The sequence below is a fragment of the Mesocricetus auratus genome, unplaced genomic scaffold (genome assembly GCF_017639785.1).
Source record: "Mesocricetus auratus isolate SY011 unplaced genomic scaffold, BCM_Maur_2.0 Super-Scaffold_15014, whole genome shotgun sequence".
Taxonomy (NCBI): domain Eukaryota; kingdom Metazoa; phylum Chordata; class Mammalia; order Rodentia; family Cricetidae; genus Mesocricetus; species Mesocricetus auratus.
This window is the reverse complement of record NW_024429186.1, coordinates 31817433-31959257: the sequence shown is the minus strand read 5'-3', so window position 1 is coordinate 31959257 and position 141825 is coordinate 31817433. Positions and strand designations below refer to the sequence as shown.

General features: G+C 45.2%; 5 protein-coding genes, 1 long non-coding RNA gene and 1 pseudogene across 20 annotated transcripts; 4 read left to right on the top strand and 3 right to left on the bottom strand.

The window, feature by feature from the left end:
* The first annotated feature begins 30639 nt into the window (after positions 1-30639).
* On the top strand, positions 30640-39537 carry Eif2b2 (eukaryotic translation initiation factor 2B subunit beta). Of its 3 annotated transcripts, XM_005086374.4 has the most exons (8): positions 30642-30888; positions 30990-31110; positions 31260-31408; positions 32852-33015; positions 33894-33989; positions 34535-34672; positions 35633-35699; positions 37080-37584. In XM_005086374.4, the coding sequence occupies exons 1-8, from the start codon at positions 30726-30728 to the stop codon at positions 37235-37237; spliced, it is 1056 nt and encodes a 351-aa protein (XP_005086431.1). In that variant the 5' UTR covers positions 30642-30725; the 3' UTR covers positions 37238-37584. The 3 variants fall into 3 exon arrangements, with proteins under 3 accessions (XP_040598682.1, XP_021078887.1, XP_005086431.1); XM_040742748.1 differs by lacking the exons at positions 35633-35699; positions 37080-37584 and adding an exon at positions 39315-39537 and having other exon boundaries at positions 30640-30888; XM_021223228.2 differs by lacking the exon at positions 35633-35699 and having other exon boundaries at positions 30640-30888.
* Positions 39538-44808: 5271 nt separating this feature from the next.
* Mlh3 (mutL homolog 3) lies at positions 44809-81666 on the bottom strand. Of its 5 annotated transcripts, XM_040742741.1 has the most exons (14): positions 80871-80964; positions 76924-80230; positions 73259-73357; positions 71968-72053; positions 71085-71189; positions 68335-68407; positions 59363-59434; positions 56505-56616; positions 54612-54771; positions 51874-51897; positions 51706-51784; positions 48414-48565; positions 47093-47162; positions 45984-46103 (listed from the first exon to the last, which is right to left on the bottom strand). In XM_040742741.1, the coding sequence occupies exons 1-14, from the start codon at positions 80871-80873 to the stop codon at positions 46099-46101; spliced, it is 4347 nt and encodes a 1448-aa protein (XP_040598675.1). In that variant the 5' UTR covers positions 80874-80964; the 3' UTR covers positions 45984-46098. The 5 variants fall into 5 exon arrangements, with proteins under 5 accessions (XP_005086458.3, XP_040598674.1, XP_021078879.1 ...); XM_005086401.4 differs by lacking the exons at positions 47093-47162; positions 80871-80964 and adding an exon at positions 81559-81666 and having other exon boundaries at positions 44809-46103; XM_040742740.1 differs by lacking the exons at positions 47093-47162; positions 80871-80964 and adding an exon at positions 81113-81536 and having other exon boundaries at positions 44809-46103.
* LOC106022553 lies at positions 48614-50585 on the top strand (annotated as a pseudogene).
* LOC121139292 lies at positions 81466-83342 on the top strand. The gene is made up of 2 exons (XR_005876209.1): positions 81466-81687; positions 83123-83342. It is a non-coding gene; the product is annotated as an uncharacterized LOC121139292 (long non-coding RNA).
* On the bottom strand, positions 83182-87873 carry Acyp1 (acylphosphatase 1). Of its 5 annotated transcripts, none has more exons than XM_013125472.3 (3): positions 87744-87873; positions 87332-87423; positions 83182-83576 (listed from the first exon to the last, which is right to left on the bottom strand). In XM_013125472.3, exons 2-3 carry the CDS (start codon positions 87413-87415, stop codon positions 83361-83363), a joined length of 300 nt encoding a protein of 99 aa, XP_012980926.1. In that variant the 5' UTR covers positions 87416-87423; positions 87744-87873; the 3' UTR covers positions 83182-83360. The 5 variants fall into 5 exon arrangements, with proteins under 5 accessions (XP_012980926.1, XP_005086430.1, XP_040598681.1 ...); XM_005086373.4 differs by having other exon boundaries at positions 87672-87796; XM_040742747.1 differs by lacking the exon at positions 87744-87873 and adding an exon at positions 87603-87623.
* On the top strand, positions 87768-101463 carry Zc2hc1c (zinc finger C2HC-type containing 1C). 4 transcript variants are annotated; one of them, XM_040742745.1, is made up of 3 exons: positions 87768-87851; positions 94278-95568; positions 100939-101463. In XM_040742745.1, the coding sequence occupies exons 2-3, from the start codon at positions 94297-94299 to the stop codon at positions 101200-101202; spliced, it is 1536 nt and encodes a 511-aa protein (XP_040598679.1). In that variant the 5' UTR covers positions 87768-87851; positions 94278-94296; the 3' UTR covers positions 101203-101463. The 4 variants fall into 4 exon arrangements, with proteins under 4 accessions (XP_040598679.1, XP_005086457.2, XP_040598678.1 ...); XM_005086400.4 differs by lacking the exon at positions 87768-87851 and adding an exon at positions 93422-93524; XM_040742744.1 differs by lacking the exon at positions 87768-87851 and adding an exon at positions 93445-93583.
* A 2868-nt stretch (positions 101464-104331) lies between these two features.
* Positions 104332-141555, bottom strand: Nek9 (NIMA related kinase 9). 2 transcript variants are annotated; one of them, XM_040742742.1, is made up of 22 exons: positions 141197-141555; positions 138546-138723; positions 136289-136344; positions 135677-135747; positions 134516-134621; positions 132579-132710; positions 131815-131925; positions 129500-129564; positions 125765-125815; positions 124810-125002; positions 122527-122671; positions 121282-121482; positions 121135-121181; positions 119883-120038; positions 118264-118372; positions 116945-117106; positions 115303-115473; positions 114134-114193; positions 111964-112187; positions 110358-110519; positions 108294-108500; positions 104332-106765 (listed from the first exon to the last, which is right to left on the bottom strand). In XM_040742742.1, the coding sequence occupies exons 1-22, from the start codon at positions 141410-141412 to the stop codon at positions 106643-106645; spliced, it is 2946 nt and encodes a 981-aa protein (XP_040598676.1). In that variant the 5' UTR covers positions 141413-141555; the 3' UTR covers positions 104332-106642. The 2 variants fall into 2 exon arrangements, with proteins under 2 accessions (XP_040598676.1, XP_040598677.1); XM_040742743.1 differs by lacking the exons at positions 136289-136344; positions 138546-138723; positions 141197-141555 and adding an exon at positions 136053-136187.
* Positions 141556-141825: the final 270 nt, after the last annotated feature.

Sequence of the window (141825 nt, the reverse complement as noted above, 5' to 3'; positions counted from 1 at the left end):
CAGACAGATGTGGACAAGGTCACTGGACTGGTACAGCCTCAGTGATTGACCGAGATGTCACTCCTTGGATTATTGGCCCTGGTCAGTGTCTGTCCTTTAGAGGAAGGGAGATCGGAAGGCCCCTCGGACTAGCTCTAAGCCAGTACCCAGTGCTCTGAAAGATCTGAGATGTCAGCTGGGTATGTGGATGTCCTAGGGGATAGTATCCTCACTCGTTAAGAAGAGATTCTTCATTAAGGGATTCTTCATTCCTTCATTAAGTAGGGATGCAGCTTAATGATGGTGAGCAAGGGGCTCCATCCAGTTCAGAGGGAGAAACTTAATGTCATCAATGATATCCACTCTCCAGGGCTTCAGGCATAGATCCCTGGTTCTGGCAGTGACCAGTCCACACCTTCCAAATGCCTGACACTAAACTTCATGATATAAAAGAATGTTCTAGGGTTGGGGTGTAGCTCTCTTGGTAGAGTACATGCCAGCACGACATAAACCAGGTGTGGTGCATGTCTGTGGCATTCACAAAGTGGAGGCTGGAGGATCAAGTTCAGGGTTGTTCTTAGCTAAATAGTAAATTTGAAGCCAGTGTGGGTTATATGAATCCCCATCTAAAAGAAAGGAAGGAAGGAAGGAAGGAAGGAAGGAAGAAAGGAGGGGGAATACACTGTTTTGGAAACTTCCAGAAGGTTGAGAAAGTATCCAGAGCAGACAAAACAGAGTGGAGAAAGGTTTTACTCTGGTGAAGTTAATGTATTCTTTGCATTCTACAAGATGAACCAGGAGAAGGGTGGAGAGGTTGAGGAGGGTGGGCTGAAAAGGAATGGGCTGCTTAATGGACATGGACGCCTGTTCAGGAGTTAGACCACATGCAAGGAAGTGGGGGGGGCAGCTGTGCCTGGACGTGACTCTGGAAGGGAGAGTGGAGCCTTGCTTTGGGGAACTTGAAGAGCGTGTTGAGAACCCACAGGTTCTTGAGCAGAGGAGTGTCATGAACGCACGTACCATTTAGAATCATCTGTGGGCAGATGAGAGTTTAGCCTAAAAGCAGGTTTAGCGCCAGTGTCTCCTGGATAAAGGATGTCATGTCTTGGCTGTCTTTTGAGCCAGCTGTAGTTTGGTCCTAACTTATCCCTACACATCAGGTCTTCTCAGGGTGATGGTCGGATGTGGAGGTATGGATTTAACCTCTTGACAGTACCCTTGAAGTTTTTGCCAAGTTCTGCCTGGAGCTTGAGCCCCACTGGTAGGAGCTACTGGAGTCATCATGGACCATGAGTTTCAGATAAGTAGAATTCCCCCAAAACCTCATGAAGTTTTCCTGTTTTCCTTGTTCTACTTCCAGCCGGGATTAATTTATATTAAAAGTTAATAAACTTGTATGTTGTTAAAGCCAGTGTTATGTTGGAGTTCTCTATTAAAACGTACTGTTTCCCATTTGCTTCCCCAAGGTGGGATGGTGAACTCCTTTGTTCTATATGAGTTTTACAGGAAAAAGGCTGCCCCTGGCTTATCCTGAGGAGTGAGTCATATCTCTGTCTCCTGGGAGGAACCGGGGCTACCCCATCCCCTCCCAGCTGGAAGCAGGGATGGAGAGGCCACTGTTAAGGATCCAGATATGGAGGCCCAGCTGAGCCCAGACACATCCCTCTCCTCAGCCCTCATCTTCTCTCAGAGAGCACATGAAGAGAAATGATGGGGGCAACAGGGGCAAAGGGGAAGCCAGATCCGCTCCCCTTATGCTTGGATTCCCAGGGGTAGAAGAGCCAGAAAGTCTAGCAGAGGCTTCTGCAGACAGACAGTGGACCTCCAGCTGGCTCCCTAGGCTGGGGAGTCTTCTGTGTCAAGGAACACTTGGCTGCTGCTTCCGAGATCCTCTCTGCCTTCAGCTTCCCTCATCTCAAAGAGTGGGGCCTCGAATCTGGGGCTTCAAGTCTGAAGCCCAGGAGGCCCCCAGAGACAGTTCTGGAACCCACTTTGGTGCAATGAGGTGTGGCTAGGAGGTCAAGCTGACATCTGCTATACTACTCCCCAGTCCGGCCTTGGGCTCACATAAAGAATGTCTCAGAGAGGGCAATTTCCCCTCACACGATGACTCGAATGTTGCAGATGACACTCCACAGTCCACTCAACTTCCTCATCTCTCCAGGAACCTGAGGAATTCCCTGGAACCCACAATCACTGTATGCTATGTGGTCGGCCGTGTGTGTGTGTGTGTGTGTGTGTGTGTGTGTGTGTGTGTGTGTGAGAGAGAGAGAGAGAGAGAGAGAGAGAAAGAGAGAGACAGAGAGACAGAGACAGAGAGACAGAGATAGAGACAGAGAGACAGAGATCATTCAAGCCTCATGACAGGGACCTACAGGTTGGCATCAGCTCCATTTTAGCCACGAGAAAAATATGTCACAAACAAAATAAGCAACTTGTCTTGAGCTATCCTGAATAGTCAACAGCAGCGGAGACTGGAGCCCTAGTCAGATGGTCCCAAGCCCGCCTTCTATACTAGACATCCTGGGAGCCCTAGAGGCAAGGATGATGGTGTCTGAGGTCCCAGGTGACTTCCACCAGGAGGCCCTAGGCCCTAGACTGAATGGGGGAACCTGGTACTTTCCAAATTCACCTCTTCTCTATGTTTTCTTTCTCTCGTTCTCTTCTTTCTCCCTTCGTTCTTCCTCCCTCCCTCCCTCTTTCCTTCCTTCTTTCTTTCTCATGTGCACGAATGCATGGGTGCTGATACCCATGTGCATGCATGCAGAAGCTGGGAAAGGATATCTGGTACCTTCCACTATGATTGTAAACCTTATCCATCACCATCATCATATGTATGTGCGTGTGTGGGCATGAATGCGTGCACACATTCTGTGACACATATCCTGAGGTCAGAGGACAACATGACGAATGTCGGTTCTTTCCTTCTATCACGGGTTTCAATCTCTGGATCTGATCTAACTCAGGTCATCAAGATTGTATGTCAAGAGGTTATACATGCTGAGCCGTCCACGGGTTTCAGTCTCTGGATCTGATCTAACTCAGGTCACCAGGATTGTATGGCAAGAGGTTTTACATTTTTACATGCTGAGCCATCTCATCTTGTTGTTGTTTTTTTGTTTTTGTTTTTTTGAGACAGGGTCTCTCAATGTACCTTAAGCTCAACATTTTTACTAGGTGAGTTGGTCAGTGACCTCCCAGCATCCACATGTCTCCAGCCCAATGCTGGGTTATAAGCATCCACAGCCATGCTGACTTTTATGTAAGTACTGGGAATTTGAATTTCGTTCCTCTTGCTTGCACAGCAAGCACTGTCACCCACTAAGTCATCTCCTCACCCCCCATCCTTTCTTCTTTCTTTCTTTTTTAAGAAAAGGTCTCAAAAAAATTTAAAAGCCGGGCATTGGTGGCGCATGCCTTTAATCCCAGCACTCGGGAGGCAGAGGCAGGTGGATCTCTGTGAGTTCGAGGCCATCCTGGTCTACAAAGCGAGTTTCAGGACAGCCTCCAAAACAATACAGAGAAACCCTGTCTCGAAAAACCAAAAGAAAAAAAAGAAAAGGTCTCACCCTGTTGTCCAGGCTGGCCTGGAACTTGCTATGTCACCCACGTTGGGCTTGAGCTCACAGTCCTCTTGAGTGCTGAGATTATAGGTAGGCACCACCATGAAGGCTTAGTTTATCTTTTATCCCTTCCAATTTGAAAATATTTTAGGAACAACATTGTATCTTTACCTTAAGTAGAAGGTTATGTGTACAAATCAATTGCAACATGACTAACTATCCCCAGTGAACACTTCCGCCTGAGGCCCATTCTCTTTTTGTGAAAAGGAAACTTTGAGCTGTCACTCTTAGTGAGGTGTCATAGGCTAACCCATTAGAAGGTTGGGAAAAACATTGGAAAGGGGGCAGCTTTCTCGTAATTTCATGCTATGGAAGTCTGTGAACCCAGCTAAAGTGATCCCCGGTGCTCCCTTCTCATTTATCCCCAATTGTTATCCCAGAATACCCAAAACTGAATGATTTATGAAGGAAATAAATGTATTTTGATTCATACTTCTGAAGACAAGGAATATGGCATAAGCATCTGTTTGGGTGCGTGGCCTAGCAATATAGACATAGACTTTGCCTTAGTTAAACAAGCAATATAGCTGGGCAGTGGTGACTCACACCTTTAATCCCAGCACTTGGGAGGTTGAGGCAGGTGGATATTTGTGAGTTTGAGGCCAGCCTGGTCTACAGAGCAAGTTCAGAGACAGCCAAGGCTACACAGAGAAACCCAGACTTGAGAAACCAACCAACCAACCAAAGCCCTGCAATTAATATATATCTGTCACAGAAAATACAAATTAGCATAAAGATTATGTTTTAAAATCTCAGTCTTATCACCCAGCGAACCCCTATTATTATTTTATAGCTAGTTGGAGAGATGACTCAGGGGTTAGCACTTGCTAATCTAGCACAGGACCAGGCTCAGTTCACAAGGCTCCCATGGTGGCTCACAGCCATCCATAGCTTCAGTCTCCGGGAACCAGTGCCCTCTTCTGGCCTCCAAAGGCACTAGACACACACAGCGCATATATATGCAAAGTACTCACACACAAAATAAGTCTTTTAAAAAATTTACAATATAAACCTGGAGGTGGTGACTCACATCTTTAATCCCAGCACTTGGGAGGCAGAGGCAGGCAGATCTCTCAGTTTGAGGCCAGCCTGGTCTACAGAGTGAGTTTCAGGACAGTCAGGGCTACATGGGGAAACTCTCTCAAAAAAAAAAAAAACAAAAACAAAAAAGAAAGAGAAAAAAGAAGAAGAAAAAAGAAAAAAGAAAGAAGAAAAAAGAAAGAGAAAAAAGGAGAAGAGGAGGAGGAGGAGGAGGAACGGGTAAGCGTTAGCCCCACAAAGTGGCACCATACAAGAAGAGCAGGGTTTCTCTGTCTCTCAGCTATGGTGGCAGTCTACATCTGTTTCCTGAAAAAAGGCTAAAACTGCAGGGAGATTTGCTGGAGCTTGTGTTGAGCTCAGCCTCAGAGCCAAGAGGATGCTGGGAGGCGACTGCAGAGACAGAGCCGAGCGATCAGCTCTGAGTGATTGTGTTACGAAGATAATAAAATCGTGAGTGTTAACTCACAAGAAAAGGAGAAGGAGGAAGAGGAGGAGGGAAAAAAGACGAAAGACAAAAACAATGCCAAAGGGGGACTGGAGAGGTGGGTCAGCAGTTAAGAGCACTTGTTACTTTTGCAGAAGACTCAGGTTGGGTTCCCCGCGCTTCCATGGTGCCTCACAAACTGTCTGTGACTCCAGATCCCGAGGTCAGACTCCTTCTTCTGGCCTCTGTGGGTACTAGGCACACACGCGGTGCATGTACACACAGGCAGGCAAAACACTCACAGATACAGAATAAATAAATCTAAAAAATGAATAAAAGCAAAGCAACAACAACAACAGGTTTTGAGTGTCTCGTTAGCAGTGAAGATGGGACAGCTTTGCTAATCAAAGGACAGCTTCAGGGTGAGCACTGGCAGATGGCTCAGTGGTTAGGGGCACTTGCTGACCTTGCAGAGGACCCAGGTCCTGTTCCCAGCGTCCGCAGGGCAGCTCACAGCTGTTTCGAGCTCCACTTCCAGGGGATCTGACTCCCTCTTGTGGTCAGAGACTGCATGTAGCGCACATGCATACATGCAGGCAAACGTTCATACACCATACAAATGAAAATAAATAAATCCTTAAACTAAAAAAAATTGTTTTAGTCAGGTCTGCCCACACATGGGGCTGTAACTAGTGCTGTGCGAGGGACACAAACAGGAGGGTCACTGGGGCCTACAGGTTGTCAGCCTAATTCCAATTTGTTTGTTTGTTTGTTTTTTGGGTTTTTGTTTTGTTTTGTTTGTTTTTTCGAGACAGGGTTTCTCCGTGGCTTTGGAGGCTGTCCTGGAACTCGCTCTTGTAGACCAGGCTGGTCTTGAACTCACAGAGATCCACCTGCCTCTGCCTCCTGAGTGCTGGGATTAAAGGCGTGTGCCACCAACGCCTGGCCCCTAGTTCCAGCTTTGTGAGAAGCCCTAGCCCAAGGGAATGTGACAGAAAATAAAAAAGCAAGACATTCAAAGACTTCCTGTGGTCTCTATTCACACACACACACACACACACACACAAATGCATCACAGGCATGTTGGGTCAGAATTTGCATTTTAATAAGGTTCTTAGGCAATTCTTGTGCATATTAACACATGATTAAAAGTAGAATTTATAAGTAAAAGGGTCTTGATATTGCCCTGCAAAAAGTTTTGCATATATATATGCTCATGTATGCATATATATGTGTGTGTCTATATCACATGTATATGTATATGTGTGTATCCATATTTATATACACATATATGGGTATTATAGTTCAGGTGGTATTGTCTGGCACATGCCCTGGAGAATTCCTACTTACTACTGCTGGGAAGAAAGTCTCAGTTTGCTTTCCCTGCTGCTGTCCGCACTGTGCTGGGCTCTCACATCTTTTCCCGGCAGATGCACAAAAGCCGTGCTTCAGAGCTGCTCCTCGGCCACCTTCTTGGCTCTCATCAGGCTGACACTTCCCCCACGTGAGCACTAGCCATTTCATTTCTCCCGGCTGGGTGTCCGCTGCAAGGCCACCAAGAGAGTGAGAGGCGCTGCCAGGGAGGGGAGCCGCGCCCAGCCTTGGTACAGAATCTGGCAGTTAGAGGACATTCGTGTTGCCGTCTGGCTGAATGAAGCTCAGGGAGCTAAAGCCAAAACTCAGACGGAGCCTCGTGTGGAGTCCAGGCTCCAGCACAAGAGCCCAGCCAAAGCCACACCTCCTGGTTTGGCAAGGCCTGGGTGCCTGCTGCCACCCAGGTAGGGCACCCTGTGGTTCCCCAGGCCAGTCAGCAGGCCAGCCAGGTGTGCTGGAGGGGTAGGCAGCCAGGACAATTCAGGGAAGTGGCCCCTCTTTATTTCAGAGTGCCTGCCCCAACAAGCCTTGTGAATCACCCACTGGCCACAGTTGCTGGGGGGTGGGGGCAGAAGGAAGTGAGGCACTTACTCAGCTCTCCAACCTCCCGTGGCTGTGTTTGCAGCCTCAGCTCCCCCCCCACCCCCACATCCCCTGCAAAGCTGCACCTGTGCCCCACGGACCCTGCCACCTGTTGCCCAGCTGAGTGTGAGCCTGGTCTCCAGCCCCTGGGTAGCAGAGTCAGGAGAGGCTAGGGGAAGGGAGGGGGGGAGGAGCAGGCCTGACGTCTACTAAGGGTCCCACCCCATTGGCCACCCACTACCAAATCCCTGACCGTTAGAACTCTGTGTATTCTCTCTCTTTGGCAAACAAGAAAATAAGAGCTCAGAGGCCCAGCCTGGAGAAGGCGACCTGGAGATTCCAGGGCCGTTGCTAGAGCCCCCTTGCCGTGTAAGCATGAAGGCCTGAGCTGGATTCTCTGAATTCAGGTTAAGAAAAACAAAAAACAAACAAACAAAAAACCAGGACATGGTAGTGGCTGCCTGTAATCCCAGCTCTGGACAAGTAGAGACAGGAGGGTCCCTGGGGTTTCCTGCCCAGTCAGTCTAGATGTACCGCTGAGCTCCAGATTCAGTGTAAGACTTCTCAGAAAATAAGATGGAATGGTTGAAGAGATGTCTTAGCAGTTAGGAGCACTTGTTGCTTTTCCAGAGGACGTGAGTTCAGTTCCCAGCACCCACACTTAGTAAGCTCACACCTGCCTGTAACTCCAGCTCCAAGGGATATGATGGCCTCTTCTGACCTCCTTACACACACATATGTGTGGCATTCACCCACACAGCTATACCACAAGCACATGTATTATGTGCACTTCCAGCTACACACACACACACACACACACACACACACACACACACACACACACACACGCACGCACGCACGCACGCACGCACGCACGCTGAGTAAACCGAGGCCTACAAAGGCGGAAGGCAGTACTTGCTCTAAGTCATGCCATCTATGAGGGACAACCTCAGTGGTTGGTCCCAATGCTCACACTTAACTTTTCCTACCCCACCAGGCAGCCCTTTCAAAGTTCAGTGGGCAAGAGGAAGGGGCTCCGTATCCTCTGTAGACTCTCAGCTCTAGCCGCACACCTTCAGCTTTGGATTCCAAGCTGCCTGGGTGCTGTCTGGCAGGAGTCCCTGACCATAGGCCCCTGTCCCACATCCTTCTCTGTGTGGTCAGACATCCTCAGGGACAATCCCTAAGATGGGTGTCTCTACCTGGGTCTTTGCCACCCGGACTCCAGGTTCATTTCAGGTTCCCCTAGGGGCCAAGAGGACATGTGTATGAAGTGAGAGTGTGGTTTCTGGGGCACTTCTGGTTGAGGCCACTGTGTTACCGCAGAAAGCAGGACAGCATCTCCCGGCTGTGAGCTGAAAGGGTTGAGGTGAAACTTGAGTGTCAAGGAAGGAACTAACTTTTTAGGCTGAGTGCGGGCCAGAAGGAGGACAGAGGCGGCCCTGGTCCCTTCCTTGCCCTCTTCCGCCCTTGGTGGCCCCAGGCTGCCCCCAGGGTTGTAACAGCAGCTGCTGATGAGGCAAGCTCTCCGCTTCTGAGAGAGCAGCAGGAAGGAAGCGTTGCTCTCAGAGTGGGGGCAATCTGCATCTCTAGCCTGCCTGACCATTCATTCTCTAGTTCCCAACAGATTACATTCTGTCCCTATAGTGGGGCTCCAGGCCAGGCCTCCAAGGCCTTTTGCAATCAGGATGGAATCAGCCACCAGCTGTCATGACAACATGCATCTCTCTAGCACATCCTGAAAAGCAGGAAGACACAACCCAGAGTGCCAGGAGCTCAGAACTGTGTAGTGATGGGTTAGCCCATGGGTGTGCCAGGACCAGTCTCACAGACCAGGCCTCTGACAAGGGGCCCTGTTTGGCCCAGTGCTTTCTTTCGGTTCTCGCCTCTTCCCGGCAGAGTCTCCTGGGTCTGGCCTAACTTAATTGGATTCTAGCCAAGCTGGCCGGCCTCCAGGTGGATTCGGGACAGACAGCTGGGATGTGGTGTTTCCCACTCCAAAGAGATGGAGTCTGGAGATGCGGCCACAACAGGGCTGCTTCATCTCAGCTGGGTGATGGTTGGACTGACCTTGGTGGAAGTTTCCCGGGGAAGAGGTGTCAAAGGGTCACAGCCAGGCTGACCTGGGCTCCTCTAGGTGTTCTCTGTGCAGATAGGGAAACAAATGGCCGCTGCATCTGAGACCTGCGTGGGTTTCATGGTCAACCAATATGTCTTGGAACTCTCCTCAATTCGCTGTGTCCCCGTTCTCACTCAGGAAGACTCTTCTCCCTGTGGCCAGGCCGGCAGGGCCTGGGGAAGTATCAGGCACTGTCTGTAGCCTCTTTCTCATTTGTCCCTAGGGACTTTGTCATAGCTGCCTGGACTCCATGACTCTGGCACAGACACTGTGTTTAGCTCCTCGGGACAACCTGTGCTTGGCTCTATGGGACACGCACAAATGAGTAACACTGTCGCCACCCCCTCCTAGCCATGCAGCTGCCAGGTTCAGTTTGGGTCACCATTCCTGTCCCTTCTTGCCTGGACACCTCTGCTCCATCCCTGAGGCCAGTGTCCAATGGAAAGCTGTCTTTCCCTCTGCATCACTCCAGTTTCAGCCTCTCAGCCTCCCCTTACTACCCCTTCTCGCCACATCCAATCTGGGATCCCCTGGTCCAAAGCTCAGGGCAGGCACTGTGTGCCTGAAGCCTCCCAGGCAGAGCCATTTGGATCCTGACACTATTACTCCCAGAATGCCCCAGGCTCCCATTACAAAAAGCCCTTTTATGTTCTTTAGCTTGGTCACCCTGTGGAACCTACAATACCAATCAAGTCTCCACTGACCTTGGCCTCACTGGTGCATGCCACTGCCCCTACTCTTGGAACGGCTGTTACCATGCTTCACCTATTCAAACTCTCTCTGCCTCAAGACCTGGCATCTTCTGGGCCAAGGAAGCTAATGGCTCCCAAAGACCAATGGGTTTTGAACAACTCCTAATGCATTTTCCAAAATGTTGAAGACAACAGAAGCTAATGGTCTCTCTCTGTCTCTGTCTCTCTGTCTCTGTCTCTCTCTGTCTGTCTCTCTCTGTATGTCTCTCTCTCTCTCTGTCTGTCTCTCTCTCTCTCCTGTGTGCATGGATGTGTGTGCGTGTGCGTGCGTGCGTGTGTGTGTGTGTGTGTGTGTGTGTGTGTGTGTGTGTGTGTAGTGTGCCACTGGGTTGAGATGAATATATAATATGTACAAGTTTGGAATGTGTAAGGTCACCCTGGAGTCGTCACCAGTCAAAACCAGTTTGAACTGGTCAGAACCAGTTGAAACTGGATTGAACTGGTCAGAACGGTTTCAAATCCATCGGAACTGCATTGAACTGGCTAAAACCAGATTTAATAGGTCGGAGACAGAATGAACCAGTTGGAGCTGGTTAGAACCTGTTTGAGCTGGTCAGAACTGGATTGAACTGGCCAGAACTAGATTGACCTGGTACAAATTCCAAACTGGATGATAAATTGTAGGACTTTATACAAATCATGGACGCAGGTGGCACTAAAGTAGCATTACATGATGGGACAGAAGGCAGTGTGTGAAGAAAGCACCACTGAGGATGGTTGGTTTACAGCACTTGTCTTTGTAGTCCACCCAACATGAGTGTTCACCTGCTTTTGTGACTTTCCCAGTCTTGTAGGTTTTTGAAGAAAAACAGGTTGGATACACACTCTGTTTCATTCCCAGTTCCAATGTTGATAACTTTTTCCAGATTTGACTCTTCTTGTCTATAAAACAGGTATTCTAAACTTTCACTCATGGCAGGGCTGTGGTCTATATCAAGGAGAGAGTAAAAGAAAAATTTGGCATTGTTAGCATAGTATCAATGGACTTTCATCCTCATGCCTCTGCCATTCTCATACTGGATGATTTTTGTGGTTTACTGTTTCTAGAAATAACCTGGACTGTGTATGGGCTACACTCTGCGTCATTGAACACTGCCAGGCCATACCAGAAACTGTTCTTCAGGTGTTAATCTAGGACCTAGAAACAAATTATTTACGTTGGTAGCTTTGTGAGTTTACACTTAATTTAAAAAATCATTTATTCTTTTTAGCCTCCTTCCTTCCTTCTTTCTTTCTTTCCTTCTCTCCCTCCCTCCCTCCATTCTCCTTGCTTCCTCTCTTTGTTTTTTTGAGGCAGAGTTTCTCTGTGTAGCTCCAGCTATCCAGGAACTCTCTGTCAGACCAGGCTGGCTTTGAACTCAGAAATTCACTTGCCTCTGCTTCCCAAGTACTGGGAGCTTCAATCTCTTCAAAGATAACTTTATTTAATTAAAGCATAGCCTTATCATCAGAGGAGCTTTTGTCCTACAAAACATAAAACACTACATATAGACGTACTTATTTATATTATGAAGAGAAAACTTTGTTATCACCCCAATGGCCAGTGACTCTAGGATAATTGTGGATTATTTGAGATTTTGAAAGTCAATGTTTCAGCTATTAAATTATTTTAAATTAATAGAAGGCACTAGTAAGACGCCATGGTGCTTTGAATAGGAATGGCTCCCCACAGACTCGTGTGTTTGAATGTTTGGTCCACAGGGAGTGGCCAGGACCCCATCATCTCTTTCAGTCTGTCTTTGCATTTTGTCTCGTTCTGGCTTCATTCTCCAGGAGCCTTCAGAGCAGTGGTCCCACAGTCATGGCATGAGGCCACCCTTTCATCCCAGGAGCAGGGAAAGGAGAACCTGATTGAGTTACGATTACAAAGACTTAAAGTCCCACTCAGACAAGGAGGGGGATGTCGCCGGAAAAGATCCCTAGACCCCAGGGGAATCAAACTAAATGGGACTTTAATAGGTCTCTTCCAGCTCAAATTTCACGGATAATTGGAAGCAGGTCCTGAGTTGAGCAGAGTGGGAGGCCCTACTGGCCTGCTGGCAGCCACTCCATCCAGGAGATGAGTGGGGACTGAGGCAGGCCAGGGAGACCACCTCGATGCCATCCACCCATCCACAGCATGGCTGTGGGTTTACCTTTTACTTTGCTCTGGGGGTGCTGCATTTCAAGGAAAAAGGTGGACAGGGCTCAAGCCAGACATGCACTAAGCTTGAACATCCCCCCAACCCCCCATCCCCCCATCCATCCATTTATCTATCTATTCATCTGTTCCACACACTCATCCATCCATCCACCCACTCATCCATCCACCCATCCACCCATCCATCCATCCATCCACCCACCCACCCACCCACCCATCCATCCATCCATCCATCCATCCATCCATCATCTATCTATTCATCTGTTCCACACACACATCCATCCATCCCATCCCATTTATCTGGCCAGCCAGCCCTCTAACCCACCCACCCATCTAGCCAGCCCACCTACCTATCCAACCACCCACTTATCCGTCTAACAAATGCACAGTAACATTTAAAGTTGCAACAATTCTCTTAAACGTAATACTGATTTTTAAATTAGATTTATGTATCTTATGTTACATGTATGAGGGTTTTGCCTGCATGTATGTATGTATTCATACCACATGCATGCCTCATGCCTGCAAAAGTCAGAAGAGGGATTCAGATTCCCTTAAACTGGACTTAGAGATGTTTATGGGCCACTACGTGGGTGAAGAGACTCAAACCCAGTTCCTCTGCAAGAATGACAACTGCTCTTAACCACTGAGCCCCTTCCTTGCTGCCTTTAATTACAAAACAAGGTATGTAGTTGCAGAATATTCAAAGTCTGCTGATATCAAGACATAATAAGAAAAAACTGAAAGCATTCCACAATATACCCCCAGCACCCTGCCCTTCCCCCACCACACCTATCCTTTGGGGTAGCCTCCGCCTATGATTTATTTTTTATTCTATATTGGCATTTTGAGACAGGATTTCTCTGTGTAGCAGCTCTGGCTGACCTTGAACTCACAGAGATCCACCTGCGTCTGCCTTCTGAGCGCTGGCATTAAGAGTGTGTGCCACCACCGCCCCACTACTGCATGTGATTTATTGAGCATCTTCCAGACTGACTTCAGTGCATTTGCTGCTATAGCTTGTTTTCACTCCACAGAGCACATTGCTGTTGGTAAGTAAAGTGCACACGTCCTATATTGAACCTTGAAGATGAGAAAACTGAGATTCTTCTTCTTCTTTTTTTTTTATAATGAGAGGTTCTTTGTCCTGGCTGGTCCCTCCACCGTTCTCAGTATCCAAGAAGCACACAGATGCTATATTAATTATAAAATTGTTGGCCAGGGACTAGGGTTTCTTATTGGCTAGCTCTGTCTTAATTATGAGCCAATTTCTATTAATCTAAGTATTTCCATGTGGTCTTATCGGAGAAGGGTCCGGACCTCTATCTCCTTTGGCAGCTCACACAGTGACTACTAAGCATCTCCACAGAGAAGAGAGTGATTTCCTGTTTGTCCCTGCTTATATCTTGTTTCTGCCCAGCTATGTCATTTCTTGTCTGATCAATCAGTCAATCAGTGTTCATTAACAAATAAGTGAAGCATATATACAGAACATTCCCCATCAGTTATTGGTTTTTTGTTTTGTTTTGTTTTTGAGAAATGGTTTCTCTGTGTAGCCCTGGTTGTCCTGGATCTCACTCTGTAGACTAGATAACCTCAAACTCAGAGATCCACTTGCCTCTGCCTCCTGAGTGCTGGGATTAAAGGCATCGCCATCCCGCCCCTCACTTCCCCACCCCCAACAAAACTGAGGTTCTTAAGGGTTCAGTGGCAGCCACAGGCTGCATGATCAGTCCCTGCTTTCAGCCTACCATAGCCTCCAGCACTTCCTGGGGAGGGGCTGGTTTGCAAGGCAGAGGCTCTAGAGCCCCCCACACCCATATAGAAGATGGGGACAGGAAAGAGTGAGGTTGGAGCAGTGAGCAGGGAGGTATGGAAGGCCTGCCTGGCAGGCATTGGTGTTCCTCTCCAATGGCCCCTGGAACCCCTCCTGTGCTCAGACATAGAGCCTGGGGCTCTGCAGGCCTGAGCAAAGCAGGGATGAGTGGCTGGCAGTAGAGAGATTTTCAATTTGTACCTGGCAAGATAACTGGGAAGCTTGCCTTTCAGTGTTGGAGTGCTGCAGACACACATCTTCGTCCAGGCTGCCCATCTCCAGCATTTCTTGTGCCCCTGCTGGAGAGCTAACAGATAAATGCCCGTACTCTCCCTTAGGACTATCTTCCTGCACCAGCCTGCCACCTCTAGCTGCTTTGCCTCCACTTGTCTGGAGCGGAGGAAGACACATCTCATTCCAACCTGGTCCCACAGCAGCCAGGGAACCAGCTCCTATACACAGAGGGCCTGGAGTGCCCTGTCTGGTAGGAATGGAAAGGAACTCTGCATGGATAGCTCAAATTGAGCCTGGGCTTTGAAATGTTTCTAGGCAAGTTCAGAAAGGTTGTGACCCAGACATATGCACAGACTATCAGCTTTCCTGTCTGCTTGGGACCTCTAAAGCAGGGAACCCAGGGAGTAGATGCAGAGGGAAACAGGAAGCATAAGGAAGAAAAGACACACACACACACACACACACACACACGCACGCACACGCATGCACGCACACGCAAGCACGCACACGCATGCACGTATGCACATACACACATGCACACACAGGGGCACATGCATACACCCATACACTCTGGTGCACCACACTGACTCACAAGGGAGAAGTCCACAGGAACACAATTGCCAGCAGAGACGGCAGAGGATTGATTCCCTCAGGACAAGGGCACATGGATGGTCTTTGGAGAACTCCAGTATTGAGATCATCTGGAAAATGCTGCCAAAGATACCACCAATGCCTTTGAGGGCATCACAGAGATCCTCCACTTGGGCTAGTCAGGGAAGAAGACCCTATTCACTCATTTTCTCAGTATCTTTGACAAAACTCTCCTGTGCCAGCTGCCAGGTTAGGGGTGGGAGCATGTGGAGTCCATTTGTAAGGCTCAGCTATCACCAACAGCCAGGAAGTACCCCTGGGAGGGCTTGTTCATCCATGTGAGCCGCTTGGAAGTCACTGAGGGATCTGCAGAGTGGTAGTGGCCCTGCTTATCCATACTGAAAGTGGAGACCCCCGGCATCCAAACCCAGCTACCACCCACTTAAAAGAAGCCCGACAGGGTTGAGGTCTCCTCCCTACCCACAACCCCCACTCCCACCCTCACATTGCTAGTCCTGGCCAGGGCCCCAGGAAGGAAATCAGTAAGAAGGATTGAGTGTCAATTCCCCAACTAATCCTCCCAATGCACACAGGCCCAGCACGGGCTGTTCCTGCATAGGCCCCCTCCTATGCCCTGCAGACCCCTGCCGGCTGCCCTCTGTCAGGCCTCTGCCTGGCTGTGAGACCAATTACTGCAGCCTTAATCATCACAGTGGCGGCGGCTCAGCGTTAACAACTGTCTGCCCACCAGTCTCCTTCCTGGGGCGTAGAGGAGGGGATGACCCCTCACAGTTCTCCTCGAAGGAGCATGAAATTGTATCCCAACAACAGCGCGGTGGCCGCCATCCAGGGCAACGCCTGGCTCCCTTGCTGCCTGCTGGTCTTTTGCATGTTTGCCCGGCCACTCTGGCCACGGGGCTGAGGACAAGCACTGGGCATCCTCCGAGCACTAATGTCATTGTTCCCTCCAGTCAGCACTGCCAACTGCTGAGCTCAGGAAGGCGGGCACTCCCTGCCAGCCAGAGCAAATTAGATGCCCGGATGTTGAGGTCTGTTGGCATTTCCTGTGTTGGCTTTGGCTGATGGGGCTGCCCTCTTGACCTAAGCTGAGCCAAACAGGCACGGCCCAGAGTTTCGAGCCCACTGACTTCTGCCCTGGTCCACAGGGAATCATGTTCCAGAAAGAAAAAAAAAAGTCACCTTTCCCTGCCATGGTTCACACTAAGTAGCTATTCCCCTCCCTTGTAGGGTACTGCAACAACTCAGGCCTGGCCAGTCCCCAGCTAGTCTGTCCCAGAGCCCCACCCTTCAAGCTCAGAAATGGAAGTGGCGGACTCTATAGACCTCCAAGACTCTCAGGGCTTGTCCCTCTGCATGCTCAGGGCTAACCCCACAAGACTTGGCCTGGAGACTCCCAGGGGTATGTGGAATAGTTTCCTAAGGTCCATTCTGAGCTCTTGACACCTGGGCTCTAGCTTGGGACCCATCAGAAGCCCCTACCCCACCAAGTCCGGAGGGGGTGGTTTTACCTGCAGGCCTGGGAATGGCTGGCTGTCTCCTCAATCTATGTTTTCTTTGGCACAGGGTCATTGGGACACAAGACTGTCCAAAATAAGACGACTTCGTGATACTTATTTTCCCAAAGAGCAAAATGTGTAACACAATCAGGCCCTTTGTGCAGTGTGGTCCCAGGCCACCCCCTCTCCAGTTGGACTTTTCCTACTCCAGCCGGGTCCCTGGGGGCCTGAAGTACTCTTCATTCCCCATCTCTGGAGGTCTCTGGCCAAGGAGGGGATGGGACTGCGCAGGGAAGGCAGAGCCAAATCCCACCCCACAGAGCATTAGTAGTCCACACAGCTCTCCCCTCCTCCCTTGCTAGACATGAGGTGCTGTCAGTCCCTGGGAAGAGCAGATGAGAGTCAGAGAGATTCGCTAGGAAATCAGCTCTGCTACCCTCCAGCCTCATTCTTTAGGAAGGCACCAAGTGGCTGTGGAACTCAGTAGTGTGTGTTGTCAGCAAAATGGGTACAATGGAAGCACCTATGATACAGGGTCTGCGTAGTACTCGAGAGGGTGACCTATTTAAAATGGCGCCTTTGGGGCTGAATCAATCCCCAGCACCCACATGGCAGTTCACAACAGTCTGTAACTCCAGTCCCAGGGGATCTGATGACCTCTTCTGGCCTCCGGACACACTGTAGGCACATGGTGCACAAACATACGTGCATACAAAATGCCCATACATGCAAAATAATAAAATAATTATTATAAAAAGATGGCACTGTTTATACAGCTGCCTCCAGATAGGGGTTGGCTGGGCAGTCCCTAAGGTGTCTTCAGAGTGGTCCTGGACCATATGTAGGAGGGACCCCATTTCTACCTTACTGGCTGCTCATTTACCCTGAGGTTGGCTCTATGCTACCATCTTCATGTTGGCTTCAGGCCAGAGACTAGCTCTTCTGATGCATCTACCCTGTGATCATCAGAGTGCAGCTCCTCCGCTAGCATGGGCCGCCTGCGAGCAGAGCAGGGTCAGCAGTGGCAGGAAGAAGGTGGCTGGGTCTCCTGAAGATCTGCTTGCAGTGGTGCTACCTTGCTCCTCGGGAACAAGGGCACCCTCGACTCCTGGGTGCTCGGGGTTGCTGGGCGTGGGTGGAAAGGAGGAAGGGCTGCAGGTTCCTGCACTGCATATGGGAGGAGAAAATGCATTGTTAGGTGCTGTTTTCTGGGAAGTCTGAGTGACATTCTTTAAGACATCAAGAATATTGGTCACGGAAATGGCCATTTCAGGTAGTACTGTTCCTTGAGAAATACTCTGAAATTCCAGAAGTCAGCAGGGACCCATAGAAGATGCCTAGAGACATGTACTTCTCATTTATGGTAACAGATAAGTACAACAAATGACACACTTCGTTATACAGCGGTAGAAGTTTAGTTCTATATACTGCTCCTGCTCAAGAGCAAGTTCTAAGCCGTGTGTTTGGGAAAACACTCAGTGACGTGTCAACACCTGAGCGAAAGAGTCAGGGGTCTATTCATTATGTGTAATCTTTATTGTGTCAAAAATAGATTGTGAGTGAATAAACAAAATATGACACACCACGGAATATTACTTGACCTTAAAAAGGAAGGAAATTCTGACACATGCAGAAACAAAGATGAACTTTGGAGCTATGCTCAGTGAAGTAAGCCAGACAGATGTGATTTCATGCATAAAGAATGGGTGCACAGTTGCTGTTGGAGATGACAGAATGTTCTGGAGACAGACGGTGGTGAAGGTTGCACGGTGTATTCCTTGGTGTGGTAGTGGTGACCCAAATGCCTGAGAGCTCCACTTAAAGGAGGAAAGACTTAGCTTGGCTTCCCTTCGTTGAAGATTACATCTTTGGCGCTTGGCCCGGTTCATTTGGGCTGAACATACTGGAGACAGGAGTGTGTAGCAGAGGAGTTAGGAGGGCAGGAGGGAGAGGAAGGGACCAGGTAGACCTTCAAAGGTGTGCTACTTCCTCCAACGAGGCCCCACCTCTTAGTTTCCAAAATGTCCCCCAATAGCGCCACCACCGGGGAACCAAGCATTCAGCATGCAGGGAACGTTTAGTCCTTAAACCGAAGCACACGACAATGGGGATGATGTGCTTGAACATCTATAAAAACGGCAAACTTTATGAGCTGTGTATTTTGAAACAATTCCAAAGTGTAGGTTATGGGGGAATATGTCAAAATGTTCATAAAGAGTATTTGTGTACATCGGGTTATGAGTTATGTTTCTCTTATTCTTTTTAGATTCTAACAATGCCCCCCCCCATAAATGAGATGTTCTGTTTGTTGTTTAAAGGACGTTTTCTCCCAGAGTCTCCCAGATGTGTAGAGGTTGATGGAGCTTCCAGCTGCAGTTGGTAACAGAGAACCACAGTTGTGTTAGTGGAGAGGATGGCTCATGGAGGCCTCGAGACTTCTAGCCTGCCCCTGCCCCTGCCCTCCCCTACCCCCTCTCCAGCACCCTGTCCTGCTGGCCGCCCTCCTCTGCTGGCCCTCGACACTCTGTGTCTGGGCTTTGCCCAGGATCCTCTCTTCCCAGGAAAGCCCAGTCACTAACCCAAAGGCGCTGCCCCTGCTCTAGTGGGAATGTGGGTTCGGGGCTTTCTCAGACAGTCAGTACCCAAGACGCCTTCCCATGTTGCTCCACCCCAGCCCAGCTGCAAAAACAACATCCCATACCCAGAGCCCAGTTATTGCAGGAAGAGTGAAGCCTGATGTGCAGCTCAGGAGAGGAGATGGGGTCTGAACAGAACTAGGGGCAGGGGTGTCTTGGGCAGCGGGAGGTTCCCTTCTTGCTGCCCCCTGGGGAAGCCTAGCTCTGAGGTGTGTGGGGAGGGGATTTGGGGAAGCCTGTGGGACTTAAGGATTGAAGGACAACTTTGCCAGTGGCCTCCCTAACTCCCCGGGGACAAAGGGAGGTGGGAGTGGAGAAGGAAGTCAAGCCACTTGGGAACCCGCTGAGCCAAGCCGTGGGTAGGAGGCGGCACCATCGTGGCTCCTGGGCTGGCCTGGGGCAACGATTTCCCACGGGGTACAACCGGCCACTAGACTCTGTGAAGCACACACCCCAGGCAGGTCGAACGATGTCCCTGCTTCCCATCTTCAAGGGCAGGAGCTGGTGGCCGGGACTTTTCCAGGACCCTTCCATCTCAACTGTGTGGGGGCATCCTAGTAAGACTAGTGCAGTAAGTAAGTGGGCTGTCCCCTGATGGATGGCGGAAGACTCTTTAACCGTTCTAGTGTGTTCTTCCGGGAAGAACTAGGGAAGTCTCCGGCGAGAGAGAAACCTGGGTTAAGAGCTGGTACACCCCGTCCCGCACTAGCTGTGAGACCATAATGGCTCTGAACCTCAGATTCCTCTACTAGGAACAGATGTTAAGCCAGACATGATGATACATGACGTCATCCTGGCTCTTGGGAGGCAGAGGGAACAAAGACCTCAAGACGAGCCTGGGCTACACATTAAGATCCTTTTTTGCTCACTCTCTTCCACCTCTCTCCCTACAATTCTCCCAAAGTGAAGACATTAAGATGGCATCTACCTTATGATCTCTAGAAGATTCTGAGGTCGTATATAAAGTGTCTGATACAACACAGGTCTTCACACAAGAGTGCCTCAGTGTGACTTTTTTGGGTTTTGTTTTTCATTTTTTAAAGATTTATTTATTTATTTATTATTTATACAGTATTCTGTCTGCACATATGCCTGCAGGCCAGAAAAGGGGCGCCAGATCACATTACAGGTGGTCGTGAGCCACCATGTGGTTACTGGAAATTGAACTCAGGGCCTCTGAAATAGCAGCCAGTGCTCTTAACCTCTGAGCCATCTCTCCAGCCCATTATTTCACTTTTTAAAAATTAACTGGCAATGCCAGGCGTTGGTGGTACATGCTTTAAATCCCAGCACTCGGGAGGCAGAGGCAGGCGGACCTCTGTGAGTTCGAGATCAGCCTGGTCTACAAGAGCTAGTTCCAGGACAGCCTCCAGAGAAACCCTGTCTCAAAAAAATTAACTGACAAAGGAGCAGGTTTCAACACGGCACTTTCCATACTTAGCCTTGGTTGGTCTGCTCCCAATCCCTCCCTTCCCCATTTCTCTGCTCCCATTCCTGCTTCTATCCTTCTATCCAAGGGAGTCTCTCTTCTACTTTTTAAAAAGAGATTGTGTGTGTGTGTGTGTGTGTGTGTCCAGAAGACCACCTCAGGAGCTGAACTACAGGCCCATATTAGCCATGAGGCTGGAATTGAACTCCAGTCACTGCAAAAGCAACAGCTGTCGCTCTTAAAGGCTGCGTCTTCATCCCTCCCCTTTTACGTTCACACCCCTTCCTTGAAGCTCTCCACCATAGGCCCCTTCCCGTTTCCTGGCCTTTCTGGTCTCTATACACATTCCCGCATACTACAAACATATAAGAGTACCAGTAGGAGAACACATACTTTTCTGAGCCTGAGTTACCTGACTTAATATATTTTTCTACAAATTTTGTAATTGCATTTTTATTAACCACATGTGTCGATGGGCATCTAGAACGATTGTTTCCTTGTTGTGAGGAGAGAAGCAGTAAATACAGATGTACAAGTATTTAGAATCCAGTGTCCCTACCATGCAAGTCCCAACAAATGAAATCAGCCCAAATTGTAAAGAACCTTTGGGGATTGGTGGCGGTGGAGGTTCATGCCTTTAATCCCAGCACTTGGAAGGCAGGAGCAGACAGAGCTCAGTGAGTTCAAGGCCAGCATGATCTACAGAGTGAATGAGTTCCAGGACAGCCAGGACTACCCAGAGAAACCCTGTCTTGAACCCCCACCAAAAAACCCACGAACCTTTGAATCTCAACTCTGGGCTTAGTTATCCCCACTCCCCTATTCTGCTCAATGCAGCTTGAGAGTCCCTCTCCCCCTCCCCATGCTCAGGGCAAGAACCAGTGAGACTCCACTCTGAAGTCAGACAATGACTGCCTGTTGTTGGGATGTTTCCAGCCACATGCATCATCCCAGGGCTGGAAACCATTCCTGGTGGTGGAGGTGGTGGTGAGGGTCACAGATGGGAGCGGGTGAGCCTCGGGCCTCTGGGAACAGCCATCAAGCTATACTACAAGTCAGCCATTGAGTGTCACTTTTGCACAGAGTGTCAAGAAGCTTAGGAGACTCAGGGCACAGGATCCTAGCAGAGGGCAGGGCATACAAGCTGCTGTGCGGCTGTGTTCTTGGGTGAAAGGGGGTGTTATTTTTGTCTTGGTTATCTTTGAACTAATGACTGGGTCCTCATTAAAAACACTAGAATACACTTTCATAGAGATTTTTAAAATGTCATCTAGGCTATGGAATCTAGACCCATTGATGCTAAACCATCATACATTGTTCAATACCTATACAACCTATGTTTCAAGATCACTAGACTGCCATCTACCAATGTCACTACTACTACCACTATTACTGTATGTCGATCTCTACCAACAATTGAGACCACCCAGTTAGTTGGTAAGGGTGAGCTTGAGGCTGTCTGTGTGCCTTCTAAACCCAAGCTTTTGCTTACATGGCTAACCATTCAATGTTACTGTCACTACAGTTGTTGGTTAGTAACCTTGGTCTTCACTCTTTTTTTTTCCTCTTCAGAATCACAGATGGTACTGTGTTTGTCTACCTAGGTGCTTGGTGCATCCTCCCATAGCAGAACAGACCTGTCATTTGGGATAACTCATCTTAATGGGGCTGCCGCAGTTACCAAAGAAAGAGGAGAAAGCTGTGTGGTGGATGGAGCTCTTCTGCGTTCTCCGTGAAGCCTGGAATGAAGGAACTCAAGAAGCATGGGTCACATAGTGTGTTAATCTGTGAGGGTGCTGCTAACATGCAACCGGGAATTGAACAGGGGAAGAGTAGATTTTTCTAACCACAAGCCCCAAGTCTGTCACTTGTTTCTCTCCAGATTCCTATCACTTGACCATGTTCAAGGGGACAGCACCAGATTCTACAAAATATAAATCTGCATTTAGACCAAGAGAAGCATCTAGCTCAGCACAAGCAATTGAAGAATGGACCCCTCCTTACCTGAGCATAGTGCTGGGCTCCAGGAGGACAAAAGAGAAGCTTTGCCCAGACTCTAGCAGCAGAGTGAAGAAAAGGGTGGGGGGTTCTACCTTTAGGCCTGGCTGGATCTAAAAGCCCGAGGCAGCCTGTTTCAAATCATCAGCTCATTTGCAATTCATCACTCTAGGACTTGGCTCTGCAAACCTCTCTGAAGTAAATGCCAGGTTTTCTTCTGGGCAGTTACCTGACTTTCTACTAAAGCAGAGCAAGCTCTCTCCTGGAGGAGAAACGTGGTTCGGCCAATCCAAAGTCAACTTCTTTACAGGAGATAATGTGAGGGAAAGAAACTCCCTTTCTCCCGGGGTCTGCCTGGCAAGCCACGGGGATGACTGAGCAGACCTGCACAGTGTGCCTGCCTGTGTGGGGGTCACTGGAGGCACCAGGAGATGCCGGAGTGACAGCTCCACCCAAGTCACATGGGATCTGGAGGGACAATTCCCAGCGGAAAGGGGGTTCAGGGCAGACAAAAACAACAGGTGTCCACGACAATAGCACTTGTTCTCAGGTTGCGTGGAGACATGACTTACGAAGCAAAACAACCGAGAAGGATAAAAAAAACAGTGATGCATTCGAATGCCCAAGTGTTGAGTCAAAGTCCTTCAGGAAAAGGAAGTGATTTGTTGCCTAAAAGCGAATCTTTAGCTCAGGAGGAGAAACACACAAATGTTTGCATCAGCCTCCAGCTGAAAGTTATCTTTGCAATTGGCTAGTTTCCAAGTTAAAGCAAGAAACACACCTGATGGAGATAGCCGTCAAGAAACACACCTGATGGAGATAGCCGTCAAGAATGTCTGATATGGGGGCACTTGACGAACAGCTGGAAGCTCCTATCGAAGTCATCATATTCCCAATTGAGAGACGGAGCCTGATGAAGGATTTCTTTTCATTTTTTCTTACAGATAACGTCTACTTTTGGTTGTAAGTGGGCTACATTCATTGCTTATGTTTTGAGAAATGCAGGACAGTTCGCAAACTTAAAAATAATAGCACTCTTGTATGTATTCAGATTGGGTGTAACTGTAAGTCATGGAAACACAGAACAGCAGTGACTTGAACAAACCCTCTCTGCATTTGTTCTCTGCTGCATGAAGTCCAGAGACAGGCAGTCCAGGCTGGGATGGGAACTCCCCTCCTCAGAGGCCTCAGGGCCCATGGTGCTGCATGAAGTCCAGAGACAGGCAGTCCAGGCTGGGATGGGAACTCTCCTCCTCAGAGGCCTCAGGGTGCCCATGCTGCTGCCAGCTTGTCACTTGTCACCAGTTCTCTTCCCTACCCCACAACTGTATCATCTCAGCTGGCAGAGCAGAAATGGAGCAAGGAGGAAGCAACACATCCTAGCACTCTCCTAGGGAAGCTTCCAGAAGCAGCAACACATTGCCTTCCATTGGCAAGAACACAGTCACATGGCCACGTCTACCTGCTACAGACTAGGAAATGCAGTCTTTATTCCAGGGGTCACTTTGCCCAGCTAAAGTTCTATCAGAATATGTTAAAGAAAAGGGAAAAATGCTTTGGGGGCAGCTAAGGGTCTGATAAGCTTGTAATCATGCTAGCCAGACCATCACTTTACATCTACATAGATAGACACATCGTGCTCATTGTCTTAGGTATGGTTTCTATTGCAGTGATGAAAGACCATGACCACAAAAAGTTGTGGAGATAAGGGTTTATTTGGCTTACACATCCTCATCATAGTGTATCACTGGAGGGATCCAGGACAACCAGGACAAGAACTTAAATTGGGCAGGTACCTGGAGGCAGGAACTGATGAAGAGGCCATGGAGGGGAGCTGCTTACTGGCTTGTTCTTCACGGCTTGCTCAACCTTCTTTCTTAGAGAACCCAGGACCACCCACCCAGTGATGGCCCCATTCACAATGGGCTGGACTCTCTCCCATCAATCATTAACATTAATTAAGAAAATGCTCTATGCCAGGCATTGGTGGTGCACTCCTTTAATCCCAGCACTCGGGAGGCAGAGGCAGCCCTATCTCTGTGAGTTTAAGGCCAGCCTGGTCTACAGAGCAAGTTCCAGGACAGCCTCCAAAGCCACAGAGAAACCCTGTCTCTAAAAACCAAAAAAACAAAAACAAAAACAAAAAAACAACAAAAAACAACAAAAAAGAAAATGTTCTATAGGCTTTCTTATAACCTTATCTTACTCTCTCCTCTCTCTCTCTCTCTCTCTCTCTCTCTCTCTCTCTCTCTCTCTCTCTCTCTCTCTCTCTCTCTCTCTCTCTCGTCTGTTTCTGTGACAGGTGTCCTGAAATTTCCTTTTTTTTCCAAGACAGTAATTAAGTTTGGGTGTGAATTTTTAAAATTCTCATTTTTTTTTTGGTTTTTCGAGACAGGGTTTGTCTGTATTGTTTTGGAGGCTGTACTGAAACTAGCTCTGTAGACCAGGGTGGCTTCAAACTCAGAGATCCACCCGCCTCTGCCTCCCGAGTGCTGGGATTATAGGTGTGTGCCACCACTGCCCATCAGGGAATTATTATTTTTGTTCTTATTATTATGTATATGTGTATGGTATGGGAGGCAGGGACGTGCCTTAGTACATGTGTGTAGGTCAGTGGACAACTCTGGACTCACCACCAGCAGGCAGGAAGGCATCTTCTCAGTTGGCTTCTCTCCCTTCAGACGACTCTGTGTCAAGTTGACATAAAAGCAGCACATCCATCTATGGACACATGTGTAAATACACTCACTTGTGTGCATAAAATTGAGATCCTACCAAATATACTATTTTTGTAGACTGCTTTTTAAAACAAAAAACTGCTGCTCAATCCCCAGCACCTTCTGAAAAGTTGGCACCGGGCTGTAATCTCAGCTCTGGGGAGGTGAGGACAGGAGACTCCTGGGTCTTGCTGGACAGTCAGCAGTCTGCCCAAAGCCGCAAGCTCCAGTTCATCCGGAGTGACAGACCGAACACCTAATGTTGACCTCTGGCCTTCACATGCATGTGCACACACACAAATATGAACACATGTACACCCAAAGGTCATGCTAACACAGCACCATTTAACAATTACAGGTTGAGTTAAAACAGAACAAAGCCTACCTACTGTGCCAATGAGTTGGCTCAGTAGGTGAAACACTTACCACACAAGCCTCATGACCTGAGTTCAGGCCCCAAAATTCATGATGAGCCTAGTGAACTAACTCCCAAAAGTTGACCTCTGACCTCCACACATGTACCGTGTCACCCATGAGCCCACGTTTCATACACATATACAATAGTAACAAACAAATAATTTAAAGGTTGACCAGGTCCAAACAGAATATTTTATAGTTTTCACATATAAGTAGATATATTTTATAAATTCTAATTTAAATTTTTCTTGGGGAGCTAGAGGTACAGTGTACTGAAGTTGTGCCTTGTCTAGCAGGTATGAGGCTCAGGATGATTTGTTTTGTTTGGTTTTTGGTTTTTCGAGACAGGGTTTCTCTGTGTACTTTGGAGCCTGTCCTGGAACATGCTCTGAAGACCAAGCTGGTCTCAAATTCACAAAAAACCCACCTGTTTCTGTCTACCTAGTGCTGGGATTAAATGTGTATGCCACCACTACCTGGTGAGGCTCGGGATGATCTTTAGCATTACAAAAATAAAAACTATTTATTGTAGTGGGTCAGTGGTGGTGCATACCTTTAACTCCAGCACTCAGGAGAAAGAGGCAGGCAGATCTCTGAGTTTGAGGCCAGCCTGGGCTACTGAGAGAGTTCCAGGACAGCCAGAGCTACACAGAAAAACCCTGTCTCAACCACTCCCCCCAAAACCTAATTGTTGTCAAATTAATTGTAGATTTTCAGGAGGTCCCTATGGACACACGCCTTCTCTCTTACCCACTCTCCTTCCTCCGACAGTGGCACTTTATACCGCTACAACACAGTGTTGAAAGCAAGGACATTGGCACAATCCATAGAGTTTATTCAGACCCTGTGGGTCACACATCAGCTGTAATTACACTATGCATAAGCACCAGAATCAAGAAACCCATGCTAGGCAGTGGTGGTGCATGCCTTTAATCCTAGCTCTCGGGAGGCAGAGGCAGGCAGATCTCTGTGAGTTCGAGGCAGCCTGGTCTACTGAAAGAGTTCCAAGACAGCCTTCAAAGCTATCTCAAAAAACCAAACCAAAACAAAACAAAAAAAGGAAAATCAAGAAACCTGACAGCACTATTGCAAGACCTCCTGTATTATTCCTAATCACGCCCCCCCACACATATACACACAACTCTTGGTAACCACCCTCAGAATTAAATTATTTCAAAATGATGACATAAATGGCATTGTATTATGTACATTCTTGAGAGTTTTATGTATGTGAGTCTGTGAGTGTGCATAACCATGCATATATGAGTGCATGTGTGTGCAGGCACTTGTGAAGGCCAAAAGGACAACCTTGGGTGTTGTCCACAGGAAAGCAATCCATTTCCGTTGCGAGTTATGACTGGCCTGGAGCTCACCAGCTACAGGCAGCCAGCGATGGGCATGATACCGCATGCCTACAACCCCAACACATAAAAGGAAGGCAGAGGATAAGGAGTTCAAGGCCAGCATCAGTTACAAGTATACATGAGATATCATCTCAAAACAAACCAAAAGAGTGCTTATATGCAACCTGTATTTAAAACTTAATGTGTTGTTGCCGGGCCTTGGTGGCACACGCCTTTAATCCCAGCACTCGGGAGGCAGAGGAAGGCGGATCTCTGTGAGTTCCAGGCCAGCCTGGTCTACAGATCGAATGCCAGGATAGGCTCCAAAGCTACACAGAGAAACCCTGTCTCGAAAGAAGAAAAAAAAACTTAATGTGTTGTCACAGTTCTTATTAAGTATTTCCCATGTTGTTACTCTGTGTTTCTGTATGAGAGAGATATGTTTCTGTGTGAAAGTAGGGGGCAACCTTTGGGTATCCATGTTTGAATCCCCCCCATTTTTGTTTTTTGTTTTTTTTTTTGAGACCGGATCTTTTTACCCTTCCATAACCCAGACTAGCTGGCCTACGAATTTCTGGAGATTCCTCTGACTCTACCTCCATTCCCTGCAGGTGCTCTGGGATTACAGATGCATTGCTTCTGCATCAGCTTTCACAGTGGCTCTGGAGATCCAAACACAGGTGACCAGGCTTCTGTGTCAAGTGCTTTATGCACTGACTCTCCCTGGCCCCATCATTAAAACACAGTATTCCATTGAAAGGCCATACACTAATGTTCTAAACCAACCACTTATTTTTTTTTCTGGTTTTTCAAGACAGGGTTTCTCTGTATTGTTTTGGAGGCTGTCCTGGAACTCCCTCTGCAGACCAGGCTGGCCTGGAAATCACAGAGATCCGCCTGGCTCTGCCTCGCATAGCATGCATGTAGGAATCTGACAGAATGTTCTGTCCCACCTGGCGACAGCAACATTATGGAATCAGTTCTCTCCTTCAACATTTTTTTTGTCTTCCAGTCACCAGACTCAGTTCATCAGGCTTGTATAGCAAGTGCCTTCATCTACCGAGCCATCTTGCTGGCCAGTTTTGTTTCTTTTTTGTGTTATAAATGATAGTGGAAAGATTATTGTGAATTATTAATTATAATATTTCTGGTTATTTGAGACAAATTCTGAGGACTGAGGAAATGCCATGTGCTTGCCTTGCCAGCATGAGGACTTGAGTTTGGATCCCCAGCACCCAAATGAAATCTAGGCAACACCGTGCACCCATGTAACCCAGTGGTGAGGAGGGCCAGGCAGTAAGAAGGGTCTGGTGACTCCCTGGAGCTCGTTGGTCCGCTAGCAACCAAATCAATGAGCTCCAAGTTCAATGAGAGACTGGGCTTCAAAAATAAGGTGGAGTGTGACTGAGGAAACACACAGTGTCAGCCTCTGGCTTCCACACACACACGCATTCGAGGAGAAATTTGTAAATACGGCCGTGAAGATCGGAGGGAAGGAAAGAACATTGAAAACTCTTTGATGTCTTTCAAAGCGATCCTATTAAAAGGTATGCCTAATACTCTCTGAATAGCATATGATAGTAGAGGCGACGTTTGCACACAGTATTGTGACACTTGCATCAGTGAGGCAGTTCATGTCTTTAACATATGAACATATCCCATAAGTCCACTAGAGAAAGAGAGACACCTACTCTCAGGAACTTTGGGCTGAAAAAGACAGAAAACTCCATTCAGAATCGGACCGGAGCCTGGAGTCATGGTATATGTCTTAAATCCCATGTATAGCATGGTGAGTCCTTGGGACAGATGTGTAGCTGTGTCTCAGTTAAAGGACACTGGCTGCTCTTTCAGAGGACTGGGGTTGGATTCCCAACATTCACATGGCAGCTCCAACCACCAAGGCTATCAGGCTCCCATATTCCCTTCTTTGTTTTTCTTTTCTTTTCTTTTTTTTTCCAGGTTTTTCGAGATAGGATTGCTCTGTGTAGCTTTGGAGCCTGTCCTGGAACTAGCTCTGTAGACCAGGCTGGCCTGAAACTCACTGAGATCCGCCTGCCTCTGCTTCCCGAGTGCTGGGATTAAAGGCGTGTGCCACCACCAACGCCCAGCTCATATTCCCCTTCTTAAACTAAGAAATGCTACACATCTGTCCCAGTAACTCACTATGTTCTACAAACATACACACAAACAAAACGCCCATACATGTAAAATCATGTTTAAAAAGGAATGTGGTCAACAGTCCTCAGTCACTGCTCTCTCTGAGTGGGTGCATGTGAATGTGTTCACATACATGTGGAGGCCATGTATGTGACAGCATCTCTCATTTGGTCCAGGGTTCACCACAAAATACTAAACCCGCAACAAATGAATTTTCGAGGAACACACTCCAACCGTACGCAAGCTAGCACATGGGCACAAGAAGGGTGAGAAATCTGGGAAAACACAAGTATCACTGGCAAGCAGGAAAATACAAATTAAAATGACCATGAAATAGCTTTTTTATGCCCACTTTCTACAACGATGCCTGGTAATTCCGTGTGTTGATAAGAATGTAAAACAGTTCTAGGAGTAACACACACTCATTTGGCCAGTGTGAAGGCCTGATCTATTTGGGAAGGTGAATATTCACACAGCTTGTGATGTTACAGTTATAGTAATGTGAAAATATGCACAAGATTATTTAGAGTTTGAATTAATCCCCTTCTTAAAGGCTGGAAACGACCAAAATGTCTCAAGAAAAATGAGTACCTAAATTTTTGTATGAAACACTGTATAACACTATGCAGCAGTGCGAAAATGATGAATTTTAGTAATGCTATACTGAATGAAAAAAGCAAGTTGTAAAAAATTACATTATTCTTTTACACATTCTAATATGGGACAGTGGGGTGGACACTGGGGTTTGAGCTTGTTTTCATATACATTAAAAACAAGCAAACTAAACAGTATGTTATTTAGAGATTATAAGTACTTATTCTTTTTAATGTATTGCTGCATTCTATTTGCTAGTTAACTTGTTACGGATTTTCTTGGCTAATGACAGGTAATTTTCTTGTCCTACCTTTGTATGATTTTGATACTGATACAATCTCTCTGGAAAAAAATTTGTCAGCTGTAAGTAAAGTCTTAAAAGCCTGAAAGATTCACCTCTGAGAAGTCTGTCTTAAGAGATTTTAGCAACACAAACTGTGGGTTCAGACGACCCCGGATTTTAAGCACAGCCTCATCTCCTCCCTAACTACTTAAATATTGCGATCCTCTTTCTCAGATGGTAGAACGGAGGATAAGAGAGCCTACCTCACTGAGCCGTGTAAGAGAAAGAGAACTTACACACAGCACTCAATACCTAGTAAGCTTTTCGGTTGCCTTACTTATTAGCTTCTACTTTGAATCTCTGATTAGTGACTGCTTCCTAGGCCGATATAGAAGGGCAAACAACGAAAGGGCTAGGAATAGAGACTCAATAGTGGGGCGCTTGCCTAATACCTGTGAGTTCCTAAATGCAATTCCTCGCACCGAGGGGGAAAAAGAAAGATAATGTCGGTGGGGGAATGGAACCCATTTGAAAGACGCACTCAACATCACACGTTGTAACGACACTTTCTGAGCGTCCGGAGCCCTGCACGGGCACTCAGGTGTTCCCCAGGCAACAGGAGGTACCCACGACGCTCGGCCGGGAAAGAGGAAGGCAACTCCTCCTGGTCGCCAGGCGGGAGCGTCGCTCGCTATTCCCATAGCAACCGGACGGCCCAGCGTCAAGGGCTCCCCGGCTCGGCGCGCAGACTCCCGAGAGGCCACTTCCCGCCGTCACTTCCCGGAGGCTCGCCCCGCTCCGCCGTACCACGTTTCTGATTGGCCGCAACAGAGGGCGGGCTTCCAGCGCCTCAAACTCAAGCACGCCTCACTGAGCGGAAGTCGACCTCTCTCGCCCCGGAAGTGGAACTCTGTGGTTTGGCAGTCGAGGTTCTGGCAAGTTGGGGGACTTTAGTGAAGATGCCGGGTGCCGCCGCCAAGGACTCAGAGTTGTCTGAGAGGATAGAGAGCTTCGTGGAGACTCTGAAGCGAGGTGGCGGGCAGCGCAGCTCGGAGGACATGGCTCGGGAGACCCTGGGGCTGCTGCGCCGGCTCATCACCGACCATCACTGGAGCAACGCGGGTGCGGCTGACCCAGCCCCTCTCCTCTGCCTCTGCCCCTTCCTGAAGCTGAGGCTCACCCCAGCCTCCCCGCTCATCCTGTCCCTCTTGGGCTGATTGCAGGGGAGCTGATGGAGTTGATTCGCACAGAAGGCAGGAGGATGACGGCCGCTCAGCCCTCCGAGACCACCGTGGGCAACATGGTGAGGAGAGTCCTCAAGATCATCCGGGAGGAGTATGGCAGGTCAGGTTCACAGCCTGGGGTCTGGGTGGGACCGGGGGCCTCCTCTCAGTGCTTGGAGCGTCTGTTGTGGCTGTGCTGCTCCGGCTGCCCCCCTTAATCCCCCCGGTCGCCCTTCTCCATCTCCCCCTTGGGTCTTGTTGCCTCCTTAGACTTCACGGGCGCAGTGACGAGAGCGATCAGCAGGAGTCCCTGCACAAACTCTTGACATCCGGAGGCCTGAGCGAGGATTTCAGCTTCCATTATGCCCCACTAAAGTCCAACATCATTGAGGCAATTAATGAGCTGCTAGTGGAACTGGGTAAGAGGCCCGATCACAGGTGCACAAGATAGGTCGCAGGCGGATGGGGAAACAAGCCCCAGAAATCGTTCATTGACAGGGATGGGCGACTTATCAGTCTCTGGTGTCCGCAGTCGGGTAGGAATGGATGGGAAACACCAGGACCATAGTAACTCCATCTTTCAGGACAGGCCCGCTCTTTAAAAGTCCATTGTGTACAGAGAAACCCTGTCTCGTAAAAACCAAAAAAAAAAAAAAAAAAAAAGTCCATTGTGATGGAGATTTCTATTAGGGCAGATTTTTTTTTTAATTTTAAAGCAAATGAACTTGCTGGGGATATAACTCGATGGAAGAGTCCCATAATTGAGACCCTAGGTTTAATTCCCAGTGTTTCAAAAACGGAACGTGAATTCCCCAAAGCCACATTTGGAAAGTTCTTTTTTCATTAAACTTCATCCTGATTTAATTTTAAAAACCCTTTATTATTATTATGTTATGTGTGCATAGATGGGAAGGGGAAGCATGTATGCCACGGCCCATGTGTGTCGGTCACAGGACGACTCTGTGGAGTTGTCTCCACCCACCTTTATGTGGGTTCTACAGATGGAACCCGGGTTTCCAGGTTTGACCAGCAAGCACATTTAACCCACTGCCATCTTACCCACCACACACACACACACACACACACACACACACACACACACACACACACACACACACACACACCACCTCCATTCTTACTTGCAGATTCTTGTTATAACCAGTTCTCCAGTCATTGAAAAAACTAGGTACTGGGGCTGGAGAGATGGCTCATGTAGACTCCCCAGGTTCAATTCCCAGCATCTACACAGTGACTTATAGGCCCCTGTAACTCCTGTTCCAGAGGGTCTGATGCCCTCTTCTGACCTCTACGAGGACCAGGCACACACAAGGCACACAGACACACATGCAGGCAAACATTCATACAATAAAAGTAAAGTGTGCAATTCTGAAAACAAGAAACTAGGTACCATCTGTGCCCCAGACTGCCATTTTCAGACACCTCGTTTTTCTTTTTTCTTCCCTTTTGTGCCCCCCCCTCCAATGGGGGTGCTGCAGCCACCTTTTGGAGGAAGAGTTCTGTCAAGGGAAGATCTGTTTACAGGTAGCCTTTCAGGATTTCCCAGATGGCCATTTCTGTCCTTAACTCATCCAGGACAGTTGTAAGGACCTAGTGTCATGGCAGTATGGTGGCTGATGAGCAGGGGTGCTGCTGGCAAACGGGGCAGGCTGAGGTGTGGAGTGGAGGACCCTGAAGGAGTGAGGCTTCTAAGAGGCTGGGATGTCCCCGTGGAGCCTCGTGATACCAGATCTGCCAGGTGGACAGTGTCTGGGAAGGGTGGGTTTCTCTTTCTGAACCATTGCCATGCCTGTCTGGAATGAAGCATGGCAGTTTCACATTCCCTTGCAAAACTGTTCTTGCAGAAGGCACAACGGAGAACATTGCAGCCCAGGCTCTGGAGCACATCCACTCCAATGAGGTGATCATGACCATTGGCTTTTCTAGAACAGTAGAGGCCTTCCTTAAAGAGGCAGCCCGGAAGAGGAGGTTCCATGTCATTGTTGCAGAGTGTGCTCCTTTCTGCCAGGTAAGAGATGCTAAGAAAAGGTGACGAGGAGGGAGCAAATAAAGGAGGCATGGAGTGAGTCTGAGCCAGCTGTGAATTGATTAGCATGACCTCGAGTCATTAAGAAGGTAAATCATACCAGGTTCAGTGGTGTACACCTTTATCCATCCCAGCCCTCAGGAGGCAGAGGCAGGCGGATCTCTGTGAGTTCAAGGACAGCCTGGTCTACAGACTGAGTTCCAGGACAGCCAGGGCACAGAAAGATCTTGTCTCAAAAAAAAAAAAAAAGGAAGAGGAGGAGGAAAAGAAAAAGTAAATCAGGCATAGTGGCAAGGTCTTTAGTCGCGGCACCTGCAATGGGGAGGCAGAGACGGGTGGATCTCTGTGAGTGGGAGGCCAGCTTGGTCTGGTCTAACTAATGAATTGCAGGACAGCAAGGCTACATAGTGAAAACCTGTCTCTAAACAAACAAAACCACTAAAAAAAAACCCAAAAGATTGTTAGGGATTTTCAAGTTACTGTAGATATTTTTAAACATTAGTTTAAGGAAGCAGAGTATTGCTGGGTCTTCTAGGAGTCAGTAGGGCACATGACCTTAGGGATGGCTGGTGTCTGACTTGATCTCAGTCTATCCTTAAGTAAATAATAGGTCTCAAGAAAGAAACCATATGCTATAAAACAAGTTGGGAGCTCTCACCAGCTTGCTTGATTGTGTAAGCAGTTGTATTTCCGGTTTTGGAGTAACATTTATTAGCATCCCTATGGCTCACCAGACTGTGCACCACAGATGCGGGTTATCCCAGAAACTAGTTACAGAATCATTTTAGATCCAGTTGCAGTTGAGAGCTCTTCTCCCTGTTTTATTGTCTCCTAACATCAGCCTTTCTCTCCTGTTTCAGGGTCATGAAATGGCTGTCAATTTGTCTCAAGCAAATATTGAGACAACTGTCATGACTGATGCTGCCATTTTCGCTGTTATGTCAAGAGTCAACAAGGTGGGTGGCACCGGAGTCCCTAAGATGAATGCGGGAAGCTATGCTCTGGAACACTGGTTTCCTTTTCTTGTCTTGTGAGGTCCATAGTGAGAGGTTCCCAGCCCTGTCTGAAAGTGTGCACTTAGGCCCTTTTAATCCACTAGCTGGATTTGTTCTCTCTCTCACCCACATCACTGATCCTCATTAGGACAGCCTCTAAATATGGCTAAGGTGTTGAGGGGAATGAAGTTGAACTGACTGAGCGTGCTAGCTGTGAGGGATTTGCTGCGGGTTGTGGCAAGGGAAGGTGGGAAATGACCAGGCTCTTGGGTTCCTGGGAGGTGATGAATCTCCAGGAAAGACAGGGAAGGAGCTATAGGTGTGGCAGCCTCCCATCCCACGCCATGTCTGCCGAAACTAGAAGTCTGTGGTCTGGTCTTGAGCCGAGGCGGCTCCCTGCCCCTCTGCTGCCTGTGAGCCCTCTAGATGCTAAGGCCCGAACGTGCAGCCAAAGGGCCTGTTGGGACTCCACCCCAGGGTGGCTCATGTTTTTTCTCCTTCCAAAGGTGATCATTGGTACGAAGACCATCCTGGCCAACGGTTCCCTGAGGGCTGTGGCAGGGACTCACACTCTGGCACTGGCAGCAAAACACCACTCCACCCCACTCATTGTGTGCGCGCCCATGTTCAAGCTTTCTCCACAGGTGTGTCAGTCTGTCTCGCTGGTAACCAACAGAGAAGAAAATGTTGTCTAAGCTGGAACTCTGGCCCTCAGCTTACTCTAGATTCTGTGTTTTGATCTGTTCCTTAATGGATTTGATCCACCACAGGCTAAAAAGAGCCACAGATGTTTTGAGCCAAGAACAGAATCAATAGTTATAACCCATCACCAATAATGTCAGGGTAACGTGGGACAGAGAAAGGCCCTGTATGCCAAATTGCCACTACTCTCCATTGTCCCCAAACACTTCTGAAAATGCCAAGCAGGTTGAAACTGGGATCATAGAATCCATTCAGGGCCTGTCCTCTGCAGCCTGAATGTCAGCGGGTGTTAAATGAAGTCATTTGACAGTGACATAAACTATTTGCATGGGAACAACCTGCTTAGAGGTCTGCATGGTTTAATTAACCATTTGTTTAGATTTAGATTTTATGTGTATGAGGTTTTTGCATGCATGTATATCTGTGTACCACATGCATGTCTAGTGCCCAAGGAGATGGATCAGAAGAGGGCCTTGGATTCCCTGGAATGTGAGTTATGGGTGTGCACTGCCATATGGGTGCTGGGAATCAAACCCAGGTCCTCTCTCTGCAAGAACAGTCAGTGCTCTTAACCACTGAGCCATCTCTCCAGACCCCTAACTAAACATGCATTTACTGATAGGTATTTGAGTTAGTTCCACCTTTAGCTTCTGTGAATGCTGCTGCTTTAAGCAGTTATAGATTTATATAGGCCATGAATTTCTGTATGTCTTGTCTGTGTGTCTATGAGTGGAATTGTTGAATCCCATATTTAAAAAAATAATGTTTATAACTGGGCAGTGGTGGTGTATACTTGTAATCCCAGCACTTGGGAGGCAGAGGCAGGTGAATCTCTGTGAGTTCAAGGCTTTGGTGTACAAAGCAAATTCCAGGACAGAGAAAAACAAAATTTTTTTTTCTAGTTTCCCAGTGAAGAAGATTCATTTCATAAGTTTGTGGCTCCTGAAGAAGTCCTTCCTTTCACAGAAGGTACAGGGTGTGTGTGTGTGTGTGTGACAGAGACAGAGAGAGAGACTGAAAGACTTATGTGGACCATTTCCAGTTGCTATAAGTAACCATATAGATGAATTGGCTGCCCAAAAAGGCAAGATCTAAAATATTTGTACTTACCAACTAACCTGTAGCCTAGATGCTCCCCACCTCCATGTTTGGGGGGTCTGAGGCCTCTTCTGAAGGCAGCAGCTCTGCTCAGTGAGCCCACAGCCTTGTCAGTAAGTCAGCTGGTTGCACTCACCCTGTGAGAGCAGAACACTGCATGTTGTACATGTTGTCCTGCTCCTTTTGGGAAGTTGAATAACTTACCCTTTTATTTAAACAGTTTTTGAAGCAAAATGTGATGGCACTTATAATCCCAGCATTTGAGGGGCGGGGGATGATGAGGCAGTAGGATCATCACAAATTCTAGACCATCCTAGTCTGTCTATACAGTGAGTTCCAGGCCAACCAGAAAGATACATGATGAGAGAGTATCTCCAAAAAAAAAAGAAAAAAAAAAAAAAAAAGAAATGCCTGTTATGCACTCTCTGCATCTGAGTCCAGGGAATAAAATAATGAGATGTTGGAGCCCTGTTTCCTCAGACTTAGATGACGGTAAGGAAATGTTGGGTCCCAGGGTGTTGTAGGAAGAAAGCATGATGGTGGTAGGACTCTACCTAAGACCGGTGACGGTCTTATGAGATGACGTTCCTGGAGTCCCAGATGAAGGGGCTACATCATGTGAAGATTTGGGAAAGCTTCCTAGGGACTGTACAAGGCATGAGATTCGGTTGTTTAGCCAGTTGGAGATGGCCGGACTGTTATGAGCATAGGGAGAGGACTCAAATAGTAGTTCATATGGTTGATGAAAGGCTGGACCTTAAGGTTGCAATCTTGAATCTAATTTATGTATATGGGTGTTTTGCCTGCATGTACATCTGTGTACCATATGAAGTCTGGTGCCCTCAGAGCTGGATCCCTTGGAGCTGGAGCTAGGGATGGTTGTGAGCTGCCATGTGGCGGGAGAACTCAAGACCAGGTCCTCTGGAAGAGCAGCTGGTACCATTAACCAGTGAGCCACTGCTCCAGCTTGACATTTATTTTAAGTGCTAGGAAAAGTCAGCAAAGAGCTTGGTTTTACTGTTGTTGGAGTTTGTTTTGGTTTGAGACAGTGGCTCAGGCTGCCCTCACGTTAGCAGTCTACCCGACTCAGCCATTAGAAAACGTTAGACATGCGGATCGTGGCTGGGCGTCATCTCGCTCAGTTTGTTCTGCCGCAGCTTTCTAGCATGCCTGCATTATTGAACTTAGACTCTGTGCTACTTATTAGGGCCGGGGCCTCGGTCTCACCTCTAGCATGTGACTGTCTTGCAGGGGACATTCTGGAGAAGGTCAGTGTTTATTGCCCTGTGTTTGACTACGTGCCCCCCGACCTCATTACCCTCTTTATCTCCAACATTGGTGGGAATGCACCGTCCTACATCTACCGCCTGATGAGCGAGCTCTACCATCCTGACGACCACGTCCTCTGACACTGCCTGTCCCAAGCGGAACCAGCTTAGACCCAGAGACACAGTGCTGCTGCTACAGAGGACAGTGGAGTCAGCCTGAACACCTCAGTGTTCCCTGCCTTCCTACTTATCCCCAGTGAGGCATGCGGCCAGGACTGTTCTTACCCTCCGGGGCTTACCTCAACAGTGGGGCTTACCTGTTGATTTTGGGGCCACTTTGTGACCAGGCTGTGTTTGTTTCAGGAACTTCAACCTCTGGCTCTGGGGTGTGTTACACATACCATGACTCTTTGCTGGGTTGCTGTTTGCTCAGAAACAGCTTCCAGACTTTTTCCTAGGCTGTGCCAATAAAAGCTGCTGGAAACTCCCGGGAGTTCTTTTGTTGTGCAGAGCTCTGAATGAACTGAAACAGCAGTGTTTGCATAGAGGGCTGTGATTATGGGGAAAGCCTAATACAGTTAGAGAGGAAAGTACTGTTTCCTCTTGCAGCTCACTGGAAAGGGCACCACACAACTTCTTAGTAACCTACAGTAATGTATGTCTTCAAGAGCATCTTGGAGCTTAAAATATACCATCTTGGGGTCCACTTCTAGATGGCTGCATCAGATCTTGAGAAGGAGGGAAGCGGTTCAAAGCTTCCCTTTTAGAAGAGGATGCAGGCTCATTAATTGGTCTGGAAGGCAGCTTGGAGCCTACACTTATAGAATTACTTGAAACATGGGACACAAGAATGATCAGTGTGGCCCTGTGATGTCACAGCCAGTGTTAGGCAATGGCAGGAAGGTGTTTACCCTGCAACACTGTAGACTGCGGGTGAGGTGTCCTGAACAGCAGTGTCTGGATTGACAGCATTCCAGTTGAAACCATTTTAAAGAGCTGGTTTCCCAGCCTTTGATTTAGTTCTCAATATTAAAGTCTAGAGAGACGATGGAGAGATGGCTCAGTGGTTAAGAAAGTCTGGAGAGACCAGGTGGTGGTGGCACATACCCTTAATCCCAGCACTTAGGAGGCAGAAGCAGGCAGATCTCTTGAGTTCCAGTCTGGTCTACAGAGTGAGTTCCAGGACAGCCAGGGCTACACAGAGAAACCCTGCCTTGAAAAAACAAAACAAAATAAAAAAATTTAGAGAGCAATACATTTAACAAATTCCAATTTCGTGCTTTCCTGAGAACTCAGATCTGGCCATTCCCAATCGCCCAGTGGCGAGTGCAGCAGCCTTCCAAATGGTTGTAGTTGGCTACAGCCTGCTAACATGATTCCATTAGGTTGGAAAGGATGGACCACCTGTTAGAGGTGGGGATACTTGTAAGGAAGTCCATTTTCTAGTCCACTAGGGTGGTGGTGAGGCCAAGCAAACAGTATGCCATGTAACCCTAAAACATCACACAGGCAGGCAGAATCAAAAGTTGGAAGAACATGACTGAGGACCACTGGTGTGAAGTCAACTCCCCCGTGAGATCTTGTCACAAGGGCTCTTGTGCCAGTGTCTGGATGCAAGTAAAGATCTAGGAATCTGCATGTCTAGCCCTGAGTAATTTGGATGGGTGGTTCCATGCCCACACTCTGGTAAACTTGTCAGAAGTAAGTTTTATAAGGGAAGGGCCTTGAGGCTGATACCAATTTGAGAGGTCTCTGCTTCGGGCTTTGGTGGGGGGGTGAGCATAAGATCAAAAACGGGTCTGCCTCAGTTCTAAGAAGAGCCTGACTCACTCACTCAGCCTTCTGTCAATTTCTTCCTAAACAGAAGACCCTGTGCTTTCTTGGGAAGTGGCTTACGTCTGCCAATCACAAGCCATTGCTCCCCCACCCCCAAAGCACCAATTCTAACAGCAATTCACTTGGGTCCAGTTGTGTGGTTTGGAGTAAGAACAGCAGGGAGTCAAGGACTTTAAATCTGGTTTTGGCTTCCAGTGCTTGGGGACACTTTTTATGCATCCCAGTCTCTGTGTCTAAAATTAGCATCAGTGTCCTTCCAGGCAGGACAGAGATGGACGTGGGTGGGACTTTGAGCCCAGAACTGCAGGATGCTGCTTTAGGCTCTACGACCTCAACTAAGTCAACTCCACCAAGCCTCATTTCCCTCCTCTTCTTATTCAAGGAAAGGCTAACCCTGAGGAGAAGCTGCACTCCCTGATGCAGGAGTTCCTGGGACTCATCACCTCCAGCCTGACTGTGTCTGCCTCACAGCCCGGCCTTGCAGGCAGGACTCAGAAAAACACATGTAGCTTGGAGAGGATTATAGAAACGAGATCCCATGATGCAGATGTCTTCCCGAATACACCAAATAAACCTCCAGATAACGAATACAGTTTGTAAAGACACTTGTTCCCACGGTTTCTGTCTTCCAAGTTGGGCAGAGGGCAGGAAAGGCATAATTCTTGGAACTTGAATAAGGAACAGAAACTCAACTTAGCCTCAGAAGTCTGAAAAAAATACTCTCACCAAGAAGAACCAGTGTAAAGTGATCCTCGAAATGCTGGTGCATTAGTCTTGATTACAAAGCCTGCTGCCAAATGGCTCTATTGCTCTGCTACCTTTCCATACATACACCATGTTACATCAGACCCACTTAGCCATGAATACTAAAAGGCCCTATCCTGCCTATCTGACCTCTCAGAAACTACTTATGTATGGTGGCCTTGGTGAGTTGGCTAATGGCACTTGGTGCCAAGTCTGCCAGAAAGATGGGACTGACTCCCACAGTTCTTCTACATGCATGTGCACATTTAGAATTAAGACCTGCCCAGGAAAGGTAAATTTATGGTGAATAAGTGAACACCTGACCAGGTCCATAAAATTCATAACACATAGATGCCTGCAGGTTAAGGAAAGAGAATGCAAAGATGGATAAAGAGAACTAATCAGGGAACAGTGACTCACTCCAGTATTCCCACAACACTCCAGAAGCTGAGGCAGGAGAATTGCAAGTTTGAGGCAGTGTGGGCCATATAAAAAATTAAGCCTTGTCTCAAAATTGCAAACCAGGCCAAGCATGGTGACCCAGGCCTTTGATCTCAGCTCTCAGGAAAAAGCTCACAGAGACAGTAGGATCTCTGTGAGTTTGAGGCCAGCCTGCTTTATAGTGAACTCTAGGACAGTCAGGACTGCTTAGAGAAACCTTGTCTCAAAACAACAAAAATGCAAAGCAGGGGCTGGAGAGTTGGCTCAGTGGTCATACGTGGCCTCTGAGGACACCAGGCATGCATGCAGTGCACAAACATTACAGACCAAAACACTCATATACATAAAATAACACAAGAAACCTAAAGGAATATTTTTCTTTTTCTTGTTTTTTTTTTAAGACAGTTTCTCTATGTAGCCCTGGTTGTCCTGGAACTAACTCTATAGCCCAGGCTGACCTTGAACTCACAGAAATCCACCTACCTCTGCCCCACAAGTGCTAGGATTAAAGGTGTGCACCACCAAGCCTGGTAAAGAATTTTTTTAGAAACGCAAGCCAAATCAAAAGATAATAGCAGTATCTAGCTCCAAACTGCTTTTTATCAGTAGACATTCCTTGCTTTGGAAATAAGCAGTGGTGAGTTGTAAGGCTAACTTCAAGTGAGGCTGGCCAAGCTCTTTAGATTGCTGCTGGGGTGCTGGCTTTCTGCTCAGCATTCCAGCTGATGGGTTAGCCAGTCCCAGGTTGGTCAGGCGATGGATGAGGAGGAGACACTAAGGAATGGGCATAGGGTAAAAGTGCCCCAAGGACTTGAGAAAGGCAGGGGGCGTTGATTAACTCTTTTTTTGGTGGGGTTATTAGGTAAAGAGATCATAAAAAGGGGGAAGGGGGGAGACCAGCCTCTGGAGACAGGAGCAACAGGAGAAGAGGAAAGGGGGAGAGTTGATGACCTTTTTAACCCCCACCTGATGCAATGCTTACACCCATTTTCTAAAAGTATTTAGTGAATAGAAGGAATAAGGATGAAGGGTGTATCTGGTGCAGAATAACCAGTTTTAGTTTCTCTAGACTTCCTTCTCTCCCTCTCGTTCTGTCCCTCCCTGCAGACCATCTCATAGTCAAGTACAGTGGCAAATGTACTAGTCAGTTCTCTCTGTAAGCCTTTTAGTGTGGTCGTTTCTTTGTAATACATGATCCTGCTGCCTCAATCTACCAAGTACTGGGATTTCAGGTGTGTAGCACCATTTCTCTTAAAATGTATTTTTGTGTATGTATATGTAAGTGTGACATGTTTGGGAAGGCACCTTTGTGCTCCAGTGAAGAATGTATAGCTGGCTGTCCGAGGACCACCTCAGGTGTCCTTATATCCCCTCGTTTGACCTGTAAACTCTGGGGTAGGTGGCCTTCAAGCTTTTAGGGAGTTCTCCTGTCTCCACCTCCCAACTCAGCCTAACCTGGCTGGAATATAGACACACCCTGTGCCAGGCTTCTGTATGGGACCCAGGGATCTGAATTCATTGTTAAGCCTGGGTAGTAAATGCTTTTACACTGGGCCTTCCTTCTCCCCCGACCCCATTCTGGGTTCTGATGGGAGGAGAAAAGGCAGTCTGGGTTTTTGTTTCAGAACAGCCCTTCAGACGAGGCGCTACCGTGCCAGGGCCTTCTGGGAACTGCCGAGCTGCAACTGCTCTCAACTTGCCGTGGCTTCCTCAGGCCCAGATCCTAGAATTTTGGCCTTGGGCACCCATGATTTTTCTCACTGTCTGTGTTGCCCCTCTCCCTGCCCCGCTAGAAGCTCTTCACTATTCCTGTGCTCCGGCTCCCCCCCCCCCCCCCCTCCCGCCCCACGTTTAGCTTACTCTTGGCTTTGGCTCTGGCTTTTCTGGTGCTAGCTCCTGGTTTTTTTTGTTTTTTTTTTTTTTTTGGTTTTTCGAGACAGGGGCTAGCTCCTGTTATTAACCAGAGCATTTTGTTTGTTTAAGACTTATTTATTTTACAGCCTGGAGAGATGGCCCAGTGGTTAAGTGCACTGACTGCTCTTTCAGAGGACCTGAGTTCAATTCCCTGCACCCAGATGGTGGCTCACCACTGTCTAATTCTAGTTCCAGGGGACCATACACCCATGGCAAAGCGCCAATGCAAATAAAAAAATTGTTTACTTTATGAGTGTTTTGCCTGTATGTATGTCTGTGTGCCATGTGTGTGTGTGGTGCCCAGGGAGGTCAGATATGGAGTCTGCTACTCTGGAACTGGAGTCACAGATGGTTGTGAGCCATCTTGTGGGTGTTGGTCATCAAACCCAGATCCTCTGCAAGAGCAAGTGCTCTTAGCTGAGCTGTCTCTCCAGCTACTCCTACCTACAGTCTTAATTCTCACAGTAGGTCTAGCATCTCCTCTCAACCCAGCAACAGAGCACTGGCTGACATTCAGTGATCCATCTGTCCTCAGCTGTCTTGTCCCTCTCCCCGGTTAGCACTGGATCTCTTGAAGTTAGAGGCAGCCATATGCACCTTTATTTCTCAGTAAATGTTGATGAACAGTGCTGAGATGGAACTCTCACAAATGGTTACATTTCATAACTCTTACTCTGAAGTTACCAACACCTTTACCAACAAAATATCATAAAGGTGAACCAACTAATACATTAGTTTGACAAACTAATAAATTAAAAATATATTACATGGGGCTGGAGAAATGTTCAGCAGTTAAGAATGCTTACTATTCTGCAGAGGACCCAGGCTCTGTTCCCAGCACCCACATGGTGGTTCATAACTGCCTGTAACCTCAGTACCATGATCTATGCCCTCTTGTGGTCTCTGCAGGCACCTACACACATATGATGCACATAAGCTCATACAAGCACACACATGCACACAAAAAAATAGATCTTTAAAAATATATTAACAGCCGGGCGTTGGTGGTGCATGCCTTTAATCCCAGCATTCGGGAGGCAGAGGCAGGAGGATCTCTGTGAGTTCGAGGCCAGCCTGGTCTACTGAGTGAGTTCCAGGACAGCCTTCAAAACAATACAGAGAAACCCTGCCTCAAAAAAACAAAAATATTAACATGGGGCAGACCCTTAAAAGCCTTTCAATACTGGGTGTGGTGGTGCACACCTTTAATCCCAGCACTCCAAAGGTAGAGACAAGAAGATGTCTGTGAATTAGAGGTCAGCCTGGTCTACGTAGCAAGTTCTATGGCAGCTAGGACTAAATAGAGACCTGGTCTCAAAAAAGCAAAATCTTAAAAGTACCATTTTAGTGTCAGAAATTACTACCATAGGCCAATGAGATGGCTGAAGCTGGTAAGGACTCTTGTTCCCAAGCCTGGACCAGAGAACTGACTCCCCAAGTCATCCTCTGGTCTCCAGACACACACACCAGGGTCCCATGTGTGTACACACAGAGAAGCACACTCATAAACAAATGTTTTTAAAAAGTACTCACATATATTAAGTGTGTCTTTGTTCTTATGGTCCTCGAGTGTAAAAGGACAAAATAAAACCTTAATAGGCAATAAATATAATCTACTAGGTTTTTTTGGCTAATAAGTGTTTTTTCGCTGATGTATGCAATAAGCTTATAAATTATTAGCAGAAGGTAATTATTTCCTTGACTAAATCAGGCTTGTCGGGAAGACATAATTCATGGAAAACCTCTTCTGATTCTCCAGTACTCTCAGGAAAAGAGGAGTTGGCAGTCACGTAGAAGGACTCTTTTGGAAGCTGCCCCACCATTCTGTCAAGAAGTGCTATCACTCTTTTGAAATCCCATGAACTAACTGGTCTGACATAAAAGAAGTTTTTCAAATTCTTGGAAGAGCAGGCAATGGTGATTCATGCCTTGAGAGGTAAAGACAAAGACAGGGGTTCAAAGGTCATCCTCGGCTACATTGAGTTACTGGACAGCCATACAGGGGACTCTGTTCCCTATCCCTTTTCCTCCCCACCAAAATATTCTGGAACAGCTGTTCTGGGACAGTACTACAGAGGCTAAAGCCACACCTCCCCACTGAACATCGGCAAGATGCTCCAAGAATATGAAACACCCATTTGTACAGTTCTGGGGAGGAAGGCTGCCTTAGACAGTACTGCCTATTCTTCCTGCTTCCAATGATGAAGCTATTAGGATCAGCAGGAAAATGAGCGCTGGCTCCTCTTGAACATGCCTCGAGGCCCATGCTCATGAAGGCATCACTTTCATCCCTAAGGTTCACTCCAAGGCTGCTGGCAAACACACTGTCTCCCATGAGTACACATTTGTTTTCTCCATTCACTAAATAGAGAGTCATTTCATTGATAGAAAGGCCAGTGTGAGCAGGAAGCTCGGAAGCTGCCGAGAGCTCCTCCTCGAGACATCTTGTTATTACACAGCATCAAGCGAAACACTTGCAGTAAACATTACCAGCTGGATTTTCTGCACACACATTCCCCCACTATCATTTAGTCAACTGAGTCTTATTAACCACAAATAATTTAAAGAGCAGGGAAGACACAAATTAAAAGAAGGATAACAAGCATTTTCAGGGAGATCAGTCCTGGTCCCAAGTGAAATTCTAAGGCTGTTAGGCATAATGAAACCAAACCCGCACACAGTGAGAAAAGGGGCCAAAGAACCCCCGTCTCCTGCAAACCATCAGTGTGCAGCACACTGCGTCAGGATGAAATAAATGCTGCATTTTGACATAATAATTACTTTCACAAAAACATTTAATAAAGTACAAAATTCATTTTCAAAAACAAATAGTGTTTTTTTTAACATTTTACTGGTTTAGAATATGAACATTCATTTCTGGTTTTAAAAAATAGTAAGAATATTTAAAAAAAACTCTGTAAATTTTCTTGCCAGGTGATGGTGGCGCACACCTTTAATCCCAGCACTTGGAAGACAGAGGCAGCAGATCTCTGAGTTTGAAGCCAACTGGTCTATAGACAAGTCCAGGATGGCCAGGGCTACACAGAGAATTATAAAACTTTCTCTATTCTATCTTGTGTTTCTCTTTGCTGATAGTTTATTTATTTATTTATTTATTTTGGTTTTTCGAGACAGGGTTTCTCTGTATTGTTTTGGAGGCTGTCCTGGAACTCACTCTGTAGACCAGGCTAGCCTCGAACTCACAGAAATCCGCCTACCTCTGCCTCCCGAGTGCTGGGATTAAAGGCGTGTGCCACCACCGCCCGGCTGATAGTTTATTTATTTTGAGAAAGGGTCTTGCTCTAAGGTAGTCTAGACTAGTACTGACCTTGCCAGCCTTCTGCCTCAGTCTTCCAAGTACTGGGATTACAGGTATATGTCACTACACCCACCTATTAATAATTTTTTCTTCTTGCCACTAATAATTTCTAGTCCCTAAAATAATTCACTGAAGTCTTGCTGGGAGACATCAGGTAATATTTCCATAGAGAGGATAAGCACCACAACCTAGCAAAGAATGTAGAGAAGCAGGGAGTGAAGGTGAGAGGACTAAAGGGGGAGGGGGAAGGGGGGAGGAGGGCGCTGGGCCAGAGGCTTTGGGAAAAGCAGACCAGCCTTCGCCATTTAGCATCTTCTCACACAATGTAAATGGAGAGGCTGGGAAAACTGCTCAAAAACAACAGCTACCCTCTCAAACACAAGCCAACTACCAATTAGAAAATCGTTACCATTTTATCACTAAATAAGCTCACAAAAGACAGGTATCATAGGGCAAACCCCTGTGTCCATGGATGCAGAGGAATGGACCGTCCTTCGGTTGAGTGCATCTGCTCCAAGAGACTGATGTGCCAACCACTCAGGTCAGGCTGACCCTCTCACTGCTGCAGTGCCGGGCGCTCTGCGTGGAGGCACACCACTCCCCTGACTCCTTGCAGATCCCTAGCTTGTCTTCATCGGGTTCACAGGAGGCATGGACAGTGGCAGGCTCTGCCTTGTTATCACGGCCTTCTGCTCTTCCAAAGAGATGCCAGGCACGGGCCATTTTGCGAAGTTTAGCAATATTGGGTTTAACCTATGAGAAGAAAGAGAATAACTATAATTAACAATAGGAAAAGCTGGTGTCATAAAAGATTTATTTATATGTTTATTTTTAAGTATTTCAAAGTCTGGCTCCCCAAATGTGTTTAAATTTCTCCTTTCTGGACCGATAATTAAACTAAGTCTGGATTCTTAACTCCTCAGTAGTGGGGATGGGATTTCTTGAAGAGGTGGGTTTTGTGGAGGGGTAGTGGGACTGTTCTTCCTGTATATATGTCTGTGCAACACATATGTGCATGCCTTGTGCCTAAAGAATCCAGAAGGTGTCAGGTCTCTTGAAACCAAAGTTGTTGACAGTTGTGAGCTGTCATGTGGGTGCTGGGAATCAAACCTGGATCCTCTGGAAGTGTGGCCAGTGCTCTTAACCACTGAACCATCTTTCCAACCCCATAAGATAAAGAGTTTTAGTGTAGTAAAATCAATTGGATAAGTCAGGGAATAGTACTTGAAATCTCTACACAAGAAAAGCTTTACCGCCACTAGCGAGAAAGAGAAGCAGAAGAAAGGGCACTGGAAAGCAGCAGTGTCCCACGTACACACGCACTTCCTGGGTTAAGAATATTGACCCCTCTTCCAGAGCGCATAGGTTTAATTACCAACAGCCATATGGCCTCTGTGGGCAACACACACACACACACACACACACACACACACACACACACACACACACACACACACACACACACACACACACACGGTGCATAAACACACACACAGGCAAGACATCCACACACACATAAAGAAAAGAAAAATAGATTAAAACAAGAATAGAAAGTGTTCTGAATTGAAGGGCTCTGTGAACCTACTCTATTATCCACATATCATTGTTCATGTGAGCTCACACCACAGCTCAGAGCCATGCACAACAGAGCTTGCCAAAGACTGGCTCCCTGCCAAATGATGCAACACAAGAGATGGTTTGAGACAGCTAGCTTCACCTGCCTGTCTCCATCCCAGCCACACCTGCAAGGGACGGGACGTCTTGGCTATGTCCCAACAGCTGTGAGTTCAAATCGCTGGAGCTGGCAGGCAACTGATGATCAGGATATATGTGCAATGCGAAGTTTAAAATCCAGGCCAGGCAGTGGTGGCGCACACCTTTTATCCCAGAACTCGGGAGGTAGAGGTGGATGGATCTCTGTGAGTTCAAGTCCAGCCTGGTCTACAAGAGCTAGTTCCAGGACAGCCTCCAAAGCCACAGGGAAACCCTGTCTCAAAAACAAACAAAACAAACAAACAAAGAAACCAAAAACCCAGGAAGCCATCATAGAGATCATCTGGCACTTTAGTCTAAGATTCACTTCAAAAGTGACTGAAAGATCAAGTGTGTGGTTTAAGTAAAACTTTCAATGCATATTTTTTAAATGCTTCTGTTTTGGGGAGGATAAAGGAGAATTACAGGGGGTTGGAGAGATGGCTTAGCAGTTAAGAGCACTAACTGCTCTTCCAGAGGACACAGGTTCAATTCCCACCACCCACATGGCAGCTCACAATTGTAACTCCAAGATAAGACACCCTCACATGGACATACATGCAGGCAAAACACCAATTAAAATAAAATGAAAATAAATTTTAACAAAGGATTATAATTGGTCTTTCTCCAGCTATCTGCCATGGTGGAGGGATAAAAGGCCCGAGCTAATAGGTTTCGCTCGTTAAACAACTACAATAAAAGACTCTCTGGATCTGGGCATTGGTGGTGTACACCTTTAATCCCAGCACTCGGGAGGCAGAAGCAGGCGGATCTCTGTAAGTTCGAGGCTAGCCTGGTCTACAGAGCAAGTTCCAGAACAATACAGAGATACCCTGTCTTGAAAAACCAAAAAAAAAAAAAAAAGGATTAAGATGAACTTTGTTCCTTCCTAATTCTCTAGGTCTATACGGGCTGGCTTTTGTTAACTTTACATAAGCTAGAGTCTCCTGAGAAAAAGAGAAGCCTCATTTGAGAAAATGCCTCCATCAGCTTGGCCAGCAGGCAAGTCTGTAAAGCTTTTTCTTGACTGATAATTGGTGTGGGAGGGTCCAGCCCACTGTGGGTGGTACCACCCTGGGGCAGATCGCCTTGGGGAGTGTGAGGAAACAGGTGAAGGCGCCATGGAGAGCCAGCCTGTCATAGCACTCCCCTCGGTCTCTGCTTCAGTTCCTGCCAGGTTCCTATCCTGCTTGAGTTCCTGACTTATAATTAGGATGTATGAACCAAATAAACCCTTTCCTCCACCAAGTATGTTTGGTTTGGTTTTATCACAGCAACAGAAAGCAAGCTAGGGCCGGGTCATTACTGTACCTGCTTTTCCTGCTCCAAGTGGTCCAGGTCAGCTAAGGGCAGCATTGAAGGTCTCCCGTGAGCACACTGGAAAGGCAGCTGACACAAAGACAGAGCTTCGATGAGGCGATGGCTCTCCTCTAGGCTCAGGCGATCATTAAACTTAATGGCCCCTAAATGGAAGAGACACCAGAAAGTCACAGTGTGCATGGTGAGAACCAATGTCGACCTTGGGTCAGAACTGGCACCTGAGGTCATGGAGTAGACTAAGGCCTCAGCTCCCACATGGGTGTGTCCCTCTGATCTCTCGGGAGGGAGGCATTCCTTAGCTGTGAGGGCCTTCCTCGCAGGTTTTCTTTCTCAAAGACATAAGAACTGTAGGGAGCTTGTAAGTTGTAGTTTCCTTCTGGCCACAAAGTGAACTCTGATTTCTCATAACGTCTATTTTATCCCCCCTTCTTTTGGTTTTCCCAACAGTCTTCCTGATCTAAACCTTCATAACTTATCTTTATTCTATGATCAGTCGCTCACTCAAATGTCTGCTTTGTATTAGGAGCCTTTCAGACAGTGCCTCCACCCTACGGCTCCTGTGCTCTCACGCGTAAGACAACACGAGACAATCACTACAGAGTAATTTATCAGCGCCGTGAAACACAGGTAGGAATACGTAAAGCAAGGCCAACCGGGTTTACGAGGTCAGGCAGCTCTCGGTAAAATACAGCCGAGATGTTGGGCTAAGAAGACATGATCTGGCCGGGCGTTGGTGGCGCACGCCTTTAATCCCAGCACTTGGGAGGCAGAGGCAGGTGGATCTCTGTGAGTTCGAGGCCAGCAAGTTCCAGGACAGCCTCCAAAGCCACAGAGAAACCCTGTCTCGAAAAACCAAAACAACAACAACAAAAAAGACATGATCTGTTGGAGAAGGAGCAGAAAGGTATTTCAGGTTCAGGAAAGGCCAATGTAAGGGTGTCAAGACACTTTTTTTCGATCCACCTGCTCCAGGTTCCCACTGGGAGTGCCTGTGGGGGGCGGGGCCTGTGCGAGGACCCTGTACCACGCCCAGGAGGTGCAGTGTGCACCTCTGCTGCTTTCTGTGCATGGTTTGCAGGAAAGATTTAGACAGCACAACAGGGGCAAGTCATGACGAAGAGATCTACTGCAAATCCTGCTACGAAAGAAGTATGGATCAAAAGGCCATGGTTACAGCCAGGGTGCTGGCACGCTCAACATGGACCGTGGTGAGAGGCTGGGCATCAAGCCAAAGGGTGCTCACGGGCCTACAACAAATCCAAACACTTTGAAATGTACCCCGAAATATGGAGGTGATGAGAAGTGTTCCAGGTGTGGGGGTTGTCTATGCCGCCGAGAAGATAATCGGAGCTGGAAAGCCCTGGCACAAAACCCGCTTCCGACGTGCCAAGTGTGGGAAGTCTTAAATCTACAACTCTGACGGAGAAAGAAGGTGAAATCTATTGTAAAGGGCGCTACACAAAGAACTTTGGGTGCAAGGGATCTGGCTATGGTCAAGGAGCAGGGACCCTTGTTCGTGCTCAGTGATGGTGTAAACCCAGATTGAAGCACCGCACACAGGACTGTCACTACCAAACGCAGACGATCTGACGGCACTCCCTACTGTGACACTCGACCAGCATTCGGCACTGTGCGGCACACCTCTACCTGCGCATGCGGGCTGGACAAGACGGCACTGCGCTCACTCGCTTTTCACTAGCATTTAAGGGCATTTCTTTTACCCTGGAAATAAAGTTTCAGCTTGATTTGGGGGAAAAAAAGGTTGTCAGGACACAGGAGGGACAAGACCAAAGAGAGGTGGAGGTGTAAAGAACACAATGGAAGCCGGGCGTTGGTGGCGCACGCCTTTAATCCCAGCACTTGTGAGGCAGAGGCAGGTGGATCTCTGTGAGTTCGAGGCCAGCCTGGTCTACAGAGCAAGTTCCAGGACAGCCTCCAAAAGAAAAGAACACACTGGAGCTCAAGAGGGAGGCGGGGGGTCAAAGCACGGAGAACCCAGTAAGCTGTGGGCTACGGCTTTTGGCAAGTATGGTAGGAGATACCGGTGATCCTAGAGCTTTGGAGAGAGACAGGAGGATCAAGAATTTAAGATTATCTCCAGCTACATATTAAGAGATGAAATAAATAAATAAATACACACATACATACATACATAGCTGGACAGTGGTGGCACATGTCTTTAATCCAACACTTGGGAGGCAGAGGCAGGTGGATCTCTGTGAGTTCGAGGCCAGCCTGGTCTACAGATCGAGTTCTAGGACAGCCAGAGCTGTTACAGAGAAATCCTGTCTCAAGCCAAAAATAAGCATATAGTAAATACATACATACATAAAATACTTTTATACCAAGAGTGTTAATAAATGTCAGTGTATACCCAGGTAGAAGAATGACACGCTTAAAGGCATGCTTCAGAAAGATTTGCCTGACTCGGCATGGTCGCACACATCTGTAATTCCAGCACTTGGGAGACTGAGGCAGGAGGATTGCTACAAGTTATAGGTTGGCCTACTCTACATAAGTAGTTTTAGGACAGCCTGGAGTACAAATAAAGACCCTGCCTGGAACAAAACAAAATCATAACGGGGACTCCTGTGGGTCTAAGAGAACAGAAGGGATGTGGGGGCTGGGTGGGGCAAGAAGGAGGCAGTGGAGACAGACTAGGGCAGACTGCAATCTGGTGATGTAGGGCATTCGAGCAGACCGGAGATTGGCAGCTAAGTCAGGAGAGGCAGAGGAGAGGAGACTGGAAGGAAAGGAACAAAGTGTGGGCGTCAGTGGTCAACTGACAGCTGTAGGGGGTCCCAAAGCTGCCACAGACCGTGAGGTCTGCAATGCCTCTACTCACCACATCCCTTACTCAAGACCCCCGCCAGACCTAACGCATCTGGAGCAGCTCTAAAGGTTTCTCTGGAACCTTCTAAGCGTCTGGTCTTTATTTCCAGCCTAACTTTTCGGTAATCTTGGCTGCTTCTCAGGAGAGGAATTTACTCCTGGCCTTTGTGGCTCTGCCAAGGCTGCTTCCTCACGCTGTGGCGAGCCCTGGCTCACTGGGCCTGACTCCGAGCATTCCCTTTAGGGCCCACTCCTTGGCTTTGTCAGTCAGTCTGCACCCATGCTGGGGTTGTACTTTGAAAAAGTAATTTTACTGTAGATTTGGTTTCCTGACCTAAACCACACTCTGTAAAGGTTAGTAGATACTGCATTTGCTGCCTCTATAGTCACTGCTCGCGCTCTCTGTCAGTGCTCTCCACACCCAGGACTGAGCTGATGTGCAGGCTCTTACCGTGGCAGGCCTGGGAGGCCAACACCTTCTGGACAGTCAGCGGCAATGTCCCCTGGATGACTCCTGTGGTCTGGAGCAGCTACATTATTAACAAAAGGAAAATGAGATCACCAAGCCTTTTGTGTGCAGCACTTCAGTGTGACACCCCCAAATAAGAGAGGAGCTTACCTCCGCTTGTTCTCGAATAAATTCCTATAAAGCCAAAGGAAGACAGGCATGAATATACTCTTCTATTGTACTTGTTCTTTTACTATTTAAGACCATCAGTGACACAGGAAACTGTCCCAAAAACTGAGAAATGTGATGACATGAAGTCAAAAATGTCTGCACAACAGAGGGGACAGAAAGCCTACAGTGTGAGGGAAAAATCTTTGCCACCAATATAAGAGTTAACATTTAGAATATACAAAGAACAGCAAATTTGGGGCTTCATGGTGGTGGTGAACGCCTTTAATCCCAGCACTTGGGAGGCAGAGGCAGGTTAATCTCATTGAGTTTGAGGACAGCCTGGTCTACAGAGGGAGTTCCAGGACAGCTAAGGCTACACAGGGAAACCCTGTCTCAGACAAAAGAAATGTAGCAATGACTGTCAATTGCTAGGATTCACAAAATCACCTCAACACTCAACTGCTCCAACTTCTTCCAAAATCAACGAATCCTCCCATCAGCCCAACTTAATGTAATCAAATTTTCTCAAACTACATAAGCTTTGTTTCAGTTTGAAGTAAACTTTAAAGTAGTCTTTGAAGTCACTTCAGGAGTTTTTATTATGATTTTCTGGTTAAAACTTTAGGTATTGAATTACTGTAAGATTCTCAAAGATCCTATCTTTTGGATTTGACACAATTTGAATCCAAATTTGACTCCAAATTTAGAGCAGGAGTCTGAGAAGAAAGGAGCTGTATGGGCAGAAAAGACATCTGCTGAACACAGAGTCAGAGCCGAGGCTGTCACCAATAGGCAAGGTGGAAAGGGAGATGGCAGAGGCTGCAACGGGGAGTGCCTCTTGCTCTCCAGGGTCTTCCTTCCATCTTAGAACAAACGTTCCGCAGCCCTCTGTCCTGCACATGCGAACTCAAGCACTGCCAACCTCCAGCCACCACCCCATCTCCGTCCGCATGCAACCAGAGGCTTTGGTGTCTTTTCCTCAAGTGCTACAGATGGACGGAAACCTAGGCTTTGTGTATGTTAGGCAAGCACTCTACCACTGACCTACTCCTCAGCCTTTGTTGTCGTTGTTTGTTTGAGAGAGAGAGAGAGAGAGAGAGAGAGAGAGAGAGAGAGAGAGAGAGAGAGAGAGAGAGAGAGAGAGAGAGGAGAGAGGGAGACAGACAGACAGAGGATTGTCCAAGAAACTCAGGGTAGTTGGCCTAGAATTATGTAGTTCATGCTAGTTTCGAGCTTGTAATCCCCCTGCCTCAGCCTCCTAAGTGCTGGAATTGCAGGTTTGTGCAAGAGTTAGCAGGCCTCATTCCTGACCCACTGTGCTCCGTCATCTGTCCATTCTATCCCAATGGGATGACTGCGATCAACCAAGTCGTCACCAAGCCAAGTGCTCATAGTTTTCTTCCTGGCCACGGTTAACTATGTCCTCTTGCTTACAGCTGTCAGTTGAGACAATCCCCCTCTCCTGGGCTCTTCTCAGTATCTCCCTTGGCATCCCTCCCTGGCCTTCCTTCCATAGCCTCAGAGCTGTGCTCTACAGGCTCGGCCTTCGCTCCCTCCCTCCCTCTTCTTCCTCGTCAGTCTCCTTGTCTCCTGGCCCTTCCTCACCTTCCGACATCACAAACGTGCATGCTGCTATCGCCAACAGAGCCGCACAACCCAGATTCGTTTCTAGACAGGGAGAGCGGCAGTCTGCTAGTCCCCTGGCCACCTGCACCTGAAGGCACTGAGTCTGCCCTGAGGTCACAATCACCCCCAGCAAGCGTACTGCCGTCATTGCCTTCCTTCCCAGCAGCAGCTGTCCTCATCCAACTACGACTCTTAGGGTCACAGAAACGTATCTCTTCTCCTTTATTCCTTCCTGTGCCTTTTGCATCAAATCTCCCGTGTTTCCCTCCCATCTAGTTGTCAAACCTGTCCCTCCTTCCCATTCCCACTACCACTGACTTAAGTCAAATCATATGGCAACCAGTACAATAGTATTAACTTCTCATTTTGTTTCCAACCTTTCTCAAACCTGCCCATGTATCCTAACCTAGTCTATCTTCTAATATTTGTGCATTGTTTTCTTACATTATTTACATGTATATTCATGTGCGCATTCCTGCGTGCATGTACACATGCCATCGTGTGTACTTGGAGGTCAGCGGATAGACTGAGGGAGTTTGTATTCCCATTCTACCATGTAGGTCCTGAGGATCGAACTCAGATCTGGCTGCAGCAGCTTCACCTGCTGGGTCATCTGGCTGTCTGCGAGTGTTTTGCCTAAGTGTATAGAAGTGCATCACGTGTGTGCCTGATGCTCATGAAAGCCAGAGACGGGCCCTGGCGGCCCTGGAACTGAGTTATGGATGGTTGTGAGCCAATACACAGGTGCTGAGAACAGAACCTGAGTCCTCTCCAAGAGCAGCAAGTGTTCTTAACCTCTAAGCCATCTCTCCACCCCCACCCCCATTTGGGACAACGTCTCACTGTGAAACCTTAGTGAGCTTTAAACTGCTTCTCCTTAGCCTCTGAGTGCTGAGACGACCAGCAGGTGCCACATGTAACGCTCTCTGTAACTTCTAAGCTCACACCCCTCTCACTGTACTGGAACTGTCTCCACCCTCCTCACCATGAGCTAACTCATCTTTGAATGTCCAGCACCCGGCACACTGACCGTAACAAGCGTGTGTTGACTCAAGGTGAACACTAAGTCAGAGGCACTCAGCTACTTCCCAGGCACGGAAGAGACAGCTCACCTCCACGATACTCTTTGTCACCGTACATCTTCCTCTTCGAAGTTCACTGGCTTCTCTTTCTACAAAGCAGAGTGGCACTTTTCCCACAAGGATCAAAGAATCACTAGCATCTGGAAAGATCAATTCCAGTCCCAGATCTTCTAAATGTTTGTGGTAAGACCTAAGGAGACAGCCCCAGATGTAAAAGCATGACCTCACCACTTCAGCGCTGGTTCCAAAAACCTGATAGTTTTCAAAAGCGCCCATGACCTTTGGAAGTTGTATTGTTTTCCTTATGCTTATATGTGTTTAGGATTTTATTATCAGATTTCCTTTTCAATTACAGTAATTCTCATTCACAGCTACACTTTCTAAGAATTCAGTTACTTGTGGTTGACTGTGATCCAAAAACATAAATGGAAAATTCCAGAAGTAAACTTTTTTCTTTCTTTACTTTGGGGACTGAACTGGTGTCTTGCACAGGCTAAGCATATGCACTCCCAGCCATAAAGTTTAAATTACATGCTGCTCTGAGAAGTCTGACAAAATCTCAAGCTGTCCCACTGAGGCACCCTATTGTCCGGCATAGCCACTGTACATGCCACACACTGTTAGTCACTTAGCTATCAGACGACCATTCCAGTATCAGCTTTTTAAAAAAAGATTTATCTGTTATATGTGGATCTCATATGTATGGACGTTAGCTTGCACGTGTGTATACCACATGCTTGCCTAGACCTGCAGAGTCCAGAAGAGGGCATGATATCCTCTGGTACTGGCGTTACAGTCGGTTGTGAGAGTTCTTGTGGTTGCTTGGACCCAAACCTGGGTTTTCTGCAAAAGCAGCAAGTACTCTTAAGCACTGAACATCTCTCCAGTCTAGTACTGCAGTTTTTATGCTCAAGTATTCTGTAATGTCCCCAAAACACATTAGTAGTGATGCAAAGAAGGCAGCAAAGCATGGAATGATGAGGACAGCCTGACCATGGGACGTGGCAATGCTGCAGGCAGCAGGTTAGCTGTGGTAGAGGGTGGTGATCTACCGGGAAGCAACACATACACAGGGCTCGGGAGAGGCGTTTTCAGGCATCTGCTGAAGTCCTGTAATAAACCCACACATATGAGGGAGAACTACTGTATAGTGACCCTTTTCCTTCTGTCTTTCTGGTGAGAGAACCAATCTGCTCCTAAATCTTACTCCTAAGTTTTCATTTTCCACCAAAGAACTAACTTACTGCATTTAAAGAAATGTGGCTCAAAGAGAAGCTCTGAAAATGTCCTCAATCATGAGAGAGAGAGGTAATTAACAGCCCCAAGAACTGAGAAGTCTGACTGGGGGTGTGCTGGCAGCAGTAAACAAGTGAATTATGCTCTGGGGGAAAAGCTGCATTGGCAGCAGAGAACATTCAAACCTGAAATGAACTGAGTCTTTTCATTTTCAATAACTGACACTGCTCACAAGTGGCAAAATGACCGATCATCTTGTGACTTGCCCCAGGACTTGCCCCACCCTGGCATCGCAGGGTTGGCTTCTTCCTAATAAGACTATGGAAATGAAGAATCTAGAGTGAACCAAGACACAGAATGGAAGCAATTACTACCCTGACTTTGCTCTCAGAAACAGCACAGCATAAACACTTGGCGTTCCAAGAAATGAGAAAAGGGTTCTAAGCCAACTGCTGGAAAAAATTATCAGGGAAATTCTATCCTATACTCAATAGCTATGCTATAGTGGGAAGAATGACATTTGGGGTCAGCAGACAGACTTCGAGTGCCCGCTCCACAGCTAACTGTTATGACCCACTTTTGTCTCAGTTTCCTTTTCTGAAAAAGATGCAATTTTTATGCAGAAACCTCAACAAGTTATCATAAATCTTTATACTACCAGCATCGTGTCCTCGAGGTGTTACTAACCGCAAGAGTCTCCTTTGCTCCTTTGGTACTGTGATGGCTAGAGGAGGAATTATCGTGGAAGACAGTAATTTTTTCCGACCACAGCTTTGTGGAGGCTGCTTCTCATAGGAGTCTATTGGAAAGAAATGAATGAGAAAAGGATGCTGGGTGAGGTATGGCCACAGTAAAAGTTCTCTCGAACTAAGTAATGTGTTCAGCGTCCAGGTCTACAATCTGAATTCTAGTAGTAAACTAAGGGAAGCCAGACATTTCAACCATTTTAGCAGTTTTTCAAAATAATAAAGAGAAGCCTAGGGGCTGGAGAGATGGCTCAGAGGTTAAGAGCACTGGCTGCTCTTCCAGAGGACCCGAGTTCAATTCCCAGCAACCACATGGTGGCTCACAACTATCTATAATGAGATCTGGTGCCCTCTCTTGGTGCACAGGAATACATGCAGGCAAAAGGCTGTATACATAAGATTTATTTAAATCTTAAAAAAAAAAAAAAACAGAAAGAGAAAACCAAACTCTTACATCCCAATGAACAAGGCAGTGTTCCTATAGTTAATATGTGTGGTATCAATACAGAGGTACATATGTGGCATAATTTCTATAAGTCAAATCAAGAGGGCTTCTTGGTTCCTTCAGAAAGGTTTCTCAGTCTCTGAAAAGAATTTGCCAGTATTATTATTCTCAAATTGTGCAGATTCTATACAGTAATATGGGTGTGAATTTTTAAAATTATCTTTTTCTTTTTTTTTTGGTTTTTTGAGACAGGGTTTCTCTGTATTGTTTTGTAGGCTGTCCTGGAACTCGCTCTGTAGACCAGCCTGGTCTTGAACTCACAGAGATCCGCCTGCCTCTGCCTCCCGAGTGCTGGGATTAAAGGCGTGTGCCACCAACGCCCGGCTAAAATTATCATTATTTAATTTAAAAATACTTATGTGTATGGGTGTTTTGCCTGAAGGTGTGTCTACGAACCACATGTGTGCTGGGTGCCCACAGAGCCAGCAGAGAGCATTGGAGTCTGAGGTACTGGAGTTACAGATAGTTGTGAGCTGTCATGTTGGAGCTGGGAACTAAATCTGGATCCTCTGCAAAAGCAGCCAGTGCTTTAACTTCTGAGTCCCCTATTATTTATTAGTGTGTGTGTGTGTGTGACGTGGGTGTATGGCAGGAGCTACACACAAGCCACAGCACACAAATGGAGATCTTAGGACAACCTGGGGCCAGTTCTCTCCTTCCACCTTTATGTGGGGGACGGGACTGAACTCAGGTTGTAAGACTTGCAAGACAAGTGTTTTGCTGGCTAAGCTATCTCACTGACTGTAAGTTCCTTTTTAATGAGCCAAATTTTTTTCTAGTTCATTTCTTGCATTTCAAGTTTTCTTTGATGACATCCTTAGCCTGAGATTCTTGGCCACAATCCTTAACTGCTACACACCACAGCCAATGGCTTTAATAACTGTTATGGTCTTGGACAAGCCATGGGAAGATCAAGTCTTCTGATCTCCCCTTCTTCCTGACAATTCTTTTATGCAAAAATCTCACAATGTTGCACAGCCAGTTCATTTCTTGGGGTCATCAGCTTTCTTAAAGTCCAGAGCTCGGGGCTGGAGAGATGGCTCAGCAGTTAAGACTGCTTTTCCAGAGCACCTGGGTTCAATTCCCAGCACCCACAGGGCAGCTCACAACTAACTGTAACTCCAAGATCTAAAGTTGAGAGCTCAGTGTAAAGGGTCTCCGCCAGCTTCACATGTGCTTATCGTGAAGACAGGTTTGTGAAAAACTACCACAAAATCTAGACACTCAAGCAACAAACATGCTTGCTATTTAGTGAACTGAACCTGATTTGACGGCTGCCAAATGAGACTGGGCAACCACCCTCCAGCTGCTGGAAACTGCTGGCCAGGGCCAGAGCCTGTACATTTCTCAAGCCACTGGATTTCACCCACCAAAATGAGTGAGGGAGTGGGGCTCAAAATTTAAAGCCTTACTCAAAGCAAGGAATTTTTCTCCCACTGTTTTGACTGTATCTTTCCAAACTCTTGGGCCTTCATTTGTTTTTCAAGACAGGGTTTCTCTGTAGCTTTGCAGCCTGTCCAGGACCTCGTTCTGTAGCCAAGGCTGGCCTCAAACTCAGAGATCCACCTGCCTCTGCCTCCGGAGTGCTGGGATCAAAGGCGTAAACCAGCAACACCTGGCAAAATACACTTGGGGTTGTTTTTCTTTTTTGGGGGGGGGCTTCATTTTATGAGTGCAAAGAAAATGGCAGTGACATTATTGCCATTCCAGTTCATGAAACATCTACCTGGAGAAACCCTATCTCAAACAAACAAACAAACAAACAAACCAAAAAAGCACAGTCACTTTGGAAAGACATTTAAACAGTACAATACTAGCTGCCTCCGAGAAAAGAAATACAGTGAAAGACAAGGCTGTAAAGGATGCTTTGCTATATTTCCCTTTGTGCCTTTTAGAATTAGATCAATTTGATTGTGCTACCTGTGCCCAAATAAACGAGATTTTAAAATAAAGTATTTTTTTGGGGACGGCCCAGTGAGGGCGCACAGGCATCGGAGAACACACCTTTGGACTTTGTGTCAGAGTGAACTAGCCCAGGCCTTCTGTAGGTCTGGGCAGAGAATAAATAGAATAAATATATAGGAAATATGCCTGTGGCCAAGTCCATCAGACCCACATGTCTGAATTGGCAGAGCAAACTACTGCAGTCTTTCAGTGGTTTTCAGACTGGATGATTTCAGCCTAATTTTTCAAACACACAATGCATCCTTCCTCATAAGTCACATGAGGAAACTCTTCTCGGCATATTAACTGTGCTGCGAGTCTGCAATATGCATTTGCAGACAGATGCTTACCAGAAATAAGCTGCTCCAAACGAACTCGCTCATGGGCAGCGTGCTGATCCACCAAGACTAGCAGGTTTCCACCTACAAAACCATCCACAATTACTGGCGTTTCCAATCTCAAGATTAAAAGAATCATAAAGGAGCCGGGCGTTGGTGGCGCACGCCTTTAATCCCAGCACTCGGGAGGCAGAGGCAGGTGGATCTTTGTGAGTTCGAAACCAGCCTGGTCTACAAAGCTAGTTCCAGGACAGCCTCCAAGACAATACAGAGAAACCCTGTCTTGAAAAACCAAAAAAAAAAAAAAAAAAAAAAAAAAAAAGAATCATAAAGGGTGGAGGGAGAAAAAGGTTTAGTCATCCCATTTAATGACAAAAACATAGGATATACTGAGTAGATACAATTGTAGTTTTTTTTTTTTTTAAAAAAAAGGGTCCTAATATACAGCCCTAACTGGCCTTGAACTTGGCTATGTAGATCAGGCTGGCCTTGGAACTCACGGAGATCCACCTGCCTCCGCCTCCTAAGTGTTGTCACTAAAGTTATACACCATCACACCTATACTTTTTATTTTTAAAAAAACCTTGAAATTATCAATAAATTATCAAATTCATCCTGGTGAAAAACCCTTTAACTTATCAATATTTCATTTAGAAAGGAAGGTTAAACTTTTAAATTTATTCAATACAGACTTGACTTTATTAATTCAACTTGACTACAATGAAGAATTATTAGCTAATGCACTGTATACATTATATAATCAGTGGATCTTGATTTGCAAACCACTCTCAAATTCAAGAAGCACATGCTTGTATACTTTAGATCAGAGGCCAGAACTTTTTCTTTTTTACAAAGAGGCAGAAAAGAAATACTTTACGCTTTTTAGGCCACATGGATTCTGTCATGACTATTCGTCTTGAGCCAAAGCAGCCACAATCTGTGCCACTATAGCTATGTTCCAATAAAACGTTATTTATGGACACTGAAGTAACTGCATATGATGTGGCTATGTCAAGAAGTCTTCCTTTGTTGTTTCCTAACCATGTAAGGATGTAAAAATCATTACTTCCCTGGCTGCAGAGAAACAGACCCTCACTGTGTCTGCTCACAGGCTGCAACTGTAGCTTCCCAAGCTATCCTCTGTGAACCTGTCACCTAGAAGTATACTCAAATGCCAAATCTGGTCAATAGGGCACAAGTTTTTGCAATTCTAATTAACTTCCAGGTGATCTTGCCTAATAGCCCCACTTTAAAAAAAAATTGGCGGGGGGGGGGCAGAGAGATAGCTCAGCAGTTAAGAACACTTGTTTCTCATCCAGAAGTCCTAGGTTCGATTCCAAGCACCTCCATGGAAGCTCACAACTGTCTGTAACTCCATTCGAGGCCTTCTTGGTATCCACATGTACTGCATACACGATATACACGCAGGGAAGACATTCATACATATAGAAGCTTTTAAGTAAAAATAAAAAAATTTTAATTGAACATACTTTTAACTATGTGTAGTGAGGGGCACATCCGTGCCCCAGAGTACAGGTTCCACAGAAGACACACGTGTTGCATTCATTCCCTTGGAGGTGGAGCCACAGGAGCTGTGAACCACCTGATGGGGGTGCTGGAGTCACAATTCTTGAGGAGCTGTATGGCTGTTAACCACTGAGCCATCTCTCCACCCACTACAAGCCTCTCTTTCAGAGCAGGGCTTCAGACTTTCAAGTACAAACAAGGGAGCAAAGGGTTTGGAAGTCAGCCCTGCAGGGGATCTAAGGGAGAGGACAGCTTTCCACGACATGTATATTACAGCTTTTAAAAGTTGCACTTGGCCGGGCGTTGGTGGCACATACCTTTAATGCCAGCACTCGGGAGGCAGAGGCAGGTGGATCTCTGTGAGTTCAAGACCAGCCTGATCTACAAGAGCTAGTTCCAGGACAGCCTCCAGAGAAACCCTGTCTCAAAAAACAAGACAAACAAACAAACAAACAAAAAACTGCACTTGTATCATTTTAACCAATAGATCAAAGCTTATTGTTATTAATCATACTGAAACAAAAGCTCTTTTCTCGAATTTGATATAGAAAATGTCTTTTCCTATTTCTACTCAAATGTTACACATGAAATCACAGAGAACACTCTGTGTAGAGCAGGCTGGCCTATGGGCACGTATGTAGAGGGCTGTTTTGGTTAAGTTGACTAAAAGCATGAGGCACCACGCCCTGGGTTTGTGACCTAAACTGTAAGAGCAGGTGAAACCAGCCAAGCAGATGGCAAACGGCTCATTCCTCTCCTCTAGACCATGGGTGTGACGTGACTAGCTTCTTCAAATTCCCGCCTGACTTCTTCCCGGCGAGGGAATGTAATCTGGAGTTGTGAGCTAAAATAAACTCTCTTCCCGAAATTGCTCTTTGTCAGGGTATTTTATCATAGCTACAGAAATGAAAGTAGGGGAGATACTATCAAATGCACAGCATGGAGCCTAAGACTTAAAGAAAAAGGAAATAGACAATTTACTTTTTATTTCTGAGACAAGATCCACTGTGTATCAGGCTGGCTGCAGACTTCCCATGTAGTTGAGAGTGACACTGAACCCTGACCCTCAGCTCATATGACAGCATTCTGCCGATTAAGCAGCGCCCCCCAGCTCCCACGCAGACTTCTTTTTTTCCTGTATGTGTACAATCTCAAGTGTTGATTCTTACATCACTCATCTTTTTGAGAAGGGACTCTTACTAGTTTGGAGCTCATCAACAAGTAGTCTTGCTGACCTGTGTGCCCCAGGGATCCACCTGTCTCTATGCCTCTCGAACACTAAAATTATAAGCACATGCCAGCATACCCAGCTTTTTAATTAAATTCTTAACCAATTAATTAACTATATTAATTATTTTTAGGTTAGAAAACAAAGGAAAGTATTTCATCATGGCAGCTACATGAATATGTGTCATATACTTTGTTTTAATTTGTTCTCTCTAAATACATTTTAAGATTTTTATGACATATATTAGAATGCATTTAAAATTGAAGAATAGGGCTGGAGAGATGGCTCAGAGGTTAAGAGCACTGACTGCTCTTCCAGGGGTCCTGAGTTCAATTCCCAGCAACCACATGGTGGCTCACAACCATCTACAATTCAATCCGGTGTCCACTTCTGGCATACAGGCAGAACACTGTATATGTAATAAATAAATAAATCTTTAAAAAAATAAATAAAATTGAAGAATAGACAAAGGATGTGGACTTGGGATTTTGTTTCCTTATTTCCTTACCCACATTCTAACATAGTATCTTTTTAAAAGTCTTTATCACTCTTTGAGAACTTCACATACTTATAAAATGTATTTTGGTGGCGAACACACACCAGAGCTTTTCTGGGCCTTGAACCAGGTGCTGTTGCTTGTGAGGCAAACTCTTTGCTCACTGAGCCTCCCCAGGCCTCAAAGCAGACTTCTGACACCAAGTATAAAACAGGAGTGTCCCCATGTTGACTATTAATTTTCTGTGAGGCTAGCAAGAGTGGCAGCTGTTTCTGATGAACACGGAACATCTGGCATTGGGCAAAACAATGGAACAAACTAGACCCTGTGAGGGAGTGGCCTTAATGACCAACACAAATTACCAAACTTAGGAACACTCTGAAAGTCAACCTGTACTGACTGGAAGAGCGGCTTATCTTTCCTTTGTCTATATGATGCTTATGAACATTTCACTTCTGGAATGAAGCAGAATATAGAACACAATTTATTTACATAAAAGCCATGTTTTTGATATTCCAACAGGAAAGAAGTTCTGTGACAACAGATATTTTCATGCTATAGTCTTAAGCACATAAAATAGAATTTTATAATAGGTATTTGATAAATATTTATAGATTAAATTTATTCTTTAGAATATCATAACTGAACAAATGTATCCTAGTAGGCAGAAATATATAACATAAAATGCCAACATATGACATTAGTTTCACTATAAAACAATAATGCATGTGTTCAATAAAAATGTCAATATCTGCTGGGTGTTGGTGGTGCACACCTTTAATCCCAGCACTTGGGAGGCAGAGGCAGATGGATCTCTGTAAGTTCGGGGCCAACCTGGTCTACAGAGCGAGTGCACGGATAGGCTCCAAAGCTACATAGAGAAACCCTGTCTCAAAAAAACAAAATAAATAAATAAAATAAAATGTCAATATCAAGCTAGAAGTCATGGCACACATCTTTCACCCTGGCACTCAGGAGGAATAAGGATGTCTGTGAGTTCAAAGACAGCCTACTCTACATAGAGAGTTCCAGGCTAGCCAAGGCTATGATAAGAATCTGCCTCAAAAAACAAAAAACAATGCCAGGTGGTGGTGGCACATGCCTTTAATCCCTGTACTCAGGAGGCAGAGGCATGTAATCTCTATGAGTTCAAGGCCAGCCTGGTCTATAGAGTAAGTTCCAGGACACTCAGGACTACACAGAGAAACCCTGTCTCAAAAAAACAAAAAACAAAACAATACAACAATAACAAAACCTCAAGAAAAACAAAAACAAAAAACATGCAAGCAAAATAAAAATAAGTCAATTCAGGAATATTACATATTTATGACTCACATTTGGTTCGGAGGAATGGATTTAACTGTGTTTTTGACAGGGACTCATATAGCCTAGGCTGGCCTTGAACTTGCTACTTAGCTGAGGAGGGCTCTACCTCTACCTTCCCAGCTCTAGTCTGGACTTTCAGGAGTATATCACTATGCTCAGTTTCATGCAGTGCTGGGGGACTGAACCCAGGGTTTCATCCATGCTAGGCAAGCAAGCACTCTACCAACCCAGCCACAGCCTCAGCCTCAAGAACATTCTTGCATTTTGATTTTGCTTCTATTTTTGTTTTATTGTATTTCTTTTGAGACAGAGTTTCTCAGGGTAGCCCTGGCTGTCCTAGAACTTTCTCTGCAGACCAGGCTGGCCTCAAACTTAGAGATCTGCCTGCCTCTACCTCCTGAGTGCTAGGATTAAAGGCAGGCACCACCACACCACCACACCAAACTTGACTCTGGTTTTGCTTTTGAAAAGAATATGAAGAATACTCTTTGGTAGCAAATCCAAAATAAATATAAACACTCAAGAGAAGTTTAACTAGTGGCCTCTTTTGTTTCTTTGAAGATAGACTGATTTTGCGCTTACACCCTTCTTGGGTGCCAGTGGTTGAGATCTGGGTATCTCAAATATAACAGAATTTCAAGTAAGCAAAACTTCAGGACTGGAGAGAAGGGTCAGTGCATCAGGTATTTGTTGCCAAGCCTGAAGACCTGAGTTCAATCCTCAGGACCCACATGGTAGAAGGCAAGAACCAAGTCCTGTACCAAACCCTGAACAGTCTGTTTTTTCCAAGTCTATGATAAAGCTGGATTTATAAATTAGATACAGTAAGAAATTCACAATAACTAACGATAGAGCAGGGCTGGGGGGTATGGCTCAGTGATAGAGTACTTGTGTAGCATGCTAAGCACTGCAAATAAATAAGTAAATAATACACTTATAACAATGTGCTGGAATAAAACTGCTAACATCATTTCTATTATATTTGTACCATTATTAATATAATAAGGTTTCTTTGAACATAATGCAATACTGTACAGCTAAATTGGTAATGTATGCAGCTACTGAGTAGCGGGCAGCTAGGGTATACAGCATGGATACACTGAGTCATTTGCAGCTTGGGTGGACCACAGTGAGATGATATGAAATTGCGTCATACTGCTCATACAGCAGTGTGAAACTTAAGACTTACCAGTTGCTTATTTCTGGAATTTTCCACACACTATTCTGACCTTGGTTGACTATGGGTAACTGAAACAGCACTACAAGGCGACAGACACAGGCAGACAACTGCACCCAAAATTCTCATCGAAGTCTCCTCACTCTCTGCTTGTCACTGCCCCCAGGCCTCAGATTTCTAGTCTTTCCTTGTAGTCCCCTTGAGCATCAGTGGCTTTGGTCCCAGCTCTTCCAGACAACTCTCCATGTCAAGGTCTTCACTGTCACAAAACCTAACAGGCCTCCCCTTAGCAAACAGCAGAGCAGCAGCTGGTGTGAGGTCGTGACTATGACAACCTTCTATTTTCTCCGTTTCTCGAGCAATCCCTTCTCCTCTTCTGCTGGTCTGCCTTCCTACTCAGCGGTTTCATGGTTGGATAGCCTACACTCAGGGCTTCTCCTCACTCTTCACATTTCTAGGTGATAAAATTTACACCACCAATAACCAACTTTATGCTGTCAACCAAATTTATATCACCAGGTCAGAACACTCTGGTCCACACCTGCACTAGCCAAACACATTCCTGCTGTCTCCTCTTGAACATTTCAAAGAGAATTTAGACTAAACTTGTGATTTTTATCCTCCCAACCTGCTCCACCTCTAATCTGGTCTTGCACCATCATCCACTTGGCCACAGAGGTCAGAAAACTAGGAGTTACCCTTGATACACCTTTCCCATAACAATCCATCACCGAGCCCTGCTGACTTTCATGCCCTGCTTTCCCCATGCATCCACCATTTTCTGTTTGTTTTATTGGCAGTGAGGTCACTTGTGGTAGCCCATGCTATACCCTCTAGGCTCGCACCAGTGTCAGCCATCCTGCCTTGGTCTTTTGAGTACTGAGCACGGGATTATATGCAGAGGACACTGCACTCAGTCTTTCACTTCTCCTTAGTCTACCATGAGCCTAGGCAACCAATATTTATTCTTAGTTGCTGCAATTATCTTCTCAACTGTCTCTGTGGAGTTCCCAGAACTTCACACAAACTCAGTCCCTCCTCCAAACTGCAACTAGAAAACTCCTTCTAAAACGAAACATGATATGACATACAGCATTCCTAAAACCAAACAAGGAACAGGAAACATCCAGCTGTTTCCAGCTAGTGTCAGGGCAGAGCAAAGCTTCAAACAGACATTTGACACCTGGCTACTACTTCCTCCCCAGCTTTGTCACCATGCTTACTGTCCCTCTGTCCCCTGGCAGAGAGGAAATTACAAGTTACTTACTGACTGCCCTACTTGACACGCTCATACTTCAGACTTGTTTTTACCAAGAACTATCTGCTGATCGCCCTGAAAAAAAAAATCTCCCGGTATCAGTTCTTTTTGTTTGTTTGTTTTTCGAGACAGGGTTTCTCTGTATTGTTTTGTACGCTGTCCTGGAACTAGCTCTTATAGACCAAGCTGGCCTGGAACTCAGAGAGATCCGCCTGCCTTTGCCTCCCAAGTGCTGGGATTAAAGGCGTGCACCATCAACACCCAGCCCAGTATCAGTTCTTACACCATCTTCATAAGAGCTATGTTGAAATTTTATGTCTTTGTATGACTACCTATTTCTCTGACATATCTACATTTTCCTATCATTGTACCCTGAGAGCCTGGTACAGTCCCTAGAAAATAACAGGCAATCAAACAATAACTGTTGAGTGAGTTATGTAGGAACTATTGTTTCATTAAGCATTACACTACCTTCTGTGTAATTTTTTAAAGTTTATCTGTATGAGTGTTTTGCCTGACTATACATCTGGGTACCACATGCATACCTGGTGCTTGAGAGGCCAGGAGAGAGTGTCAGATACCCTAGGACCTGAGTTACAGATAGCTGTGAGCCACCATGTGGATGCTGAGAATTGAACCCAGGTCCTCTGGAAGAGCAGCCAGTGCTCTTAACCACTGAGCCATGTCTCCAGCCTCCTGATTCTGTGTAACTTTTGACAAACCTAGCAGAACACATTGTATGTACTTACATAAACTTATTACTATTAATGAAAACACTGTAAAAGAAGCTGGGGGGATGGGCTAAGCATGAAGACTTGAGTTAGTTCCTTAGAATATATATATATTTTATATATATATTTTATATATATATATATATATAAATGCCTGGTAGGTGGTGCATATTTGTAATCTCAAAACTGGAGAGGGGAAGACAAGACCCCTGGGGTTCACTGGCCAGCCAAACTGGTGACCTCCAAGCAAATTAAAAACCCTGTCTCAAAGGAGATGGATGGCATTCCTGAACATGATACCCAAGGTTATTTTTGTTGTTTTGTTTTGTTTTTCAAGACAGGGTTTCTCTGTGTAGCTTTGGATTCTATCCTGGAACTCTCTGTAGACCAGGCTGGCCTCGAACTCACAGAAATCCACCTGCCTCTGCCTCCCGAGTGCTGGGATTAAAGATGTGTGCTACCACCACCCAGCCCAAGGTTATGTTTCAGTGTCTACATGTATAGGTGAGTACCTGTGTATACATACAGCCATTAAAGGGGGAGGCTGGGGAGCTCGGTGGCAAAATAAATACTTGCTGTGCAAGCACGAAGATGTGAGTTTGGATTCCTGGCATCTACATAGAAACCTGAGTGTGGCTGTCCACACCTGTAGCTGCAACTATGGTGCAGGTAAAGACAGGCAGATGAGGCAGGGGTATTGCTGGACAGCCGGTCCAGCAGAAACAGAAGTCTCTAGGTTTACAAGAAGCCTTGTCCTAAAAAGCAGGGTGGGAAGTATCACAGGAAGGCACCTGAAGTTACCTCTGGCCTACATACACTGAGATTTTAAGGGAGCAGAAGATGAAATGCTCCCTTTGCCCACATTCATTTTCATTTCTGAAGTGACTACTATTAATAGTTTAATGAAGCAGGTGTGGTGTGGTGTAGGCCTGTAATTCCAGCAGTCAGTCATGCTGAGGCATTAGGATACCATGAGTTTGAGGCAATTCTGAGCTGCATCTCAAAAGACCAAAAACTTAATGTCTATCTGACCTCTATGTATGAATGGCAATGTACTTAAAGTTCATGTACTTTAAAACTTGTTTCAGATTCTGTGAGCCAGTTTCCCTTTATCTGTTTAAATCACTGAAATTACAACAATTTCAAGCTGTTGATCCAACACAAGTTGTCACATCCCATAACAGGAGTATCCCCCCAGAACACTAGTCAGATTATTAACTGAAGCAAAAGCCCATGCTTACCTGATTTGCCATTCTCTTCCATTTTCGTGCTCATTAAACAGGCAATAAACTTGTTGTCCACTTGCTGGAGAACCTGCCATTCATTTAGAAAAACAATGTGACCCTAACAAAAAATTAGCAAAGGCTTATCTGCATAAAGAGCTATGATGACACTTGACATGCTAACACCCACAGCCAGCTGGATGGCTCCACGGGGAAGGTGCTTGTCACCAAACCTGATTACCTGAGTGTCACCTTTGTAATTCACATGGAGGAGAGAACTGACTCTTGCAAGTTGTTCTCTGACCTCTATCTAAATCTGCTCTATGGCACATGTGAGCTCATTCCCAATTAACACAAAAAAGAGTTATTTTAAAACTCTGAGTAAGAAGCCAGGCAGTGGTGGTGCATGTCCAGAGGCAGGGGCAGGTGGTTTTTGTGAGTTTGAGGCCAGCCTGGTCTACAGAGCAGTCAGGGTTGTTACACAGAGAAACTCTGTCTTGAAAAGCTGGAAAAAAAACCCAAACCCAGAAAACAACAACAACAACAACAACAACACTGAGGTAGGATAAAAGGATGGGCAAGGAGGCCAGGTTGAAGAGAGGAAGGTCAGAGACTTCTACAATGTTTCCAGCAGAGACACTCTGAGTAACATATATGACCAGAGACTGCTAATGAATAGACCTAAAATAATTTATTCATCTTTTTAAAGACACTGTCTCAATGTGTAGCCCTGCCTGGCTTGGAACTCTATGTAAAACAGGCTGGCCTCCATCTCACAGAGATCCTCCTGTCCCCCCTCCTGAGTCCTGGGATTAAAGATGTGTGTCATCATGCATTGCCTAACATATAAATTCTCAACTGTGAAAAGCAAGGAAAGCTGCTGTAGAATATTATTTTAAGGTGTGTTACATTTGTTTATGCACTGGAGCATTTGTTTAATGATGTAAAGATATGCTGCTTTTGTTTAACTCTGCGAAGTTGTGATTCTTTGCCTGTCTAAAACACCTGATGGTCTAATGAAGAACTGGATCACCAATAGTGAGGTAGGAGAAAGGACAGGGGGGCGGGCAGGCAGAGAGAATAAATAGGAGGAGAAATCCAGGAAAGAGAGGAGCAAGAGAGAACAAGGAGAGGAGGAGGCTAGAGGCATGCCAGCCGGCCAGCCAGCCTCAGAGTAGTCACAGAGGAAGAGTGAAAGTGAGAGGTACAGAAGTAAGGAAAGGAAAAGGCCCAGAGGAGAAAGATAGTTGGGGTAATTTAAGATAAGAAAAGCTGATTGGAAACAAGCTGAGTTAAGGCTGGGCATTCATGAGAAAGAATAAGCCTCCGTGTGTGATATTTTTGGGAACTGGGTGGCAGGCCACCAAAGAACAAACAGCATAAGAGTAAAGAGTAAAAATTCAACTACAAACAGCCATTTTGGAAGAGCTGGTCTAAGAGCAACAGTGAAAGCCACCAACAGCTTTAGACTGCGGAGGTGCCTCTCTCCAGGCTCATGCTCCAAAAAGTCTCTTTCTGGATAACTGTTCCCTTGCTCTAATCCCAGGTCAACACCTGGGTAGGCCTTTATTTAGCTTTGCTAATGTCCTAGCTTGTTTCCAAATCCAAAGACACAGAGATTAAGACTGTCAGAGCAGTGTGCAGAGAACACAGCAGAAAAGCAGAGACATAGGGGTGGCCCTTTTGTTAATGAACAATTCTTAATCTTTGCAGCCCCACAGAGAGGGTCATTTAAAAGTGAGCACTTTTGCACAGTTAAGGACAATGTTGATTTATAAATAATTGGTTGGCATTTGTCACATAGTTATAAAATGTAAAATCCAAATATAATTCTCTGCAGAAATATTAAAGTCCTTGGCATTATCAGCCTGAACCACAATAGCAAAGAAATTCTTGTTTGCTATTGAAATTAATCTGCATTTCTTTTCTGATGAGAAAAATTCAAGGTTCCAGCTGTGCAGTGGTGGCACACACCTTTAATCTCAGTGCTTGGGAGGCAGAGGCAGGTGGATCTCTGTGAGTTTGAGACCAGCCTGGTCTACAGAGCGAGTTCCAGGACAACCAGGGTGATTACACAGAGAAACCCTGTCTCAAAACAAAAGAAACAAAAAACAAACCTGTACTATTATTGTAAAATTCCAGTCAGATTAAAAACAAAGAAACACATGTGTGATGGTTATTCTCAGTTGTCAACTTGCCTACACCTGGACTTAACTAAAACCCAAGAGGCAGGTATACCTGTGAGGGATTTTTTTTTCTTAATTAAATTATTTAAAGTAGGAAGACCCACTTTTAATTCAGACTTTTGAAGTGGGAAGAGAAACCTTCAATCCAGATCTTTTGAAGGGGGAAGATGCACCTATAGTCTGGGCCACACCTTCTGCTGGCAGCCTATATAAAGGACATGGAAGAAGGAAGCTTGCTCTCTTTGCCGCTTGCCTTCATTCACTCTGGGTGGTAAATCCATTCCTTCACTGGCATTAGAGCCTACTTCAGGATTCCTGTGTAAATCGAAGACCAGATGAGACATCCGGCATCGTGGACTGAACATCTGCTGGATTCTTGGGTCTTCCACTGGTAGACAGCCATTGTTGGACTAGCTCGGCCACAGCCTGTAAGCCAGTCTAATAAATCTGTAATTCTACCTGTCCCTCTAAAGAAGCCTAATACAGCATGTCTTGACTAATACAGCCTCTCTCATTAAAAATGAGTTCAACTTCACAAGTAGTCTAGCTTAACCATGACATGGATGTCGGTGTTGGTTTTACCTGCATTGAGTGAATCATTTCTTTGGTGAAGCGATAGGGATAGAGTACGTTGTGGATTCTAACTGCTAAGCTTTCAGCCTGGCCACTGCTGACATCAACAGCGACCTAGAAAGAGCCGGTAAGAACACAGTTTATTAATTTTTAATGTCTGTGGAGCTGCTTTACCAATGATTCCAGAGTCCTCTAAAATACTCATGCTTTGGGGCTTGGAATATAGAGGTCAGTGGTGAAGGACTGCCTAACATATGCAAGGCCCTGGTTTCAATTCCCAGCACTGCAAAAAAATAAAAGCAAAACCAAACAAGTACTTTCACACATCCTACTAGAAATAGGATGAATGTAAGAAACCTATAGATCCAATAGGCTGTAAGAAAAGTTGTCTAAATTAACAATTTTTTTTATAAACACTGACTAAACCTGCACTATTTCGGAACAATCTGTCTATGCTCCATGATTAAGTCCGTAAAGACATCTTAAGTGAGGAATCAGTAGTCAAATGCTTGTCTGTTACCCAGAGTCATTAACACACTCAGTACAAGCTGTGACAACGCATCAAAGAAAGAACATTGCCAGGACACACAGAACTGTTCCTGCAGATGAAATGGTATGAAGGGTTGGATGGTTAACCCCTATTATTACCACCCTGTCAGACAGGATAAATACATCTACTCTTCACACTGAATATGTAAGAATCCAAAATTCTTGACCTTTCCAAAATCCTGACTTATCCCCTTTACATTAAACACTAATTTCCGAGTATATTGTCTACGAATCTGCCTACTTTCCATTCATTATTACAAATTCATATACTCAGCATGCCTACACCCAGCTTAAATGAAGTTAAAATTTACAAACAGGCAAAGAAAAAGTACTGCAGACCCACCTCTGGGTAACGGGCAAACACTGGATTGTTCCATCCTGAAAGCAAAGACTGAAGTGATTCACTGACAGCAGCAGCGTCCACAGCATCTAGGACAAAGAGGGACAGCTACCATCAAGAGCACAGAAAACAGTGCCTTCTCCTATTCAGCTACAGCCTCAAGACCAAAGCACATTATCCCTACATCCTACAAACGGTCAGAGCCTGTACCATATCCTACGTTTGTTGTGATGCTGCTTCTTTGGTTTGGAGACAGGCTCTGGCTGGCCTAGAACTCACTATGCAGACCAGGATGGCCTCAAACTTACAAAGACTCACTTGCCTTTGCCTCCCAAGTGCTGAGATTAAAGGAGTGCATCACCACTGCCCAGATTGATGCTACTTTTAAAATAGTATTATGACTGTACCTCCTGATACTGTATTACTCCAAATTGTCTAGAAGAATGGTTCTCAACCTTCCTAATGCTGCGACCCTTTAATACAGTTTCTCATGTTGTGACACCCAACCATAAAATTATTCCATTGCTACTTTATAACTGTAATTTTGCTGCTGCTATGTAATCTAAATATCTGATATGCAACCTAAGGGGCCACAACCCACAGGTTGAGAACCACTAGTCTGTAACAATGTTTCAGGGGCCTGGAGAGATGGCTCAGAGGTTAAGAGGATCGTCTGCTCTTGCAGAAGACCCAGGTGTGGTTCCTGGTACCCACATGGTGGCTCACAACCATCTGTAACTCCAGTTCCAGAGAATCTCATGCCCTCCTCTGGTCAACGGCAGTTTGTACACATGGTACACAGACATGCATGTGGGCAAAAACACCCATACACAAAATAAAACTAAGTAAGTCTTAAAACAAAAGTGTTACGTATAGAAAAAAAAAACTGTAGTTCAAAATTTCTTGTTGTCTTTTGATAAAACAAATATTCTTCATCTATTTTAAGAAACAGCAAAAACAAAATAGGTTTCTTTAGCTTTTTTTCAAAGATCAAACTACTGTAATATGAAGAAATTCAATCTTCAAAAATAAGAAACCTTTCCCCAGTCATAGACACCGTAGCCTAAGCAGAATCACCCAGCACCAACTTCCAGTCTGGAAAAGCAATTTCTGATCTAAATGCATGTACTGAATTACTTAGTTCTGCTGTTAAACAGAGCCCTGGGGAGTCCCTGGTTCCTGAAGCGCAGCTGGTGCTGATCAAGCTTCAGAGTGCAACCCGGCCCAGTCTTCTGTGCTAAGTGGGACAGAGTGCACTTGGTGTCTCCACACACAACCTCTGGGAGTGTCTCACCTCTCTTGTTCTGTCTCGACATAGTTCTCTCTTCCTGGGCTCTTGGAAGGAAAGGAAGGATAAGATCGCTTCTAAAAGGATGACACCTGTACTGAACCCCTAAACAAAAAAGAAAAACCTACAAATTTGAACTCAACATACAAATAAACTATTAAAATTATGTAAAACTTCTTTCTTAACAAGCTGAACAAAGACATAAGGCAGACTACTGCATACTACATGGAAAGTCAGAATTTTCAATGAAATTACCTAACTTATTTACAATAACACATCATCTCTTTATCCATATTATGTGATTCTCAATGTTGCAGTGTGCAGGTTGCAAGGACATATTAGGCAATGTCTTCAGACATTTTTCACAGTCCTATCTTGAGTAAATAATGCAGCTACTGGAAACCAGCAGATAAAGTTTGGGTGCTGCTAAATACCCTACAAGGTCTAGCTACTCAGGAAAGCTTGTCAGACACATAGGTGTACTTATGGTCACTCACAACCTGGTACAGCCTTCACAGAGTCCCAACTTTTATGTCTCTTGTCCGCAATCCATGTACCTACTGTAATGGTGATTTCATTGTATTACGTGGCTGTCCCTAACAGACTGAGATACTGAGAAGTCAGACCGACTTCAATGCGACAACACCTACCGAGGTGTGGCAATCAACAAATGATGAATGAGTGGCAGCTGGAGAGATGCCCAGTGGTCAAGAGTGCCGGCTGCTCTTCCAGAGGTCATGGGTTCAATTCCCAGCAACCACTGGGAATTGGCGGCTCACAGCCATCTATAATGGGATCTGATGCCCTCTTGTGACATGCAAACAAACATGCAGACAAGAACACTCATACCCATAAAATAAATAAGCCCTTTTTTAAAAAGATGAGTGGATGGGGCTGGAGAGATGGCTCAGTTGTTAAGAGCACTGGCTGCTCTTGCAGAGGTCCTGAGTTCAATTCCCAGCAAACATGTGGTGGCTCACAACCATCTGTAATGAGGTCTGCTGCCCTCTTCTGGACTGCAGGGATACTTGCAGACAGAACACTGTATAAATAATAAATCTTTAAAAAATGATTTTTAAAAAAAGTCTGGAATGATACACTCTGAATTCTAACCATCTGAAGGAAGGGCGGGAAGATTTGAGTCTTAGAAACAACTCTGAGACAGTTTTGGAAAGGGGAAGTACGCAGCCTGGAGAGGTGCTCAGTGGTTTGAGCACCAGCTGCACTTCCAGAGTCTGGGTTCAATTCCATGGGGTTTGATGCCCTCTTCCGACCTCCATGGCATGAAGCATGAACATGGTGCACAGAATACACACAGGCTAAAACATTCAAATACATAAAATTAAAAAAAAAACTAAAGGAGGAGGGAACACATAACTGAACTATCAAAAAAGACAAGCCTGTTGGACAAAAACTAAAGTAAGAGATTGGCTAAAATAAAGTTGTGTCACATGTCCTTAATCCCAGTACCTGAGAGGCAGAGGCAGGCTGATCTCTGTGAGTTTAAGGACAGCCAGGTCTACAGAGCGAGTTCCAGGACAGCCAGGGCTACACAGAGAAACCCTGTCTCAAAAAGCAAAAACAAAAGAGAGAAACTGATTGATTGAATTGGGACTGTAGCTCAATAGTAAAATATTTAGCTAATATATAAGCTAAAGAAGATATTTTTAAAGGAAAAAATCCCACGGATTAGGAATAAGATGTTACTCCAAAATTACCTTTATATAACAAAATCTTGGTTTCATGTAGCCAAGCTGGCCTCAAGATGTAACCTCAGGATAACTTTTACCTGATCTTCCTGCTGCCACCTCCCAAGTGCTAAAATGAGATGACGTTTAACGTTTCTCGTAGTAAAATGTTGCATGTTCACATTTTTAGGTGTGGGCCAATCATGTCCTAAAGTCCCACTGTAAAGAGCCAGTTCCATGTGAATGGGGGATGAGAGGTGTCATCGTTTCAGTGAACTTGTTTTGACTTAACGTGACTCTCCAGAGTTCACATGATGCGGTACTCCAGATGGTTAAGTGCACTGAAGTAGTTTCAACACCTAAATCTACTTAACAGGAGCAGATGTTTATGTTGAGTGTGGCAGCTAACATCCCCCTCCTTTGTTTTGGCAACAACCACCCCACAGCTGAACGCAATCCAGTTATTTTTTGGCACTGTGTCAGCAGCAGTTACATTTCAGGAAGGTGAGGTGTCGGTGCCTTAGATGTTCCTCTCCGATAAGCATTCAGCACATACAAACCAGTGCGTGTGACCTAGACTGAAAAGCACATAAAGATGCCTTAAGAGCAACTGGATAGTCTCAAGAGCAATCTTGAAAATAAGGGGTTTTCTCCTCCTATGAAATTCTCTAGAAGTTACAATAGTGGTCTTTTTCCCATGAGGAAAAAAAATTGAAAAGCATTTAAAGCTAAAGGATTTATTTAACATCAGAGCCTCCAGCTAGAGATATTTATCCTAAGGAGACAGTCTAATTTGCAATTACATTAATACAATCTACATTCTTTTACAGCATTTGAGACTTTTAACAGGGATGCATATTTAATGTTTACCTACAAGTGAAAGCTGAGATTATAGCCAGATGGAAATCAACTTTGCCGTTTCCCAACATCTGGCTCTCTACACACTGCCAAAACAATGTCACTTTTAATGTTGCCTGAAACCTGAGAACCCAGAGTCCTAGACCAGGCTCTGGTGTGGCTTTGTGGCGTGACCTCAAAGTCACATTAATATCAATGTCTTGTATCAGAGATGTATCAAGTGGATTGCTACATACATTATAATAAAGCACATCTGAAAAATAGAGTATGAAAGCACTATCTAGCCTCCATTCTGGGAAAATGTTTACCCAGACCCTGCTTTCTTGGGGAAGCTCACAAAACCCCACTGCATTGACCTACATATCTTACTAGAAGCCAGGGATAAGTTGAGGCTCTTCTCAACCTTAGGCTGGTAGCCACAGATAGAAGCAGTCGTCTCTCTAAAGACAAATTTCTAGAAGTATACTAGGGAAGAAAGGGGAAACACTAGATAAGTACTGTGGGTCTTTTTAGATATACACAGCATAATTTTATTAAAATGAAGTTTCCTCCCTCTTCCACACACACACATTTTAGACATATGTAATTACCTATGTTTTTTATCAACCATCACTAAAAATTTTTGGGGGGGTTCAAGACAGGGTTTTTCTGTGTAACCCTGGATGTCCTGGAACTCCTCTGTAGACCAAGCTAGTCTCGAACTCACAGAGATCCACCTGCCTCTGCCTCACAAGTGCTGGGATTAAAGGCGTGCGCCACCACTGCCCAGCAGCTATCACTAAATTCTTACATTTAAATATTGCTAACCCTAAAGACTCTCCATAATGCCTTAAACACAGTATAGGTTTTAAACTGGCCTTCAGAAGCTGGGTGTTGTGGTACATACTTTTAATTCAAGCATTTAGGAGAACCTATGATGAGATCAAGACCAACCTGGCCAGCCTGGGCTATATAGCAAGACTCTGTCTCAGTATTTCCAGCCCCAAAACAACACCCCCCAAAAAAAAGCAATAAACCACAGCTTTCCAATGCCGTCTGCTGAGGCCATCCCTGTGAAGTTATATTGCTCTTTGACCATTATCCTTTTTCAAGAGCTGTTCATGTCAGTAAACACTACATACTTACCATTCCCAAGTAGGACATCCACAGCCACAGTTGTCAGGTCTTTAGTACAAGCAGTCTTGATGTCTTCAGTAGGAGCAACGAATGTGCTAAGTCCTGTTTTTCTGTTGATGTAAACCATCCTTCCCAGAGTTACATCAAAATGCTGCTGCCAACCCATAGAATATGCATTTGAGTCTTCATTTTCGGAACAAGATTTCGCTTTAGATTCTGCATTCTGGGAACAAGTTCCATCTTGGCTTGCTGTGGTATCTTCTACCTGACTCATGATCACTCTACAGGGAGAATGAGGACCTCCTGAATGTTGCTCTGAAGACCTGGCAAGAACATCTGAATCTTTACTGATTTCAGAGTCATTACAGGGTAACAGCAGCAAAGGAGTTTCTGGTTTCTCTGTTCCATCCATTATGTTGCTAGAATATATCGCACTGTTATGAATGGAATTATCCTGTGTGGCAGAATCTGTTATTAGGAGCATGTCACTCTCACATTTATTTTTAAGTAATTCACAAACATGTAAGTCTGACCTAGCGCCCCGGCTATTGTCTGTCCAACTGGAATCCGAATCTGGAAGTTCACAGATATGGCCTGTCATCTCCATTGTTTGCATTTCTTTTTCGGAACCTTTCAGTCTGGATAATTTAGAAGCCAATGATTCAGCAGACTTCTCAACATTGGAAGGTTTTCTGCGACAGTGAGGTAATTCTGCCAGAGTAATAGGACTTTCTCTCAGATGAGGCATGTGTTCTAAGCAATCTTCTTTGGAAAATGGAACTTTCTCTATGTACAGGATGGGACTTACTGGTTGACAAGAACCATATGAATCACTGTGCTCCACAGTGGTGCTCTTACAAGCATCAGGCATATCTAAGTGGCCCTTGTCTTTCAGTAGAATGTCAGTTTCAATCTGAGCATCTTGATGGGTCCTGACTTCAGTATTACTTCCCCCCTCTGTATCTAGAGATCTGTTAACCTTCCCATACTGCCTCTTAAACTTCTCTAAAGATCCTACTTGTGAACGCAAGCTTAGCTTCCTATGGACTACGTGTTTGGAGGGACACCTCATCTTATCTGTTTTCTTTTCTGAAGTATGTCTGTACCTCGGGAAGGAGGATGTATCAGGCAAAAAGCAATCTCTGTGGGATCCTGAGCCACCGTCCTGAAACAAAGCCAAGTTCTCCTCCACTGCTGCTGGGCTGTCCTCTGCCACATAATCTGTATTTGTCCTGCACAATTTTTTGTGGAGATGAGCAGGTTCTTTACTCAAAGTGCTTGTTAAATCGCCGTTGCCTGGAGTCTCGACTACGTGGTGTACTCTATTTGCAAACGTTTCTTGGGCACTTACGGGACCAGGACGAACATAACTTTTAAATGAATGCTCTGCTTCAGTTGACTTGGTGTGCTGCTTTTGTACCACGTGAGTTATAAAGCCAGTGGAGCACAGTTTAACTCGACCATAATTAAAAACATTTCCTCTTCCACGACTACTAGGCTCTTTTTTTCTTTTTTCCTTCTTTCTCTGTATACCCTGTACTCTAAGTACTGCTGTCTCAAAAGGCAGAGGTTGGTTCCCCACTTCGGTAGCATCTTTACATTTCTCCAGTGGACTCTGAATCCCACCATTTTGGGGAATGTCGGCAGCCATGACATTAACAGCAGTACTTATTTTCTGTATTTCTAGATCTGCCTCACCCTCCTCAAAGAGATGATGTGTCCGAATAGGGCTTGGAAACATTTTTGGGCTAGTCCCATGTGGACTTTCTGAGGTCCTATGTTCCAAGAAAGACTTCTGATGTTTCTCGTTTTCTCCAGATGGTGATGCTTCTTCCAACACCCTTGATTCTAAGTGAGCGCTGTCTCTGCTATGTAACGAAAGCTCTTCCATCTTACTATGGCCCAGGCCATGTGCTTCACAACTGCGAGATGAGTCATTTGTCTTCTTTCTGATAGCTTCTGAAGCCCCAGAATTCTGTGTGTTTGTATTTTTTATGGTAGCTATTCTTTTCACAGCTTTTGACTGCAAATTAAACATTTCATAGGAATCCAAAATATTATTGCACGCTTCCTGGAAACTGTTCTGTTCACACTTCTCTTGAGTGGATGAATGTGTTTGAAGAGTAGTACCCAACAAACTGAAATCATTATCTTCATTAAATTCCTTAATATCTTCACCTGATAATTCTACAAATAGTTTTTCTTGCTTTAAAAACCTTTTCACTCCTTCCTGAATACAAACCAACAGGGTATCCCAGTCCTGAAACTCAATCAGAGTTTTGGCTGGCTCCATGCACACGTCATACTCACAGAACTGGCACTGCACATTGATTACATATATCCCATGGAGTTCAGAGGCAGAACGATGTCGAGGACTTGAATTCATTTGTCTACTGGCAGAGCCATTCTTTGGCCTGCATATAATGCTTTCTTTTCTTAATAAAAAGTCAATGAGTTTATGCAACTTTGTCCTTAAAACTAGTCTTCTATTCACAAACAAAAACTGCATATTCTTATTGTAGTGTGCTTCAGAGCTAATGTAGCCACTAAACTCAAACTCCTTATATTTAAAATGTATTTCTCTTAACTTTTGGGACTTGCCCAATCCATAAATTTGACAAAATCGAGAACATATGTCTTTGGTTTTGGGGAGTTGGAGGACCATGGCACCAGAAACATCATTCCTCAGAGAGAAAGAGATGGAAGGGTGCATGAGTGACAGGGCTTCTACCCTCTGCCTAACCTTCTCAAACTCGAGCCGTGGGTCCATGCTTTTCCTCCTCACAGGGAACTGGGAAAACAGGTTATACACTGTTACTGTCGTCCCCACACTTGGTCTAGTCAAATCAGCTTCACAAACATTTAGGGCTTTTCCATTCTGAAACATTTTCACAAAGGTTTTCATAGTTGTGTTTTTCTTGGATAAAATTTCCACAGCACTAGCCATGTCAACTATACTTGCCAAGGCCTCTCCTCGGAAGCCATAAAACTTTGGGTTCTCCAAGTCCTGTACTGCGCTGCACTTACTAGTAAAATACCGATTTCCTACCTTCTCTACGTCATCACCCAGCATCCCAAACCCATTGTCTACCACTTGAACTTGGAAGGTCTCCATATTCACTCTGATGGCCACACATTTTGCTTCCGCATCAATACTATTGAGGATAAGTTCCTCAACACATTGGCCTAAGGAGATTATGGCCAAACCAGAACGCAATTTGGCTTGTACTTCATCTGACAAACACTTGATCATGGCAGATAGACATGAGGAGAGAATGCCATACACGGGCTTCCTTCTCTGACAGGAAATAAACACCTATGGGGGAAAAAAAAATAACCTATCACACCTCAGTTATACAGCATTACCAACTTCTCTCAAGGATTATGAAGAACTACAGTTAGAGGAAAACAAACTATTAAACCAAAATATGAAACACAAGTATACTTCTAATTTCTAGACAGCACACAAAACTCATGCCTGGTATAATGAACTTCAATTCCAAAGAAGCATTCATAATTTCATAATTTTCCCTGTTCCTAAAGTGAATGCCCTAAAGTAAAATCATAATTATACTTGATGTTGAACCGTAAAGACACTATTCAAAATTCTAAGCACTTTACTAAAAACAGATGCCTAAATTAAATTCAGTTAAGAAACATTAGCTAGAAATTATTCATGAAAAAAAAGTCCAAGCTAGTTTCATAACGTTTAGACATTACACAATATCCATGACTTTTGGAAACCTTTGATGTGCTAAGGCACTGTAAGTAAAAAACGTAAACAACAGGATGGAATTAAAGTCAAACATATCGAGGAGAGGCAGATATTAAACGATTACTATTGTCACATTACTTTCTCAAGAGGAGGACGTCGGGGTAGGTGGGGGAGTGGTGGCGGGGAGAAGAATAAAGCAGGAAAATTTCTTTGTCTATACATTTTTTGTTTTGTTTTTTACCATTTGCTATTTAAATCCTGCTCCTGGGCGGTGGTGGTGCACGCCTTTAATCCCAGCACTTGCAGAGGCAGGCGGATCTCTGGGAGTTCCAGGCCGGGCTGGACCGACAGCCTCCAAACAATACCGAGAAACCCTGTCTCGTAAAAAAAAAAAAAAAAAAAAAAAAAAAATCCTGCTCCTGTGTTGTCTGATAGTTTGCTGAAAAGGCCTGATTACTAATATTCTTTTTTATTGATACTCACGGTCTCTATATACCTCCAGAACACAGTTTGGCAATAATGATGGTATAGGGTTGTCTGAACCTGATTTCAAGTTTACTTGCAGGTACAAACAAACCCTAAGATTCTAGGTCACTAAAGGTCTCACTTCCTTCTTCATAAACAATAACAGCACAGCTGGTGGCAGGCTGGCTTTTTAAAGCCTGGGAATTGCTTTCTAAGACAATGAATTTAGCGGCCGTTGGCAAACGGGGTGAATGTTTAATTAGCTTTCTGATTGCGCCTCAGTCCGAGGGTCCCGCAGTCCAGCGTCCCGTACAGGAAGCCCGCGCCTGCGCAGTTCTCCCGCCCCGCCGCTCCCGAGGCCCCTCCCCGGGCTCCTCCAGGCGGGCCCGCGGCCGTCTGCACAGCTCCGCTGGTGTTACACGAGCTCCCGGGACTATATTTCAACACGTGCTTTCCCCCTTCACCTCGAATCTCCTCCATCAACTCTCAGGCACCAACCGCCTCCGACGTCCGACGCGCGCTCCAGAGCGAGCATGCGCTTCCCAGACACCGCGAGCCCGCTACCGCATGACGTCTAGTGCGCAGGCGCCAAGGTGGCCTGGCTGAGTACTTAAACCTTTTCACCTGGCTGTGCACGGGCTTTAGTCTCTTTTGGTATTGGGTGGTGGCTGTTTCCAATAAGTTTTACTTTGTTTCCTTTCTCGTTCTCTTCTCCTTTGCATGTACTAGTTTTAGCTGGGCATGTTTTAATTGTTTCCTTAGTCTTTGTTCACTAGATTGCAAAATGTGTGAAGGTGGGGTTTGGTTTTGTTTACTGCGGTGTCCTGGTGGCAAGTGTACATTCAGAGAATACAGAGTGTTCTTAGAATGCTAGGCGTTGGTGGCACACTCCTTTAATCCCAGCACTTGGGAGGCAGAGGCAGGCGGATCTCAAGGCCAGCCTGGAAAGCGAGTTCCAGGACAGCCAGGACTGTTAAGACAGAAAACCCCTGTTTTGAAAAAAAGAAAAATTAAGCTGAGAAGCCAGATCTCCTCTCCTCTCTCTGTCTCTTGGTTTTTCAAGATCTGCCTGCTTCAGCCTCTCATAGCCCTCATAAATTGCAAATCAGGACGACAGGATTGCCCGCATTGATTTTTTTTTTAATCTTCCCAGTACCATCATTGCTTTTTCCTAGCTGAAGGAGAACAGAGCTCTTAACAGCACAGTGAGAACGTTTCGGGAATTATTAGCCTATCCTCAGTGTTTTGTCTTAGTTTTATTGAAGCCTGGGCCCAGAAAACTTTTTTAATTTATGTATTTTACATATATTGATTTTGGTCTGCATGTACATCTGCACACCAGAAGAGGGCATCCGATCCCGTGGACTACATTTGTAGACAGCTGTGAGCTGGGAATTGAACTCCTGGGAGAGCTACCAGTGCTCTTATCCATCTTAACCATGCTGAGCCACCCCTCCAGGCCACCCTTCCTCCCTTAAATGACACATTTTAAAAACGTGTATATTTGTTTAATTGCTAATCAGATCAAATCAGACTCCCGGGGTCCGATGAAGCAAGATTCTGATTACTGTGCAGTTTCCCAGGACTTTGTGACAAAAGGCCACAGGCTGTGTGGCTTAAGCAGCAGTTTTGTGGTCATCCCTCCCCAGCCCCCAGCCGCGGGTCTGGGACGAGTCTGAGATTCAGGTATCAGCCAGGGTTTCTTGAGGCCTCTTCTTAGGTGTAGCTGGCTGTGTTCACATCTTTTGTGCTCACACTTGTGAGCCAGCAGTGGAGTAGGACGGGTGCTCGGGCTAGGGCTTGAGCATACAAATGAGGGGAAGGGCAAAATCCAGGCCCAGGCTACTTTATGTGACTTTCTAACCTGTGGAAGAGGAATGACAGTAGATGTTCCAAGAACCTGCAAACCAAAAGTAGTCAGTCCAACACATCATTTGAACACGCTTCCACCATGACCTGATGGCTTTGCTCTTACCACACATCAAGTCTCCAATTTAAAGAAATGACTCAAAGTCACTTCTCTTTCAGACCTTAAACCACATCAAAATCGTCCTCTCACGACACTGATTGAATGCATCAGGTAAGCATAAGGTCCTAATGTGTTTTTATTGGTCAGAATTGTACACAATTATATTTCATCATACATGTCATTCACGGTAACTTTGGCAGCTAAAGTAACTTACTGACAAATTCTAATACTGAGCACAGAATAGTTCTATATCAATAAAAATGAGATTATTTTTGAAAAGAATTAAAACTCGGGTCATTATTTTATAATTTGGAAATCTGCATAATCCAACTTTGAGATGGTCTTCTCATTGTTGAAGTTGGCTCTGTCAATGTGTGATTTAGGGCTTCCTCTTGTCTCCAGCCATCGCTGCATAGGACGCACCTTGGAGAGGGGACCTTGCAGTTGTCCCTGCACCGTGCCCCGATCCGTGTTCTGGACCCAGCCCACCAAACCTAACTTTTTACCTTCAGCCTAAGGGGGAGAAAAGAGAAAGAGCGATCCAGTGAGATTGCAAAAAATAAAGTAAGACGAGAGTCTGTGGCCAGAACTTGGCCTGGAATCAAACCACTGAAACCAATTTGACATAGTCCAGAAAAATCAAAACAGACACCAAGGAGGATCCCGTGGCTGATTCAAGCATCAAGTGTTAGCCACTTGATTCCATTTCCCTTTTTTATTCTGCAAAACTCAGCGTTGAATTTTTCAAAATTTCCATTATGTAGTAATAAATGAGGTTAACTACTGAAGAATTAGCCCCAGAAAGATGCCTTTAGAAGGATTTCCTAAGGCTGACTGTTTTTGGGTCTTGGGCTTGCAGCTTATTCATTTCTCTTTCTTTCTTTCTTTCTTTCTTTCTTTCTTTCTTTCTTTCTTTCTTTCTTTCTTTCTTTTCTTTTTTTTGAGACAGCCTCACTATGTAGCCTTGACTGACCAAGATAGAACTCATCAGGTAGTCCAGACTAGCCTTGGTCTTCCAGCCATCCTCCTGCCTCTACCTTCTGAGTGCTGAGATTATAAGTGTGCAGTATCATGCCCAGCCAAGTAAACTGAAGTGGGAGGAGAGATCCCGGGTTTTAGTGTTTAGGCAGGACTGGGGCTCCACGTAGGGCAAGCACAGTAGCTCTAAGCTAGACCCCCAACCCTCATTTTCTCTTCTCTTAATCAGCAATCTACTGGTGTACTAACTAGAAGAAGCCTGCAGTTATTTGATCCTTTGCCTTTAGCCGGGACCACACCTAAGTGAATCCAGATGAAGTGATCCATTATATCTTTAAAGATCACTACACAGTATTTCACAATTTCCTGGGCAACACAACCATTGTTTTTCCTGCAGAGGACTCTTTAATCCAACACGTTTACACTGCACCCAAAGCCCACTTTGGGTCATACTTGGTAGAGAAGGGAAGCAGCTGTGAGTGGGCTCTGAGCACTAAGGGGTTCATGAGGCCCTGTAACTGTCAGGTTTCCATTTGACCTTCTTGCTAGGTCATGGGCATGCCGGATGAAGACACTGTCTGCTCTCAGGGGCCAGCCAGCCAGCCTGGGAGATCAGGCCATGTCCCTGCTACAGCTCTCTCTGCTGTGTTACAACCCATAGCACATAGCCCCTAATATATGGTCCTATCCAGGCCTGGCTCCTCCATACTCTTTATCCTGTAGGCTATCCTAAACTAAATCACTAAAAATAACTTACTTGACAAATTCTAATACTGAAAGGACATAAAATTCAAGTATTTCCCTTTATTTGGGGGATTTCATTGAAGGTTCCATCTGTGGTGGCTCTCTATGCTTTTTTAAAGGTATTTTTAATTGTGCATATATAGAGAGGATGCAGTATGTAAATGCTGGGTGCTGGTTCCCATGGAGTCCAGGTTCTCTGGAGTTAGAATTAGAGGTGGTTCTGAAACACCCTATGTGTGTTCTGGCAACTGAACTTGAGTCCTCTGGAAGAATGGTATGGACTGCGGAGCCATCTTCCCAGGCTCCTAAGTTATCCTTCTTAAGGATGCTTCTGTCCATTATAAAAATGTACTTTTTAATTACATTTACTTATTCATGAGGGTGAGGCATGCATACCATAGCACTAATGTGGAGGTCAGAGACTGCTTGTAGAAGTCTGTTCAAGCTTTTCACCTTGTGGGGGATTGAATTCAGCCCACCAAGTGTCTTACACACTGAGTCACCTTACCAGAAAGCCTGTAAGGCCTGCCATGCTGCCTGATCTGATGTACTGTCTCTCAGACTGATCTCCGACCTCAAGGCCTGGCCCCACAGTCACAAGGCTCTCCCAGTAAAGCTTATTTCTGAAGGGGAATAGCATGCCAGTCCCCTTTCCAATCCTGCTGCTCCTTTTCCCAGTATTTCTTTTCTTCTGTCTAATAAGTAAGTAATCACAGTGTCTTTAAAGTTGAACATGTGGGGGCTGGAGAGATGGCTCAGTGGTTAAGAGCACTGACTACTCTTCCAGAGGACCTACGTTCAATTCCCAGCAGCCACATGGCAGCTCACAACTGTTTGTAACTCCAGTTACAGGGAATCCAACACTCTCACACAGATATACACACAGGAAAAACACTACAAATTGACTTAAAAAATAAAATAAAGTTGCTGGGTGGTAGTGACAGAGCCAGCCTTTAATCCCAGCACTCAGGAGGCAGAGGCAGGGGGATCTCTGTGAGTTGGAGGCCAGCCTGGTCTACAAAATGAGTTCCAGGACAGCCAGGGCAATTATAAGAGAAACCCTGTCTCAAAAAAAAAAAAAAAAAGGCAAAAACAAAAAAAAACAAAAGAAAAAACTGATGCTTAGAAATCTAAAGAAAGGCTGGGTGTTGGTGGCACACGCCTTTAATCCCAGCACTTGGGAGGCAGAGGCAGGTGGATCTCTGTGAGTTTGAGGCTGACCTAGTCTTCCAGGACAGTCTCCAAACAATACAGAAAACCCCTGCTTTGAAAAACCAAAAAAAAAAAAAAAAAAAAAAAGAAAGAAATCTAAAGGAAGAGAAAAATCCTAGAAGGTGGGAGGTGGTGGTACACACCTTTAACCCAGTACTTAGGAGGCAGAGGGACACAGATCTCTGAGTTTGAAGACAGCCTGGTCTACAGGGCTACACAGAGAAACCCTGTCTCGGAAAAGAAAGGAAAACAGCATTTCCATAATCAGTATTTGCTTTTTTGTATTCTAAACTGGGGGTGAAGTGGGGGCAGGTAGAAAAGATGCCCTGTAATATCTGTTCCCTTTTCCTCAACAACGTTGATTCCTCTTTGAGCATGTCACCACCATTTACTAAATCACAGGAACCTGCCCTGTACAACAACCAGTGATAAAGCTAACTCAAACATTGCTATGACTTCCAGCATTTGACAGAGGCTTCACAAGTGAATAAAAAACAGAAAAACAGATTTGTTAAATAGAATAGGAGGTACTGACAGACATCCCTTTTTCAAAGATTCAGATCTGAATTTTTAGTATCACAGTCCCAGCAATATGGCACTTGGAAGAAAGTTCTGCAGGCCTACATCTTAATGGTAGGGGTGCCCATGCGTTGAGATTGCCCTTGAGCATGGGTGAGATTAGTGACAGGGAAACAGAGGTAGTAGGGGCTGCAGAGTTTGTTCATTCCTTCAAATACTCCCCATTACAGTAAGGGGAATACCAGACTCACCTTCCATGTTAACACCTATGCTGGAATGGATAGTTTTTTGTTTTTTTGAGACAGGGTTTCTCTGTGCAGTCCTTGATGTACTGAACTTGCTATGTAGACCAGGTTGGCCTGGAACTCAGAGATCCACCTGTTTCTGCCTCCTGAGTGCTGGGATCAAAGGTGTGTGCCACCATGCCCAGAATGGTTAGGTTTTTTTTGTTTTGTTTTTTGGTTTTTTCGAGACAGGGTTTCTCTGTGGCTTTGGAGGCTGTCCTGGAACTCGATTGGTAGTCCAGGCTGGTCTCGAACTCACAGAGATCCGCCTGCCTCTGCCTCCCGAGTGCTTAGGGTATACTCCTTCAGAAGAGTGTCTAGATGCTGAGACCAGTCAGGAACCCCTTGCATTTACATCGTGTTTTATAGACTGCAAAACAGTCTCTGTCCATCGCTTATCTCCGGCCGCAACTATCCCCTTGAAGCTACCAAAAAGCCAGCCTCTCCGGATTCCCATTTGTGAGAACCAGGCCTCATAACCATCACCTAGTCATGCGCCCCGACACCTCTTCAAGCCTATAGGTCACATACCTGAGTGTACTTGCGGAAAAACACCCCTTGAACCTTCCCAAAAATTTCATAATCCACTGAGACCAAGGTGTCCCTTTCCGCCATGCTCAAGCCTGTCAGAAACCAGGAAAGCAGCAAGGTGAGACTCTATGCCAGGACCCCATCCTAAGTAGGGGATGCACCCGTACTCCATCACCTCTGTGTCCTCTCCAAAACCCCAGGGTCCCGGAACTGCAGGAGTAAGTGGGTGGGTGTAGACGCAAGCCCCTGGTCGAGGCCTTCACCTGCTCACCCCGCTACCCTCAGCCCCGCGGCTGCCATCCATCCTCTCCCCACGCGGCCCGCAATCCCCTCCACTGACACTTGGATGATCCCAGCGGCGGACACTCGGGTTTCCCGGGCTTCCCCACCAACCACAGAACCGCCCCGAGACCTTCAGATCAACCGCCCACGATACGTAAACCGCCGCTCCGGAAGCTTTAGTCTGCCGCTCCTCCAACGCGACCCTGCACGCCCGTCACCGAGGCCCAACCAATCATAGGTAGGTTATCGGCCAAGAGCGGTCCTGAGGGCGGGGCTTCACGACAGGTCAGATGCTGGTGGGGGAGCTTTGGAGTGATTTAAGCAGAGTCAGACTTTATGCACACTGACACAGCCTGCGCTCACTTCGGTCACTAGACGCACCTCTCTTCTCATTTCCCCGTGGGTATAGAAAGGCATAGACGAAACACTTAAAATATGTTCCCTCATAAACTAAGCAGTAACATGACTGCCTACTACGTGCCCAGGACTGTTGGAATATATCAGTGACTATAATAACAGAATCCTGAGCTAGAGGAGCTTATCCATTCTCGAGGTGAGAGACAGGCAATAAACATTAGGCATCATAAATAAATCAATAGAATAGGATTCATACCCACCTTTCTGATCTGCTTTTTCTCTCTCTCTCTCTTTCTCTCTTTCAATTCTCTTCCAACTTTGGGTCATGTATAATTTAAACTTGGTAGCAAAGGACAGTAAATGCACAAGACATCACGGTGAAGTTATTCTATATGGTTGCCACCCAGAATCTGCCTTACTAAGATTATGCTTAAATAAAATAATAAACAAATAATAAAACACAGGCAAGCAATTCATGGCACCAGAAATGAATCAGTAAGTTGAATATACTGATCAATACATCTAAGCAAAATAACCAAATTTCGATGGGTGGTGGTGGTTCATGCCTTTAATCCCAGCACTCGAGCCGCAGAGGCAGGCGAATCTCTGTGAGTTCGAGACCAGCCTGATCTACAAGATCTAGTTCCAGGACAGCCTCCAAAGCCACAGAGAAACCCTGTCTCGAAAAACCAAACCAACCCAAAACAAGCAAACAAAAAAACCCAAATTTCATGCATTTACCTTGAGAAAAAAATTGCTAAGGGGTTTTTGGGTGGATTTTGAAAATGAGAATTGAATTATATGCCCTGGAATTCAGCTACACTTAGGATCAAGAATGTGTATGAAACAAACTGTGTGTGGTGTTTATTGTTCCTTCTTGGATTGCTTGTATGTATTATATCATTTCATAACACCGGGGCCCCATTTGTTAATATGTTGGGTTGGCAGTCTTGGCAAGATGAGACAGTTTGCAGTGGTAGCTATGGAACTCCACCATTACACTAGTTCCCCACTGCAGTCATAAAGCCTTCCTGCTGGGAGGTGACGGGCTGGATTAGATGGTGTCCTTGGCAATATCTAAAAACAATACTAAACAGTGTATTTGACTGATGTCATTTCTCTAAAGTTCATTTAAAGTAAGTTTCCCTATAGATTCCAAACCCACTGAGTATTTAAGTGGACAGAACACCATATGGTGTACAAAGAGGGGCAGTACATAATCTTTGCCCTCAAAGAGCTCTTTATCATAAATATGCTGTACAGATGACAAGATAATGTACACCATGGCAATGCATTTCATAAACATTCTTTGAGAGTGCATCATGGGCCAGCCCAGCACTGTAACGGAGACAGAAAGCAATATGATGGAGCAGAGATTAATTCTAATGGAAAGACTGAGAAAGGGCTTATAGAGAAGGCAGAATTTCCCATACAGAATCATACCCAGAAAGTGATGTAGCCAGGATTTAGATTCAGGTGGCCACTACAAAGTCCACTCCCAAAATACTGCCTTCTATCACCCCCTCAGCTTGTGGGAAGGCAGTGCCCACAGACAAGAAGGTAGAGTAGTTGTGATGAAACTAGGGGCTCTCCATGCCACGTGCACATTAGGACCTTTGGGGTCCTTCTGATTATATACCCACATTTTATTCCCAGGACATCTTCCCACTGCACAACCATGGTTGAGACATCCTGAGATTGACTCGGTTTGCTATAGGGAGACAGGACTATGGAGATATTTTACATCTAATATGGGAGATTAGAAATAGCTAAAGCATACATCTCAATTTTTCAAGAAGTCACTTTGGAAGAGAAACTATGGGATCAGAAGCATTACTAGTTAGCTCAATTTAATCATTTCGCAATATACACTTTATCAAACATCATTTTTTCATTGAGATATATATGTATGATTTTGTGTATCTTTCTTCATGGCTGTATGTAGACATACATGTGGAGGCCAGTGGACAACCTGGAGAGTCATTCTCCAGGTACAACCCATTTTTTCTTATGACAGGGACTCTTATTGTCCTGGAACTTGCTGAGTAGGCTAGGTTCACTGGCCAGTGAGCATTCTCAGAAGCAGAATTACAAATCTGTATTACCAAGTCCAGCCTTTTAAAATGTGAGTCCTGACAACTGATTCGGTCTTGACCGGTCTAGCTCTACAGCCGAAATATATTCAATTTTTAAAGACACTTTGTAAATTTGTGTTTTATTCTTGAGCAGCAGCTGTGCTAATCTCACTATCAATCCAGTTTTAGTATACTTTCCAAAGTACTATATATACTTTTTATTTGCAATCTCTCCATCGCGCCCTCCCTACCCTGTGTGTGTGTGTGTGTGTGTGTGTGTGTGTGTGTGTACATGCATGCATCTGTTCTTTTGTTGCTTGGGAATGGAACTGAGGTCCTGTGTATTCTAAGTATACATTCTACCATATATATATATATATATATATATATATATATATATATATATATCTGACTAATAAGCCCAGGCCCTGTTAATATCTCAAGAAAGCCAGGAAAGGTATTAGAATCCTCATTTGGAAAAGAGCAAGGACAGGTTTGGGGGGCAGATGCTGATGGTGAGGAGGGTGAAGTCAACCCCATGAAAACACACAGGCAGAACAAGAGAGGTACGACTTCTGGTAAAAAAACAAAACAAAACAAAAAGCAGCAGAGGTAAACTGACAGAATTTTCAGGTCAGTGGGAAAAGATAGCTGAGAGAGAGAAGAGAGGGCATGAAACACGGAGAAACAGCAGACAGAGAATGGGAACACAATCCATTTTCTTTTTTCTTTTTCTTTTTTCTTTTTTTTTTTTTTCTTTTTTTGGTTTTTACAAGACAGGGTTTCTCTGTATTGTTTTGGAGGCTGTCGGTCCAGCCTGGCCTCGAACTCACAGAGATCTGCCTGCCTCTGCCTCCCGAGTGCTGGGATTAAAGGCGTGCACAACCACCATCCAGGCAGTAGTTGGAAATTTATAACTAAGGAGAATGTTGTTAAGCAGGGGGACATTTTTAGTATTTATTTTTATTTCATTTGCATCGGTGTTTTGCCTGCATGTCTGTCTGTCTGTATGAGAGCATCAGATCCCTGGGAACTGGAGTTACAGACAGGTGTGAGCTGCCATACGGATGCTGGGAACTGAACCTGGGTCCTTTGGAAAAGCAGTCAGTGCTCTTAACCACTGAGTCATCTCTCCAACACCCCCCCCCCAGGAATATTTTTAAACACGGGTGAAAAGTGAAATTTCAGCATCTGATAGAAGTTATAAGGAGCAGAATGCCTGGAAGTGCATTTACATGAAAAGTAAGAGTGCTGGAGAGACCATCTAGATAGAGGAGGCCAGCAAGGGGGATGGTATAAATGCCAGAAACCTTAAATAGAAATAGATGGCCCAAGGCTGAGAAAGAAGGAAACAGGAGGACACAGGAGCAGTGGGAAGCGAGTCTTAAGGGAGTGGACGATCAACACTGTCAAGTGAACAGGCACAAAAGTAGAAGACGCTTGCCTTCTTGTCTGTACTCGTGGGAAGAACATAATAGCTCCGAAGTCAGCATGAGAGAGCAGAAGCCAGACCACAGCGGCCTGCGCAAACAGGAGGGGTAAGGAAAAGTGTGTGTGTGTGTGTGTGTGTGTGTGTGTGTGTGTGTGTGTGTGTGTAGGGTTTGTTATCAAGAAATTGAGGTGTGCTGGACATGGTGCATACTTCTAATTCCAGCACTGGGGAGGCAGAGATAAGTGGATCTCTATGAGTTCAAGGCGGGCCTGGAATACATAGCAAGTTTCAGGCCAACCAAGGCTACATTTTGAGACAGTGTCTCAAAACAAAAACAAAACAACAAACCGAACAAAAAAGAATGGAAGGAAGAAAGGAAGAGAGACAGAGACAGAGAGAGAGAGAGAGAGAGAGAGAGAGAGAGAGAGAGAGAGAGAGAGAGAGAGAGATTGATACAGCATGTTAGATGGCTCACAATGGCCAGGTGGGGGGGTTTCCAGTGCCATCTTCTGGCCTTCCCATGCACTGCACACACATGGCATACACTCAAACAGATTCTCTGTCTCTGTCTCTGTCTCTGTCTCTGTCTCTGTCTCTCTCTCTCTCTCTCTCGTGTGTGTGTGTGTGTGTGTGTGTGTGTGTGCACGCGCGCACACACACACCAGCCTGGGGGAACCTGAGGCAAGAGGATTAAATAGGCAGGAGGGCTGAACAGTGCTAACAGTGGGCTAAATGGGGAGCCTGTTTCAAAACAAACAGAAAACAAAACAAGACAAGGAGAAACAAGTGGGATCCTAACATAGGGGAGACAGGTTCAGAGAAGTAAAACTTGTTTTCGTATTTTAAAAGCAGAGAATAAGATGGAGAGTATTGAAACTGGTTAAAAAAAAAGGACTTACAGGAGAAAACCATAGCAGAAGACTGAAGTGGGGGAAGGGGGGCTGAGATTTACCCGGACCGAGTCAGTGGGAAAAGTCTGCAAATGTAGAGAGGCAAAAGAGACAACTGGGAATGAAAACAGCGACTGACAATCTGCCCTAGAGAGCCCACCAAGGAATTCCTTTGTAGCGCATAAAGGCTGACATCTGATATGCTGAAGTATTAACGAGACTGCTGTCCACTTTATTTCCCACGTGCACGGATCTTCTGCTTAGTTACAGGGAAAAAAACGAAGCTGTCTGTTCCAAAAAGCTTATCCAAATGAACTGAAGCACGAGGAAGACAAATAAACTCTCTTCTAATGTCAAAAAGTTAGAGGATCATTTAATGTTGAAATCAAGTTATGTTCATTATTGTCGATCTGGTAGTTAACTTTATTATCATTACATTTGGCTGAATCATTCCTGGGCCCTAAGTAGAAACGTGAGATTTACCACGTGAGAGTAAAACGTTAAAATAGCAAAATGATTAGATTGGCCTTAGAAACTACTCTGGGACGTAACGAAAGAATAGTAAATCTAACAGCAAGCGCCCAAAGCAGCGAGAGAAAACAGCCCAGGAGCATGTAGCCTGGAGCTTTGTAGCCCTACCTGGGGCCTGGGCGCCGCAGCCAAATGCGCTCAGAAGGGCGATCAGCAGTCCCACTCCCGCTAGCCGGGCGGACCCCCGAATCTTGGGACGGGGTGACTCTGCAGCCCATCTAGGGGCTCCACCCTTCTCCAGATGCGGGCACACCCTAAGGTCTGGGAGCACCATTCTCAGAAAGATGCAAGTTCTTCTTTGATGTAGCCCCAGAAAAACCTCTCCTCCCCCTCCTCCTCTCCCCAAGGGCAGCGCTGATCTGAGCGGCAGAGTTGGCTGCACCCTGTGTCAAGTGACCCGCCTGCACCCCCACCCCACCTTCCTCCATCCCAAACCCGCCCGGGCAGCTCCGGACCGCTTGTGGACTGCGCCTGCGCGCGTCCGGGGAGGGCAGGTCTCAACCAGAGGCGGCGCTCTGGTCTCCAGGCAACGGGGATAACCGAGGTGGACAGAGAGCGCCTGCGCGGACGGCGGTTGGGTTTAGTCAAGTGTGGAAAACTAGGTCTCGGGGGTCTACCCTGAGCAGGTACGCGAAAAGGAGGGGAGACGCGGAATCGATACCACGACCTCCCAAGGAACTGAAGAGTGAGAGTTTACCTCTTGGGGCTGAATCCCAGTGGGAGTTCCCGTTTGACCCCCTGGGACAGACCATGACTTCCGAGTTCCGGATCTAAAGCGGGCTGGGGCGATCAGGGGTCAACCCCCTGCCCCAACACACTGGTACCTGGTGCGGATCGTGCCATAGGGCATCTTGGGATGAGGGTTTTGACAGCCAGGCACCTGTTTCCAGCCGGGGCGGCCCCAGCAGGGGAAAGCCCGGGGAGAGCTCTGCGCCAGGCCCTCGCCCGGCCGCTGTTCTCACCCTGTAAAAACTCAGAGCACAGAACCGGCGCTAGGAAGAACAGGTTGCCTGCTTTTTGTTTGTTTTGTTTTTGTTGCTGTTGCTTTGTCACAGATGACCTTCAATCTCAGGCCATGTCCACCGCTTCCATAATAGTGTATGGCACACCAGATACGGGTGTGGCGGAAAGCCAGGGGCAGAACACCTGTGTCCCGTTCATGTTTTGGTCCTCGGGCCTTAACAATGTCTGGCACAGAATCCTCACCCACTAAGTGCGTATTGAAGGAAGGTCCTGGCAGATCGAGGGCTACAGTCCTGAGAAACGAGAAACGTTGAGAGGGAACGTGGGCAGGGCAAACGTACAAACAGTTTACTCTAGCAGCTGGGAGTGAACCTCAGACAAATTCTTCACTTGTATCTGTTTTAAATCTCCTCTAGGCTTTGGTCCAGGCCCTGGATGGCTGGTCTCCAGTTGGCCCCACATCTGCCTGTGGGCGTTATGTTCCCACATAATAAAACAGAAGCGCCTGGGCTCCACTCAGCTAAGCACCAAGGTGACTCTTCCCAGCGGTCCTCGGTGGGACACTTGAGGAACAATTTCCAGCAGAAGCTTTGGAGCAACACAGAGCTGGGGCAGGAGGAGGACGTGTCCACGGTCTCCAAAAGGAAAATCTGCAAAGAATCCCGGAGGCACTCCTGTCCCCAAAATGCCAGGATCAGCCAGCAAAGCCCAGGAAGCAATCCCCAGGGCCAAGGAAAGGCTTTGTTCTCCTTGTCAAGCTTTCAACCCCGGTATCACAAAACAAATGACCAGGACTTCGTTCCCTTTAGGAAGAAGCAAGTTGGCGTGGACAGGGCGTACCCACTGAAACCCATGGTTCACCGGAAGTGTCATAGTACAGGCGAGGCAGGCACCGATGGAGACCAGAATGTCTCCCCGAGACTCGCTGAGTTTTCAGACGACGACTTTGGTTTGAGGAGCTGGGTAAATTCATCTGTTCTTGCCTCTGTGCAGGCAGAGAAGGTCATGGCAGACCTCCACAGGTCTGAGTGGACGCAGATCCTAAGACTAGAAGCTGCAGGGGAGACTTTACAGAGGGAAATCCGAAGGAAGGAGACCCTCCTGAGAGAGAAGCTGAAGAAGACCGAGGAGGGTCTCCGAAGGATTCAGGAGAAGAAACAGGCCCAGCAAAATAAAGACAAAGAGCTACCAAGAGTGATACCACCTGCTGAGAGAGTTAGAGAAAGTGGCAGCAACACACCCGGCTTATCCCCCGGGTTCTGTTCTGAGGTGCTCAGTAGAAACAGGGGAGAGGCTCAGCCTTGTGAGCGGGCTCAGGAAAACTCCAGTCCACTCCAGTTCTCTGATTATGAAATCCAGAGGCTCAAAAGGGAAAGGCTGATGGCCAGCAACAGCAAGATCCGGGACTCAGGGCCACCCACAGACGAGTTCTCGAAACCTTCGGAAGAGCTGGGTAGCGCACTGCAGGCATCAAGCCTGTCGGGGACGCCAGGCTCATCAGGGTCCTGCTCTTCCACAGACGAGCCAGAGCTGGGCAACTGCAACTACTGTGGACGCACATTTCTTTGGCTCAGGCTGCAGAGACACTCGGCCGTCTGTGGCAGGGTGCAAGGGTCCAGGAGGAAAGTGTTTGACTCCTGCAGGGCCCGGGCTAAGGGCACGGAACTAGAGCAGTACTTGAACTGGAAGGGGCCAGCCACAGCCAAGGTAATAAACGCTTGCTAGGTCTGACTTGCTATGGGGGGCCTGTAGCGGCCAGTCATGTCCTTACCACACGCACCAGACCCGTCCACACGCGCACCAGACCTGTCCACACACATCAGACCCGTCCACACGCACCCCACACGCACCAGACCCGTCCACACGCGCACCAGACCTGTCCACACACATCAGACCCGTCCACACGCACCCCACACGCACCAGACCTGTCCACACACACCCCACACGCACCAGACCTGTCCACACACACCCCACACGCACTAGACCCGTCCACACACACCCCACACGCACCAGACCCGTCCACACGCACCCCACACGCACCAGACCTGTCCACACACACCCCACACGCACCAGACCCGTCCACACGCACCCCACACGCACCAGACCCGTCCACACCCACACCAGACCTGTCCACACACATCAGACCCGTCCACACGCACCCCACACGCACCAGACCCGTCCACACACACACCAGACCTGTCCACACGCACCAGACCCCCCCCCAAGCTTGAATAGTTTTATCTTTTGTGTTGTCCTCAGGGACCTGTAGGTACGAGATAACTGGTCTAGTGCTGATCAGTAACCCTGCTCTTGAGTTAGTTACTCTCTTTCCACCTTTATGAGGTGGGGTCAATATTTAAATCTTACTAAAATTGACACCAAAATCTAGATTCTAAAATATGTGCCCTTTTGATTATCGTAAAACGGAGTCATGTTTGCAGAAAAAAACAAAACCTTAAAAATGAAATTTAAAAATGTGCATTTTATGTTAAGACAAATATGACACTTTTTTTCCCCAGAAAGGGTTTCTTTGTGTAGCCCTGGCTGTCCTGGAACTAGCTCTGTAGACCAGGCTGGGATTAAAGGTGTGTGCCACACCGCCTGGCGACACTTATTTTTTTGATTTATGAGAATTCCTTGCTTTCTCCCATTTGTTACCTCACTTGGTTGTCCCTGCTTCTTTTTTTTTTTTTTTTTTTTTTTTTTGGTTTTTTGAGACAGGGTTTCTCTGTGGCTTTGGAGGCTGTCCTGGAACTCACGCTGTAGACTAGGCTGGCCTCGAACTCACAGAGATCCGCCTGCCTCTGCCTCCCGAGTGCTGGATTAAAGGCGTGCGCCACCAACGCCCGGCGTCCCTGCTTCTTAATAGTGAGCTCAGTTTTGATGTACTTTCTTAGTAAATTCAAGAAATACAAATAACACCACAGAGATAAAAAGTGCCCCCCCCACCGCTTTTTTTTTTTTTTTAGCTACCTCTCCAAAACATCACTTACTTTTGAGAACCCCAGTGAAATCATTAGGGATTCACAACACCTAGTTGGTAAGGCTCAGGACTTGATGGTAATTTAGATCCACCTGGGGACATTGCCCCATAACCAGCCTTCAAGGGTATGTTACTCGGTTTGTAAAATTAGAGTTTCCCCACAGTGTTTATTTTATAAAATCATATTAAGCTTTAATTTCTGTGGGATCATGAGTTTAAACAAAAATATTAAAGAAAAATGTTCAGGGTTGGGAAAACCCCATGTTAGACACCTCAAAGGCCCCATATAACTCTAAACAGTCTGGGAAAAAAGAATATATTCTGGCTTTATTTCTTCCCAAATCATGTGTGCCCTCACAGGCTCTCTCTCTTCCTTTACCCTTCTCTCTCTCTCTCTCCTTCCCTCCCCTTCCTTCCCCTCCCTTCCCCTTGCCGAAGGCTGACCTAGAACTCACTATGTAGACCAGACTGGCCTCAAACTCAACTGTCTGCTTTCCAAGTGCTGGGATGAGCGGTGTGGGTCAGCATACCCAGCTCCCAATTCTCACTTAACAGGACTCTGAAGTTTACATGTCTCCTTGCTGGAGCCTTTAAAACACCCACCGATGGGATGGATGCTCAGAGATAACTCATAATTATAGTGTTTTCTCTCAGTACAATTTGAGCCGTCACCACAAGAATGTCTCTCGCATGTTCAGAGATAATGTCCCTAAAATTCAGCTTCCACAAGAAGTCAGCGTTTTGCGGACAGATAATGACAGGATGGTCAGTTACTATTCTTTCCTCCTTGGTCAGCCCAGCAATTCACTGGAGATCCCCTATGGCCTATCATAACTTACTTGGGGGCCATCATGGGAAAGAACCCTTTCCTTCTTCAATTCCTAAATATAGTAGCACTGAAGCTAAAGAGCACAGCCCAACCCTGAGCAGACCAGTTTGAGGTCATGGGCTGCACTGGGACACAAGGCAGAAAGGACTGGGCTGAGCTGCGCTCTGTCCTGGGGGCATCTGAGTCTCACTCCAGAGCTCTGTGCCTTTGTGAGCTAAGTGGCTGCAGCTTCTTGCCGCTTTTCCCACAATACTCTGAGATCTGGACCTTCTCCCATTCTTTTACTATTCATATAACGGCCAGCACACACGCACCAGGGCCACTAGACTGTCAGCAGGTGACGCAGGAACCCACACACGTATTTGTGCTTAGGGTGATACAGAATGAAAACATAGCTACTGTACCCCCTGAAGATCCTTCTGGCTGAATTCTTTTAAGATTCCTGGGTGGCATCTCTTAACTGCAGTTCTTTTGTAGCTGTCTCAATAAGACATGTCTGGTAGAGCATGGTTTTTCTTTTGATAGCATTCCTTGTTATTACCTGTTACCAAGAGGTGTTTGTTTTCTTATTCTCTTTAAGGTTAATGTTTATTTATTTTGTGTGCGTGGGTATGTATGCATGCTGTTGAGATCAGAGGCCTTGTGGGAGTTAGTTCTCTTCTTCCCCCATGTGGGTCTTGGGGATTAAACTTGATGATTTGGCTGGGTATAGAACTCAAGGCAGGAAATAATCTTATTAGAACTCTGTTTTTGAGACATTGCCTCACTATGTAGTCTGACTGGCCTGTAACTTACAGAGATTAGCCTACCTCTGCCTTCATGCCTGGCCCTTTACTAGAACTCTATCTCTTTTTTAAATTGTTTTCTTTTTGGTTTTTCGAGACAGGGTTTCTCTGTATTGTTTGGAGGCTGTCTAAGACCAGGCTGGCCTCGAACTCACAGAAATCCGCCTACCTCTGCCTCCCAAGTGCTGGGATTAAAGGTGTGCGCCACCAACGCCCGGCTCATGTTACTGGAGCTTTAAAAAGTATTTATTATGAGTCCTGCCTGCATGTATGCCTGCGGGCCAGAAGAGGGCATCAGATCTCATTATAGAAGGTTGTGAGCCACCATGTGGTTGCTGGGAATTGAACTCAGGACCTCTGGAAGAACAGCCAGTGCTCTTAACCTCTGAGCCATCTCTCCAGTCCTTTATTGGAGCTTTTAAGATGTTGTTTTTTTCTAGCTTTTAACATCCAGTGTTTACTGTTGAGAAATTCAATGTTTTGATTCCTGCTTCATTTTATGAAACCTATTTTGTTTCATTTCCAAAAGTCAGTAATTTTTCTTTACTCTAAAATTATAAGATTTTTTTTACAACGATTGCTTTGGAGTTTTGTAAGCCATTTCAAGTCTCAAGACTTTCAATATTCGATTCTACAAATATTAATCATATTGTTTAATAACTTCTTGTGTTTTCTGTCCTTTTTGGAGCAAGTTTGATTACATGTTGAACTTTCTAATTCCCCTGTCATTTCTGCTTTCCATCTGTTCTCTTTTTTACCATTCTGAGAGTTTTCTTTATTATTTTGTAATGCTTCTATTTGAGTTTTGACTACCGGGCTTTTAATTTATAGTTATTGTTACTTTGTTTCTCTGTTCATCTTTTATAATATACACCTTTTATGAACAAAACCTTTCTTGTTTAAATATCTATTTTGTTTTATGTATGTGTGTGTTTTGCCTGTGTGTACATCTGCACCACGTGTGTGCATTGCCCAAGTAGGGCAGAAGGAGGCATGGGATCCCCTAGGAATGAGTTACAGACTAATGTGAGCCTCCATGTGGGCTCTGGGAATCAAACCTGGGTCCTCTGTAAGAGCAGCCAGTGCTGCTAACTGCTGAGCCATTTCTATACTCTGGACACAATATCTTTTCATACGTTATTGATGTATTCTGTTAAAATGTTTCTCTCTCTCTCTCTGTGTGTGTGTGTGTGTGTCTTGCATGAGTACATGCATTTGTGCATGTGCTGTGTTTGTTTCCTGAATTTTTGTTCTTGTGCTTTGGGGAACCTTTTCTCTTTAGCTAAGCTCTCATCAAGGATCTGACAATCCTTGCCTGTTCATTTGGTGTTTTTATTTTATTTTTTATTTGAGACAGGGTCTCACTATTTAGTCTTGGCTGGCTGTGAGTTCACAGAGCTCCTCCTGTCTCTGCCTCCTGAGTACTCAGATTAAAAGGGTGCACCACCACACCCTGCTGTTCATTTAAGCCTTAGTGGTTTTTTTCACTAAAGGACTTAATACTTATATACATACATACATGCATGCATGTATACATGTATACATACATACATACATACATACATACATTGAGTCCTGTAATTGTGGTCCCCCAAAGTCAGTGTTAGAAGGTTCATTTCTGGCTAGCAGGTGAATCCAGAGAACTGTTGTCCCTCCCAAGAGGATGACAGTTACTGGTACTCTGGGAGCTGATCTTAGGAAGTAATCTGACAGGTTTGTGGTTGTTGGGTACCCTTGCTCAGGCTTCCTCATCACCAGTGCTGAGATGAACCCTGCTCCTTATCCTGTCTGGATTTTCTGAACTGAAAACCCATCTAGTGGTTAAGAGAGCTTACTGCTTTTCCAAAGGACCTAAGTGTAAGCCACCCACTTCAGGTCACTTACAACCACCTGTAACTCCAAGTGATTTAATACCCTCATTTACACACACACACCCCTTTTAAGGAGATGGAGAGATTGCTCAGTGATTAAGAGCAGCAGCTGCTCTTCCAAAGGACCCGGGTTCAATTCCTGGCACCCACATGGTGGCTCACAAACTGTCTGTAACTCCAGTTCCAGAGGATCTGATGCAAGCAAAACACCAATGCAAATGAAATAAAAATGAATATCTTTAAAATCTATCTAGTTCAATTTTCCCAGAGATCAGTTTTTCCTCTCTTCTCATGGGAGGTACTGGGGATACTGGGCCCCTGGATACACACGGTAGGAGAGGAGCCCCCAAGTTCTGCTTGTTTCCATCCCCACACCTTCCTCCTTTCTACCTAGCCCAACCCTCTCTGGGGACGTGGCAGGAAGATGCCTGGGATCCAGGTAGGACCCCTGGTTGGGGGCCTTGGGCTGAGCCTCAGTGCCAGTCATCACTCTTCCCCCTTCTCTGCTCTTTGATCTTAATGACCGTTTCCACATCCCTGCTGTTGTCATGGAGCCCCAGAGAAGGGATCCATGGCAGTGGAAGACTCAGTGTTCCTTTCCCATTACAGACTGAACCTCCTCGGAAGAGCACCTGGAGACAGAAGCATGAGTCTTTTATCCGCACCCTCCGCCACGCTCGACAGGTCCAGCAGGCCATCGCCAGGGGTGGGAACCCCTCAGACTTGCCTCCCGTCCTGCCAGCAGAAAACCCAGACTATGTCCAGTGTCCTCACTGCAGCCGCCACTTTGCTCCCAAGGTGGCTGAACGACACATACCTAAGTGTCAGACCATCAAGAACCGTCCTCCACCTCCAAGGAGGCATGACAGCTGAGCAGACGATGGCTGTGTGTCCCTACAGCAGTAAATCAGAGGATGAGCGATAGAGAGCACGGAGAAAGCAACGTTTCCACAACTCAGGATCTGCTTGCAGAGCCAAACTGCCCCGGAGGAGAGCCTGCCACCTAGCAGGAGGCAGGTGGAAGCCCCAGTGTCCCTTTGGGTCATAACGGTGGCTGTGTTTATGTTCTTGCCTCAAGAACTTGTGGGTGAGGACACTAGATAGGGAAGCTGCATTAAAGCTCTTTTCTCCTGAGCCTGACCATGGTTTGTGCTGAGGAAGTGCTGGATTTAGAAGTGTTTTCCAGCCATGGCAAATGTCCAGGGTTTCTGTTAGTCCTCTTGCTCTTCAAAGTTGGGTATAAGGATGAGTACGTTGAGGCCAGAGGGTCACTGTCATATGCAGATGGTAGCTCGTATAAAAGATAGTATGATTCTGCTGCGAGGCATTATTAATGGAAATCTATCCTTGGCCTCCATGGCGCATGATCCTGGCTGAAAGCCAACAAAAGTATATAACATTAGGGGACCAGTGTATCCTAAACCTTCCCTGTGGTGCACTGGATAATGAAACATCTTTTTGCACTTTACAGGGTAGGGATGGTAGAAAACAATTTAGTTCTCCGTGCTCATTCTTTTTAAATGCATCTCCTATGTTAAAGAAAGAAGCTGCTAGGTACCCTGAAGCAGCCAATCCAGTCTAAGAAGCGTGGACAATGCTCAGTTTCATGGCCCCATGATCAGAGCATACTCATACTTCTATTTTAAATCTTGAAAGGGATCAGGTCTTAATGGAGAGAATGGTGCCTACTGCGAGTTAGGCCCTCCGTCAACTAGTGGCTTTGGAGAGCTTAGGAAGACAAGTGCTATTTAGTCTGAAGTGCCCCTCCCCAGGCAAGTTTACCGAGTACACCAAGTTCCTCTATGTTAAAAGAAACAGACAGTAAGCGTGGCTAAAGTCACAAAGTTGGACCCCACAGATAATCAATTTTTTTTAAATTTTGTTTTTAGAGACAGGGTTTTTCTGTCGCTTTGGAGAGGCTGTCCTGAATTCACTCAGTAGATCAGGCTGGCCTTGAACTAACAGAGATCCACCTGTCTCTGCCTCCCTACTGGGATTAAAGGCGTGCACTACCAACCACCACCACCACCCGACTGATGTTCAAAAATTTTAAAGATTATCTAGTGAGTGTTCTGACTGACTGCACACTGGGTACCTGTAGAAATCAGTATCGGATCCCCTGGAACTGGAGGTACTGATGGCTGTGAGCTGCCACCCCATGTGCTGGGAACTCAGGTTTTTTTTTGTTTGTTTGTTTGTTGTTTTTTTGAGCCAGGGTTTCTTTGTGTAGCCCGGCTGTCTTGGAATTTATGCTATAGACCAGGCTGGCCTTGGTGTGCACCACTCAGGTTCTCCAGGCCCCACCCCACCGCACACCACCCCACCCCTGATGCTTTATTGTTTATGAAGCATTCAAAATGTGTTGTGACTTTTAAAACCTGGGGTAGGAGCTTGTCTGGACAAACCGGAGGCGGTGGAAACACCGAGCAGCAACCACATAGGACACACTGGAAGGGGCTCACAATCTGCCACTCCTTCAGTTGGGAATGATGGCAAGTAAAGCCAGATTCCCTTGCTTCATCTGCTGGGCTTCGTAGACATGTGGATTTGGGATCCCACAATGTTATTAGGGCCACAACTTAGAGCTTTCAGTGGAGATGACTGCGTGCGGGCCTTTCTATAGACCCAAGCAGTTACTCATTCTTAAGTTGCCAAAGGATGAAAACAAGAACCCATGCCTTTGTGTTCCCTTTGACCCCAGTTTTTGTCAGTCTTCTGAATTCAGACAGCTTTGATTCTGGGGGCGGTAAGAGCTGTTTTACAACCTTGATCTCTTCCTGGATAGAGGTCACATAGATGCTGCTTGTTAATGTCCACAGTCTGTTACTCTAAGCACATGTTGTAAACATTCTACATTTTAAAGTTCAAAAAGCTAAGGGGAATTCTCACAGTGAAACTCACAAGGTAGCTCTCTTCATTTAGAAGTGTGTGCAGCCATGCCGAGCCAGGATTTCCTAGCTCACCCAACAGTGCCTGCTGTCAACATTTGCCCAGTCAGCTGATCACCCTTCACAATACACAGATGGCAAGTGGAGCTGTGATGGATTTTCCTCCCCAAAGCCCACGACCTGTGAGCTTTAATGACCAGCACGTTTATGTCTGCAGTTAATCACTGAGGCAATAAATGACTTCTGGCTTTGCAGGGAATCTCAGTCTTGATTACAGTCCACCCCACCCTCCTGCTATCATGATTGCTACTTCCTTTGAGGCCTGGGGATCTCATGTGAAGGACTTTCTCTAAAAGACATATTTTTCTATGGGCTGCTCTTCCTACCACGAATGTTTCTGAATGATAACAAACCAAATGAAACTGGAGCATTAGGAGCCTTTTGCTTTAGACTTTGCTGCAAAGCTCAGCCAAGAAAAGTAACAGCTGTTATGCCAAGGAGACCAAATACAGCTCGGCTTTCCTGAGGACGTTTTACAGACAAAGCAGTATGATCACTTAGAGCTGTCTCCCCATCAGGACCAAGGGGGTATGTAAAGGAAATCTGATTCCTTTCATTACTGTGTGTGTGCATGGCGGGCATGCACATGCCAGTGTGTGAGGTCAGAGGCAGCTCTGTGGGCTCTGTGGGTTGAACCCAGGTCATGAGGCTTGCTGAGCAAGCCTCATGACCTGCTGAGCCACCCTGCTAGTCCAGGACCCTTCTTTTAATGTCTCTCTTTCCCCGTCTGCACTTCCTGTATTTTACAAACTCTGCTCATCCAGGACCCTTCTTTTAATGTCTCTCTTTTCCCTGTCTGCACTTCCTGTATTTTTACAAACTCTTGGAGGAAAAGAGTTGTCGCAGCAAAAAAGATTTTTTCTGGCAAGGATGAGATTGGAAAACAGCAGAGGTTATTTCTGGGTACCGTTTCTTGCATCGTTTCTGTTAAAAGAACATTTTTTCATTATCATTTCTTTGTAGAAGACTCACAGAATCAAAGATTTCCTAAGGCCTAGGAGTGCAGGTGTTTTGTCCCCAGTGACTGAGGTGGTTACTGAAGCACAGCACTAGCTGAGAGTTTAAATGTTTATTTAAAACAGAAATGCCACACCATTCCACCCTCACCCTTTCCAGCATCTGGCTAACAATAAGCTGGCTTTTCAGCCAAGTGTTGGCACAGAGGATATCGAAGGCTATATTGTAATCAAAGCAACACTACCGGAAAGCCTCAAACACCTAGCACTGCATAGGGGACAAGCAGGACAATTACCAAGATTTAGCTACAGAAAACCATTTGAAGACATTTCTTTTGTCTTGTGTTTTCCTCAACCCAGTGCATGGCTGCCATCTTTGGACTGTTTTCTGTTTGCATAGCTGTTTGGTGGGTTAAAACCTTATGGCTGTCCTAGGCACAATTCTGGAAAGTGCAAATTATCCTAAGGCACAGAACTCAGGTCCTCAGCTGGATTAGTACAAACCTAGATTCCCATGGGAATATACCAGAGAAAACGACCACCATGCACACCTAGAGAATGACCCCCAGGGCTCCTGCCCACCTCCGCACTCACTGTCACGCTACAGCAGCAACATGCCCTGCCCCTCAGCTCCAAGCAGAAGCAGTGCTCAGAATGAAGACCTTACACCCTGCCCTCAGCTCCAAGCAGAAGCAGTGCTCAGAATGAAGACCTTACACCCTGCCTCTCAGGCCTGCTGAGATGTTGGATAAGGATACAGGACCTCGAAAGGCCAGCCAGTCCTGAAGAAACCCAGAGTTGCATTGACATAACGAACCAAAACTCTCTGACAGGGTTTACAGCCAATGGCCAGACCCCTAGAACTTGAGACCTTCTGTCAGGATTGGGCCTCCCCTTATTCCGGGAAAAGGCTTCAGTGACTACATCAGTACTATTGTACTAGGCTTCTCAGAATTGAGAAAACAATGGGACATCAACAATCCCATTGGACAGAGTTGCCCACCCCAGAGATGGGGTTTCCTCCTGGCACCAGCATTTGCACCACCAGTTTAGAGAAATGACAAAATTTCTCCTGCATAGGTAGGTCCTCCTGAAATTTAATGCAACAATATTAATTTAGCTGTATGTAGCATGGAGGATGTGGCACTTACCAAAGCATCTGCTGTGCCCCAAACATAAGCAATTCATTAGACTTGGGTGCACAAGGCTCACATTTAAGAGAAACCATCATATGCTTGCCTAGAAGGCTGGATCTTCTAGGACACCCTGTCTTTGGAAAAGGTAGCTTGCTCCTCTCAACAAGAACATAGCAGAAGTGAGCTTGCAGCCAATCTCCTCACTTGGCAGGTTCTACCTGTCAAGCTTTTGGGACCCCAAGTATTTGGTGCTGACTTTGGGCCACTCAAGTATAAAAGGTGATACTGACTTACTGGGTATGATATGGCTTCAAATCACACCAGAGAGGAAAATACTGACTAGACATAGAATGGGGTGCCAGTCAGACCCCTCAGGGGCATGGCACTAGAGGTACAAAGAAGCCTTCACAGGGGCACCACTCAGGCTCTCAGACACCAAGGCAAGGCACTGAAGGAAGTGTCATCTTCCCTCTTGCTCTTCTCCCACAGCCGCACCTGTCACCCGCTGGCTGGAGTAATTCTCTCAGACCCTCCTCTCTAGAGGAGCCCCCAGAGCTGGGAAGTCCCACCTTGCACTAACGGTAGCCTGAAGGTGCTATTGTGACGAGGGACCTGCCCTTTCTCTGCTCCTCATGACGATGTTTCAAGGACCTCCACAGGGAAAGCAATCTAAGCTTTCTTCACAAAGCACACGGCTGCACGCAGTAACTGAACTTCCTGAAGACAAGCTCTAGACTGACGGCCAGGAAAGTTCCCTGGCCTCCAGGTTTCTGAGAAGACGGGAGACTTTACTGCTCTCTAGAGGACCCTGGGCAGGACAGGCCTGGCCATGGCCCATTCCAATGTTACATTTCTCCTTCCTCCACCCAGAGGTGCAATGCCTGGTGCTAAAATCCCAAGGAAGCTTCCAATAATGATGAAAATGATAAATGGGATATGAGCTGCTACCAGCACAATTAAGGTGAGTCCTGTGTCTCCTCTTCAAAGGTGGGATCAAAAGATGAGGTACAGAGCTGTTGTTGCTATGGCAGTCACTGATGACAAGCTAGGGCCACAGAACCCTTCCATTCTCCGAACAATATCACTCCTAGAGCCTATCTAAAAGGCAATGCCACTCTCCAGATGCACAAGGAAGGTGCTTTAGAGCCTCCCTCTGTCCTGCGCTCCGTGTCTGCAAGTGAACCAAGCCAGGAAAGCTGCTCTCTGCACTCGGTAAGTGTGCGGTGAAGTTCTTTGGGTCCCAGTTTCCTGAGGGCTATGTGGGCTCAGGAGACTAGAGGCTGGGTCGACAAGAGTCTGTTCCAAGGAGGCACCAGGAATCCGAATCTAAGTCAGGCTTCGGATCCATTTCCATCTCTTCCTTTGCTGTCTGAATTCCTTTGGAATGCATCCCCACCTGTCCAGACAAAGCAGCTGCACGTTAGCAAGGATGCTACTGGTCATGGCACTTCAGGATATGTTTTCATGATGGCATATTCTCTCAGGGTTTGCTGTCTGGTTTTGTGGAAGGCTCAGGTGACACTGTCTTGGAAACAGTTTCCATCTTTACATTACAAAGGGAGTGTAACTAGTTGCTCTGGTTTGCTCAGGCCCACAGGTTTGGGGATGCAGTATGAAAAGTGAAATGGCTGGGAATGGTAGTGCACCCCTTAAATCTCAGCACTCAGGAGGATCTGCGTCCATGAGTTTGAAGCCAGCCTGATCTACACAGTGAGTTCCAGACCAGCCAGGGATACACAGTAAGATACTGTCTCAAAAAACAAAAACAAGCACCCCCTCACCCCTGAGTCCTTGATAAAACAATCTTCGTGCTACTACCACTGCCAATCTTATCTCAGGAGTGTACATTACCTTCTGACGTGTTTCATGGACATTGTTTCCCTCAAGTTTCAAGACAACCATATGTTGTTCACAAAGTAAGAAGTCCAAACTCACATAAGACAAAGCCAAGGAATACTCTTCCCTCACTCATAGCTGAGCTGAGAGGGAGTGATACCAAGAAGCATCATATGCAAAATGTTTTTCCCAAACTATTTAACCTGAATGCAATAAAGCCATAATTCGAACTTCAGTGTTCAGAAGAGAGCATGAGTGTGTTCATGCCATTCTTTGAGTGTGCAGGTAAGAAAGAGGACACCCCTTGCTTGGGAGTTGACTCTTTCCCACACTGTGAGTTCTGGGGACTGAACACAGACTGTCATGTCTATGTGGCAAGTGCTTTACTGAGCTGAGCCATTTCCCCAGCCTTACATCAGTGTTAGACTCTACTTTAAAATGGTCCAGTAACGATGGGCGTTAGTGGTGCATACCTTTAATCCCAGCACTCAGGAGGCAGAGGCAGGTGGATCTCTGTGAGCCCAGGACCAGCCTGGTCTACCGAGCAAGTTCCAGGACAGGTTCCAAAACATGTCTTGAAAACAAAAACAAAAACAAAACAAGACAAAAAAGAAAAGGTTCAGCAAAGGCTGGGGATATAGTTCAGTGGTAGAGCATTTGCCTACCATGTGTCGGACACTGGGTTCAATCCCCACTGCTGCACAAATAAACAAAATGGTAATATAAGTATGTATAGGTATATACACCAAATAAAGTAACATGCTAATAACCCATATGGTAGGCAAATGGGCATTCATTATAATTTTGGCATTATAATTTTGGACATCTTCATAATAAAAGAAAAACCAAACAACTAGTAATAGAAAACAATGAAAGTTAGGTGTTAAAAATGATAAAATCCAGGCACCCAAACTAGGCAGGTCCAAGGCTCCTGGAATTAAGTACAAAAGTCACATCATTAAGAGACAGGACCCAGAGAGAGACAAGGAATTACAAATGGTTAAGTCTACTTAGTACCTTATGCTTTGTTTCTGTGAACTTCAAAGCAGATTTAGAAATTCAATTACTCTTTTCATGAATGCTCTCACCTGCTGGCCTCCTTCCAATTTCTTGTTTAGCTTTTGTAGTTGGGTAAAAATCTGGAGGTTTTCTTGTTGTAGCTTCTGTTGTTCAGCCAGACACTTTAACACCAGAGCCTGCAACCTCTCAACCTCGGCCTGCAGAGTGCCGCACGCACAAGCGGGAGAGGTCAACACTTTCCCAGCACACGGTACTGCAGGATTCAGCCGGGGAGGCTATGGACAAGGAGGAGATAATGCCATGGAGGATCTGCCATGAGTCTCCCCAGGGCAAATAGCTTTTACTTTAACCAACACAGGAGGACAAATATACACAAGAATAGGTGCAAGTAAAACAGAAAAATGCCTGGATTTCAACTGCACTTGTTACTAATAGGACAAGGGAACTCTCAGTGCTTAGGCCTCATTAGGCTGCAGTAAAACTCATCGCTGGGGCGGTGGTGCACGCCTAATGGAGGCAGAGGCACCATTAGGATCTCTGTCAGTTCAAGGACAGCTGGTTTGCAGAGAGTTCCAGGACAGGCTCCAAAGCTACACAAAGAAACCCTGACTCAAAAAACAAACATGCAGGTCAGAGGCAAAATCCCAGTACTTGGAGGCAGGTGGATCTCTGAGATCAAAGCCAGCCTGGTCCACAGAGCTAGTTCCAGGACAGTCAAGGCTACACAGAGAAACCCTGTCTTGAAAAAACAAAAAAAAAGGAAAGAAACAAAACAAAACAAAAAACCCACTTGTCAGTCACAGTGATGTATGCCTTTAATCCCAGTTCTTGGGAGGCAGAGGCAGGCAGATCTCTGAGTTCAAAGCAAAGCCAGAGCAAGTTCCAAAACAGCAAAAATTGAAAAAAAAAAATCAGATCAGCAAATAACAGCCTACAGGTTAAGTCTAGCATACTTTGTAAATAAAACTTTATTAAAATATAGGCACACTCATTCATTATGTATTAGGGTTGAGCATCCCTAATGTGAAAATCCTAAATGTTTCTATATCCAGAACTGCTGGAGCACTGATATGATATCACGAGTGGAAAAATGCCACACTACGCTCCTGAGACGGACTGTAGCTCAGAATAGGTACACTAGAATAAGACAAATAATGACCTCCAAGCTAAGTTTATAAGGACTCTATGAAACATAAACAAATTTACATTTAGTCTTGGGTCCTAGCCCTAAGATATCTCATTGCGTATATGCAAATATTTCAAAATTCAGCAAAATATGAGATTTAGAAGCCTTCTGGGTCCTAAACATTTGGATAGGAGATACTCAGCCTGCATCTGTGCTATGTTGGAGCTGTCGTCTCAAAGAGGACTATACAACTCACCAAGTCAAATGATGACTGTGCGGCTTCTTTAGAAGCCAGATGTCTCCTGATTTAGAGTTGTTGATTTACCATAGTTTCATTTCTATACAGGTTGGATGTATATGCACTGCTCCTACAGGCTGTTCTTTCTTTCCTTCCTTCCTTCCTTCATTCCTTTCTTTCTTTCTTTCTTCTTTTTGAGACAGGGTTTCTCTATATAACAGCTCTGGCTGTCCTGGAACTCACTCTGTAGAACAGGCTGGCTTCAAACAGAGCTCTACCTGCCTCTGCCTCGCGAGTGCTGAAATTGAAGGTGGAGTGTGCCACCATGCCAGGCCCAGGCATTACTTCATACACACAGCTCAACTCGCTGTCATGGTGTCATGAAAACTGAGTTTGGGAGCTAGGATTGTGACTGTTTGTAGAGTACTAGCTTAACACACACAACGCCCTGGCTGGATCCCAGCACTGAATAACTGAGTGTGTGGCATCTGCCTGTAATATCATTTGGGAGGTGGAGGCAGGAGTAGCAGAAGTTCAAAGCCATCCTCCATTCACAAAGAAACAATCACAACAAAAAGACTAATTTGGAAATGTACAGTTCAGTCTTGGTACTTCTGAGGAAGAGGGGAAAAGTTAACCTCTGGTGTTAGAAGGCAGAGAGTGGCTCTTAGAACTACCAGAGAGACAGTGTAGCTGTGGCCCAGGAGAACCTAAGAACTCACAATGGCAGTCTATCTAGCTGAGGTAAAAGACAGAGAGCTCAGTTACCCAGGCTCCTACTGGGGGCTGGTGCTCTGCAGGGACTTCAGATGCGACTTTGAGTCCTTGCAGCTCTTCATAGGGCAGGGTGTCCTTCTCCGACTCTGAAAATGCAGCACTCAGGGGAGTTGGACTGTCAGGCATGGGGATGAACTCTGCATTTTCCAGCTCCTGGGTCCACAAGAAAGAATCTCATCAGTTTGTTTGCAGCAATTTACTTTCTCCCAAGTTCCCTTGTAGCTTTTACTTTCATTCTGCTGTGACATCAGCACCCTCTAGTGGTGGCTAACAACATAAATCGTCTAACCCTGAAACAAACTGCCACCCTTTCTTCAGTGATGAAAATTCAGACTCAAGTTCAAGACCAGCTGCATCTGGCTCATTTCCCAACACAATTCTACACACACCATTTAGCTGGTAAGGAGGCTGAGCTGGAGGTGTGCTGTTTCCTCTGCTCTCTACCCTCACGTGACCAGTTAAGTCCTATTGGATGAAGGGCTTTAACTATGCAGGTCACTACCACCTCTTCTGTAAAAAAAAAAAATTTAAATTCCATTATGTGTGGTGGTGTATGCCTTTAATCCCAGCACCCAGGAGGCAGAGGCTGTGAGTTTGGAGTCAGATTGGCCTACATAGTGGGAAAAAAATCCATAAGCTGTAAATGTTTGCTGGCCATGCTTAACATACTAGCGATTGAGTCAAGCAGAATACAGCACCACCAATAAAACCCAGCAATCTCATCACCCTGACAAATAACCACCACAACAGTGGTCACTAGACTGTCTTATCCACATTCTTCTGTGCAATGCATTTTCTGAAAGAACAAGGTCTTACTGACAGAAAGTCCATCTTTTCATGTAAAATGGGTTACATTTTTACTGTCTGTACCTTATCTTCAATACACTATTTCCATTGTAAGGCATTTCTACTGCCCAATATTTCACTTCTATAAATAGTATATAATCCGTGAGCTTAATTTTTGCACAGGTATACTTCAATACCATTTAGATGTGGCTCCTGGTAGGTTAACTAGATTCCAGTGGAAGGACATACATCTAAGAGTATATGGGCAACACAAACTTAAAATTGAGAGGACAAAGTTGGGTTCATAGGAAGGGGGAATGGATCTGGGAAGAGTCAGGGGAGAGGGATGAATAAAATATAATCAAAAGAGAATGCACAAAATTTTCAAAGAACTAATAAAAATGAAGGAAAAATCTTTAGGATAGGTTACAAAAACAAAAAAGGTAAGTTACATGAATTTATTACATTCACTTTAATAATACAGGCATAAAGGAGCTGGGCCCACTGGCAGTGCATGTCTTTAGTCCCATCATTTGGGAAGCAGAGACAAGTGGATCTCTGTGAGTTCCAGGACAGCAAGGGCTATAAACTGAGACCCTGTCTTAAAAAAAAAAATCGGGGTATGAAAACATGCCATATCCTTCCTTCTTAGAAATGAAAACAGGGTTAGCTGTGTGGTACCTTCTTTCCAGGTGGGAGTCTGAACCCTTGTCTGCTGTCTAAATTAGGAGGACACAAGAAACAGAGACCCTGGCAACCCTTCCTGGCTCCTGCTACAAACTTCTCTGAGGTATCTGTCCCAAAGGATTACCTTTCGAAGCCAGCCAGGGCAGGAGCTGCTAGCCCCACAACTGTCCCCCACAGCCTCTGTGGGGCTGATTAAACCATCCATTCCACGGTCTGCTTCCATTGTTCCTCGGAAGCCTCCGCTTGGATCTGGAGTTTCAGATTCCCGCTGACTGTCTTCCTCTTCACCGCTGCCACCACCGCCACCAACGCCACCTCCACCACCTCCTGGGCTGGAACTCTGAACCACTGGTAGATGTGTAGTACAGAAAGAAAGAGCTTTTCTATGCCGTAGAGACTGACCATCTGACAAACCCACTCCTCCCTACAAAAGTTCCTAGAGTTGCATGAAGTGGAATGTTCAAACAAATATTTACACTAAACTGTTAAGTTTTTACATAGGGTTTATAATTTTATAAATAACTTTTAAAAAGTTTTGTTTTACTTTATGTGCCTGCATGTATGTCTGTGTACCATGTGCATACGTTGCCCTCAGAGGTCAGAAGAGGGTGTCAGATCCTCTGTAACTGGAGTTACAGATGGTTGTTAGCTGCCATTTGAGGGCTCTCTAAAACCTCAGTTCTTTGTAAGAGTCAACAGGTGCTCTTAACTGATGAAACAACTCTCCAGCTCCTCATTATTTTATTTTATTTTATTTTTTTGGTTTTTCGAGACAGGGTTTTTCTGTATTGTTTTGGAGACTGTCTTGGAACTCGCTCTGGAGACCAGGCTGGCCTTGAACTCACAGAGATCTGCCTGCCTCTGCCTTCCGAGTGCTGGGATTAAAGGCGTGCGCCACCACTGCCCGGCTGCTCCTCATTATTTTTAAAAGTGATTACATTAATTTACCGTGTGTATGCATGTGGGCACGTGTAGAGGTGTAGACAACCTGCAGACGTTAGATCTGTCCTACCATGTGGATCTTCTCAGGACTGAACTCAGGTTGTCAGGATGGCAGCATGAGCCTTTAGAGTCATCCTGTAGGCCCAAACTTATTCTTTCGTTTTGTTTTTTGAGACAGGGTTTCTCTGTGTATCCCTTGCTATCCTGGAACTTTCTCTGTAGACCAGCCTGGATTCGAATTTACAAAGATCTGCCTACCTCGGCCTTTCAAGTGCTGGGATTAAAGGCATGCACCACCACTGCCTGGCTTGTAAATTTTTTTTTTCAAGACAGGGTTTCTTTGTGGCTTTGGAGGCTGTCCTGGAACTAGCTCTTGTAGACCAGGCTGGTCTTGAACTCAGATCTGCCTGTCTCTGCCTCCTGAGTGCTGGGATTAAAGGCGTGCTCCGCCAATGCCCATCATAAATTTTTATTCTTGAGACAGTGTCCTTATATCACCCAGGCTGATCTTGAACTTAGCATGTAGCTGAGAATAGCCTTGGACTTCTGATCTTACTGCTACATCTTCCCAGTGCCAGGTGTATAATCATGTGCCACCATGCCAGGCTTACATAAAGGTATTTTTATGTTATGATCACCATAATTTTTTCATGTCTGGTTTCCAAATCCTAGTACACATCTAGCAAGTAATTCACTAGCAGTGTCTTCCACTGGCATCTATCTTCTATAAAAAGTTCAACAGTGAGTCAAACTCCTCTTAAGTTTGCACAAAAGAAGAAGATAGATTCTGAGACATTGATATACACATGACTTCTCAAAGGAGGAAATGAGGAATAGTTTTAGTTTCCTGGCATGGACTCAAGTAATAGAGAATCATGAAAAAAACTATAGTTGGAAAACTAGGAGAGGGTATAGGCTGATTTCCTAAGTTAAAGGTTTAACTGACTTTTCTTTCTGAGGGCCTATTTTAAAGGTAAATTTTGTATGGTTGTTGGAGATAGGGTCTCACTATGTAGCTCTGACTGACCTGGAACTTGCTATATATACCAGTTTGACCTTGAATTCACAGAAATTCACCTGCCTCTGCCTTACGATTGCTGTAAATTAGTAAAGACTAGCATACCTGGAATACCATGAAATGTAAAAGGCTCATGTGATGGTAAGGAACACAAATGTCACATCACAATGTGGAGCAAGTGTCTTAACTGCTCCCACATGTGATGCAGGCATAGAAGACACAATCACCCTGATAACAATGCCAGAGCAGCAGCACTCACCAACATACAACCTCCCCTCTTAATCACAGTTTCTCAGCCCACAGACCAAACTGGCACCAGGCCAGCACCACTTACCAGTTCCTATGGACAGGCCGCTGCTGTTAGAACGGATGGTCTTAGAATTCAATACTTTCTCTGGGGGAAAATATGCAGCAGGTAAGCATCATATACAGACACTGGCAGGAAGAGTGAAGGGAGACAGGGCAGGGAGGAGGCGGTCACTGCCATTTCTGACTCCCAATAACTTAGTACTTACCACCAAACACTCTACCTTTGCAGTTCACTGGAAGCACCATGGAGGCTCTACAAAGTAATAATACCTAAATCTGACCCCAGAGACCCTGATTGAATTGCTTAAGGGTGGGACAAGACTAAGATTCATAAAAGTCAAGGTTTTTTTTTGTTTGTTTCATCATGGAGTTCAAAGTTATCTTTATGAAAAAGCATTTGGAAATTTTCTTTTTTTTAGCCGGGCATTGGTGGCGCACGCCTTTAATCCCAGCACTCGGGAGGCGGAGGCAGAGGCAGGTGGATCTCTGTGAATTCGAGGCCAGGCTGGACCGACAGCCTCCAAACAGAGAAACCCTGTCTCGTAAAACCAAAATAAATAAATAAATAAATAAAAGAATTATTGAGCCGGGTGATGGTGGCACATGCCTAATCCCACCACTTGGGAAGCTAAGACAGGTGGATCTCTGTGAGTTTGAGGCCAGCCTGGTCTACAAAGCCAGAGCTGTTATACAGAGAAACCTTGACTCTAAAAACCAAAAAACCAAAAAAGAAAAAAAACAAAATAAAAAAACCCCAAAACAAACAACAACAAAAAGAATTAAAGCAAAGGCAGGCACAACATTATTAGGTAAATGGAAGTAATAAATCCTATGATATGATGTTCAAACTGATGGTGATGGAATAAGCCTGTAATTCCTGCGTTCAGGAGGTGGAGGCAGAAGGGTCAGGAACTCAAGGTTGTTCTTGGCTACTAAGTACTGAGTTTGAGGCTGCATGGAGCTACCAGACCCTGACACAAAATCTTCCAATAGAGAAGAAGCGGCAGATGACTAACTTGGGAAATGAAAATGTTCTGTTCCTACCGCTCTGTATGGAATCTCTGTCCAGCACAAGACTTGAAAAAGCAGCCTCTGCTTCTGGAACTTCTGTTTCCAAAAATGCCACCACTAGTACTTTAGGTGAGAGTCAATCCTGTCTAAGCCATCCCAACTCCATATATATGAAACTCTTACCAACAATAAGAATGGTGTGCCAGCCACGGCAAGAAAGGTCTGGGACATGATGCAAAGATCCAAAAATAGGTCGAGGCCATGAGGTACAGATATCAGAGCCATGTGGTCTCTCGGTGGGAGTCATTGCCAGGCGGCCGTTGCCACCATTTCCCCAGGCAAAAATGTGATTATCTAGAAAAAAATTAAACAGCAGGTTAATAGAGCACTCTTTACCCAATTCTATGGGTAATCCCATTGTTACACCTTGGAACTAGAAAGATGTCCTACTAAGCACCAAATGAGAGAAAAGCTGATTGTTTCTCTATAGAACCTAGCTCTTCTTGATGCCTGGGTAAAATGAACACGGTTCCTATGTCATTCATTCATTCATTCAAACAAGTAAGCAGCAAGTATTGCTCAAGGTGTCTGAGGCAGGTCATAAAGCCAAGTACTTGCTGCAGTACTTCAGTGGGGAGAAGGACAACACAAAACCAAACAGATAATGCTTAAGTGCTATGGAGGACGGGGACTGGAGGGAAAACAAAGGATATGAGTAACAGTGGGATGGCATTTCATCATTTTAGAGAAAGTGCTCAGGGAAGTACTCTTTGATGCTTTAGCTGAACCGAGGGCGTTTCCAGGCAGACGTAAGAGTAAGAGCAAGGCTGCACAAACAGAAGAAGGAGGTCCCTAGGAGCAAAGTAAGAGAGGGACAAGTGGCAGGAGTGGTCCTGGTCATTCATATGGGGCATGCAAGCCTGACTGATGTCTTAGCCATGAGAGCCTCTTGGCAGGAGGCTCTTAAGAGGACTTCCCAGGCTGTGATGAGAACCAACTGCAAAAGAACAAAGGCGGGAGCAGAGGCCAGTTGAAGCCCTGGTAATAGCAAGACGCTGTTGGCATATTCGAAGACGCTCAGCACCATTTCCTGATGGACAGGATGGACAGTGCGGGATGGAGCTGGCTGCGTAATAAGTCTGCAGAGGAACAGGTCTGGGCAGACTCACGATGTTTCATGTGCCAACACTAGAAATCTGATTCTTGTCCAATTCTCTCTCTCTCTCTCTCTCTCTCTCTCTCTCTCTCTCTCTCTCTCTCTCTCTCTCTCTCTCTCTCTCTCTCTCTCTCTCGTCTCTCTTTCTCTGTGTATGTGTGTCTCCTCTCCTCTCTCTCTGAAATGAAGGGTAACTGATTGATTAGTGATCATGGCAGGACAACAGATATGAATCAGGACTCATCTAAAGTACAGAGTTGAGGGCTGTGGACCAAATGTCTTTAGGTCAGAGATGGTAGTACAAGCTGCAAGGTACTGAGGTGGAGAAGAGGACTGAGTCCTGGGAAGAGTGGGATGTTCCTAGCACGGCACCTGAAGACTGCCTATGTGCTTCGCCTCACATATCCAGCCAGTGCTGATTGGGACCAACACAGTACTGTACAAGACAGACACAAGTACTCAACGGTTCTGGAGATATTTTACCAAAAATATTAAAATGAAAATAAAATTGGGTTACAATATTAACTTGCCATTATCTAGAAATCTAGCCCTTAAAAAATGTACTGTATTGGACATAAAAACACATACAAGTTAAACAAAACTTCCCTTTCCTAATCAAGAATTAAAACAGCCATCTGTCTAGAAAGGTTGAAAAAAAAATAGACTCACCATCAGTGGCAGCAATGGTGAACTCATCGCCACAGGAGACCCTGATCACTTGCTTCCCACCAAGAGGTCCCCCCAACAGGTTGATTCCCAGGCGCTTCTTATAATTCCCAACACCCAGCTGCCCACACTTATTACAGCCAAACGTCAGCAGCCGGCCTCGTTCTAAGAGAGAAGCAAAAATAAGCAGTCAATCATGAATGGGTCATGAAACATAGGAGATACAGCAATGCAGGCTCCATGGACTAGAAGACAGAAATATGAAGCTACCCACATGACTTGAGGTGAGGGTATCTAGGCAGTGTGACCAATTAGAACCTTGAACTGGCCACAGCATTTCCTTTCCAGTATTTCCAACAACATTAAAACAACCCCCCACAAATGATTTATTTGTTGTGAGTGCATGGGTGGGTGCACATGCCATACTTGAGGTCAGAAGACACTTTTAGGGAACAAGACTCTCCTTTCACCCTGTAGGTTCGTGGTATCAAACTGAGGTATGGGTGGCTACCCTAACATTGCTTTTTTTTTTTTTTTTTGGTTTTTACGAGACAGGGTTTCTCTGTATTGTTTTGGAGGCTATCGGTCCAGCCCGGCCTCGAACTCACAGAGATCCACCTGCCTCTGCCTCCCGAGAGCTGGGATTAAAGGCGTGCGCCACCACCGCCCGGCCCCTAACATTGCATTTTTAATGCAGAAAAAGAGTACTGCCTTAATTTAGAATACTTATAGTAGGTGCCAATGATAAACATGGTTTTTGTTTTAAGGGTATTTATAGCCGGGCAAGGTGGTGCATCCTTTTAATCCTAGCACTCAGGAGGCAGAGGCAGGAGGATATACAAGTTTGAGTCCAGTCCAGTCTACAGATCAAGTTCCAAGACAGTCAGGGCTACAGAGAAACCCTGCCTAAAAAACAAACTATGACTTTATGCATATATGCATGTGTCTCTCTGTGTGTATGCTACATGTATAGAGTGAGGGCATCAGATCTCCTGAAGGTGAAGTTATAGTCAGTTATGAGCAGTCCAAAATAGGCACTGGACACAGAATTCGGGTCATCTGGAAGACTTGCAAGTAAGTACTACTAACCACTGAGCCATCTTTCCAGTTTGAAGTGTGGAGTTCTTACTAAAGTGCCCATTTACTTTGTATTTATAAAGATCACTTACAAAAATCTGTACTTGCATGCCTAGTTTGTTAATAAAGTAATATTGAGTACTAGGGGGAGTCAGAAGGATACATATGTCATTAAGAAAGCTAATTTGTCACAGCACAAAAGAACCCAAGCTTTGAAGCATAAGAGATACAGCTGAAAAACTTACCATCAATAGCAGCTGTATGAGTCTTGCCTGGGGCAATGGTACGGATTTTGTAAAAGGACAACTGTTTGGCCAAGGTAAAGGAGGTCGTATAGGGAACTTCATGGTATGCCTGAGACAAGTCAAACACAGAGCAACAGACTCATGAAAGCAAACAATGGTGGTGATGGAGTTGGGGAACAGACTGAGGATGGAAAAGGCCTTTCACACAAACTCTGCTACTAAGAGAGGGTGCCACATAGCTTCCCGTCTTCAGCAGGACATAAGAAACAAGCTCAACACAGAATTGGAGAACTTGGTGTAGGAAGCAGAGATTTCTGATTACAAAATCTACATCTGAATTAAAGCATGCCACACAAGAACTCTTCATCTCAGAAGATAATGATATAAGAACAGAAAAACTCAATCTGTGTTGCTTGCATACTCTGTCTAGGTAACAAGGGCAGGGCAAAGTTATTCTCTAGCTTACAAATAAATTAGTTATTGTAATCTAATTTTACCTACAAGGTAGTGTTTCATAAAATTTCACTACACATACTCCTCTGAAAGCGTGTGTGCATACATGTGCAAACACACACACACACACACACACACACACACACACTCATATCCCATGTAGCAGGGCAGTGGTGGCTCATGCCTTCAATTCCAGCACTCAGGAGGACAGAGACAGGTGAATCTCTGAGTTCGAGGCCAACCTGGTCTAGTGAGTTCTGGGACAATCAGGATTACAAAGAGAAAAACCAACTATAGCAACAAAACCAAAAATCAAAAAAAAAAAAAAACCATGTAAACAAAGCTCACAACAAACCTGCATTTTAACAAACAACAAACAACAAAATCAAGTGGTAAGCACTCTCCAGCTTTTACTCTAAATATGTGCTCTCAGGAGATTGGACTTTATACACTACATACAAATTAACCTATCTTTTTATCAAGTTAGGGAATGGCAAATTTATTTGATTTCTCTGTTTATGTATTTTTGCATTTGATGGTGAGGGGCAGGGATCAGCATTGATCTTTAGAAATGACAAAAACCCTGATACTAATACAACCTGAAAGTGTAGATGGTAATTATCCATGATAAGTTTATGTGGGGTCGGTGTTTTAGAAGCAGTAAGTCAGAGACATAGAAATGCTTCTTTTCCATGGCACAAAATTCTTGTCCCTGTCGGGTGGTGGTAGCACACACCTTTAATTCCAGCACTCGGGAAGCAGAAGCAGGTGGATTTGCTTCGAGGCCAGCCTGGTCTACAGATTGAGTACAGGACAGTTAGGGCTGTTACACAGAGAAACCCTGTCTTGAATAAACAAAACAAAAATCCATCCTGGGACAAAGAAAAGAAATACAATAAGATAAAACCCCACAAAGACCTGCGCCTCCCCTCCCTGAGGTAGCTTCTGACTACTGCCACCATGCTCATTTAGCCTGTCTCTGGACTTCATTCACATAACATAATCATATACTGGGAACTCTTTTGTGGCTGGCTTCTTTTACTAAACATAAGATCTGTGAGATCACTTTATTCTTAAGTCAAATTCCACAGTCACTAACCTATAACAACAAAGAAATCCCTACCCAGAATTCTGTCAATGTGCTTAAAATCTCAGAGGCCACTCACTTCATGGTTGATGATCCCAGACATGCACTGATTCAGCCCCAGTTTGTTGAACTCATTGAGTCCACAAGCCAGTACTTTGCCTGACTGGGTGAGCAGAAAGGTCCCATCACAGCCACACTGGACTGCAACAATGATTAAGGCCTTTGGAACATCCACCTGCAAGGAAAACAAATTGGAAAAAAATTCCAAGTACATACTTCATATTAGAAAACAACCCTCTAGTTACATCATAATGCCGCCCACCCACTTGGAGATCACCCTTCCTAACACAGCCTCAATATTTACAACACAGAGGAAAAGGCTGTGGTTGGAATGAATGCACGCTCCCTGTCAGTCTGTTTTAGGAATGGGCCCTACTTCTTTGGAGAAGGTTTTTGCAGAGGGGAGACTATGCAGACAGCTGGGAGAGGGGTCCAATCTCTAGCTGGCTTTGTCTTCTGACATGGAGGGCTCCTGGACAGTTTTAGAAGAAACACAGCAGCCTGGACATCTCAGTCTTCTAGACATTGTACGGAGGTAGCAGCTAGGACTTCCATGCATTTCTACAGCTTATAAGACAGGGTTAGAGAATGAAGGGTGTCAGATGGGGTCATGGATATGTGTTAAACCTTGAGCCTCTTTCTTTTCACAAGAGGAATGATTGTTAATCTAAAGACAGTCTCTATGTGCACCATTTAATCCTCAGAAAACAAATAACAATTGGCAACCATAAATGGTACAATAGTTAACATTCCCGTGTCAGGTAAGCCTGGGGCCTAGGGCATGTAAGAGAGGTGTGACTGTGCTTGTCCCTCAGCTGACCCAGGACCTAGGAGCCTCTTATAATGCCAGCTCTGGCAGTCCTGACAGTAATTGGATATATCTCCTACCGCACAGCCTCTAAGCAAAGACAATTTTCTCTGGTGTTCAACTCCAGTGATGGAAGGCTGGGGTAAGATAACATGTCACTTTCTACCATCTTAAGGAGATTTAGCTGTCTGTGACACTTTCTGTTTTATATGCTGATTTTAATTTCATCTCTGAGTAAGATGTGATTGCAATGTCCATAACAGCTGGATCTACTTTCTCAATTTTCTGTGATTTAGTCAGATGACAAGACCACATAGTACTAAATCAAGAACCCTAGACTGCCAGTCTCCTAGACAGGAAAGACTTCAGAAACAATCACTCTGATATGAGGAGTCAGGAGAGCGAGGTCCTTTTGGAGTCTGTGTTTTAGATAGGCTGTAGGAGAAGCTGTTCCTCAGTTTACCCTCTGTGGTGTATAGTAATCCTCTTCTGAATCCAAACCCAGGCGTCCTGAAACACACACGAGAATGACACATTACACGAAGCATGTTCTTCCCCAGGAAAAGACTGAGGTCATGGTGAGCACCTGGAAGGAACAGGCTTCACCTACCATATTCACCACAGCCCCAAGAATAGACTTCCTTGCTTCGTGTCAGAACCACCACGTGGTTATCTCCACAGGAGACCTGCTCCACTGGATTGCTGAGGAAGAAGCTCAGCTGCATGGGTTCTAGCACTTCAGGGCCAGAGACTTTGTCCACCCCCATGCAGCCATAATAATCTGACCCAAAGGCATAGAGCTGACCCTCATCTGCAAAAGGAAAGGAGTAAGCAATCAGAAAGCAGGGCAGAGCTGGGAAAAGGACTACCTCAGCCAGTGGTCTCACAAGAGATATGATCACATCAGAAGTCAGGACTATACAAGCTGTTTGTAGTTAGGGAACCACATATAGTATTCCTAGTGTAATGAAGAGTCTAGGATTATCATGCTAAATGGTCTTCAAATTTTCCTAGAGGCTTCCCATTTTGTAGACAGACAGAAATACCAAGGACGGGACCAGAGAAGTAGATCAGCAGTTAAGAATATGTACGGGTGGGGAGAGATGGCTCAGAGGTTAAGAGCACTGGCTGCTCTTCCAGAGGTCCTGAGTTCAATTCCTATCAACCACATGACGGCTCATAACCATCTGTAAGGAGATCTGGTGCCCTCTTCTCGCTTGCAGGTGTGCATGCAGACAGAACACTGTATACATAATAATACTAAAAAAAGAATATGTACTGTTCTTCCAAATGGCCCTAGATTGATATCTAGCAACCATGCCAGGCAGCTCACAACTATAACCCTAGTATTAGGGTGGGGTGGGAGATCTGAGGCCTTCTTTTTGCCTCCACAATACGAATTACACTCATGTGTGCAAACCTATACTAAGATATACACATACACATAAAATTTTAAAAAATGCTATCAAGGACTTATCAAGTAATGATAAAAATCAAAGCTATATGTAACTTTGATCCTGCTTTTGTGTCATGTAGAACCTATAGTAGGGCACACAGTAGCTTTCTATCTCGTATCTTCTTCATTATCCACCTTTCCTTTTCTTGCAAATTGGGAAGTTTCTTTTGTTTGTCTTAGTGTTGGGAATTGAACTTACAGCCTTGCTTAAGCTGTACAAGTGCTCTACCACTGAGCTATTCTCCCCAAGCTTGGGAATGTTGTTAATAATGAGTATATTTGCTTACTGCCTTTTGTTTTTTTGGTAGTCTTTTGCTATAAAATCTCAACTAAAATTGCATAGCATTAGTACAATGCTTCATATGAAATGTACTCAAAATGTTTTTGTTATTGGCTTACCTGTCACACAAACAGTGAAATCATCACCACATGACACTTGGTGGATAGCTTTTCCTTGCAACTTTTCCACATGCTTTGGCTGTCGGTAGGAAGCTTTGTCTCCATGTCCTAGCTGACCATGAAGTTTAGTGCCCCCTTGCATGTTCTGTTAAAAAAGAGGTCTGTGAAGTTTCAACTTTTCACACTAAAAGTTAATCATTAGTATCATTTCTTCTGAAGAAAAACAGAAAAAAATACTGGAAATTTAAAGACAAAAGTGGGGAAGGAGATTAAAGCTTTCAAAGGACTTTTTTTTTGAGACAGGATCTCACTATAAAGCACTGGCTATCCTCAAACTAAACTCTGTGTAGACCAGGCTGGGCAATCTGCCTGCCTCTGCCTCTTGAATGCTAGGATTAGAAGTATTCACTGCTGTGCCCTGCTAGAATAAAGCATTTATTGGTTAATATACAACCCTACCTACAGGTAAATAAGATTTTAAAACATATCTATATTCATACCCATCAGGCATCAGGACAAATTCCAAATGACCTTTATTTTAGTATAGGGTGAATTTTATGTTTAACTATGGGTGATTAATATAGAGTATAATCTGATTGCTTTCTGTTCTAATTTGGTTTCTGCTACTTTGATGAATACTATGACTTAAAGCAACCTGGAAGGAAAGGGCTTACAGTTTACAATCTATCATCAAGGGAAGTCAGGACAGGAGCGCAAGTCACAAACGGAAGCAGAAGCTACTACTGTTTACTGGTTTCTCCTCATGGCTTGCTTGGTTTGCTTTCTTACAGCACCCAGGACCACCTGCCCAGGGGTGGTACCACCCACAGTGAGCTGGACCCTCCCCAATTAAGAAAATGCCCCACAGAATGCTAATCTGATGGAGGCAACTTTTCAATTGAGGTTCCCTTTATCCAGCTGACCAGTTTATGTTGAGATGACAAAAACTAACCAGAACACTTTCTAAATGAGTATAGTAACCTCTTGAAAAGCACCTGCACTAGAAATTTATAGATTTTGGGCAGCTCCCTTAAAACAGAACAGTTAAAAAGACCATAGCTATACCAAAAAGAAAACAAAAATAAGAAAGAGAAACTTTGATTCCATCAAGGAAGGTGCTATGGGTAATAAGAGCAGTCCTCGCTGCTTTGCAACAGTTTCAGAGACAGCAATTCTTTCCCTGCACTGACTCAAGTACAACCCGTAGTAAATTGTGGCCAGGCAACACTTTCATTCCATTTCAGGCTGCTGCCTCAGGCGAATGCTCTAAATGATAAGGTTTGGGAAATAACATTCCTCTGTTACAGAGGTCAAATCTCTCATTCTTTTAGATTTCACAATTACTGGTTCTCTACTCTCACACGATGGAGATGGAGCACTGGATAAGACAGTACAGCCCTGGTGCCTGTGAAGAAGGCTGAAGCCACTGAAACACAGAGGAGCTCCCTCAGAGGAAGCAGGAGTGGGGCAGGGCTGGGCAGGAGCAAGTACCCGAAACGCACCTACAGAAGGTACAGCCGTGAAACAGAAAGCAAGAGCATGTGCTATCATGGAAGCCAGGTGACAACAGAACCTCTAGGAGGGAGAGGTCATTAAGCTAGGTGTTGCTGAGAGGTCAACCTAGGTCAGGACAAAAGGTGTTTATTTTACTTTAGCAGTTTACAGGCCATTTGGGAAGAGCCATGCTAACTGAGTGGCAAGGATAGAAGCTGTACTGTGGGTGAGTGAGGAGAGTGGGAGACCTGGAAAAAGCAGAATACACTGGTGATGAACACCCCTAACCCCAGCACTCGGGAAGCTGCAAATTCTAGATCAGCCTTGGCTACAGAGTTATGACCCTGTCTCAAAATAAAAATGCAACAATAACCAACAACAAAATGGTAGGGCCAAGCTATTTTCATTCAGAGATGAGGGTCTGGAAGGTTTCCTGACACGGCAGTGTTTCATTTGTTTATGAAATTATTTCACAGGTACTAGCTGCTCTAGCCTCATGATAACAGAACACAAGTACCTGACATATCCAAAATCAACTCGTTGTCCATGACAGACAGCGCAGTCTTCTGAACCCAAACCCAAGTTCTCTTACTCTCCTTTTCCTCTCTCATCCACTACCCAGGAACCATTATGTAGGAGTGGAGCTACATGAGTGAACTGCAAAGCCCACAGCTGCTCTCAGAGGAGCTCACGTTCATCACTTGTCTCATCCCTGCAGCACAAGGGCAGCTGACAGAGCCTATACAGCCTGGGCCCAGAAGCAGTGGGGCTTGTAGCAACTCTACTCACCACCCACGTGTATAGTTCCTTCTCCACAGTGACCACAGCAAAGTGGGTGTTCCCTGCGCACACCTGTCGGGCACTACAGCCACTCTTGATGACGTCCAATTTCTGGGGTGTAGATTTTCCACCACCCCAAACATAGACTTCACTGGTTCGTGATGTCACCACAGCAATGGGTGCTTCAGTCACAGTGCTTGACCTGCCAGCAATCCCCAAACATATTTAACATAGCAATGGTTTCAAAGAAGACAGGGGTATATGCTCAGGGCTTGACTAGCAAGCATGAAGCCCTGGGTTTGATCCCTGGTAAGCCCCATAGTAAAAGCAGTGTAGGTTGCATACTTCTTTCAAAAAAAGAAAGAAGTCTATTCCCTCAGAAAAACTGCCAATTTTGGCATGACAAAGTATGTTCTTTCAACCCTTTCTCATAACAGGCTTCATCACGGCTCAGTCAGACCAGATTTCAGCCAGTCCCTAACAGCTCCATTCTCCACTTTTCAAAATTCAGCATGGGAATAACATCCACTTCATTGTGAGAGAAAATTAGGGCTTTCTTTTTTCTCTTCAGAAAAGACTGTCTGGAGGCTGGAGAGATGGCTCAGCAGTTAAGAGTACAAGTGCTCCTTCAAAGGACAGTTCCCAGCAACCGTATCAGGTGGTTTACAACTGCCTAAAATCCAGCTCCAGGGGATCCAATGCCTTATTCTGGCCTTTGAAGGCACCTGCATGCACACAATGCATGTACACAATACAGGCACACAGCACACACACACACACACACAAATAAATCTTAAAAAAAGAAAAAAGAAAAGCAATGCCCATCAGACACTTAAGCCGATGCTGGCTCCCAAAATGACATCACAGGTTGTGGGGATCAAATAATGCCATAGTAGGCTCAAGCAAGCCTCTCATATCAGGACCTGAGGACACAAACATTCCCACAGAGCCTCCTGAGCATTACCTTGGTCTCCTTGTAGGCGCATTAAGCAGAGTGACTTTTTCTTCCATCTCTCTACCAAAAGGAAAATACAGTTACATGAGTACATTGCAACCATGTCCCTTTAATACATTTCATGGATTAAATTTTATAACCATATGCTTGCATCCTACAATATGACAGTATTTTTAGGAAGGTAACTCAACAAACTGAGTTACACTGGCCTCACATTCTATGACTTGTGAAATACAAGGGGGCAGCATTTGAGGCCTTTGCTTTGTATGTATGAGAAACAGTCCAGACTAGAATAGGGAGCCTTGAGAGCCTTCTCTCCTAATCAATTCAACTCTAGTCAATTCTGACTCTTCTCTTCCTCCCTCCCTCCCTCCCTCCCTCCCTCCCTCCCTCCCTCCCTCCCTCCCCCCTCTCCATTTCTATAGAGTCTACTTATACAGCACATTTTAAGACTCTGTCTCTCTCCTCTCTCTCTCTCTCTCTCTCTCTCTCTCTCTCTCTCTAAGATTTATTTTATTTTTACTTGTGTGTTGGGGGGTCATATATGCATATGAGTGCCGGTGCTAGCAGGGGCCGAGGAGTCATATTACTTGGAGCTGGAGTTACAGGTGGCTGGACCCTGCCTGAAGTGAGTACTGGAATTGAACTCAGATCCTCTGCAAAAACAGCAATGCTTAACCCTATGCCTTCTCTCCAGTCTGTGCGCTCTCTTGGGAACTAAGCTTGGCCTTCAAGAGTGCCGACCCCTTTCCCTTCCTCACGACCTGTACTCCAGCCAGACTCACATTCTGCACCAATCTATGAATTACTACAATATCGCTCAGGCATCAATAGCTTTTGAAAGCTCTTCAGAGACCTTGGCCAGGTCTAGAACCACTAAATAAAAGTTGTGTTTCCAGAGTATTTTACATAACTTTCTGTATTTATGCTTTTCATTCTTATTATTTTTCTCTGCCTAGAATATGGAATCTTATATTTGAGAAAGTACAAAATAAAAAATTTAATTAAAAATTGAAAAATTCAGTTAAGAGATTAAAGCCATGACTTCATTGTTGAGAAATAAGCTAGCTAAAAATTTTAAGTATGCTTAATGAATCCCAAATGATAATAGTGCCCGAATATGCACAGAACATAAGTAGCTGCTCACAGGCTGAATCTGGGTATAACACATAATTCTAGATATTGAAACACTGATTATAAGACAGCGAGGCTCGGGAAACACTGGGGATCAGAGGTGGAGATGGGGAAGAATGCTGACACGCTGTCTTCTGGACATGAGGTATGGCTACCTGAGCAGATCAAATCAGCAGGCTCAGTTAACATCCCACAGGCAGTATTAATTAAGATTCCATGGTCTTTAAAAACAAAGAGAGATGACATGAAGCTGGGAGGGGGAGTGCTGGGAGCTTCTGGGTGAGAAAGGAAGAGTTGGGGGTGGAATTGACCAAGATATATTGCTACATGCATCAAACTGTCCAAGAACAAATAAAAGATACTGTTGCAATTTAAAAAATGAGCACGAGAGAGAAAGATGCCACGAGACAGAGCCTGGGTGGAGGTTTTTTTTGGGGGGGGGAGTGGATGGGAAAAGGGGAGAAGGGAGAGGGGAGACCCACCTCTAGGGACAGGAGCAGCAGAAGAGAAGAGAGAGGGGGAGAGACAAGGAGAGACAGACAGACAGACACACACACAGAGATAGAGGGAGGGAGGGAAGGAGGGAGGGAGGGAGGGAGGGAGGGAGGGAGGGAGGGAGGGAGAGGGTGGGCAGGGCCCTTTTAAAAGGGAACATGGTGAATGTGCGCAGGTGGTGCTCTTAGTGGCTGCAGCTGAGGGTAAACCCTGTCAGGACCCCAAGGACAGGCCAGTGCAGATGCCTGGATATTAACAGACACACACACACACACACACACACACACACACACACACACACACACACACACACACACACACACACACACACACACACACACACAGAATAAAACAAAGGGGGAGAGACAGCTCAGTAGTTAAGAGCACTCACTGCTCTTACAGGAGCCAGGGCTTTGGACCCTATATCCGTACAGCAGCTCACAACCGACTACAGCTCTAGTCACAGGTCATCTGCTGTTCTGGCATCAGGTATGCATGTGGTGCATAATACATGCAAACAAAACACACATCTTAAAATAATAAAGCAGCTAGAAACTAGGAAAATTAATTATGGAACAAAAACTTCAATGTACCCTAAACTATAGAAGGATTAGAAGAAAAGGAAAAGAGCTTCAGAACATTGTCTAGACAAAGCAGAGGCAAGAAGAGCAAAAATTAAAACATGGGATACATCATATTAGAAAACTTCTATACAGCAAAGCAAACAACACAGTAAAGAAACAGCCTATAGAGTAGGATAAAATATTGGCAAACTCCACTTGCTAATTTCTCAAATACATGAAGGACTTGATCTATTCAATTAAAAGGAAATAACCCAACCTTATTTTTTTTTTTTTTTTTTTTGTGGTTTTTCGAGACAGGGTTTCTCTGTAGCTTTGGAGACTGTCCTGGAACTCACTTTGTAGACCAGGCTGGCCTCGAACTCACAGAGATCCGCCTGCCTCTGCCTCCCGAGTGCTGGGATTAAAGGCGTGCGCCACCAACGCCCAGCCTAAAAGTACTTTTTTTTTTTTTATTTTTTGGTTTTTTTGAGACAGGGTTTCTCTGTAGCTTTGGAGGCTGTCCTGGAACTCACTTTGTAGACCAGGCTGGCCTCGAACTCACAGAGATCCGCCTGCCTCTGCCTCCCGAGTGCTGGGATTAAAGGCGTGCGCCACCAACGCCCGGCTTATTTTTTTGTTTGTTTGTTTGCTTGTCTTTTTCCCAAAACAGGGTTTCTCTGTGTAACACTCACTTTTCTGGAACTCACTCTGTAGACCTGGCTGGCCTCAAACTCACAGAGATCTGCTTGCTTCTGCCTCCTGAGTGCTGGGATAACCTCATTTTTAAAGTAGTTAATTAGACACTCCTCAAACATTCTTTAAAAAGGCACATGTATAAGAAATTTTCAATATCACCATCCATACACACACCCAAGAGCAAATGAAAACCAGGGGAGATTTTCTTGCCCTAATTAGAAGACTTTCCTCAGCCGGGCATTGGTGGCGCACGCCTTTAATCCCAGCACTCGGGAAGCAGAGGCAGGCAGATCTCTGGGAGTTAGGCCAGCCTAGTCTACAGCGTGAGTTCCAGGACAGCCTCCAAAGCCACAGAGAAACCTTGTCTCGGAAAAAAAAAAAAAAAAAAAAAAAAGACTTTCCTCAAAAAGGCTAAAAAGTAACAGACAGTGGCAAGAATGTGAAAATGTGGAGAGACAGGAACTTACTCCCTGCTGGTGGTAATAGAAATAAATTAGTATGCTATGGAAAATGGTATGGAGGTTCTTCAAAAAATTAAAAATGGGCTGATGGATGTCTATAATCTCAGTGCCTGGGAGGCTGAGGAAGGAGGACGGCACATTTGATTTCGGCCTGGATTACAGAGCAGGATCCTGTCTCCAAACAAGAACTCTCTACTCCAAGTTCCTAAATGCAAATCTTAGGATAGGGAGGAACAGAGAACTCTTGGGTCCTATCAGGACAACTCCAGAATAAAGAGTTTGTAAAAGCGAGGAGGAACCCTTAAACAATGAGAATGGGGTGCTGGGGAAGGAAACAGTCCTTTTCTTGTGTACTGTCAACCATCTCTGCATGAAGTGATTTCTTTGTAGATTACCTCCTGCGTTTCCTGAGAAGTGGGAGATCCAGAAGTTCATCTGCAGTGGGTCTCCGCTCAGGATCCTAAACAGTGAAAAAATAGTAGTTTTCTTTTAAAGTGAATGGACAATATGAAATCTAGTGGCGAATTTTATTTTTGCTCAGAAGGCTGTAAATAAATTAGCTGAAGACCAATATGCATATATACTTTTATTTTAAAAATTATAATTTCCAAGAATGAGAGGCTCAGAATGCCTGTTGATATATCCTGTCCCCTAGACACAATAGGGAAATGCATCCATGAACTATCAATAATATGGCTGCTGAATAAGACCATCATAATTGGCACCACCAGTTAATATGTCAACAAGGATGAGAAATCCCACATGGTCCCAGTTCTAGATGAAGAGCTACAGGTAGTCAATGGCCACTGAACAAGGAAGACTCATTCTCTTCCACAAATGAACTCCTACATAGGTTGTCCAAACTCAAGTGGTCAGCCCTAGACACATGTACACACAAAAAAGAGGGCTGGATCCTCTGGAGCAGGAGTAACACATAGTTGTGAGCTACTGTGTGGGTGCTGGGAATTGAACCTGGGTCCTCTAGAAGAGCACCCAGTGCTTAGAACCGCTGAGCCATCCCGCAAGCCCCAATAATGATATCTTTATATAACCAGGAACAATGCAGTCATCTTTTTCTTCTAGAACTGGAACTCTATAGGATATATACACATGTGTACACACACACACACACACAGAGACACACAAACACACATGCATGAATATATTTACATGTGTATATACGTGTAACAATAATAATTAAAGAAGAAATCAAGAATGGGGAGGAGGGACATGGAAGGAGTTAGAGGGGGAAAAAGAGGGCAGGGGTGATTAGCACCCATGTATGAAGTTCTCAAAAAAAGGGGCTAGAGAGATGGCTCAGCAGTTAAGAGCACCTGACTGCTCTTCCAGAGGCCCTGAGTTCAATTCCCAGCAACTACACAGTGACTTAAAACCATCTGCAATGGGATCTGATTCCCTCTTTTGGTGTGCATGAAGACAGAACACTCATATACATAAAATATATGAATAAATAAATCTTTAAAACAACAACAAAACTATAATAAAAATGATAATTTCTTGCCAGGTGTGGTGGAGCACACTTTTAATCCCAGCACTTAGGATGCAGAGGCAGGTAAGTCTTTGTGATTCAAGGTCAGCCTGGTCCACATAGCAAGTTCCTGGCCAGCCAAAGCTACATAATTAGACTTTGTTTCTAAAGATTATTTTTTTCTTATGTCACATTCCCATGTTTGATGCTTATTGATTCTCTTGCTATGACAAACCCTGCACAGAGTGAGGGTTTGTATAATGTATCCTCCTCATCTGCTCAGTTAAGACAACAACTCTCAAAGCCTAACACATAAGCACTGCGTCACCTTAGGCACTTGTAAACAGATTTCTGGGCTTTATTCAGAGACTGAATTTAGGTCTGAGGTAAGGCCCAGGAATCTTCTTTTTCCTTATAAAACTCTCTGACTGGGTGATTCTGATGCTAGTGGCTTTCAGGTCATGCTGTCAGTAACACTAGAATTCAGTACACAATAAAGAAGCTTTAATATAACTATATATATATATATATTCTTTATGCTAAGAATTTAAAATTATACCTGACTGTAGGTTGTTTTTCCCAACACAGGGCTATCCTGAAATTTCCTCTGTGGAGCAGGCTGACCTTAAACCCACAGAAATCCTCCTGCCTCTGCCTCCCCAGTGCTGAGATTAAAGGCATGTGCCACCACCACCCAGCATGACTGTAGTTTTATAAAAATCAAACTACAAGGTGTGATGATGTATCCTTATAGTTTCAGTACTCAGAAGGCTGATCCTGGAGGATCATAGCAAGCTCAAGGCCAGCCTGAGGTATGTAATCACAAACCTTGTTTAAAAAAACAGAAGACAAAACTTGACCAAAAAAATTGAACAAAATTTAGATGTTAAAATCATCTTACAATTACATATGTCCAAAACAGGAAAAAGTAATGTCTGGAGAGACGGGTCATCTGTTAAGAGTACTAGCTGTTCTTCCAGAGGACCTGGGTTCAGTACCCAGCACTCACATGACAGCTCACAATTGTCTGTAACTTTAGATACAGGGGATCAGACACCTTCACACAGACATACATGCAGGCAAAACACCAATGCACATAAAATAAAAATAGATAAATCATTTACAAAATACTAAGGCTTTGTGTGCTTATCCTGTGACAAGTATGAGGTAGGAGATGTGGCTTTGTGTGCTACATGAAGTAAGTGAATATATCAAGCCTACCTGGTCGAGGCATGCGTGGACCAACTGGATCAGTTCCAGAGAATACTGACTAGAGTCAACCTCCATGGCCCGGATTCCCTGCACAATCTTCACACACAGGTTGAGTGGGTTCTAGAAGAAAATGATAACTGCTTTGTTCCTAGTTATACAGAGAACAACACTGGAGCTTGAGGGATGGCTCAGCAGTTAAGAACACTGGCTGATCTTCCAAAGGACCTGGGCTCAATTCTTAGCACCCACATGGCAGCTCACAACTGTCTGTGACGCCAGTTTCAGGGAATCTGATGCCTTCACATCAATGCATATAAAATAAATTTAAATAAATTATTAAAAGAAAAAAGATTTAAAGAGATTTGCTGTCCACAGAAACAAAGGCTATCCTTATTTAGAGAGCATGTGATGTTTCAAAATACTTCGACAGGTGTTATACATAATATGCCTTAGCTTGAAAATAAAACAAAACTGATGTAGCTAAAGTATAAGAAATGAAATCATTTTTCCAAACTGTAGCATCACACAGGTAACTCTAGAGTCTGTATTAAAATCACAGTCAACAAACTCAAGCTCAGTGTTCCAGCTGCTTGTTTATGGTCATTTCAATAGAGGAATTCAAGTTGGAGATAAACTGATGTGTAGCTATAACCCAGAATCTAACTTCAGGTGATTTCTGTTCAGGAAATCAGAAATTCAGGGATAAATGAAATTGATTCACTTCAACATGCATCCTATTGCAAAGACATTATGGGGGCAATACATCAACTTACCGTAGCATCAAATGTTCTTTTTAGAGTAAGTAGTTCAAAAATGACACAGCCAACTGCCCAGATATCAGACTTGAAATTGTACTTTACTCCTTGGCAGAGCTCTGGAGACATGTAATAAGGAGTGCCCACAAGCTAAATAACAAAAACAAACAAAAAAAAATACAGAATTAACTTCTTTTTTCGGATAATTATATAAAAATTTCAGTAGTTAAATTAAGAGTTACAGGAATTAGTGATAACAATCAGAAATCGTCCATTAGCAGGTTGCAAACAGGTTTTCATGAGATTATGCCAACTCAAAGAAAAATAGTGGGGCTCAGCTCAGTGGGAAGAGGAGAAGCCAAGCATAGCAGGAGAAACAGTGTTCACAGCAACTCTCCTAGGCCACTTACCAAAGAGCAAATTTTGGTAAGATAACTTGGAAGACTAAAGCTCAGTGGTTTATGCCTCACACCGGCTTTACACATTCAAGGTCTACTCCAAACTTCCAAACAGGTAAGACACTGGGATGACTAATCTTGCTTGACAAGCTGACCACATCTGGAATCAACTAAAACCCAAGCAGTGGGGCACACCTGTGAAGGTTTTTTCTATATTGGAACATTTGACATGGAAACACCCATCTAAGATCTGAAGTTGGTCAAGACTTACCTGGGCTACACAGGAGTCACACAAAAAAGACCACAGAGGTCTGAAAATAAAAAATGCTGTGTATACTAACTACACCACTTCCAAGATCACAGACATTTTAATCAGCAAACCAAAAATTTCAAAAGGCTTACATGGCATTTATACATTTTTGTATTAGTTCTTTATTACACTTAACTAGCAAAAAATAAGAGTCAAATCTTGGTTTTATCAGATTGAGTTTGACGAGGAAAAAAAAAATCCATAAAGAAAGAATAGCTTCTTTAGAAGTTCAATTTAGCCAGGTGATGGTGGTGCATGCCTCTAAGCCCAGCACTAGGGAGAGGAGACAGAGGCAAGTGAATCTCTGTGAGTTTGAAGCTAGCCTGCTTTACAGAGAAAGTTCCAGGACAGTCAGGGCTACGTAGAGAAATCCTGTCTCAAAAAACCAAGTTCAATTGGCCACTATCATACAGATATCTCTGAAATAGACTCTCAACCTGGATGTCTAAATTGTTTGCCTGAATGTCTTAACATTATCAGAAAACGTCAAGACAAAGTTAATTCCATTAACTTTTTATTAAAGATTTACTTATTATGTATACAGTGTTTTGCCTGCATGTATGCCTGTAAGCCAGAAGAGGGCACCAGATCTCATTACAGATGGTTCTAAGTCATCATGTGGGTACTGGACTTGAACTCAGGACCTCTTTGCCACTGAGCCATCTCTCCAACCCCTAATTCTCTTAACTTATATTTCCAAGTTTTTTTAGGGGCAGAACACTGTAAAACCAGAAGAGCAATACTTGGGTTTTAAAGTTAAAAGGATAAGATCACTGTCCTAAGGCCAGCTTAGGTCCACTTTTTAGATAATAATCAAAAATTAGGAAGGATGGTTCAGAAGCTAATGGTACTTGTTGCTAAGTCTGACATCTGAGTTTGACCCTCAGAATCCACAGGATAAAAGGCGTGAAGTGACTCCCTCCAGTTTTCTTATAACCTCCATATGCATACATGCATGTAGGCACATATGCATGTGTACTCACACAAAATAAACAAAACATAACAAAAACCAAAAAACATATTAAGGGAACTATAGAGACAGCTCTGTGGATAAGCATACTTGTAGCTCCCAACACCCACATTAGGTGGCTCACAACTACCTATAATTCCAATATCCTCTTCTGATCTCTGTGGGCACCTACAATCATGTGTATATAAACTCATGTACGCACACACACACACACACACACACACACACACACACTTTTAAAAACTTCAAATAAGTTAAAGATAAAGGCTATACTCACTGTCTCAGCCATGGAATATTCAGAATTAAGTTTCTTTGCGAGGCCATAGTCTCCAAGCTTTATCAAGTTTGCCTTGGTCAGAAAAATATTTAATGTCTTTATATCTCTGAAAAAGAAGGTGTAATACGTTAAATACCTGTAACAATGACCTAACCTCCCTTCTTCCCTTTACCACCAGTTGGTTTCTGTCACGATACCCAAGAAGGGGCTTGGGAAGGAAAGGTAGAGAACTATCTTTACAGCAAAGGAGCATCTCACAGTGCTCCAGACACCCATATTCCTGACACACACTGCCTTTTCAGCTACCAGTTAGGCCTTGAATTAGATACCTTAACAGACAGATGGTGTCCAAGTTTCAAAGAGTCTGTTAAGGCACAAAAGACTGCAAGCCTCAGAAACAACACACTAGGCTGTTTCAGTCATCTAGATAAAGCTACTAGCCACACTTCCAAAGATGAGCTGATCATATAACACAATCTCTGTCTGCCTCACACTCTGGCTTCTTTACTGCAAAACGTGAGTGAACGAAACAATACAACTCTTTACTTCTAAAAAGAAAGTAACAACTACACAATGTAGGCATTTGGTAGCTTTATAGACATATAGTCTAACTAAATGGACTAACTACTAAAAGGAACTCTGGCATATTCTAACCAGTTGCTAGCAGTGGGCACTGGCTTAGGAAGGATACAACAATGTGGAAATGTTCCTATAATGGCTTTCTTCTATTGTAAGAACTGAATGGGAACCTTTTCTCCCCAAATCTTTACCAAGTAAATACCTAGCAAAATCATATGAAATGAAATAGGCTTTTATTTAAATCAAAATAAAGTTATAGTAGGAACAATTGCCAACTAATCTTCCTCACTGTGAATTCCCTTTCCAGAACTTTCTAGGCTTTAGATATAAACCAATGAACTCAACTCTAAGGTACAGCTAAAAGAAATGACTAAGAACTCCGTGATTTATCAGCTGAGGAGACTCTTCTGAGATCACAAACCTGGTCTACCCTCAGAGAGAAGACAACGTCCTTTTCTACTCACTCCTCCCCTAACTGTCAATGGAGAAACCGTGACAAGAGTATGACAACGGGACGTCCTCAGGGGAGACACTGGATTGGTAGTGAAGACTCCAATCCACAACTTCCTTTTCAGTCATTACCTATGGAGGATGCCAGCTCTATGGATACAGCTCACGGCTGAAACAATCTGAAAAAGGTACCATACCACCATCTGCAGATTCAAAATAAGTCATAATTGGATTAGAAACAGGAACTCCATTTAAATAAAGACACACACACACACACACACACACACACACACACACACACACCAAAAGAAGGTGCAACCAGAGGTTACAACTCAACACGACTTGATAGCCCTTGCTGGTAGGTTGAGTAGGCAAAGAAAAGTAGTAAGGGTGAAAAGAAAATGCAGGTCATCTAAAATAGTTTCAAGGTCATGACATACAGTATGGTAAAGCAGACTTGTGGAAAGAACCCCAGGAAGAATGCAAAGGTACAGAAAACTGGGCATACCAGTATGCAGTAATAGAACCAGGAAAGAAAGCCCATAGTGAATCATGGTGTGGAGGTAAAACGTTAGGAAGCAGCTATAGACAGCTTCCTTGTTAGAGGTTTCCTTCCTCATGAATATCACTCAGAGCCTGGAAGGAGTCTGAACAAAAGGAAAAAAACACTCTTCATTGTTGAAAGAGTAAATGCAAAACCAGAATTAAACATAATTCTAGCTTGCTTCCACATGTATGAATTACCTCTTCCTCGAACAACTTGTCCTTCTGACGAAGGATTTTGTCATACAGGTTCCCTCCTGCAATTAAACAAGAAACAGGTTGAGTTGCTCAATGCAGAAAAAAGCTTGGATCCTGAATTGATAGAGGTTTTAAGAGGTAACATCAGGAAATGAAGGGTCCTGCTTCCTTTCCAAAGGAAATGATTTCTTCCCTCTTGGGTTTTTCACATAGGTACAAAATTCTTCCTATCTCCATGTCAGAAATGTTTGTCAAATGTCTCCTCCCCCAACACAAGAGTTTCAATACAAAAATGGGAACTATCCACTCTGGAACACCTGAGTAAAGATCACTCATGTGGCCGGGTGGTGGCGGCACAGGCCTTTAATCCCAGCACTCGGGAGGCCAGCCTAGTCTACAGAGCAAGTTCCAGGACAGCCTCTAAAACAATACAGAGAAACCCTGTCTCTAAAAACCAAAAAAAGAAAGAAGAAGAAGAAGAAAAAAAAAAAGGATTTCTCATATACCTCTAGGAAAACATTCAGAGTATTTTCTTTCTTAGACTCCCTTATACGGAATCTGCAGCATTTTTGTAGGACTTTTGCCAGCATGACTATTAGAACCTGTGGATTATACCTCTGATACATGGATTTAAAAATACAGTGTTTATCAACAACTTCTGCCTTGTACTGAAAAGGTTCTAAAATTTAGGGTCTACCCACAGATCACTTCAAGTTGTTCTTCCTTTTAAGTTATTATTTCTTCCTGTGGAATAAGTGTAAATTTCATCTTATTTCCTACACACAGCTCCAGTTTATGATTAAATTTTTACAGTTTTCCTCCCCTGTAATTCAGTAATGCATAGTGAAAAAAAACTGCATTTGTCCTAGTTCCTCTTAGCTACAAGGAAGTGAATTATGTAAGGCTTGTGCTATTTCAAGAATTACTTGTACACTGTGCAGAGCAGAAACAATCTCCAAACAGTGCAGATGAGTATGCTGGTACCTCTTTAGTGTGCAGCTCAGAAAAGGACTTTGGGGATTCTCCTGTACAATGAGACCGATAGATAATAAGGCCTGTATCAAACACTTGCTACATACCAAGTACTCACTTAATAAATCTTTAGAACCAATAATCCATTAAGATGAGGAAACAAGGTTGTTATTTTGCACAAGGTTACAGAGCAATGGAACTTAGGATGTGAGGTCAGCTGGTAGCTTTCTTTTTTAAAAAGACTTATTTATTTATTATGTAAACAGTGTTCTGTCTGCATGTGTGCCTGCAGGTCTGAAGAAGGCACCAGATCTCATTACAGATGGTTGTGAGCCACCATGTGGTTGCTGGGAATTGAACTCAGGACCTCTGGAAGAGCAGCAAGTGCTCTTACTCTCTGAGCCATCTCTCCAGCCCTGGTATTTTGTTTCTTAAACTAGGCAAAGTTGCTATCTATAAGAAAATTCATTCATGAAATCAGAAACCAGAAAAATAAGGCCACATCATATTATTGTTCTCATTCACTTATGATCTTTAGACCATTTATCAGCAAGATAGTGTTAATTGAAGTTAATGTAAATAAATATCCCCTATAAGATTTCATTGAATATTACATTGTTTGGTACTATGTTATATTATGTCTAAAATATTGAACTAATGTCATTCTATGGGGAAAAATCTCTGAAAAATGCAACTGAAAAAAATAATTTGGTTGGGTATTAGTGGTGCATGCCTTTAATCCCAGCACTCAAGAGGCAGAGGCAGGTGGATCTCTGTGAGTTCAAGGCCAGCCTAGTCTACAGAGAGTGCCAGGATAGGCTCCAAAGCTACATGGAGAAACCTTGTCTAGAAAAAAACAAAACAAAACAAAATAATAATAATAATTTGAAGAGCCAGGAGTGGTGGCTCACAATCTCAGCACTGGACAGAAGCAGGAGGCTGCTATCAGTTCTAGGCCAGTGTGGGTTGTTATATACTGAGTTCTCCACAAGCCTGAGATACAACAAGACTCACAAAACCAAACAACAACAACAAACCAGAAAGAACTTTCCCCAACAGCAGAACCCAGTAGTTTAAAGATTGCCAGAACTATACCTACAAGAAAGTGACAATGGAAGGAAACTCCCTTCCCACACTCTGAACATCATCTTGAAACAATCTAAGACCTCAACTATTTCTCTTTAACTCCAGAAATCCATTTAAAGTTTTGTCACTGTGCATCTTTTCTTAAGTCTTCTTCCTCACAGTAATATGCCCATGTGAATGTCTCCACTGAATTCTATCTTACCATTACAATATTCCAGCTCAATCAGCAGGGTGGTATTGTCCATGAAGTGATTGTAGTAGGCAATAATGTTGTCATGCTGCAACAGCGCCAGAATGACAATCTCATTCAAGGCATCACGACGTTCCTTTTCAGAAAGTCGGGTCAAATCAACTTCCTTCCACACCACCAATGAGTCATCCTACAACACAGTAGCAGGAGTATTGTGTTTTCTTCTTGCCTGGCAGTGCACGGGTCCATACCCAACCTGTGAGCCTAGAAAAAAAACCTCCTAGAGGGGCAAAGAATGACGCTTTACTTTTTCCTTTTAATACACTATAAAGGTTCTGCACACAATTATTATAATTCACTGAAGAACTAGAGGAAATAAGGCACTGAGGTATAATTTTCCGGCTTAGAGAGATGGTTCAGTGTTTGAGAGGGTGTATTGCTTTTGCAGAGGAATAGAGTTTGATCACCAGCATCTACCTTGGGCGGCTCACAAATGCCTGTAACTTTAGCTCTTGGGAGGACCTAGGTAGGATCCAATGTACCTGACCTCTGAGGGGACCTGCACTCCCTTGCACATACCCGTGTACAGACAGTGAATTAAAAATAAAACTAAATCCTAAAAACAAGAGGTTATTCTGAAGGCTGGTAAGATGGCTCAGTGGGTGAAGGTGCTTACTGTCAAACCTGATGACCTGAGTTCCAGCCCCAGGGCCTGTATGACGGAGGAACTGACTCCCACAAGTTGTCCTCTGATTCCTCCACACACATGCACAAAATAAGTACATGTAGGAAAAACATTTAAACATTACTTTGTTGCTACCCTTAACTTGCACAGTATCAGTTAAAGATAGAAGTACTAGATAAGACCAGCTCACAAGGATTCTACTGAGGGATGCTGTTTGTCCCTCGTCATAATGGGTTTGTGGAAGAGAAGCGCACAGAAGCATCTACAGCCGACAACAGATCCTTGTAAAGTCAAATATATGTATCTCCTCATAACCTGCAGTCACCTCCATGCACACTGACCTAACTCCATTTTGAGATGCTTGTAGTTCTTGTACACACTCCTTCCTAACCTATCAGCACCCTCACCTCTGTTAACATTCCTGTAGAATACCTCTGCAAGATCCCTAAAATTTCCTTTGGAAAACTTTGACCCTTTCACCGTGCTCGCACATTGGAGTCATTCTTATCTTCAGCACCCGTGCACTTAGAGTCCTCCATTCTTTTTCCTGACTCACACCCGCACCTGAATCCCTGGTTACTAACATGGCCGACTGGTCTTCTCACTGAACTATAACCTAGAGGGAAAGGGCTGCTTCTAATAAGCTTTGTAAATTCAGATTGAATAAATAGTGGGCGGTACAGATAATGCCATGTGGTTCTGAGGAGTGTGGTAAAAATGGAACTCAAAGCTAGTATTCCAAGAGATGTGAAACTGGGGCTATTGCCTGAGGTTTATTCTAAACCTTAGTAAGCCACTTAAATACACTGGCTTAAGTTCGAGGAAAAACAGTGATGCTCATTTTGAGCACAAATAAGAATACAGCTCATTACAGATGGCATTAATTCTAACACTGTTTATTAGTTAACACTATGTCTTTCTTCCCCCTTTCAGCCTTAGACACACATGCTGGGGCTGGAGGTGTGGCTCAGTGGTATCTGTCTCATCCCCAGCACACACACACACACACACACACACACACACACACACGCACGCACGCACGCACGCACTCGCACACACACACACACACACACACACACACACACACACGCTGGGAGCAGATACTAGAATTGCAAGTGGATGAATCACTTGTGCAACCTCGGCAGTTCTCATTAAATGTTTACCCTAAAGCTAGAGCTTTTAAGGCTGTAGTGATTAAACGCAATTTACGGTTAGTTTTTGAGAGCCGAATCATCACTGCAGCGTTTTAAATCAGTACATATTCTTAGTGTGGGGGTCAGTGATCCACGGGTCTCCTCAGGGGCTGTCAACTGATGCAAGAAGGTGGGAAGGACGCCTTGGCCTTCTCACGTTCTCAAGAAAGGGAACCTTGTTCCCCCATAGCTAAGAACTAACTACACCAATAAAGGATTTGCCTTATACAAACACTGAAGGATAGATAAGCAAGGAGGAAAAAAAAAAAAAAAAAAAAAAACAAGACACGATGATCCTCCCGGGGATCTAGAAAAATCCTTCAACTGGGTGACCATTTACGAACTTAAAAATAACGACACTACTAGCAGAGTTGGTGTCGGCGTGGGTATTCAGCAGCACATACCAACTCCCCACCCCGACCTTGAACAGCTACATGAAAGGAAGTAAGCTTTGGCAATAGCTGTTCGAAGTGTGCAAAGCACCTTCCTTTGGGTCTCAAAATAACCTTAAGAAAAGTAAAAGTAATATTTGTTTTAGAGTCGTTATTGCTAGGTCCAATTACAAATGGGAAAACAGCTCGCCCGGTGAAATAAAAGTGACAGTGATAGAGGTGATCAAACCAATTCCCTAGCGCAGGTGAACGAAAGCGCGGTGGAGCCCCGAGACATAAACCCAGTGGATGCCTGAACACAGAGGGCTTGGGGCAAGCGGGGGCCGGGGCGCGGGGCGGCCGGGGAGCGGGGCGCGGGGCGGCCCGGCAGTGGCCGGGGCCGAGGGCCGCTACCTCGGTGCGGCGGTACAGCGTGGCCTCCCCGAAGGCGCCGCGGCCCAGGACGCGGATGGGGATGTAGTGCAGCTCCTCCTGCTCCACCGCGCCGCCGGCTCGCGGCCCCGGGCTGGCGCTGGGCCCCGGGCCCGAGTCCCCGCCACCCCCGGACTCGCTTCCAAAGTCCGAGTTGATGGAATCGCAGTGTCGCTCGTACTCGCCCAGCACCGACATGGCGGAAGCCAGCGTATCCGCGGCGGGCGGCGCCGGTCGCGCAGCGCCTCACTCGCCTCAGAAGCCCGCCAGCGGCTGAGGCGGCCCCGCTGCCCGGCGAGCTTCCATGGTGGCTCCTGCCCCCTGGCCCGGAAGCAGTTCTCGGTGTTTCCGGCTCGCTGCGGCTTTCCTCCGCCTTCGCGCGCCCACTTGGTGCCGAGGAGCCCCGCCGGTCCACTCTTGTCTTGGTGTCGCAGTCACTTGCCTTGTTGCAAGGCCTCTTGTTTCACGAGACCACGGCAAGCTGAACACCTGGCTTTCCACATCTGAGTCGGCAGGCCCAGCTCTTCTTCACCACTCGTAAAATACCTTTTAAAAAAAAGTTTTTCAAGACAGGGTTTCTCCGTGTGACAGCCCTGGAGCCCACTCTGTAG

What these genes read in the sequence shown, in the direction of transcription:
- Eif2b2 (XM_005086374.4), top strand. Translation starts at nt 30,726, where the DNA reads ATGCCGGGTGCCGCCGCCAAGGACTCAGAGTTGTCTGAGAGGATAGAG. An exon ending in TGAGCTGCTAGTGGAACTGG is followed by an intron (nt 31,409 to 32,851) that starts GTAAGAGGCCCG and finishes CTGTTCTTGCAG; the next exon opens with AAGGCACAACGGAGAACATT. An exon ending in TGTTCAAGCTTTCTCCACAG is followed by an intron (nt 34,673 to 35,632) that starts GTGTGTCAGTCT and finishes TTTTTTTTCTAG; the next exon opens with TTTCCCAGTGAAGAAGATTC.
- Mlh3 (XM_021223220.2), bottom strand. An exon ending in TTTGGAGCAGCTTATTTCTG is followed by an intron (nt 56,617 to 59,362) that starts GTAAGCATCTGT and finishes TCTTTCCAATAG; the next exon opens with ACTCCTATGAGAAGCAGCCT. An exon ending in GAGCAAAGGAGACTCTTGCG is followed by an intron (nt 54,772 to 56,504) that starts GTTAGTAACACC and finishes CTGTCTCCTTAG; the next exon opens with GTCTTACCACAAACATTTAG.
- Acyp1 (XM_013125472.3), bottom strand. Translation starts at nt 87,415, where the DNA reads ATGGCGGAAAGGGACACCTTGGTCTCAGTGGATTATGAAATTTTTGGG. An exon ending in TTTTCCGCAAGTACACTCAG is followed by an intron (nt 83,577 to 87,331) that starts GTATGTGACCTA and finishes TCTCCCCCTTAG; the next exon opens with GCTGAAGGTAAAAAGTTAGG.
- Zc2hc1c (XM_040742745.1), top strand. Translation starts at nt 94,297, where the DNA reads ATGGCTGGTCTCCAGTTGGCCCCACATCTGCCTGTGGGCGTTATGTTC. An exon ending in AGGGGCCAGCCACAGCCAAG is followed by an intron (nt 95,569 to 100,938) that starts GTAATAAACGCT and finishes TTCCCATTACAG; the next exon opens with ACTGAACCTCCTCGGAAGAG.
- Nek9 (XM_040742742.1), bottom strand. Translation starts at nt 141,412, where the DNA reads ATGTCGGTGCTGGGCGAGTACGAGCGACACTGCGATTCCATCAACTCG. An exon ending in TCATACAGCTGCTATTGATG is followed by an intron (nt 117,107 to 118,263) that starts GTAAGTTTTTCA and finishes CTTCTCTCTTAG; the next exon opens with AACGAGGCCGGCTGCTGACG. An exon ending in AATTGGAAGGAGGCCAGCAG is followed by an intron (nt 106,766 to 108,293) that starts GTGAGAGCATTC and finishes TTGTCTGGACAG; the next exon opens with GTGGGGATGCATTCCAAAGG.